General features: G+C 43.3%; 2 protein-coding genes across 2 annotated transcripts; both read right to left on the bottom strand.

Moving 5' to 3' along the window:
• Positions 1 to 24,199: 24,199 nt before the first annotated feature.
• Positions 24,200 to 80,577, bottom strand: LOC120937435 (cationic amino acid transporter 4-like). Its single transcript, XM_040350682.1, has 5 exons — positions 80,282 to 80,577; positions 74,392 to 75,444; positions 29,301 to 29,986; positions 26,742 to 26,850; positions 24,200 to 24,779 (listed from the first exon to the last, which is right to left on the bottom strand). Exons 2-5 carry the CDS (start codon positions 75,371 to 75,373, stop codon positions 24,694 to 24,696), a joined length of 1,863 nt encoding a protein of 620 aa, XP_040206616.1. The 5' UTR covers positions 75,374 to 75,444; positions 80,282 to 80,577; the 3' UTR covers positions 24,200 to 24,693.
• A 6,739-nt stretch (positions 80,578 to 87,316) lies between these two features.
• Positions 87,317 to 109,310, bottom strand: DGCR6L (DiGeorge syndrome critical region gene 6 like). Its single transcript, XM_040350669.1, has 5 exons — positions 109,101 to 109,310; positions 106,225 to 106,385; positions 99,970 to 100,070; positions 93,575 to 93,715; positions 87,317 to 87,443 (listed from the first exon to the last, which is right to left on the bottom strand). Exons 1-5 carry the CDS (start codon positions 109,208 to 109,210, stop codon positions 87,360 to 87,362), a joined length of 597 nt encoding a protein of 198 aa, XP_040206603.1. The 5' UTR covers positions 109,211 to 109,310; the 3' UTR covers positions 87,317 to 87,359.
• Between the last annotated feature and the right edge of the window lie 34,869 nt (positions 109,311 to 144,179).

Below are 144,179 nucleotides of genomic sequence, written 5' to 3'. Positions count from 1 at the left end.
TAATCTAATTGAGAAAGCTATCCTTTTGGTCATGTTGAGGAGGAGAAGAATGCAAAAGGAGTTATGCCGCGTACACACGGTCGTTTTTTGTGATGAAAAAAAAACGAAATTTTTAAAAACGTTATTTAAAATGACCGTGTGTGGGGAAAACGTTGTTTTATGTCTTCTGAAAAACGAAAAAAAAAAAAAATTGAGCATGCTTCAATTTTTTATGTTGTTTTTCAAAACGTCGTTTTTAAACCCGCGCATGCTCAGAAGCAAGTTATGACGTGAGCTTGAATAGAACAGAATGCCGCCGTACGTGCTGAACAGAACCGCGCTTTGCTAGAGCATTTTGAAAAAACGATGGTGTGTAGGCAACGTCGTTTTTTAAAATGAAGTTTGAAAAACTTTGTTTTTTTTTCATGCTAAAAAATGAAGTTTTTTTCCATCACAAAAAAACGACCGTGTGTACGCGGCATTAGAAGAAAAAATAGCAATGCATCCCTACTGGACACATCCTCTGATGTCACGGTGTCACACACAGGTATACTGATATGGTACACTAGGTATGGAGATCTATTTCTTTGGCTAGGTTCACACTTGTGTAGATGGTGCAGCTAATTTTTGCGTGGACACAGCAGCTCAGTCATTTGAATGGGCTGTTGCACCTGCGGAAAATGTGGGAAAATAGCCTCCAAACTTTTTTAAAATGTGGCCCCACAGAACCAGATGGTGCTGTGGCATTATGTGGCTTCACTCACATAAAAGTTTTCCAAAGTGTGAGGGTGCAATTAGGAATTAATGACACCCCCGCACATCTGTTAAAGAGCAGCGCATTTTGCTTCCCCCCTTTTTTTAAAGAGCAGCGCATTTTGCCTGGGGATTGGAGGTAACACCCTGGATCAAGTGACAGGCAGATTGCTGTTGAATTCTGCTGCTAGGCACCCATAGCCGCTAGGTGGAGTAGGACGCTTCCGACGAGTCTGCTCCACTCAGGGACAAGCTAGACAGGCAGTCAGTCTGCAGACAGGTGCATTTCTCCCAGCCCCCAGCGGCGAAGCACACACCACCGCTTCCAGGACCAACCATTGCCTCTTTTCCCCTTGGCCTCCAGTAGTCCATCTCCTGCCCCCCTCACAGGCTCCTTCCTTAAAGGTAAGCCCTGGTGTTTACCAGTTTGCCGCCCGTCTTCCTGCCCTCTGTCCGGGGGTAGATTGCGGCCGTCCTTTTAAGGATAAAGCCGCAACTTTCCGCCCGGATAGACTCCATATCCTGTACCCCCACACAGGACTTAGGGTGGTGGGGGCCCCTGGGCTTGAGTGTTGAAGGGGCCCCCTGGAGCCGAGAATTGGGGGGGATCGAAGTTGTTGAGCGGGGGGGGGCGAATTGAAGTTGTTGAGCGGGGGGGAGCGCATTAAAGTTGTTGAGCGGGGGGGGGATTTTGCAGTTGTTGAGGGGGGGAGTGCCTCTCACCTGTGCCAACAGCCGGGGCCACAGACTGTCATTAGCCCGGCTCTCGGCTATCTTCCCTTCAGCAGCCACAGTCCTCCACACACCACTCCGGTTCCTCCTGCTTCCGTGCTGCCTCCTCTTGCAGTGCGGGAAAATTAACCCTTTTGCGGGACTGTGGGAAGAAGCTGTCTGTGCGGGAAAGTCCCACAGAATCCGTGCGTGTTGGGAGGTATGCGCAGGGCCGCCATCAGGAATTTTGGGGCCCCTTGCACAGCTTAAGGCATGGGCCCCCTGAAGCAGAGAACCTAGGGGGGGTCGGGGTGCTGCCGCCTGAAATTGAGAAGCGTGGGGGCTGCCGCAAATTGAGAAGCGGGGGGGGCCTTTACAAAAAAAAGAAGAAATAAAGAAGAAAACAAATATATATAAATATATGTAGCCATCCGGGGCACTGGGGACCTCTGGGCCTTTTAATAAAAAGAAAAAATAAACCTCTGGGCCCTTTAATAATAATAAAAAAAAACATTTATAAAAAATACATAAAAAAAGGGAGGTTGCCAAACCCGGGGGCCCTGGGGACCTCTGGGCCCCTGGGAACCTCTGGGCCTTTTAATAAAAAATAAAAAAATAAACAAAAATAAAAAAATAAACATTTATAAAAAAAATAAAAAAGGGGGGGTTGCCACATGGGGCCCTGGGGACCTCTGAGCCCTTTAATAAAAAAAAATATATATATATATAAAAAAAAAATGAAATTTTTTTTATAAAAAAATAAAAAAGGTGGGTTGCCATCCCGGGGCCCTGGAGACCCTTGGGCCCTTTAATAATAATAATAAAATATATATATATATATACATATATATATATTATATATATATAAAAATAAAAAATATATAAAAAAAACATTTTTTTACAAAAAATAAATAAAAAAAAGGGGGGTTGCCATCCAGGGCCCTGGAGACCCCTGGGCCCTTTAATAATAATAATAAAATATATATATATATATATATAATATTATATATATAAAAATAAAAAATATATAAAAAAAACATTTTTTTACAAAAAATTAATAAAAAAAAGGGGGGTTGCCGTCCGGGGCCCTGGGGGCCTCCGGGCCCCTGGGGACCTCCGGGCCCCTAAAAAAAAAAAAAAAAAAAAAAAAAAAATTTTTTTTTTTTTTTTTAAAGGGGGCCCCCTATTGGGTGGGGCCCCTGGGCTTGAGCCCAGTCAAGGCCAATGGTAAGTCCGGCCCTGCCCCCACACTACCACCCCTACTCAGGGCACCCCTCCGCCATCTCTCCGCTTCAATTTTCGCCTTTTCGGGCGTTTTTTCGATACATCCGCGCCGGCCTGGAAAGAATCGCGGCAGCCGCGATCTAGGAGCGCCGCTCCCCCCCCCCCGGCAACCATCACCAAACTGCCCAAACGGCCCAATAAAGCCCCCCCCCTACCCCTGAAGAGCACCTTCTCGATCAATCGATCAAATCCTCCCCAGCAGCACGGATCCTCTCAATCTGACAGCCCCTAGCTGGATCCTGCTGACTGATCGGCGGCCATCTTGCTACACCCAACTCCACTCTCTCCTTTCTCAATACTATTGAACTTGATCCAGGGTTCGCCTGATCGCCTCACAAGGGGTCAGGAAGGATTTTTTTTCCCTGTCGTAGCATATTGGCGTAGCACGGCCAGGTTTTTTTTGCCTTCCTCTGGACCAAGCCAGGATCGAGGATTAGTTAATCCTCCCCTCCCCCCCCCCCCCCTGGTGTTATACGACCATGGCTAATCTGCAATATTCTGCAGAAACCATTGGGGATCTGAGGCGATTTGCCGCAATACTACCAGCCATCACCAAAAAAGCCTTAGAACTGAGCGACTTTTGAGAATCGATCGACGATCGACTATCAAAAATCTCAGCCGTTTACCCCAGCTCAAGCACACTTCATGTGCTCTGATCAACACAAGATCAGCAGTAAAACACCGACTAGAAATCCATGATTTCATTCTACAACACGATTTAGACTGCCTCTTTATTACAGAGAGCTGGCTCACAGCCGACTGTAACACCATTCTAGGAGAATTGGTGCCAGAAAACTATCGTATTATAACGGAAAACAGAACAGGGCAAAGAGGAGGACTGGCGGTGATCCATAAGACTCATCTTGCGATCACCAAACCAGCCCTTCAAAACCCTCTTCCATTCATGGAAACCCTCACTCTACAACTCCAAACAAACTCCCAGAAGACCGTCTACATTCTTCTCTGCTACAGACCACCTGGCCCAAAATCGCAGCTTTTATTATCATTGACGGACTTTATCTCCACTTACACCCTTAACGGCAAACATCTTTTGCTGCTCGGGGACTTTGATCTCTGGGCCAACTCCCCACAAGACCCCGTTGCCGATGCCTGTATTGACCACCTGGAAGGTCTAGGGCTAAAACAACTAGTATGTGAGCCCACACATGCTTCAGGTCACACACTCGATCTTATTTTCAGACAAGATCTGGAAATAAAAATCTTGGAAAATGAACCGTTGCCATGGACAGATCACCATGCAATTAAATTCATTATTTTCGAATTCCCCCCCTTAACAAAAACATCAAAACCAGTGACAACACACTGGACTAGATGTCAGAAGAAGCTCCACTCGGAACTCTTCAAAACCACGTTAAGGAAAAAAATAAAAACAATTCAGCCGCATCAAACGGCTGAATAAACACTGGATGCCATAAACACAGCCCTATTACAGTCAGCCGACTTAATAGCGCCGAAACGTAAAACCTCCATCCGGAAAAATACCTCTAGCTGGTTCAACAACCAACTGGTGTTACTGAAGCAAGAGCGCAGAAGGGCGGAAGCTGCTTGGAAAAGAAGCACTTCAGATGAGAACCTCATCATCTACAAAGCAACAACACGAAAATACCACAAAGAAATTTTCAAAGCCAAGAAAAACGATTTATCTGAGGCTATCAACAGCGCCCTTAATCGCCCACGTGAACTCTTCAAGCTGGTCACTCAGACCATGAATCCAGGATGTCTTGAAGCCCCCAATTCGGATACCCAAGAATTTTGCAATGAATTATCAGATTACTTCATTAATAAAATCGAGGGAATCCGGGAAAGCATTCAGCAAAACAACACCCCCCCAACCCCCCCCATAATTATCCATACAATACCTGCAGTAATTCACCACAATTAGGTAAGTTTACGCTGGAACCCATCTCTATCCATGCCACAAAGAATATCATTGGTACTTTGCGTAACGGCACAGCGCCAAATGATATCATCCCCACTAAACTGCTGAAGGAATGCGCTGACATCTTGGCACCTCCTATCACGCAGCTTATCAACCAATCATTCAAGGAAGGCATAGTGCCCTCCCAGTTGAAAGAGGGCATAATCCGACCTATCTTAAAGAAACCCACCCTAGACCCCAAGGACCCAATTCACCGCCGTCCCATAACAGGCCTAAACGTTCTCTCAAAGGTAATGGAAAAAGTAGTGGTACAACAGCTGCAACAGCATCTAGATACCCACAACCTACTTGATCCATTTCAAGCGTTGCTCAAAATATGGGACGACGCTCTCGAGGCAGCAGACGAAGGAGAATCTTGTCTTCTGGTTCTGTTGGACCTAAGTGCAGCCTTCGACACCGTAGACCACAAGCTACTTTTGACTCGGCTAGCTGAAGTAGCCAGAGTCGCAGAAGGCGATTTATCTTGGTTCTCCTCATTTTTGGACAACCGATCGCAAACAGTGAAGTTAGGACCTTTCAGCTCTGAGAAACGCACATTATCGTGCAGAGTCCCTCAAGGATCGCCTCTGTCGCCGGTGCTATTCAACATCTATCTTCGTCCGCTTTTTGAAATCATCAGCAGCCAAAAACTGCTTTATCATTCATATGCAGACGACATGCAACTATATTTGCGCATTTGCAATAAAAAGGATCACCACCTCAATCTAGAGACATGCCTCTCTTTGATAGAGAACTGGATGACAAAGAGTTATCTTAAACTCAACGGAGCGAAAACAGAACTTCTCCTGTTTCACGCCAAGCGTATGAAACAACCTGCAACAACTTGGACCCCCCCGCCCATTCTGGGCAAAATCATCACCCCTAGCGCCAAAGTCAAAAGTCTCGGGGTCATCTTCGACTCCTACATGACAATGGATGCACAAATAGGGTCAGTAGTCAGCGGATCTCACCATCTGCTGCGCCTACTACGCAGACTTACTCCTTTCATTCCCAAAGAAGACATAGCAGTCGTGGTGGGAGCAATTGTAAACTCCAGACTGGATTATGCAAATGCCCTTTACCTCGGACTCCCCAAGTACCAAATCGCTCGTCTGCAAGTCATTCAAAATTCGGCCGCCAGACTTGTGACTGGGAAAAAACCCTGGGAATCAATCTCACCTTCACTGAGAACCCTTCATTGGTTGCCAGTAAAATACAGAATTGCTTTTAAAGCACTCTGTCTAACGCATAGATGTATCCATGGGAATGCTCCCCATTATCTATGCGAAAAAATAAAAGTTCATAATCCCAATCGCGTTTTGTGATCCACCAATCAAAATCTTCTTCAGATACCGAAAGCCAACTACAAATCCAAAGGAGAAAGGAGATTCGCGGTCCAGGGTCCCAGACTATGGAACGCTTTACCAACCAGCATTCGGTTGGAGGACAACCACTTAGCATTCAGGAGAAAGATCAAAACGCATCTCTTTTGATACCAAAGGAGACAGGAACAACAAGCGCCCAGAGGCGATTAAGTTCGCATGTGCCGCGCTATATAAGTTTTCATTCATTCATTCATTGGGAATGTGTGTGATAATGCATTGTTCCCGACCCACACAAGTGTGAACCTAGCCTTCAACTTTACTCGAATGTCCATCACCACCTTCGACATGCTTCTGGAGATTCTGCAGCCGAGGCTCTCACATATGGATACCGAAATGGGGAGGAGCGTGTTAACAGAGGAGAGACACTTAGATCCCTTTCACACTGAGGAGTTTTTCAGGCAGTACAGCGCTAAAAATAGCGCTGCTATACCGCCTGAAAAACTCCTGCACTGCATACTCAATGTGAAAGCCGGAGGGCTTTCACACTGAGGCGATGCGCTGGCGGGAGAGAGAGCAGCATCTTTGGAGCGGTGAGAGGAGCGGTGAGAGGAGCGACGTGTATACCGCTCCTTCACTGCTCATTCCCATTTAAAACAAAGGGAAACCGCGGCAATACTGCCCGCAATGCGGAGGCGCATATGCAGAGGCGCATTGCCGGTGGTATTAACCCTTTATCGGCCGCTAGCGGGGGTTAATACCACTACGCTAGCGGCTAAATCCCGTGGCAAATCCGACGGTATAGCGCCGCTATTTTTAGCGGCGCTATACCGTCACCGCGGCTCCCGCCCCAGTGTGAAAGGGGCCTTAGTCATGCTCTAATCAGTGGTGTATTTAGGTTTTATGCTGCCCTAGGCCTGACTAAACTCATGCACCTCTAATTTAAATATGACTCACCCCTTCCTGTCAAGGCCACATCCCTTTCTGTTTAAGACCCGCCTTGTCAGTGCAGCCTCATCAGTGCCCATTAGTGCAGCCCCATCAGTGCTGCCTTATCATTGCGGCCTCATCAGTGCAGCCTCATCAGTGCTGCCTTGTCGTTGTGGCCTCATCAGTGCAGCCTCATCAGTGGTTATCAGTGCAGCCTATTAGTGGCCATCAGTGCAGCATATCATTGCCAATTAGTGCAGTATATCAGTGCCGCCTCATGGCCATCAGTGCTACCTTATCAATACTGCCTCATCATTGCCCATCAGTGAAGCATTTCAGTGTTGCTTTATCAGTGCAGCCCCATCATTGCAGCCTACCAGTGCCACCTCATCAGTGGCCATCAATGCAGCCTTATGTCTTTGGATTAGTAAGATTACTCCTACCTTGTAAGATATTTGGACTTTTGTTTGCTGCCAATCATTGTAATCATAGGGATTATTTCACTTATTTGTCCAAACTTCCTCACCGGCTGGTGTTGTCATACCAGCAGGCAGCAGTGCGGACACTTTATGGGGGCGCCAGATTGATTTGCCTCCTGGACCCAAGCCGGCAGGCAGGGACTCCTTTCGAAAGGGGAGCTGGGAGGAGGCTGTTTTTTGTGCAGGGGGGCACTTTTTTGCTGCTCCCTACAAATGCTGCCCTAGCCCTGGGCCTTGTTGGCCAAGGCCAAGATACAGCGCTGGCTCAGATATCTTGCAAATGTTATCTAGTATTATGCTTCACTCAACTGCTGCTATATTGTACACTAAAGTATATGGACAATAGAGTTCAGCATTTAGTTTGCTGAACTCCTTCCATGGAGGAACTACAGATCCCAGCATGTGAAATACCTAAGGGTATTTACAACAGAAATCACGCATTTCAAATGTATTGTGTGTAATATATAATATCTCCTCCCACAGCCTCTCTCTTGTCTGAGTAAGCGGGATCCTCTTTGACCCAAAATGTTGGACGTTCCTCTACTACAGCAAAAAAGTCACTCTGTGACACGTCTTTTGGCTGCCATCTTGGATCCTACTCACCCTACTTCCTCTTCCTGTCTCAAACATAACTTCATGAAACTAATGTTCTAATGTTTTTTTTTCAAACTAAGATTTCAATTACACATACATATACCGTATATTGATGTACATGTAAATTAGTGACCTCAGATGCAGATTTTTTGATTTGTATCTCACGGATATGAATGCAGTGCAGTTTTACTGATCTTTACGGATAGTGTGCATGGACCAATAAAAAGCAATAGAACCACACTCAGATCCATAAAAAAAACCACAAAAAACCCTGGATAAAAACACGATTTTATTTACGCCTGTGTTCAAGAGCAGTGAAAGAGTTACATTAGGTTATGGGGTGAAGTATGTAGTGGACTTAAAATGTAAGCACTCCAACCAATCAATAATTAAAAGTGTGCTATCCTTGTGCAGCATATAAGTGCCTTGAAAAAGTCAATGCTTTGTATGAATGAATGACTTGTATAGCACTACACATGCAAACTGAATCGCCTCTAGGCGCTTTTTACAGCCAGTGTCTTCCTGGCTGGTGCGGTCATTTACCCCAGAGGATCTTGACACGCTTGGGATACACAGTCGTACACACATATATACATATATATACTGGGCCAATTTGGCCAGGATCCAATTAACCTACCAGCATGTCTTTGGAGTGTGTGAGGAAACCGGAGTACCCTGAGGAAACTCACGCAGACCCACAAAGAACATGCAAACTCCAAGCAGATGGTATCCTGGTCGGGATTCGAACCAGCGGCCCTTTTTGCTGCTAGGTGAAACCTCCTTTCACTGCAATTACAGCTGCAAGTCTTTTTGGGGATGTCTCTACCAGCTTTGGACATCTAGAGAGTGACATTTTTTGCCCATTTTTCTTTGCAAAATAGCTCAAGCTCTGTCAGATTGGATGGAGAGGGTCTGTGTACAGCAATTTTCAAGTCTTGCCACAGATTCTCAATTGAATTTAGGTCTGGACTTTGATTGGGTCATTCTAACACATGAATATGCTTTGATCGAAACCATTCCATTGTAGCTCTCGCTGTATGTTTAGGGTCATTGCCCTGTTTGCTGTGTCCCTCACATGGCTTCTCGCAAACTGCAAACAGGACTTCTTATGGCTTTTTTTCAACAATGGCTTTCTTCTTGCCACTCTTCCAGATTTGTGGAGTGTACGACTAATAGTTGTCCTGTGGACAGATTCTCCCATCTGAGCTGTGGATCTCTGCAGCTCCTCCAGAGTTACCATCGGCCTCTTGGCTGCTTCTCTGAATAATGATCTCCTTGATGAAAATCCACATAGTGTAGTATTTCACCAACATTTTAATACAATGATAAAATCAGGGCTTTTTTTCAGGGGGAACTTGGGGGAACTCAGTTCCACCACCTTTGGCTCAGACCCTTTGTTGCCTACTCACCACAATCACTTAAGTCTGGTTTCTGTGTTTACAAGCAACAGCTCTGCACTCTGCACTCTGTGTGTAACTCCCTGAACTCTGCACTCTGTATGTAATGCAATCCTGGTATTTAATGCCCCTTTAATACCCTTCTACTGTTTGTGAAATCTGAACAGGGTCGTGATTGAGTTCCTGCACCTATTTTCTGAGAAAAAAAGCTCTGGATAAAATCACACTTACATTTTTTAAGGCATTACACAGCATGTGTTACAAACAACCAGCAGGTCCAAGTGGTCAGGCCGACTTGGGAAATAATTTTACGTGTGAGGCCTTTCAGTTCACAAACATTAATTAATCCCTCCTATTCAGATGCTACTAGGTCATTTTTTTTGTTGGGTGGGGGGGGGGGGGGCTTCACTGTTTTGGCTGCTCTAAGTCCTTCAGCTACAGGCTTGCCTACATTTATGTTTGTATTCTAGAAAGTGCTGGAACATGGTGGGCTGGAAGAGGCATATCCTGGGCTGGATATTATTATTGATACAGCTTTAGATGATTCCTGGTGACCGTCAGGGGGCTGAGGTGAGTATAAATATTCTGGGACCGGGAACAGCAGGGCTCTTTGCCAGTGGGAGAGTGGCCCAGCCTGGAGGAGCTGTCTGCCCTCCAAAATAATTCAGTTAGAATTTGTATGGAGTCCTGTGCCATCCCAACCCACCATGTCCTGAGTGAGAAGCACACTCGTCACTTCTTGAGGAGTACCAGGATGGTGGCTTATGTGCTTGTGCAGTGTCCAAACTTTTTCAGAGCAAGTTCCAAGATGGAGGGACTAAACTAGATGGCTGAGGAGTGCGAGTGCCTTACAGATACAGGTGTGTGGCTGGTGCATCAGATTTTCCAGACTACAGAGGATCGTACAGAAAAAGGTAGCTCTGGATTTTGGGTACAAATACCCTTACGTACCCTCAGATGTCATGGATGAAATTGAAGCATGCAGACAGGATTGGTGCAATGAGGGGATATGGGAATTCCTCCATTTGCCAAAACCCCACCGCCATCCCGGATACACTGGGTTCTGGGAGGACTTTCTAAGTGTTAAAAAAAGCGGGAGCTAGGGTTGCTTTGTCTAAAAGGATAAGGTGGTCATCAAGAAAGCTGGGGAATGGAATCAGGAGTGGTCTGTGAACATTTGGATAGGAAAATGGTTCAGGTCTCAGACCGTGAACCCATGAATAAGACAGGAAGTCGAAACATGTCGGGGCGTGGCCTAATCCATGTTTGAAAAGGAAAGAGAGAAAAGAAGTTCCAAGTTACATCTAGGAGTGTTTGCAGCCATCTTTCAGCTGTTTTTGTGTTATCGAGTGAAGGAGTTATCATTTGAGGTGGTGTGCTGTGCCAAGGATTGCGGTGAGATCATTCGGTTAATCGAGGGTCCGCCGTGACCACTATTATCTACAGTTAAGGAGTTTGAAGTGTGCAGTGATCTGCTATCACACAAAGCTGTTTTTGTGATTCTGATTTGTGAGTGCAACTTTTGAAGGTTCATTTGAGTGTTTTAATAAACTGGTCTTATGTTTTTACACTATTGTGCATTTTTTCTCTTGTTTTGCATTATCACTTTGGAAACTTCTCGGAATTAACATTTGGATATATATTGGTGATACCCTGGAGATACTCTTATTACAAGCTCGTTAGCCAAACACGAGAGTGGGAGGCATATGATTGTGGTGAGTGTCCACTGTGAGGGGGATTGGAGCACTGAACACTGAGGTGTGGTGGAAGTCCTGGAAAGTGGATCAACTACTCTTGAAGTCACATGAATTTTCTTGTTTGAATACGTTACGTATTCTGTAGCGTCACAAACTTTTTCTCACTTTTTTTCACTTACTTTGCATGTTTACAAGTTTATAAGTTATTTACTTAATATTGTGATATCTCATTGTACACTTGTGTTTGCATATTTAGATTTGAATATTAATTTATTCTCATAGCGCTGTGGTTTTATATTGACACTTTTTGTACAAAATATATTCCTTTATTTCACATACTATTTATTTAAGCAGCAGCTAGGCGCTTCAACTTCTTTCCATCTGGCGCAGTAGTGGGTTATCATTCGGGCGCAGTTTTTTGATACCCCAATCATCATATGAAAATGTATTACATGGCAAACGACTGTGTATCTTTCTTTCTCTGGATCACCAGAACTAATCCCACATTTTTTTTTTACCTTGTTTCATTATAGGCCATTGACCAGAACTGGCTAACCATTTTTTAGGAGATCCATTCTTTCTTAGGAATTTGAACTTGACCCAGTTAAGGGGCTTCTGTGCTGTGATGAACTGGTGGGATCTTTTTGGTCTAGACTGCTGAAAGAGGACCCATGTATAACAAGTTAGTGATTAGTTTTCTTGAAAGCAAACACTCACTTGTTTGTGCACTGGTGTGCAGTCATATTGGAACAGGAAGGGGCCATCCCCAAGGGTTTTTTAACAAAGTTGGAAGCATGAAATTGTCCAAAATGTCTTGGTATGCTGATACCTTAAGAGTTCCCTTCACTGGAACTTCGGGGTCAAGCCCAACCCCTAAAGAACAACCCCACACCATACTCCCCCCTCCACCAAATGATTTGGACCAGTGCACAAAGCTAGGTCCAAAAAGACATGGATGAGCGAGTTTTGGGTTGAAGAACTTGACTGGCCTGTACAAAGACCTGACCCTAACCTGATAGAACAACTTTGGGATGAATTAGAGCGGAGACTGTGAGCCAGGCCCAGACATGGGCTTCTGGAAGAATGGTCAAACATTCTAATAGACACACTCCTAACCTTGTGGACAGCCTTCCTAGAAGGTTGAAGATCTTATAGCTGCAAAGAGTGGGCCAACTCAATATTGTACTCAACGGACTAAGACTGGGATGCCATCAAAGTTCATGTGAGTATAAAGGTAGGCGTCCCAATACATTTGGTAATATAGAAATGTCTGTGGGGGCTAAGGGAAGTATAAATATGCTGGGACCTGGAACAGCACAATTCTTTTGCCAGTCGGAGAGTGACCCAGCCTGGAAATCCTGGAGAGAGACTGTTGCTATTTGTGCTCTTTTGGTGAGGAGACTGTTCCAGATCTGTTGGCCAGGGCATTTTCCAGTTTGGGATCCACCTGAGCTCAATGTTCACATTCTTCTATCCCGAAGGCTTTTTTTTCTCGCAGTTTTTCAAGTTAATCGTTGCTAGATAGTGTCCTCAGCAAGTTTACACTAGTTCTGGGTATCCCAAGGCTCGCCCTATCCCAGTTCTTCAAACAATAAAAACCACAAAAAGACAGTGCCTGTTTACTGCATGAAAAGAATGAGAAAACACTGTGTGCCTGCCGCCTGGCTGCCATGCACCCAACAGAGAATAGAACCTGGGAAAAACAGTGGGGCCAGTTTGGTGTCTAGGCTACATCATTTATATTGGGCTCTGGTGGTTAGTGAAGCCATTGGAGGCATTGTATTGGATAATATAAAACCCAGATTTGGCTGGTGTGTGGTGTGGTCTGTGCAGATCAGCACAGTTTTTTTTTTTTATTAACTTTATTGAAATGTTACAAAGAAATCTCATAATGTTTAATTGGACCCCGCGCAGTGTGGGGATGTGGATTGCCTTGCACTGTGCAGCAAAATAAATGCTGCGCGCAGTATTTTTTTTTCGCGCACACTGTCCGCACACCACTGCAACTCATGCCCTGTACACACGATCGGTTCGTCTGATGAAAACGAACCAATGGATTTTTTCATCGGATATCCGATGAAGCTGACTTTCATCAGTCTTGCCTACACACCATCGGTTAAAAATCAGATCGTGTCCAGGCGGTGACGTAAAACACAACGACTTGCAGAGAAAAATTAAGTTCAATGCTTCCGAGCATGCGTAGACTTGATTCTGAGCATGCATGGATTTTTGACCGATGGATTTCCCCACAGACGATCGTTTTTTTTCCATCGGTTTTTTAACCAAACGAAAAATTTAAAACAGGTTCTATTTTTTTTTCACCGATGGCAAAGATCGTGGTCCGTTTTCATCAGATGAACCGATCGTGTGTACAAGGCATAAGTGATGTGAACTGGGCAGATAAGAAGACAAGGCATTTTGCCCTATCATGAGGTGAGACTGTGCTGGAATAGCCACCCAATGCAGTCCCATCATGTCTGGTGTGAATTTATCCTTAATGTTTGCAATTGTGTATAAGTACATTAAAGAGGAACTACAGTGCATCTGAGCACCTCAAACCAAACACACTATTTAATTCATTTTTAATATTCAAAGCAAACTCCCCATTCCATCTGTGTCTAGCTGCTTTCATTTGCTGAGAACAGAGGCGGCTCTAGGCTTTGTGAGGCCTTAGGCAAAACTTGACATGGGGCTCCACTCATGCCCATGATGGGAAAAATAAATCAAGGACAAGAGCCTCATCCCCTCAACCCTGGCCAGTGGTTGTGGGAGTCTGTGGGCAGGGGGCTTATCGGAATCTGGAAGCCCCCTTTAACAAGGTGGCCACCAGATCCTGCTCTTTAATAACTAAGGGGCGGGGGCCATCCGGTGATGTCACCTGGTGAACCTGCCCCTTGTGACGACACTGACTGAGGGCATGCTGGGTCACTGACATCACAAGGTGTGGTGTCACCGATATTCACTGGTTGTTAGGGAAGCTGGCGGCCCTGATCCTGAGTCAGGGCTCATAACGCTGCCTGAGCACAGCAGCGTTAAGGTTCCCTGTCCCTCAAAACAAGGGTAATGCATTGGGCAAGTTAGGCGGCCGTGAGGGTGAGGCCTTAAGCCTCGTACACACGACCGAGAAACTCGACGGGCGAAACACATAGTTTTGCTCGTCGAGTTCCTTGTGAAGCCGTCGAGAAACTCGACAAGCCAATTTTCTCCATTCCCGTCAAGGAAATAGAGAACATGCTTTCTTTTTGGCTCGTCGAGTTTCTCAACAGTTTCCTCGACGAAAGTGTACACACGACCGGTTTCCTCGACAAAAAAATATCTCCCAGCAAGTTTTTGCCGAGAAATTCGGTCGTGTGTACGAGGCCTGAGGCGACCGCCTAATTTGCCTAATTAAAGAGCCGCCTCTGGCTGAGAAATACATACCACCACCTAGTAATTCTGGCTGTAGTCAACTAGTCATCCTGAGTAAGGGCAGATGATTTCTGTACATTTTTGTAATTTTTAAGCATTTAGCAAGGCAAATATCCTTTTAATTTTCCTTTTCTTTTTTTGGGAAGCTTTGAATTGTGATTGTGGTTTCCTTTTTCTGGTACATTTAAAAAGTAGTCACAGCCCAATGAGTAAACAAATCTGTATTTTGCTATGTGCACTTGATAATAACATATGAACATCGCAGAGAAAGACCCGTTGCTATCTGTGTGGAAGCAGTGGTCTCTCTGCGGGGGTCTGAGTCAGACCTTTAGACCCGAAACTAACAATGCTTATTCTCCTTGCCAACTGGACTAGCATTCAGGTTATAATTGTGTTAACATGTGTACATTATGTTGCTATGTGGTAAGCTATAGACGTTGGGCTTGACCTCCTCAAGGAATGGCAGTGCAACATACAGTAGCACACATAGATGTATGCATTCATGTGCATTTTACTGTGCGTCTCCTCAACGCATATATGAGAAGAATCTGCCCTAATTCATTTGTATTCTTTAGGTGGATTCATAAAGATGGCCGCATCTTTGCGGCGGCGTAGCGTATCGTATTTACGCTACACCGCCTTAAGTTAGATAGGCAAGTACTGTATTCACAACGTACTTGCCTCCTAACTTACGGCGGCGTAGCGTAAATGGGTCCGGCGTAAGCGCGCCTAATTCAAATTAGGCTGAGGGGGCGTGTTTTATGTCAATAGGGGGTGACCTGACGTGATTGACGTTTTTTATGTCCAGCCCTAATCATGGACGACTTACGCAAACGACGTAAAATTTTTACATTTCGATGCGGGAACGACGGCCATACTTAACATTTTCTACGCCACCTAGGGGGCATGTTTATCTTTAGGCGGCGTATCTCTTACGGAAACGGCGTATCTTTACTGCGACGGGCGCACGTACGTTCGTGAATAGGCGTATCTAGTTATTTACATATGTTACGCCGAACTCAATGGAAGCGCCACCTAGCGGCCGGCCTAAATATTGCACCCTAAGATAGGACGGCGCAGGCTGTCGTATCTTAGATAGGTTTAAGTGTATCTCAGTTTGAGAATACACTTAAACTTAGGACGGTGCAGATTCCGAGTTAGGTCGGCGTATCTACTGATACGCCGGCCTAACTCTCTATGAATCCACCTATTTGATGTCCTCCTAATCTGCTTTCTGTCTTTCTCCCATATGCCAAAAACCTTGTGCATGAAACCTAAAAAAAAACATTTTGCAAACACTACAAAATAAATACAGTTTTCGCAGCACACATATAACACTCATAGGACTGCATAGTGTATCATTTGCAAATGTATGCCGTCCAAACAGTGATCTGTAAATAAAGCACCATAAGAGAGGCCCTAGAGCCAAGAATAATCTTGGCTACAGAACCAGTTCTTGATCTTGTCATTCTTGTTCCTGGGCTTCCACTCTGCATATCCTGAATAGGATCATCGCCATCATCTGATCCTGGCACCAGTCCCCTACTGGCCATACACAGATAGGTGTTTCATTTGTTTGAACAATAACAATCAATGATTGTTCATTTATTACCCTTAATTCATTATCGGAAAAAGCGTTTCCTATTGACTTACACATCATGACACCGTGGTCGTCAGATCAGTGTGAAGTTCCTGGCTTTAAATGAATAAAAGAAAACGTATGTTGTCAAAAGCCATTGTTTTAACCAGTTCTTGGTAGGGCAGGGATCTTCTGATTGGGATTGACATAAATATGCTTGCAAAACTAGATGATCATCAGTTTCTGTTCAGGTAAAACATGATATTGTACATTAAACTGGTATTTAACTTGGATCCCATTTCTTTCACTTGATAGGGATTCTATTCAACTATGGGCTCGGAATCAATGCTCACCAAAAGCGACATTAGCAGAAGGTGCCCAAAGCGTTTCGCTCAAGAGCTGAAAAAACACGTAGTACGTCTAGTACGTCATTACGTTCGTGTTTGTTGACCAAAAAAAATATAATTATATTTATCCCACTTTCTCATCAAAGATGTATGGTTTATCCTATACATCTGCAGGGTACATCAGTTAACCAAGGGTGACCAACCCTTCTCGCTTGCACAACTGAACAGCTAACAGGCCTAAAACAATTTGCATAAACAATACAATAAACGTTTACACATACACATACCAGCCAGAATTCTCACCAGATCTGCCCGTCTGCTCACTGATGGAATATTTCAGAGAACTTTCAGAACCACAAAAAATAGGGTTTTCTTCCGTCTGCAAAATCGGATCTTTGCGGAGGCGGACGAGATCGGGTGTCAGCGGATGTTCATCCGCTGACACCCGCAATCTCATAGGGACATCAATGTATGTCCCTTTTTCATCCGCAAACTGATGGATGAAAAAGCGGACATAGGGTCCGCACGTGTGAAAGGGGCCTAACGGTGATGGTACAATAACAAGGTTAGCTATAAAAAATAAATACCCTGTTTAAATAAACAAGAGTCTAATTTATTCCCCAAGAAAATAAGAATGCTAACACAAAACACTAAAAGAAAATATTACAGAGCATATGAAACAAAAGAACATCAATGAAACTTTACGTACGGTAGTCCTCTGTGGTCAGTATCTTCAGCTGGACTCAATGGCAAGAGATGAAGTCAGCACTTGTAAAGCCCATTCAGACACCACCCACACAAACACCCATTGTCCACTTATCTAGCCATCTGTATCCAATAAGAATCTTTAAAAGGAAGTCTTCTTCTATCTTCCAGGAAGCATGCTCTAGTGTCCACTAGTGGCAGCATTTGTCCATCTTTTACTGCTATTTGACCCGGGTAATCTTTCAGTGACAGCTAGCCTTTGATCTTCTGTAACGCAGGACATTTTTACTTTACACCTCTCCTGGGGGTCTTATCTGTGGTTCCTCTACTCCTATACCTCACATCAGGAAGCCTGCGAGTACATCCTGCTAGGATATGAATTACCATTCATGACTCCTTGTCAAGAACACACCTGTTGGGTCAACTTGCAACTTCCAACTTAGGCCACATTGCTGTATCAACCAGAAAACTCCAGAAATATGATATTGAACCATGTTACCTTCCAACATAATGCCTAGTACACATGATGGAGGAGAAGGGGAAAAAAATGGACGCAAAATACTGCTTTTTAGATCATATGTCCGTTAATCTGATCATTAGTACACAGCTTTTGAGAGCCAATCACGAAAGTTTATGCAAAATTATCCAAAGAGACAAGCAAAAAACGATTTTCCTGTAATTAGTATAGTATTTGTATGGATAAAATCATGTGACCAATTATACATTACATCACTTCTAAATGTTAAATTCTCATTTAGTATAGGGGGGGGGGGGAAGGATCAAGAAGAGCATACATACCCTACTCCTCACTTCCAGCAGGCTCCCTCCAGGGCTGCAACTTGTCCCTGCAGCTGCCATGTAAGCTGTGACCGCCTCTGATTGCATTCCAACCTCCAAGGCCTCGTACACATGAGGGGACATGTCCGATGAAAACGGTCCGCAGACCGTTTTCATCGGACATGTCCGCTCGGAGATTTCGGTCTGATGGTTGTACACACCATCAAAGCGAAATCCGCGTGGACAGGATACGCGGTGACGTGGCCGCGCCGTCGCCGCGACGATGACGCGGCGACCCTGGAAGGTCAATGCTTCCACGCATGCGTCGATTCACTTTGACGCATGCGAGGGCTTTCGGCCGAGCGGACATGTCCGGTAAGTCGTACAGACGACCGAACATGTCCGACAGACAGGCTTCCAGCGGACATGTTTCTTAGCATGCTAAGAAACATTTGTCTGCTGGAAACCTCTTCGATCTGCCGGAAAATTGTCCAGTCGGCCGTACACACGACCGAACATGTCTGCTAAAAACTGGTCCGCGGACCAGTTTCAGCAGACATGTTCGGTCGTGTGTACGAGGCCCTAGATGTACATTATAGAGTTAATGTCCCTGTATTCTATGTGAGGATGCTGAGGCTCTGGACAGAGCATTACTGGAGCAAGGAATCCGGGAGGTGATAGAGCCTATTTTGCAATTCCCTAGAAATAAGGAGCATTTAAACCCTTGCAGCCCTGGAGTAGCGAGTCCACTGCAAGGGTGGATTTTTAATTTTCATTGAGCTGGGCTTTAACATACAGGGAAGGAAACACTATGCTAATTGGGACTCTCCTCCACTGGACAGTGCCATCAGTCTAGCACTAAAGCAAAAAATAGAACATTTTGCATTTAATTTGGAAATCAAAGTCCCAAGGAAGAGGAAGAGGCACAGAATCCAAGTTGCATGAGGTCCAGTGTGAAGTTTTCACAGTCAGTGATGATTTGGGGGAGCCATGTCACCTGCTGGTGTTGGTCCTCTGTGTTTTATAAAGTCCAAAGTCGGCGTAGCCCTCTATCTGGAAATTCTAGAGCACTTCATGTTTCCCTCTGCTGACCAGCTTTATGGAGATGCCAATTACATTTTCCAGCAGGGCTTGGTACCTGTCCACACTGCCAAAAGCACCAATACCTGGTTTAATGATCCTAGTATCCTGTGCTTGATTGGCCAGCAAACTCGCCTGACCTAAACCCCATAGAGAATCTGTGGGGTATTGTCAAGAGGAAAATGAGACACCAGACCCAATAATGCAGACGAGTTGAATGCCGCTATCAAAGCAACCTGGGCTTCCATAACACCACAGCAGTGCCACAGGCTGATTGCATCCATGCCATGCTGCAAATTTATGCAAAAGGAGCCCCGACCAAGTATTGAGTGCATGCTATACTGTTCATGGACATACTTTTCACTAAGCCAACATATTTTATATAAAAATCCTTTTTTTAATGGACTTAATGTAAAAATCTAATTTTCTGAGATACAGAATTTGGGGTTTTCACTAGCTGTAAGCCATAATCATCAAACATTTAAAGAAAGAAATATATGAAATATATCACATATCATGTGTAATGAATCTAACTTCACTTTTTGAATGGATTACTGAAATAAATGAACTTTTTGATGATATTGTAATTTTATGAGATGCACCTGTGTATACACATTTTTTTTATTTCAAAATCTTGTTATTTAGTTGTCCAAGCTCAAGTTATGGATGTACATCCATGTAGCAGCCATATAAGTTGTAGATTGTATTCTTCAGAAACAAAAGTTTTCTCATTGTTCATGACAACTGTTACAGAAGGGTTTACCTTTTTGTTTATTTTAGGGTGTGATTAAATATATTACAGATAGAATACCAATAATCACCACCTGAGGGTATATCAAAAATTTTCCAGCAGCTGGAAATAAACTGCCCCCCAGACCAAAAGTTTATATATTAAAAATGGACTTCCATATGTGGGTTACTCTCACCAAAAAAATTGAAGAAACAAATCCCTTCACAAATTACACATGTGTCTTTTGTTGACTGGCACTGTCCAAAAAGGAAAGGGATCTACAAAACCTGCACACCCTGGAAATGTGATATCAAAAGTAGTCTATATACAGTGCAATGTGAAAAATATACAATATAATATAATAATAATACAAGCAGCAGGTAGTAAAAGCTCAAGGTCTCAATAATGCAAAGAAAACAACTGTGATTTCATACCGCGCTAAAACAAACACATATGCATGTGATTATTAATAAATGTCCATTTACCCCCACCATACAAATAAATAATCTCCAAAAAAACTAGTGACAATGGTGTCTTCTTAATCTTCAAATACAAATTATTGTGTCTTCAAATGTGTGTTTGCTTCCACCAGCCCCTAGGCAAATATCTTACTTACCAGAGGGAATTGACACCTATGACAGGTAGTCAAAACCAGTCCAAGCAGACAAGTCTCCAAAACAAAGGTTCAGGAACCACTGGGTGGATATGGTACATATATCAAGAGAAAGAACATGGCTCATAGTGCCGTTGTGTTAAAAAGATTACTGTAATTAAAAGCTACAAGTTGCACTTACTAAAAAGAAGATCAAATTACGCTCATTGAAAATGAAAGGGGCGCCGTCCGCATTCCACCTACATTCCAACAAATAACGGAAGTTATGTTGCACGTATCACAGGACCCAACGCGTTTCATCAGGAACGTCTGATGTCTTTAGGGATCATGTGATAGAGCCCTTCACCTCCTCCTTATATACAATCACCAAACAAGGATAATCAATATGCTGCAATCCTTTCAGCTGGCTCATAACCCGGACTTGGTGTCAATTGATATAAAAAGTGGACTCCATAAACTAACAAATGAGCATATTATTAATTAAAATCTAAAAATAGGAGAGAAACTGAGATGAGATTTATTTTTATATATATATATATATATATATATATATATATATATATACATACATATAGTCATATACATATATACACACACTGTATATGTATATATATAAAATCTCATCTCAAAGATGGGTGAAAAACTCCCTCTGATGGATGTTAGGTGAAGATAATAAGGCTAACCACCATATGCCATCTTGTGGATAAAATATATATTGCAAATAGACTTAAACAATAATATAGGTAATGATAACAAATTAACCATACCAGTATTTAATTTATTATATTAATAAAAAAAACATAAAAAAATCATGAGATAGAAGAGGATTGGAACACCATCACAATTTGATGTTTAATAATTTGAGATTAAACAATTCAAATCAATATCTGCATTCATACCTAAAGAATTAAGAGTATTTAATTTATAAATACATTCAGTTTCATTCTTGGAGATTTTTTGTTTCATATTACCTCCTCTCCAATGTGGTTCAACTCTGTCGATACCACAAAAGTAAGCCAGACGGTGGTCCCTATTATGGTGGATTTTAAAATGATTTGACAAGCTGTGTTTTGGGAGCGCCTTTTTTTATGTTATTTAAATGTTCATTGATTCTGATCCCTAGTTTTCTTGTAGTGCACGCCATGTATTGGAGCCCACATGGGCAGGAAATTAGATAGATTACAAAATTGGAGTCAGAGGAAATTAATTTGTCGATTTTATATTCTTTCCCAGTACTGTGAGATTTGAAGGTTTCTACTTTTCTGTTATGAATTTTGGTTGTCCTACAGGCTTCACATCTTATACAATGGTAAAAGCCGGTGTTGTCTAGAAAGGTACGTTACTTTTTGGGTGGATTAAAGATGTTCAGGGACATTTTATTTTTCAGACACTGGGTCTTCCGGTAAATTAATGTTGGATGTTTTAAAAGAAAATTCGGCAGCATTTTGTCTCTTAACAAAATCGGCCAGCATTTATTAATGACATGTTCCATCTTATTGTAATCCCTATTAAAACCTGTAAAAAAGCTACAATGTCCGTATATTTTTTGGCCCTCTTGGGTTTATCAACCAGCAAACATTGCCAGTCCATATTGCTAACTTGTGCTTGAATGGGAAGAAAACATTGTCACAAGATCCCTTTTCTCTGAACCTATTCACCACAAGTTCTGACTGCTGATAATAGTCCTCCATGTTAGCACAATTGCGGCGAATGCACATTAATTGTCCTTTGGGGACAATTGAGGATGGTGGACTATGGTGACAGCTGGCTGTGGGGATGTACCCATTCTGGTCTGTCTCCTTGAAAAAGGTCTTAGTTGTGATACTTCCCTCATGTTTGGCAAGTACCAAAATCAAGGAAACTAATTTGGTGCGAATCACAAGTGCCAGTGAATCTAAGCCCGTAGGTATTGACATTCAAACTATCCAGAAAACTGGACAATTTCTCTCTGGTCCCATCCCAAAGAATGACAATGTCATCGATGTAATGTTTATATAGAGAAATCTCTGGCAAGTGGTCAGTGAAAATGGTAGTCTCTTCCCACTGACTAAGAAGGCGGTTGGCTACACTGGGTGCATACTTTGCCCCCATAGCCACCCCTTTGATCTGGTTAACAGGACTCTCATGCCAGAAATAATTATTTGACATGGCTAGATCCAAAACATCAACCAAAAATTCCTTTTGTGCTGTTTTTAGGGTAGTATGGACATCAAGTGCTCTTTTTGTGGTTGAAATTACATCCTGGCGTTTTAAACTCTAATACAATGACTCAAAAGCAATTGTAAATAAAACTGTATCATCACTAATAACATCACTAACATCACTAACTAACCAAATAAGAGGGGCATTTTTGGACAATGGGTTGTAAAAAGCAATCCAGATATTCCCATATTCTGGAAAAAATTTAGTTTTTTACCACCAAGTATTGGTCTCCCTGGAGGACATTGATTGTTCTTGTGTATTTTGGGAAGCTGGTATATAACCGGCAGTCTGGGGATAAAAGGGACAAGATACCTTGCTTCCTTTTTGGTCATTATTCCCCTATGTTTGGCTTTTTTGGCAAGTCCGGTTAGCATGGCCTTTAGTTTCCCAGTAGGCTTACCACCTAATTTTTTATACGTCTGTGTGCCCCCCACTAGTCGGTTAAGTTCGAAATTGTTATTTTCTTTCTTTAAAACCACAATACCACACCCCCTGTTCGGCCATACAAATGACTATATATCAGTGGAGGTTCGTCTATAGAGGGCCCTGGAGTGCCGCCCCCTTTGGCTCTCGCACCGCCACTGATTAAATAACATAGATTCATGCATTGCATGAATCTATGTTATTCTTGCCGGCCGCTGGTCTATTCAGATGGCCAGACCTTGAGCGCCGGCCACCTGAATAACGACAGCTGGTTGGCTGTGTGGAAGTGCCTATCAGAGCCAGCGGCTCTGATAGGCTTTCCGAGTACAGCCCTCAGCCTTCTGAATGCTTATCCAGGGAACGTATGGGGGGTGCGTTCCTTGGATAAGACTGACACTGATTAAATAACATAGATTCATGCATTGCATGAATCTATGTTATTCTTGCCGGCCGCTGGTCTATTCAGATGGCCAGACCTTGAGCACCGGCCACCTGAATAACGACAGCTGGTTGGCTGTGTGGAAGTGCCTATCAGAGCCAGCGGCTCTGATAGGCTTTCCGAGTACAGCCCTCAGCCTTCTGAATGCTTATCCAGGGAACGTACGGGGGGTGCGTTCCTTGGATAAGACTGACAGGCGTCTCAGCCAATCAGATTCACCGGTTCTGGTTATCGGTAACCTGATTGGCTGAAGCGTCATCATGGGCGGCAGGGACATCGAGGGACATGGAAGGACTAGGAGGATGGCTGACTTCCAGAAAGGTAAGTGCCGGGTGGGGGGGGGAGGGGCATTTTACAGGGCACAGCGGCGACAATGGGCACAGTGGTGACAATGGGCACAGTGGGGACAATGGGCACAGTGGGGACAATTGGCACAGTGGCGGCAATTAAAGGGCACAGTGACATCAATGGGCACAGTGGCGACAATGAGCACAGTGGTGACAATTAAAGGGCACAGTGGTGACAATGGGCACAGTGGCGACAATTGATGGGCACAGTGGCTGCGTTTGATGGCATGGCATAGTGACTGCATTTGATGGCATGGAACAGTGGTGACAATTGATTGCACAGTGGCAACGTTTGATGGCATGGCACAGTGGCTGCGTTTGATGGCATGGCACAGTGGTGCAAATTTATGGCACAGTGGCTGCATTTAATGGCATGGCACAGTGACTGCATTTGATGGCATTGCACAGTGGTGACAATTGATGGCACAGTGGCTGCATTTGATGGGCACAGTGAGGCTGCAATCTTTTCTTTTTTTTTTCCGTTTGCGCCCCCCCAAAAACTTTGAGCACCAGCCGCCACTGGGGCAGAGGACTGTCTTTCCAACATAAAGACGGTTGTGGGGCTCAGGTCTGTCTTCCCAATATAAAGACATATATGGGACACATTACCCATGTAATTGTATGATATGACCAAAACATTATCCTTGTGCAGTTAGATCTAGCTTGTGAGGCTTCTTTACATACCAAAAGATACAAACTGTAGAAGAAACATATCTCTTGATCATGTTCTCTGTGTCTTCTTTTACAAATATACAAGACTTGTTTAATATGATTTTCAGTGCAAATGGTAATTTCCTTCCAGGGAAAGGAGTGTACAACATAAGGGTTTCCTAGCATGTTGGGTCAGAATAGACCTTATAGGTATCATCTCTTCTGGATTTCATCATATGACCTCTGCCCTTTCCATGTTGTCCTGAACATTTGGCTGGACCTGCTGAACGGTTTCTTCAAGGCTGCTTTAACGTTTAGTGACCCCATGGATCTTCGGTCCTCGCAAGTTCTCTTTGCTGTGCCAAATGCCATAACCAAAGTAAACAACGAGCCCTGCAAATACACAGAAAGGAAGGATTTATGTTTCTTCCTGCATAGATGTCAAGGCATTAGTTGGTACCAAAAGCCTATCTGGTTTCTAGCATAATACTTACTGAGAATGTAAGCTGTAAGCCATCCTGCAATGCAATTAACATAGGCCACACCCTGCTATATATATTTCAGAAATAGGAGAACCTCTATAAAAGCACATGGGTTTTGAAATTAATCTGACAAGTGAAAAAATCAATATTTTTAACTATAGGACATTCATTTTTAGTTTAAAATAAAAAAAAAATGAAAATCAGCACAGGGGACATGACTTATAGTTTGTAAAATGTGTCCCTTGCCCTCTTTTAGGACATTTTTCTCTGTCCTACCCAAAGCTTTTTTCTCAGAAAATAGGTGCAGGAACTCAACCACGACCCCGTTCAGATTTCACAAACAGTAGAAGGGTCTTAAGGGGGCATTAAATACCAGGATTGCATTACATACAGAGTGCAGAGTTCAGGGGGTTACACACAGAGTGCAGAACTGTCACTTGTAAACACAGAAACCAGACTTCTGTGTTTACAAGTGATTGTGGTGAGCAGGCACCAAAGCATCTGAACCAGAGGTGGTGGAACTGAGTCCTGGTCCTACCACATATTCAGCTTTACATTTTCAGGTCTCACGCTAATCTGCTTCTCAGCACTTCTTCGTAGCATGGCACAGGCAAAGACAGCAGATGTCGGTGCCATCTAATTATTTATTACAAGGCTGAAGAAAACAGCACTTCTGTTTGACAGGAAAATAACTGAAAGCCATTTCAAGAGCCACATGACTGCTGTATGCATACAAGGAAGCAGTGTCAGAAGAACAGCAAAATAAGACTCTTTTCTCCTCAAGTGTGGTAGACATAGGGGGCCAGATTCTCGTAGGAGCGCGTATGTTTGCGGCGGCGTAACGTATCCGATTTACGTTACGCCGCTGCAACTTAAACGGGCAAGTGCTGTATTCTCAAAGCACTTGCTCTGTAAGTTGCGGCGTCGTAGGGTAAATCGGCCGGTGTAAGCCCGCCTAATTCAACTCTGTGCTGAGCGGCTTCCTGTTCATTCACAAACTATGTTTCAGTTATGAATGAACAGTGAGTGTGTTCATGTAGAAAAAGAAGGGGCTGGTAAATTACATACTGAATTAGCCCCTTCCCCACTCTTCATCCTGAAACAGCAGGGGGGGGGGGGGGAGAGGAGGGAAGCCAGCACCAATGCTCAACACTAGGGGAAGCCCGGGCAGTAGGGGGAATCATCACCGCACAGAGTGGTTAGGGTGTGTTGGGCTGTGTAAAAACCATTTACACTGTGTAGGATAGATTGATAGAACAGAGGGGCTGGCAGTAATCATTCTTTACTTTTACTGCCAGCTGTTAATAGTGGCAGGGGGGGGGGGGGGGGAGAGACAAACAGGAGCTGACAGGCAGGGAGGGAGAGGGAGAGAGGAGAGCAGCGGGATGACAAAGGCATGTAAACTTACCACGGTAATCAGGGCTCAGCAGCCATGATTACTGTGGTCGGCACACACAGGAACTGGAAGGATCCACAAGTTTTTTTTTATAGCTTAAGGGGCAGATTAGACAGCATAAGCACTATGCTGTTTAATCTGCTATAAGGGAACATTTATTAGGGGTTACAACCACTTTAAAAACATGACTATATACATAATATAGGCACACAAGGTTTGGTGCAATTACACAATTTTGTTGTTTTTTATTTTAAATTGCAGTTTTATGATTTAAATTAGGAGGATTGGTATTTACTACTGCCCATAATAAAATGACATTTGTTTAGTATGTATGTCTGATTCACACAGAACAAATGTACATGGACTACAACACAGCCATTACTTTTAAATAAGCCATTTTTTATAACAGAATCACTCACAATAGACCTGAATACCTGGGTTGTATTTGAAAAAACTAAAACCTGAATAAAAACTTACCAACAGCAAGCCAAACTGCGAACCGCACCCATGTCAAAGCGCTCAGCTTAAGCATGAGATATGTGTTTAATAGGATACTCAGCGCTGGAATCAGTGGTACAAGTGGAACCTATGGGTTTAAGGTTGACAAATACTCTATTAAAAACTTCACATGTGCATAAAAAAAAATACTAACCTATATACTAGTTTATTTAATAAACTCAAAACACTTTTTATACAATGTTTAATGCTTCTAGGCTCCTGAAAGCTCAGTTAGTTCAGCATAACCCTTTTCCTGTCTACAATTTTCCTTATTTAGTTGGTAGAACTGATGTATCAATTGGATTAACAGAAAGTAGAAATTTTGTTTACTGACATTTGCCTTTATTTTTGCTGTGATATGTACAGGATTATGGTAAATAAAAGAAGTTTGGCCCCTGGCTGCCCTAGTGACACTGTGCAGTACATAAGGTGTTACATGCCACTTATTTTCAGTTTAGTATGGTGAAAACCAGTAGTGTATTTAGGTTTTGTGCTCCCCATGCCTGACTAAACTCATGCACCCCCTAATTTAAATATGACCCACCCCTTCTGTCAAGGCCACACCCCTTTCTGTTTAAGACCCTTAAGTTCTGGGGGGGGGAGGGGGGGGGGCATTGGATTCCCTTAATTTGCATAGATTTCCTCTCACTTCCTGTTTGGCTATGGGGCAGGATGTGAAGGGAAACCTCTGCAATGGGACGGGGATGGTAAAAAATAAAATGACAGGGGCTATAATCCTCCCTTACTCTATCCAAAATGAAAAAAAAAAAGTGTTGCCTATAGTTCTACTTTAAGCACAAATTTCTGACAATTTTAAGAACATACAACCATGCCAATGGTGCAGCAGAAAACATATAGCACAGTGAGGAAGGTAAGTCAAAATTAGAAGCAGCTTGCGTTACAATAAAAGTGTAGCGCAAGCCGGCGGGCACTCTTTCCGTGCTGCCACCCTGCAAAGTGCTGCCCTAGGCCCGGGCCTTGTTGGCCTAGGCCAGAATACAGCGTTGGTGGAAACCCTTGACAACACTTTTTAAAATCCGCCCAGTATCCTGTGTCTCCTGCCCATAAATGTCTCTATTTATGCATATGGAACATTTTACATGAAAAAGGTAAGTAGGCGCTAAAAATTGTAGCAGTATACATAGACAAAATATGGTGATTGATCTCTAATCCTAATTTTGAACAAAAGGCGTAGAGCATGTCTGTCTACTGTCCTCAGGTCTGGGACAAGGGGTGGGCAGAAGGGATGACTGTCCTGGGCAGCGTGCATTGTAGGGAAGGGGGTGCCGCAAGTTCCTTCTACTATAAGACCGACAGGAGTATCACTACTTCTGTCAGCCCAGCGCTGGAAGCGGCAAGGAGACGAGGAGAGAGCTGGGAGGAGGTTTGGTCTGTGCTCTCTCTCCCCTTCTCTTTATAAGCTCACACATAATGAAAGGGGGGGATTTGGCATTTTTGCCCTGGGCACTGGATGGTTTTGTCCTGGCACTGATTGTTTTAGTTTGCTGCAGTGGAACATAAGTCATGCTAAATTTACACATGATAATGCAGACGAAGAGGCTGCCTTATTATAGGATGCCTTTAGCAGCTTTGTTAATCAGTGCATTTTTGTACCTAACGAGAAGTATAAAACTGTACAGTACTCAAAAACTAAAGCCACTGGAATGAATAAAAAGTCAAACTTGAGGATAAATGCATTTATAGTATGTGAACCTTTTTCAAAGTGTTAATATTTGTGTACAAGTGTAACAGAATACTATCAATAATATTAAACAATTAAGTATTTTAAAAAGTTTTTGAACTACAAACTTAAAACCTACATTTTTTTATTTATTTTTTAGGGAGTTAAAGCGGAGGTCCGCCAATTTTTTTTTTTTTTTTAAAGTCAGCAGCTACAAATACTACTTAAAATAAGGACACTTACCTGTCCAGGGCGCCCGTGATGTCAGCCGATCTATCGCTTGACTCTCGTGTGCTGACGCCGTCATCTTCGGTAAGGGAATCAGGAAGTGAAGCCATGCGGCTTCACTTCCTGGTTCCCTACTGCGCACTGTTTAAAGTAGAACTATAGGCAAAACTTCCTTTTTCATTTTGGATAGAGTAAGGGAGGGTTAGAACCCCTGTCAGATTTTTTTTTCCCATCTGTCTACCATTGGGGAGATTTCCTTTCACTTCCCGTGCCATAGCCAAACAGGAAGTGAATGGAAATCCCTGCAAATTAAGGGAATTCCTTGGGGAAGCCCAATCACTAGAACTAATGTCTCCATTGGAAGATTTCCCCTTTATTACTTTTCTGGGGACCACCCAAAATTTGGGGTTTTTACTTTCTCTTTCAATGAGAACATTGAAAAACAGGAAAAATAGAGAGGGTGAATCTCCTTAACGGAGGCACAAACGGCAAAGAAACTGACAAGCGTATCTAACCCATGTCCAAAATTTTAAACGTTTATATTTAAGGGGAAAAAAACAAGTGTTTTTACATCATTGTACATTAGCGTACATATAGGAGCTGAAAAAGGCTTTTTGTTCCATGATTACCTGAAACGTATTTATTTTCTTTTGCTGTTCATGGACCCAGATTAAGAACAGACTGATAAGGAACCCAATCAGGAAGATCACAAGCAGAAGATAAAAACTCCATGTAGGAAGATTGCTTCCAAACACCAAGATGCAGCACATGCAGATGACGGAGACCATCATTGTCACAACTGCAATAGTGACCACCTGTCCAGGGTAACAATCATTCAGGAACCGGAGGTATGGTTCAAAGGCAGCTTTTAGGTGTCCAGTTTCTCTACGCTCTTTGTTTTTTTTCTGACTTTCAACCAGCTGAAGCTGATCGGAGAAAGTCTCGTATTCCTTCATTTCCTCCCCAAGGATCCTATCTGAATTGACTCGAGTCTCTCTGTGCTGAGGACTTTGCTCTTGATCACCTGAAGCTGAAGCGTCACCTTTCTCCTGCTGAAATCGCAATACAATGATACTAGCTGCAACAAAAGTATAGGCCAGCAATGTGCCAATAGACAGAAACTGCACCAGGGCTTCCAGGTCAAAAATCAGAGCAAGTAGAGCCATCAGGATACCAAACACCACACTTCCAATGACTGGTACTTTGGTGGTTGGGTTTACTTTGGCGAAAAACTGAAAGAAAAGTCCATCTTCAGCCATGGCATAAACAATTCTCGGCAGGGAAATAAGGCTACCTAGCAGAGCCGTATTCATAGCTTTAAAAGAAAACAAAAACAGCTGTTAATAGCATTGTACTTCACATACTCCCTATAAATGAACTATTTAACACAACTTAATTTTCATCATTTAAAGCAATTGCAAAAGTATTTTTTTCTTTTTTTTTTTAACTAACAGACGTGTCTATACTTGACTGCTCTGTGCAATAGAAATGAAATGCAATTGCCGCGATCTTTAGAGGTTGTTTGACGTATTTGTGCTTTTTTTTTATGATATAATATAATTTTATGCTGAGAGTTGGGTTGGCGATTTCTCGCTGTACCCTATTTTCAGGTTGACCAATAGCGCCCGTTTGGAGGGCTCTCTCCCCTTCCCCCTTTTTTTTTAATTTTCCCCCTCCTAAATACCCCCCTCTTCTTGCTATATTTTGAGTTTTTATGACCTATAATGGCCAAGTGTCCGGCGGTTGAGCCCCCCCCCCCGCCTTTCACGTCTTACTGAAGATGTGGTCCACGCTTTACATGGCGTACTTGGTACGTTTTCATTATTTTTGTTTTGTTTGTTTTTTATTTTGTTTTTTTGTCCTTTCCTTGCTCTGTTTTCTGTCTCTCTTCTTGTATTCTTTCCTTTCTTTATCTCCTCTTATTCCCTCAGGCTGGAAATTCACAAGAGTCATTGACCAGGGTCTTTTCTGAACTCGGTAGTCGCTGTTGGACTCCATCACGTGAGCTAATTGTCATCTCCTCGTTCTTGCCCAATCTCCGTTGAAGTTTTATTCCCATAATGTTCATGGTTTTAATTCACCAGTAAAGCGATCCAAGGTATTTCACTATCTAAAATCCAGCGGTGTTGATGTAGTGTGCTTACAAGAGACCAGGTTTTCCTCTTCCTTTGCTCTGAAATTTGTTTCTTCTCATTTCCCTACCTTTTTATCTGGCTTCTGCCCCAGAAAAGCATAGGGGGGTCCTAATTGCCTTTAGACGCAACCTCTTGTTCTCATGTTCCAAGGAAATAGCTGACCCAACCGGGAGGTATTTACTACTTCAAGGCACTTTAAATGGTCAGAATGTAACTCTAGTTGGGTACTATGCCCCCAATCGTTTCCAGCATAAGTTTTTTTCTCACCTTCTTAAAGTTGTTTCTCAACATAGCTCCGGGTCCCTTATTCTTATGGGTGACTCGAATGTGGCTTTGAATTCCTTGATGGACAGAAAATACGCAGCTGGATCCTCCCCCTCCCATGACCCGGTTGTGGAGGAGCAGATGAGATCCCTTGTACAATCCTGAGGCCTGGTGGATGCATGGCGGGAGCTTCATCCTCGCGATCGTGATTTTACATATTACTCAAGCCCACATGATAGCTTAAGTAGGATCGACCATGTTTTCATCCCTTTACGTTTGATTTCCAATATCCATAAGATTACGATCCCCCCTTCCGCATGGTCGGATCATGACCCTATTGTTTTTCTGTTTGCTCTCTCAGGTCTAACCCGTCCTACCTTTAAGTGGCGATTGAATGACTCACTCCTTTCATCTCAAGATGCCTTCCTTGAGATTCACACTCATCTTCAGACCTTTTTTTAGGAAAATGTCCTTGCCTATTTCTCTCTGAGAGGCCCATAAGGTTACCATGAGAGGCCATTGTATACAGCTAGCATCCTTTCGTAAGCGTAATAGAGAAAAGCGGATTCGAGAACTTACGGGCCTCCTGGCCGCCGCTGATGCAGTGTGGAAATCTCACCCTCCCCGGCTAATAAGAAGGCTAGGGACACTTTGGCTACTGAATTAGATTTGTTGGCCTCCGACCAAGCCGAAAAGGCTCTGCGGTGGACTAAACACAAATTTTATTCCTGTGCGAATAAACTGGGTGCAATGCTCGCTAAAAAACTCAAAGCAACTTCTCGTGGCCATAAACCTATTCGCCTTTGTTCCGTCAACGGGGACCTCACCTCGGATCCGAATAAAGTCTCTGTGGCTTTGGCCGATTTTTTAGCCTCACTTTATAGCCTACCTTCCCCCTTTCCTCATGATCTTGCAGACGTTTTCTTCTGCGATCTTCATCTTCCTCCTCTTTCTTCAGCAGCCTGTGCGTCTCTTAATGCTGACATTACCGAGTTGCAGGTGGCTCAGGCCATTAAAGGCATCCGTGTTTCGAAGGCCCCGGGACCGGATGGCTTTACCGGACTATACTATGCAAATTTTCTTCACTCTTGCTTCCCCACCTGGCGGCCTATTTTAATTGCATGAAACAAGGTGTGCTGCCCTCCCCTGATTCATTGCGTGCCCACATTTCTATGATTCCTAAGACCACCGAGGAGGCCCATGAACCCCAGGCATTTCGCCCGATTTCGTTACTAAATGAAGATGTGAAACTGCTGGGGAAAATCCTGTGCTCTCGTATTAACAAATATTTGCGCTCCTTGGTTCATCTGCGTTATGTACTGCAACGATGGGGTTTTGGAGACTCGATTTTGTCTTGGTTGACGGCCCTTTATTCATCCCCTTCTGCCTCGGTTCGCTATGCTGGTTGCCTCTCGCCCTCCTTTCCCATTTTTAGGGGAACGAGGCAGGGATGCCCTTTATCCCCAGTCCTTTTTGTTCTTGCCCTCGAGCCGCTAGCTATTGCCCTTAGGGCAGATCCTAACATCACGGGCATCCCCTATGCAGGTGATGACTATAAACTTAGTATGTTCGCGGACGATGCCCTCCTGACCCTCCTACCAATCCTATTGTCACCCTGCCGAATCTCCAGGCACTTCTAGCCCGCTTTGCTACTATTTCAGGCCTTCAAATCAATCCACATAAAATGACTGCTTTGAATATTACCCTTCCGAGTACCCAAGTCTTGCATCTCCAATCTTTTTTTCCCTACCGTTGGGCTCACTCCTCGCTACACTACTTGGATATCAAGTTGACTTCCTCCTATACTTCCCTATTTTCTGCTAACTACTACCCCACTTTTGCGCACTGTCACGGCTCTTATGGCATCTTGGCGGTTCCCCACTCTATCTTGGGTCGGTCATATTCACGTGGTCAAAATGACCATCCTCCCAAAGATTCTTTATCTTTTTCTTCCTGTTCAAGTCCCTGCTTTTTATCTGCGGTTGCTCTCTTTTATCTGGGCATATAAGCGCCCTAGGGTTTCTCGCTCTACCCTCCATGCCCATAGATTGCAGGGCGGGCTGGGCGTTCCGGATGTTGCAAAGTATTATCGGGCGGCTCAAATTTCCCAGCTTACCATGCTCCCTCCATGCCAGGGCCGTTTGAAGGAATTTGGGGGCCCCAAGCAAAATGGACATGGAGGCCCCCCCCCCCTCCCCCATGCACGCACGCAAAGCCTACAAGAAACACAGCATAGCGATACAGTTTAAGTTCACCCACACTGTGCCATGTCATCAAATGCAGCCACTGTGCCATCAATTGTCACCACTCACTGTACCCATTAATTGTCACCACTGTGCCATGCCATCAAACGCAGTCACTGTGCCATCAATTGTCACCACTGTGCCATGCCAAACACAGCCACTGTGCCATCAAACGCAGCCACTATGCCATGCCATCAATTGTCACCACTGTGCCCATCAATTGTCGCCACTGTGCCCATGAGCTGCTGGCTCTGATAGGCACTTCCAAAGCCAACCAGCTGCCATTATTCAGATGGCCGGCGCTCACCAGGGGGCCGGCCATCTGAATAGTGGGCGGCAGCGACAATACATGGATTCATGTAATGCATGAATCTATGTATTGTTGATCAGTGGCGGTGCAGGAGAGAGAGGGGGCGGCGTTCCTGCGTTCCTGCGCCCTCTATGGTGTCCACTGTACAAGATGTTTATCCCTTATATGCCCAGCCATATGGGTGCTTTAAGATCTCATTATTTACTGCCACATGATGCTTTCATGTTGGTGTGTACCACAGTGTACGTAACCCTCCTATTTTGGTTGTTCCACTCTGGAACAACCAAAATAAGAGGGTTACGTACACACCAACATGAAAGCATTGTGGCAGTAAACAATAAGGTCTTAAAGCACCCATATGGCTGGGCATATAAATTATGGATACTAGGATAAACATCTTGTACAGTGGACACATAGGTAGATTCACGTAGGGGCGCCTAAAATTAGGACGGCCTAGCCTAGTCTTTTTAGGCTACACCGCCGTAAATTTTTTAGGCTAGTAGTGATTCTAAAACCACTTACCTTCAAATTTTCGGCGGCGTAGCCTAAAACGAGCGGGCGTAAGGGCGCCTAATTCAAATGACTGGGAGGGGGGCGTGTAGTATGGAAATGAGGCTTGACCTCACGTTTTTGACGTTTTTTTACAATGCGCATGCGCCGGGCGACTACATTTCCCAGTGCGCATTGCGGCTAAGTAGGCCGTACGGGCCTATTGATTTAGACGCGGACGTAAACGACGTAACTCCTGATTCGCGGACGACTTACGCAAACGACGTTAACATTTCGAAATTTGCGGCGGGAACGGCGGCCATACTTAACATTGGCTAGGCCACTAGAGCATAGCTCTAACTTTAGGCGGCCTATCCCTTACGGAAATGACGTAATTCGACGGCGTAGGAATGGCGTACGTTTGCGTTCGGTCGTGAATCGGCGTATACCCTCATTTAAATAATCTACGCCGGCCGCAATGGAAAAACCATCTAGTGGCCAAAAGAAACATTGCAATCGAAGATAGAACGGCGCAAGCCGTCCTATCTTAGATATGTTTAAGTGTATCTCTGTTAGAGAATACACTTAAACATAGGTCGACTTAGATTCAGAGTTAGGTCGGCTTATCTGTAGATAAGCCGGCCTAACTCTTTGTGAATCTACCTAAGTATATCTATTGACATCTAATAAGGAGAGCAAAAAATAAAGATTTACCATAGAAACAATAACCATAGCTTTCTTTCCGTTTTCTTTCTTTACCATCCCATTTCCATCTAAGAGTCCTTTCACACTGACCTGCTCATAGCGTTGGCGGTAAAACTTCGCTATTTTTACCGCCGACGCTATGAGCGGATTTGCTAGCGCCCGAGGAAGGGTTAAAACAGCCCGCAATGCGCTGCTACAGCAGCGCATTGCCAGCGGTGTAGCTGCGCTGTCCCATTGATTTCAATGGGCAGCAGCGGTGAAGGAGCACACACCGCTCCTTCTCCGCTCCAAAGATGCGGCTAGCAGGACTTTTTTTTACACTTTTTTTACCGTCCTGCTGGCGCAATGCTCCAGTGTGAAAGCCCAAGGGCTTTCACACTGGAGACAATTGAGCAGCTTCTTAAGGCCGGTTTCCAGGCGCTATTTTTAATACTATAGCGCCTGCAATACGCTCCAGTGTGAAAGGGGTCTTATTGCTTCTTTTTTGAATCAGGTAATATATACAAAACAATTACTATAGATTTCTTTCCATTCTCTTTACCATCCCATTTCCATTTTATAGCTTCTTTTTTGAATCAGGTCATATTTATTAAAGCTTTTTGCAAAAAAGAAGATTCAGTTTGTTGTTGTTCCTGGTCGGCCGGACTGAAAGGAAGTGAGCACCGAGCACTCAGTGTGTGCAAACTTAGTACCTGCCTCTACCCCCCCCCCCTTCCCGCCTGGCTCAGAACAACCCCACGTTTTTTCTTGGTGGCCTGCTCATGGGTTCTCATTAGTTTATCACTTTCTTCGCACTCAAGCCTTTCCCTTGTGATCTTCGATTCATGAGACCCATGATGCTCCGTCTACCGAATTCTTTCGCTATATTCAGCTGCGACATTGGATAACCTCCCTGCGGCGCCTTGGCTCCTTCCCGTATTAAATCACTGCCTTTGAACGCATTTGTCAGCATTGCCCAGGTGCTCGCGGCACCATCTCTATGATCTATTCTTTACTTGCTTCTGGTAGCTCTTCTACTACCCTTACTTATGTGCTTAAATTGGAGCGTGATCTATCCCCTATAGATCTTGCAGACTGGAGTAAGGCCTGGTCCAGCGTAGCAAAATGTTCCTTCAACACTGCCACATTGGAGGCAGCTTATAAGGTCCCTCTATGCTGGTACTGGGTCCCAGCTCGCATTGCCAAGTCGAACCCTTCGTGTACTGACAGGTGCTTTCGAGGTTGTGGTCAACGAGGAGATGAACTGCACACATGGTGGTCCTGCCCCCGCTTAGTTAGATTTTGGTTGCGGGTCTTTGGCCTATTATCCTCCCTATTTCATGTCCCCTTCCGTAAGGATGTCAAATATGCATTACTCCATTGCCCAATCCCGGGCCTCTTCTCTCATCAGCAGAAATTAGTCACATACCTATTTATCGCAGCCAAGCGGACAATAGCGAGGGCCTGGAAAAAAACTTCTGTTCCATTTCCAGAGGTCAAGAATACCCTGACGACTCTTATGATCCATGAAAAGTTGTCTAGCGTCCTCCATGACTCTCATGCTAAATTTCTTAAGGTATGGGCCCCGTGGTGGTCCTATACACTCCCTAGTTTGCACCCGTCTAGTCTGGGGCTCTAAATTTAATTTGTCCTTACTTCCAGCCTGGGGGTTCTTCCTTTCTCTTTCTTTGTTTCTGAGCTTTTGCTCGCTGTTCTGCTCTATTCTTCCCTTCTTTCTTCCTTTGTTGTGCAGGTTTTTTTTTTTTTTTTATATATTTTTTTTTTATTTATTTATTTATTTTCTCCCCCGTTTTGCGGGTAACTCTGCCCCCTCCCCCTTTTACCCGCCTTGGCCCCTGGGCCTTCTGGCTCAGGCATAACGCACTGCCCCCCGGCCCCTGGCTGGGGAGACGGTGGTAATTTGTAATTAGTTCCTTTAATAGTATATTTTCTACTATGTGCTTTTATGTATACTTATGTTTTATGTCCATATCCCCTGCGCGGGAATTAGTTGTTTGTTTTTTCTCCTTTTTTTATATATATTTTAATAAAAAATATTGTACCAGAAATGCAATTGCCACAAACTTCCTCTTCTCAGTTGCTACACGGGAGCTCCCGGCACTTGTGTGTGCTCACTCTCGAACCCCGCTGTTGCATCCATTTTTTTAAAGTAAATAAACAAAAGTAAATGCGTTTTCCCTTCTTAAATTCATGTCCTTAATCCTTGGGACGATATTAAACATTTAGGTTAAGATCTAATCAGAATACAGCATTCTTAGGCTCCATGCACAATGGGCTAAGAAAAATGTCAGTTCCCCATGGCAGAAAAAAAAACGCTCATATAGAGCATTTTTTGTACAAAGTTTACACAAGTTTTGCGTTCTTTCTGCCAGTAAGCTCATATCAGAAACGTAAACCAGAAAGGTTTTTTTCCTGCCTCTAAACGTTGAGCTCAAAATATGCCTGTAATCATCCTAATGTGCATGGACACATAGGCTTCATGTACACTAGCAGCTCCTAAACTTGAACTTAGGAGTTTTGTCATTTTTTTTGCCAAAGCTCCTAATCTCAACTCCATAAAAGCCTACGTGTCCATGTACACATAGGCTTTTGGGATTTTTCAGGAGCAGCATGTTACATGTTATCCCCTAATATGGGTGTAGTATGTAATATGTTGTTAAAAGTGAACTTGGCCTTTAAGGAACATGAAATAAAGTATACTGCAATGCATGTTATGTGCATCAGCGCATTGCCAATCATTTTGAATGGTACCAAAAGGCAATGCTGCTCTGAAGTACATGCTTTACAGTGGATCACAACACATGGTAATGCAATACCCGGGGGTTGTGGTGTGCTGCATTGCAAAATATGCAGCATATACTTTTTGGGTCCATTCTGATGCATTGGCAACCCATGTGTTAATGCAAGGCACAAGAGTGGCAAAGTGTAAATGGGTTCTGTCACAGTCTGGAGTCAGGCTCAGAGGCCAGTAGCTATAGCAGCAGAGCTGATATTCACACAGGTCACCCTGGCTGATGACACGGGTTCACCTGAGGTCTAAGCACTAACCGGTATTCACCAGAGCTCCTGATGGTGGAGATGGGCTTTTCTGCGTGTTAGTGCCAGGTCATTCCTTGCATGTCCCCCTCAGATATACAGTGACTGCATGAAAAAAGGGAAAACCGCGCTACTACACAAAATGGACTAAAGGCAGCAGCTAACGTGCGATACACACAATAGACAATGAAAAATAAAAAAGCCGCGCCAAAATACTCTAAACTATAAATTAATAAATCAGTATAAAAATATATTTCTTAGGATTGAGCCCAAAAAGAAAAAAAAAAGTCTATAACAGCCAACAGGTGCACTGAGTGTTGGGTGCTGAATATACACTGTTCATTGTGCTGCCAATGGAGAATCCATACAGATTGGTGTGTCAGGATTAAACTTTATCAAACTCCAGATCACCAGGTGACATGCATGCAATCAGTGCCAGCCCTCCACCGCAATCCTAAGCAGCTTACCAGATGGCAAGCCTTTCAAACGATTGGCTATAGCCCAGCCACGGCCTTTGTACCCCAAGGACAATGGATGAAGCAATTCGTCTCAAACCACAGGTAAGAACTCTCCAGGACTCAAAGCTTAAACTCTTTTAACAGAGGACTGCAGTTCAGCCACGGATTATGGCTCCCCGACACTGACGAATGGACCAGTAGTCTCCCCGATTAGTGGACCATAAGGATACAAAGAAGGACGCAATAGTGTAATACCGCAGGGTAACAGTTTAATAAAAAAGCGTAATGTACTTACAAAATCATAGATTAAAACAGCGTGTGTACGAAATATTTTAAAAAAGCCGGCCGGCTTGAAGGAGCCCTTCTCCTTAGCGTGGTGACGTCACTGACGTAGCCTCCCAGACGCGTTTCGTCACTAGTCGGACGTTCTCAATGGGGGTAGGGCTTTCGGCAGTGAGACACCAATAAATAGCTACCACTCAATGTGAAGGGCGATCCTATGGAACCAAAACCGCCATCTTTATTGAGGTAAACGTGCCCATTTAGCAGCGCGGCGTAACGCCACCGGGGCTTTATATCAATTTATAAAAAAATTCTATAAAAAAACTAATTTATTCTTTATTGTAAAAACCTGGGAAATTAAATCTCCAGGAAATCTTACATAAATTCAACACAATGTGTGTATGTACTTAAGCTAGACGAACGTGTTGATACAGACTGCACTCATAATGGATATTTTTTTTTAGTTCAGAGCCAACCAACTGTTAAATACAGAAAGCGTCTTTGAATCCTACAAGGAGGATGAGGGAGACCTGGGTGGCCTATTCACACGGCTCAAAAACGTACTCATTTCTGAAAATCACACTAAGGCCCCATACACACGAGAGGATTTATCCGCAGATACGGTCCAGCGGACCGTATCCGCGGATAAATCCTCTCGAGGATTTCAGAAGATTTCTATGCGATGGCGTGTACACACCATCGCATTGAAATCCGCGCTGAAATCCTCTGCCGATGACGTGTCGCGCCGTCGCCGCTATTATGACGCGGCGACGGGCGCGACGCTGTCATATAAGGAATTCCACGCATGCGTCAAAACATTACGACGCGTGCGGGGAATCCCTTTGGACGGATGGATCCGGTAAGTCTGTACAGACGAGCGGATCCATCCGTTGGAATGGATTCCAGCAGATGGATTTGTTGAGCATGTCAGCAAATATCCATCTGCTGGAAATCCATCCCAGGGGAGATTTATCCGCGGATAAATATCCGACGGAGTGTACACACCATAGAATCTATCCGCAGAAACCCATTTGATGGGATTTATCTGCGGATAGATTCTATGGTGTGTATGGGGCCTAAGTGGGATATCGCTTATTTGGAATCATATATGAAATTGGGTATGGTACCAAGGAGTCTTAGATGGGAGGTACCCCCCCAGAAAGGGGATCTAGACCTGGAAGAGTGGTTTAAGTATTTTAATGTTGCTGGTATTTCTTTTCTTAACCACTTACCCCCCGGACCATATTGCTGCCCAAAGACCAAAGAGTACTTTTTGCGATTCGGGACTGCGTCGCTTTAACAGACAATTGCGCGGTCGTGCGATGTGGCTCCCAAACAAAATTGGCGTCCTTTTTTTCCCACAAATAGAGCTTTCTTTTGGTGGTATTTGATCACCTCTGCGGTTTTTAGTTTTTGCGCTATAAACAAAAATAGAGCGACAATTTTGAAAAAAAATAATATTTTTTACATTTTGCTATAATAAATATCCCCCAAAAATATATAAAAAAACATTTTTTTTCCTCAGTTTAGGCCGATACGTTTTCTTCTACATATTTTTCGTAAAAAAAAATCGCAATAAGCGTTTATTGATTGGTTTGCGCAAAAGTTATAGCGTTTACAAAATAGGGGGTATTTTTATGTCATTTTTATTATATTTTTTTTACTAGTAATGGCGGCGATCAGCGATTTTTTTTTTCGGTACTGCGACATTATGGCGGACACTTCGGACATTTTTGACACATTTTTGGGACCATTGGCATTTTTATAGCGATCAGTGCTATAAAAATGCATTGGATTACTATAAAAATGCCACTGGCAGTGAAGGGGTTAACACTAGGGGGCGGGGAAGGGGTTAAGTATGCCTGGGTGTGTTCTTACTGTGGGGGGGGGGGGGGGTGGCCTCACTAGGGGAAACACTGATCCTCGGTTCATACATTGTATGAACCGAAGATCAGCATTTCCCCTGCTGACAGGACCGGGAGCTGTGTGTTTACACACACAGCTCCCGGTCCCCGCTCTGTACCGAGCGATCGCGTGTGCCCGGCGGCGATCGCGCCCGCCGCACACACGCACGGGAGTCGGGGGCGAGCGGGGGGCGCGCGCGCGCCCCCTAGTGGCGGCTGGGAGAGAGGACGTCATATTACGTGCTCTCGCCCAGCCAAGCCACCTTGTGGACGTATAACGACGGTGCGCGGTCGGCAAGTGGTTAAATTCCTTGTTGATAGAAAAATCACCAAATTGGGGAGACTAGATGAGGAAATCAAAGCCCTAAAAATCAAACTAGACCCCTCCAAGGACAGTGAAGAGTATAAAGAGAAATCTCAGAATCTCCTTAATCTCCTCGAAAAGGAGGATAAGGACCAAAGAAACAAAAAGAAAAATAAATTTAACAGAGATCTGGAAGACTACCAGAGTAGTTTAGTCTTCAATTGGCAGAAAAAACTGCTGGAGGAACTAAACAAACATAATTCTACGGAGATGGAAGTTTCTAGCAGTGTGAATGGGAATCCAGGTACAGGGGAACATCCTCCAAATCCTGTGGGCCCCAGAAGGAACCCCTACCATCTAAAGGGAGGTGGTACCTTAGGGAAAGCATCTCCTAGGAGAGGCCAGGGACCCCCAAGGGGACCCCCATTTAAAAATCAGGGCCGCCCGCCGGGGACCTTTAGACCATTTTCTGGATCACAATATGCAAGTGGGCCACCACAGGGATCTTCTGGTTATCCAATTCCCCCTAACATGGCCCCTTCCAATGCTGGGAACTACTATCAGGGTCTGCCCTCTAGGCCATCGGGGCCCGTCTCCCGAGGGAGAGGATGGGTTCCCAGTGGCTCGAGGGGAAGAGGCCATATTTCGGATAACATCAGTAATTGGCGTCAGGGGCACACAGGGGAAGTAGACTATCCCCCCCCTGCTTACTTTCAGCCAGATTCAGGATTGGGATGGGAGTATAATGTACCAACTGCAAATGCCTTTTTCCCTTTGAGCGATAGAGATGGACCAGAGAGTTATCAAACCTCAGATGCATCCAATTATAGTGCCCCGGGTGGAGGTGCTTGGTTTGCACCCCCTCCATTCCAATACCATAATGCTCCCACCCTGTCCGGTGCCTCTTTGGTCCCCAATGGTTCTTCGGACTGGGGTTTTCACAGGCCCGGTCAGGGCACCAAAAGGTTAGGCGAAAGAGGAGAGGGATTAGAGGGGGGAGGAAACGCAGGGCAGCCCAAGCGCTCCAAAACCTAGGGGGTAGGGGCATCTTTAATTTAAGTACAAAAACCTTGACAGATTCTGAGAAATCCTTGTTGGATAAGGGTCTTAAATTTGCACCCCCTCAGAGTCTGAACAAGTTCGCAACGTACATGGATATACACAAATTTATCAGGAAAATTAATATTAAGAGGTACATGGTCGGTATATCCCCCACTAATCAATATTTTGATAACGGATATGTACATGGATAGAAGCGAACTATTACGAGAGAAAGGGTTGGCTGAGGGGAATAATCATTTTGAGGGTGTGCCTTTTATTACGTCATACTCCATTCAGCATCGGTCCATTTCCCATCTAGTTCAAAAACATTGGCACATCGCCAGAAGTGATCCGGTGCTGAGGGACATCTTGCCCCCAAAACCTAAAGTGATTTTTAAAGGTGTTCAGTCCCTAAGAAATAAAATTTCATCCAATGTGATTGACCCCCCCTTAGAGGTATTGGCTTTTTTGATCAACTTAAAGGGTATTATAAGTGTAAAAAGTGTCGGGTTTGTGCTCTGAGTACTAATAACCAGAGGTGTGTCACATCCTTCATTTCCACAGTTACCAATAAGGAATTTAAGATTGCACCGTGCATAACATGCGCTTCAACAGGGGTAGTATATCTGTTACAATGCCCGTGCGGCCTACAATATGTAGGCCGGACCAAAAGGTCCTTCCAAATAAGGGTGAACGAGCACATTACGAACATCTTAGCAGGTTTCAGGAACCATTCTGTATCAAACCACTACAGACTAAAACATAAAAAGGACCCTTCCAACACTCTATTCTTAGGAATAGATAAATTTAGGGCACACTGGAGGGGTAGTAATTTAGTCAGGGAAATTTCCCAAATGGAAATGGGGTGGATACATCGCCTAAAATCCTACACTCCCCATGGTCTAAACATTGAAACCGATTTGTGAACGCCTTCATAAATAATGCCTGATGTGAACTTTCTGTGAAGGGCACCTATGGGGACAGATGTGTTCTTTTAAATATAATTTTAAATATATATTTAAAAAAATAAATAAAAAAATGTCAAATGTTTTTTAAGAACGTGCATTTTTTATAACATTCATACATCTTCATGAATACTTTACTTTACTAGGTCTATGAAAGAAATTCATTTTTTGCATAATATAAATAAAAAAAAAATGTTTTATGCAATATATATACTAATCAGATATTTCACTTATATGATTTATTATATATTTTTCCTATATACAATTTTTCACTAATTTTCACAAATAAATTCTGTGGTTACTAAATAATATTTTTCTTCACTAAGGGTAGGCCTAAATAGGGCACATCATACCCTCTATGGGGCCCTTTTCCGTATGTTGGCGGTCCCTTAGTGTTATTTAAGTTCACGTTTTGCATTTCGAGGGACATTTTAGTTGTCACTCATCACTTTATGTAATATATATTTAAAGATTTATTTTTGCTTCATCAATTTATATTAAGAGTTGTTATTTCACATTTATCACTTCTTTCCCCGTGACAGGGGATCTTATTTAATTTCACTGTTTAGGATTCTTAATATTATTCTTCTCACTTACTATTTGTCCACAAGATGGCGATAGTTGCGCTAGGGGGAGGCATCTTGTGCCGGATGTATTTTCTCCCCTTTGTATCAACACGTTCGTCTAGCTTAAGTACATACACACATTGTGTTGAATTTATGTAAGATTTCCTGGAGATTTAATTTCCCAGGTTTTTACAATAAAGAATAAATTAGTTTTTTTATTGAATTTTTTTATAAATTGATATAAAGCCCCGGTGGCGTTATGCCGCGCTGCTAAATGGGCACGTTTACCTCAATAAAGATGGCGGTTTTGGTTCCATAGGATCGCCCTTCACATTGAGTGGTAGCTATTTATTGGTGTCTCACTGCCGAAAGCCCTACCCCCATTGAGAACGTCCGACTAGTGACGAAACGCGTCTGGGAGGCTACGTCAGTGACGTCACCACGCTAAGGAGGAGGGCTCCTTCAAGCCGGCCGGCTTTTTGAAAATATTTCGTACACACGCTGTTTTAATCTATGATTTTGTAAGTACATTACGTTTTTTTATTAAACTGTTACCCTGCGGTATTACGCTATTGCGTCCTTCCTTGTATCCTTATGGTCCACTAATCGGGGAGACTACTGGTCCATTCGTCAGTGTCGGGGAGCCATAATCCGTGGCTGAACTGCAGTCCTCTGTTAAAAGAGTTTAAGCTTTGAGTCCTGGAGAGTTCTTACCTGTGGTTTGAGACGAATTGCTTCATCCATTGTCCTTGGGGTACAAAATCCGTGGCTGGGCTATAGCCAATCGTTTGAAAGGCTTGCCATCTGGTAAGCTGCTTAAGATTGCGGTGGAGGGCTGGCACTGATTGCATGCATGTCACCTGGTGATCTGGAGTTTGATAAAGTTTAATCCTGACACACCAATCTGTATGGATTCTCCATTGGCAGCACAATGAACAGTGTATATTCAGCACCCAACACTCAGTGCACCTGTTGGCTGTTATAGACTTTTTTTTCTTTTTGGGCTCAATCCTAAGAAATATATTTTTATACTGATTTATTAATTTATAGTTTAGAGTATTTTGGCGCGGCTTTTTTATTTTTCATTTTCTTTATACAGTGACTGCACTTCCAAGTGCACTTCCGATGCAATTTCAAGTGCACTTTGCACTTATAGTGCAAAGTGGATTTGCCTTTCGTAAATAACCCCCAAAGATTCGACCCTTGAAACATACACACATATACGTTAACAGTAAAACAAATACACTACTATGTTACGTGCCTTTGAGATGAGCAATACATTTGGTACACATAACAAAACAGAATCAATAGTGGTCACTTACACAGTCAAACCATGCACAGTGCACACCAAGTCCTGAATATTACAGAGGACAACTTATTAAAACTACAATATCAAAGTGCTAAGTGTTAAAATATTCAAAAAGTCCTTATAGGTATTCAATAAACAATATAATGGTTCAGGTCTTCTAATACTCCAACACCATGCTTCCTAAAAAGTGCAACGTGCTTTAATCAAAGTGCTTCACCTGAAGTGCCATATAATTGTGCTCACCAGATATCCAAGGCCACAAAGTGACCACCAGGCATGTAAAGGAGATCTTTCCTCCGTGGGCTTTTCCTTCTTCAAGCTTCACACAAGCATAATCACTATTTCCAGACTTCACTTCAATCATTTATGGCTTAAGATAATACTCCTCAATCAGCATGGAGTCTAATTTATATATATATATATATATATATATATATATATATTATACATACATACACACACACACATATATACAGGGAGTGCAGAATTATTAGGCAAGTTGTATTTTTGAGGATTCATTTTATTATTGAACAACAACCATGTTCTCAATGAACCCAAAAAACTCATTAATATCAAAGCTGAATATTTTTGGAAGTAGTTTTTAGTTTGTTTTTAGTTTTAGCTATTTTAGGGGGATATCTGTGTTTGCAGGTGACTATTACTGTGCATAATTATTAGGCAACTTAACAAAAAAAAAATATATACCCATTTCAATTATTTATTTTTACCAGTGAAACCAATATAACATCTCAACATTCACAAATATACATTTCTGACATTCAAAAACAAAACAAAAACAAATCAGTGACCAATATAGCCACCTTTCTTTGCAAGGACACTCAAAAGCCTGCCATCCATGGATTCTGTCAGTGTTTTGATCTGTTCACCATCAACATTGCGTGCAGCAGCAACCACAGCCTCCCAGACACTGTTCAGAGAGGTGTACTGTTTTCCACAGATTCTCAATGGGGTTCAGATCAGGTGAACAAGGAGGCCATGTCATTAGTTTTTCTTCTTTTATACCCTTTCTTGCCAGCCACGCTGTGGAGTACTTGGACGCGTGTGATGGAGCATTGTCCTGCATGAAAATCATGTTTTTCTTGAAGGATGCAGACTTCTTCCTGTACCACTGCTAGAAGAAGGTGTCTTCCAGAAACTGGCAGTAGGACTGGGAGTTGAGCTTGACTCCATCCTCAACCCGAAAAGGCCCCACAAGCTCATCTTTGATGATACCAGCCCAAACCAGTACTCCACCTCCACCTTGCTGGCGTCTGAGTCGGACTGGAGCTCTCTGCCCTTTACCAATCCAGCCACGGGCCCATCCATCTGGCCCATCAAGACTCACTCTCATTTCATCAGTCCATAAAACCTTAGAAAAATCAGTCTTGAGATATTTCTTGGCCCAGTAAGCCTTTCTTACCTTGGCCATGTCTCTGAGTATTGCACACCATGTGCTTTTGGGCACTCCAGTGATGTTGCAGCTCTGAAATATGGCCAAACTGGTGGCAAGTGGCATCTTGGCAGCTGCACGCTTGACTTTTCTCAGTTCATGGGCAGTTATTTTGCGCCTTGGTTTTTCCACACGCTTCTTGCGACCCTGTTGACTATTTTGAATGAAACGCTTGATTGTTTGATGATCACGCTTCAGAAGCTTTGCAATTTTAAGAGTGCTGCATCCCTCTGCAAGATATCTCACTATTTTTGACTTTTCTGAGCCTGTCAAGTCCTTCTTTTGACCCATTTTGCCAAAGGAAAGGAAGTTTCCTAATAATTATGCACACCTGATATAGGGTGTTGATGTCATTAGACCACACACCTTCTCATTACAGAGATGCACATCACTTAATATGCTTAATTGGTAGTAGGCTTTCGAGCCTATACAGCTTGGAGTAAGACAACATGCATAAAGAGGATGATGTGGTCAAAATACTCATTTGCCTAATAATTCTGCACTCCCTGTATATATATATATATATATATATATATATACACATATATAAACACACATCCGTGGCCTCTTTTCATTCAGTCTGCAAAGTTTGGCTCCAATAAAAATGAGCCACAGAGAGGCAAAAATAGTGTAATACAGTATTTTTAATCTGTTAAAATCAATTACAAGACTTGTGTCAGGTACAGCAGGTTGAGGGAAGGCAGAGGCCAGTCTGTCACTGGCGTGTGATACAAACGACCTGGCTTGCACCTCAGCTGTTTCAATGGGGGTGGAGGGCTCCTGTATCATGCGTTCCAAGCCTCACTCTCAGCGCATTTCAAGCTTGTGCGCGCATCATCAGGAAAATGGAGCCGACGCCATGATACCGAGCCTAAAATAGCACCAAACAATATGTCATTGGTCAGTGGTGATCATGGGTAAAATTTGAATAATTAAAGGAAAAGGAAAAAGTCCCTGCTTTCTTTCCAAGCTGCGCTTTACATAGTTTAAAGCACATAATACCATATTAGTAATACCATATTGATACCAAAGACACAAGAAGCAACATATAAAACATATCTTTAAAACAACATAGGCACTTCTGCATCAAAACCAGATACAGGTGAATATAAGTATAAATTATAAAATATATAAAAGAGCTCTGATCTCTCTAAGCTCTTACACCATCAAATGCAATTTATAAAATAGAATAAGGCTAGATGGTGACCCAAATAGTCTTAATGAAAAATAAAAAATGAAAATGAAAATATGTATGTCACAATACTATTTACCATGAACTTATTAATAGAAAAAAAAACTCACAACGCCATCTAATGGTTCTGTATAAAATTACAGGCTAATGAATCCTCCCAGCCATAAAGATTAAACCAAGGGCATTATACCTAATTGCAGCCCCCATTATATATAAACATTAAGGCCCCGTACAGACGACCGAACATGTCTGCTGAAACTGGTCCGCGGTCGTGTGTAGGCCCGAGCGGGCAGGATTCCAGCAAACATTTGCCCGCCGGGCCTTTTCCCAGCGGGCAAATATTTCTGGACTTGTTTTAAAACAGTCCGCTGGAATCCTGCCCGCTCGGACATGTTCGGTCGTCTGTACAGACCTACCGTACATGTCCGAGCGCCCGCCATCCCTCGCATGCGTCGAATGACTTTGACGCATGCGTGGAAGCATTTAACTAGCAGGGCCGCCCACGTCGCCGCGTCATCGTTGTGGCGACGGCGCCGACACGCCCCGCGTATTGTTTACGCGCGGATTTCTGTATGATGATGAGTACAGCCACCATACAGAAATCCCCGGGCATACATGTACGGTGAAAACGGTCCGGCGGACCGGTTTCATCGTACATGTATGCTCGTCTGTATGCGGTAGGGGTGCAACGGATCAAAAAACTCACGGATCGGATCGATCCTCGGATCAGGAGTCACGGATCGGATCATTTTCGGATCAGCAAAAAAAAAAAAAAGACAAATCTTGTTACACCCACCAGAGTTTTAGATTTTACAGTTCTTCTCAACACAAAACTGAGCTTATGTGCTTAAATACAGTGTTTGGAAATCCGACGGACTGTTTATTGCTAATATGACAGAACACCTCTGATTTTCACATTTAAACAGTCCGTCAGATTTACAAATACTGTATTTAAGCGTATAAGCTCGGTTTTGTGTTGAAATAACTGCATCTCGCAATACTTATATGTGCAGCCAAGTGGAAGTCGCAGCCCCATGTACGAAAGTGGTGTCACCAGTTCCCTACTGTGACCTGAACTATCCCAATCATCAGATCCCTTTAGTGTCATTGATCGGCGGGCTGAGTGTCTAGTGACAATCCCCCCTATGTGCTCAGTCCATACAGATCCCCCCGATCGCCTCCTCTCTCTTCTCTGGCAAGCAGCAGGACGCCCGGTGCGGCGGCGGCAGCGGCTCCCCGTGTGGATTCCTCAAGGTGCAGCATGGAGCTCATCGCTGGGCTGTTAGGAGCCAATGACATATTGAGCTCAAGTGCCCACAAACTTCCGAGGAGCAGCCTGCATCCCCCGCACCGGGTGGACCTCGATGGCCGCCGCTTCGATAGCTAGGCCGAAGCCGCGGCCTTTCATATGGACCGGGAGGCCCGTGGATCGCCGTGTGTCCCGACCCGAAGGTGCTGATCCATACGGATCAGTTGCACCCCTAGTGACAATACTTGATGTGTTCCCACTGTCATATGGCATTCTTGTGCCACAGTGCCTACACACCGTCACGGTTTTATCCACTAACCTCTTTCCTTCATCATTATATTTGACATAGAAGACAAAATGCTCCCATACAGGGGATTTAAATGACGCGGGGCATTCAAGCTCCTCCATTCGCCATGACCACGCTGTGTGTGGACTGAACATGCGCAAATTATTATTATTATTTTTTTTTTTAGAAAACAATCCTCGGATCACGTGTGTGCGGTTCGGATCAATCTTTTTCGGTTCGGATCACGGATCAATGACGATCCGTTGCACCCCTAGTATGCGGCATAAGTGTTCTTACACAAATGGCCAAATAACTTAATAATCCATTTTACCTTAGATTAAATTTCTCTATGAAATCACTAAATAATAATAATTATTAGTAATTAATAATTTGTCAGAAAACAATTTAAATCTATTTTGATGTTCAACAAAGCAGGCATAAGACATCCTAATTCAAAGATCCACCGGGTTTCAGCCTGAGAGACACATATTCTCATGTCTCCTCCAATGTGGTACTACTTTGTCTATTCCATAAAAATTCAAAAGAGCTGGATTTTGTTGGTGATGGGTTCTAAAATGATTAGACACACTATGTTTTCTAAAACCGTTTGTAATGTTCGTTACATGTTCGTTTATTTTTTTATAAAGACATCTGGTAGTCCTCCCCACATATACCAAACCACATGGACACGTGAGGAGATAGACCACATACCTTGTGTTACATGATATACATTTTCCAATTTTTTATTCCTTTCCATTACTTCCCATAAAAACATCAGTCTTTTTTTTTTATCTGCGGTGGTTCTACATGATTTGCATCTTCCACACCTATAGAACCCTGTGGTATCTAGGAAGGTTTTCTTTCTCTCTTTTGGGGGTCAACCACATTTTTGGCTATCATATTTCTGAGGCCTGGGGTTTTCCTATATATGAAGGATGGCTTACGAGGCAGAATCTTGTTAGGGGTAGTGTCCTTCAACAAAATAGGCCAGAACTTCTTAAAGGGTTTTTCAACTTTTTTATAATCTAGATTGAATCCAGTGACAAAGGCCATTTCAAACTTATTCTTCTTCTCTTTTGCTTGCTCTATTATATTTTCCTTGTTACTATTAGATACCTCCACCCTGATCTTGTCAAGATCAGAGTGGTTGTATCCCTTCTCAAGAAACCGTCTCATTAATACCTCTGATTGGACCCAGTAGTCTTCGTCCAGATCATAATTTATCCTAATCAAGACAAATTGACCTTCCGGTATGGCCTTTATCCATCCCAGATGGTGGCAACTACGTGTTGATATATATCAGTTCTTATCCACCTCTTTAAAATATGTTCTGGGTAGCCTGTCCTCTATTTAAAAAATTTCAAGATCTAGATATTACATTTCTTCAACACTGTATTTGCTGGTAAGTGAGATACCATCATGATTGCTATTCATATGGGTCATGAAAATTTGGAGCTCCTCCACAGTTCGTTCCCATATAAAAAAATAAATCATCTATGTACCTTCGGTACAGTGCCTGCTGTGGTCATTCATCTGACAAAAATGTCTTCACTCTCCCACTCGTTAAAAAAGACGTTAGCAACACCAGGGGCATACTTAGCCTCCATAGCCACACCTTTTATTTGGTTATAAAAATCCCCTCTGTGCCAAAGAAAATTATTAGACATGGCCATTTTCAAGTGAAAATTGGGGGGGGGGGGTGTAATGGCGCTTGCTAATTATAAAATAATAAACTAACCAGTTAATAGTGCTCGATAATCACACACAATCAATAAATAAATAAAAAAAATAAATCCAGATGTAAACCGTGGTAATGTTTCACTCCTTAATCCTTAATGTCCCAACACACATCAATCTCAGCGATGAGGGGGATGATAGAAGTGATAATTAATGAGATCCAAAGTAAATAGATGATAAATAATATCAATCAAACAATAAACTTCCAAAAAATAGTGAAAATAATAACCAAATGAGAAAAAACGGTGGGATAAAAAAATCCCTAATAATGGGTGGAACCAAAGGTCCAGCAGAAAAATTCCAAATGTGAAAAAAAATTGTTAAATATAAAAGTCTCAGTGCACAATTCGTGCAAATAAGATAAACTGATAACAGTGATTAATCAAATTAAAGTGCTTTAGCAAAAAATTCCAAAGTGCATAGTGCTCCAAAACAGTCCAATATTAAAGTGCTTAAATCAATGTTCCCAAAGTGCATGAGTGCTTGACAATAATATCTGCAATCCACCGCACGATCCCTCAGTGTAGCTGTGCAGAATAACACCAGTGTTATGTTTTCACAAGCCCCTCACCTTAAGAAAGGCTAAATAAAGCCTAATATGCTGCTGACTTGTCAGGTACAACAGGATTCACTGCAGATCAGCGTCTCATGGTAAGCCTGTTTCTCCACTCTCCCAAATGCAGCCTCACAGGTCCAAGCAATATCGCTCCCAGGATGGATGGCTCTCAATACATAAACAATGGAGACCTCATAGTGTAACCGTATCGACAAGATTTAATGGGTAAAATTTAGGGCTGTTACTGATCAAAATTTTTGTGTTCGATTAATCGAGTTTTTTTTAAATCGATTAATCGACTAATTTCGATTAATTATAACGTACATACAGATCCAACTAGTTTTAGCTGATCTCCTACTTGCAGGCTGATTCCCAATGCAGCTGCCAACCACGGGAAAATGGATAGCAGGATACAAAAAACACACAAAGGCAGCGCTCGATGGGAATAGCATTAAAACTTTTATAGTCTTCAAGTAGGTAACAAAATAAATATTGCACTGGAGATAAAATCGATGTAGCTACATAAACTGTAAAAATGGTGCGAGTAATACCAAACGGTAGCAAAAGCAGTCATAAAAACATGTAGCTAAGTATGATACTGGTATAAAAATTTGTACGATGCCACTGCTGAATCCAGATGAGGAGGGGTTAACATCAGTTCGTTGGCATGTAGATGTCCCGTGAAGGGAACTATCACAACTCCCAGTGGATGGCTGTATAATCCCAGGTTGATAGAGGGAAGTGCAACAGCCCTTGCGTGTGGCAGATAGTAAGGTTCCGCCGGCATGCAGACATGAAGGCACAGCAAAAGAGCCCTTCAGATGGACACGGCAAGCCCTGCCGGTGTCCGTGACGTCACCGGATTTCCAACGGAACTCCCTGAAGGCCCGGAAGCCGGCGGAGAGGTGAGTACCAATCAAAAGAATTTTGATCGATCAAAAACATTTTGATCGATCAAAAAAATTAAAGATTAATCGATGAATTAATAGTTAATTTCCACAGCCCTAGTAAAATTAAAATACACTCACATAAGGACAGTGTAGGCAAACGTATGTGAACACAGGTCTGTATAGCAGGATACCTCCGCTCTCGGCCGTGAGGTCACCGACGGCTCTCCTCCTTCCTGACGTGTTGCGTGGCTGTATATGCCACTTAGTCATAGGATAGGGAGCCGTAGGTGTACTGGTGACTTTTATACTGCCGCACTGGTCAAACTGATTCAGCGGCAGAGCAAATAATCGTTAAAATAACAAGATCCTCATACTGATTTCTTAATGAAGCAACATCATTAAAATAATGTAAAAAATATAAAAAATATGTAAATATCTTAGGTGAGTCCCTCTAGTGGTTGAAAAGAAAATTAATAGGTTAAGTCTATATTAAATACAGAACCAAAGGTGATGGAGCCCCCTCTGCTGGATACTGGGAGAACCACAACCAGATTATAAACGGCCATACCAATACTGATTTCAGACTAATGAACTAGATATGGGAATGAAATGACCAAAATTACATCAAACAGGAACTAAATATACAATGGAGAAATACGTATAATAAATAGACAGGGAAGGGACATCCGAGTCATTTGTCAGTGGCCCAATGGGGAGACAATTTTTTACCATCTAACAGGTGAATGGTGTAGTAATCAATATTAAAATGATTAAAATACATATAATAAATTAGTTTAAAAAGGGAGAATTGAGTAAAATCTAATAATTAGAAATAAAACAATTGAGATCAAATTCAATGTTGTGTCCATGAGGTGCTAAAGTGCATAATTCATGAATCCAGCGAGATTCTGCCTGGCTAATCTTTTGTACCTTATTATCACCCCTCCAGTGGGGTTTATACTTCTCTATGCCCCATACCCTTAATGAGGAGGGGTCTTTGTTATGACAATGCTCATAATGGCGGGATAAGCTATGTTTAGGAAACCCATTTTTTATGTTTTGTGTATGCCCACGCAATCTTTTCCAGAGCTCCCTTTTAGTTCTTCCTACGTACTGGATTTTGCACGGATACTCTAAAAGGTAAACCACCCCTTCTGTCTTACAGGAGATAAAATCTTTGATTTTGTACTATTTACCTGTAAAGCTAGATTTAAAAGTTTCTTTTTTCTTTTTGCTCTCTTTCGTATGTCTACAAGTAAAACATGTCTTGCATGGGTAGTATCCTTTTTCATTGAAGAATATGAAGCTTTTCTTTTCAGGAGGGTCCAATACATTTTTTGCAATTAAATCTCTCAGGGTGGGAGCCCTCCTGTATGTAAACAGAGGTTTTTCTGGGAGTATAGATGCCAAATGGCAATCCGCTTTCACAATGTGCCAGTACTTCCTACAGATTGTTTCAACTTGTTTATGTTGTACACTGTAATCCATTATCAGAGGCATTCCCCCAGCAAAGGTATTATTTCTTATGGAGTCCTGAATTAAAATATCCCTGTCCAGAGCCGCAACATCTTGTATTTTTTTCTCGATAGAGTCCTGTTTGTAACCCTTCTCCACAAACCTCCTTCCGATAAAATCAGCCTGTTTCAGAAATGTATAATTTTTAGTACAATTTCTTCTCAATCTTAAAAGCTGACCCTTTGGTATGTTGTCCAGCCAGGGGGAATGGTGACAGCTATCGAGGTAGATAACTGTTTCTATCCACAGTTTTAAAATGTGTCTGTGTTATCAATTTTGTTCCTTCTTTAATGATTTCCAAATCAAGAAAGTAAATTTTTTCATCGCTTATCTCCCAAGTGAGTTTAATATTTTTTTCATTTGTATTCAGATAAAAGCCAAAATCAATCAAACTCTCCCTATCTCCTGACCAAATAATTAAAATATCATCAATAAAACGTTTATATAAAAGCAATTGTTGTGGTTTCCTATTGTATAAAACATCTGCTTCCCATTCCGCCATATACAGGTTCGCCACACTCGGCGCATATTTTGCGCCCATTGCTATGCCACAGATTTGCTTATAATATTCATTTCCATACCAAAAATAATTGTGATCAAGTCTATATTCCAGGCAACTTGCAATAAACTTTTTTTGTGTATCCTTGAGGTCACTAAGGCCATTCAGTGCCCAACTTGTTGCTTGTATGGCTTCCTTATGGTTAATGATAGTATATAAAGATGAGACGTCAGCAGTAGCCATGTACATAGAGCTGCCGTCCAATACAATGGTATCCAATAACTGTATTAAATGCTTCGTATCCCTCAGGTCGGATTCGATCTTTTTTACTAAGGGCTGGAGGAACCAATCTATGTACTCTCCGATTTTGGCCCCAACCGAGTTTATTCCGTTAACAATTGGCCTCCCCGGAGGCTCTTCCCTAGATTTATGGATTTTCGGGAGAGTGTATATGACCGGAATCCTACACCCCAATGGTTGTAAATATTTTCCTTCTTTCTTATTCAGAAGACCTTTTTTAGTTCCTCTTTTTACGAGGCTTGCCAGATCATCCTTATAGCGGACTATAGGGTTCCCAGGCAGTTTTTTATAGGTGGTGTCGTCACTCAGTTGGCGTTCAAATCTCCTTCTGGTATGCCACCTTCGATTGAATGACGATGGCCCCCCCCCCCTTATCTGCCTGTCTCACCACTACATCCTTCCTTTCTTCTAATTTACGGATCCCACTTTTGATGTCCCCTGGGTCATGCATTTTCTTTATCTTCATATCGTGTAAATCCTTCAGTACCATTCGTCTAAATGCTTCAATATGTCCTTCATTACTTACTGGTGGGTTGAATACAGATTTGTTTCTTAAATTACTGTATAGGACGTCACTTTCTGTAGTTTTGTTTCTAACTACACCTTCACCTGGTTTATTCAACATATATTTTTTAATATAAAGACTTCTGGCAAATTTGTTAATGTCAACATAAGCATCGAATTTGTTGAAATTCTTCTTTGGGGCAAACTTGAGGCCTTTATCCAATACTTTTAGTTCCTGTTGAGTGAGTTCAACTCCACTAATATTGATCACCCCTTCTCCTATTAATCTATTTTTCTTCTGTTTCTTTGCTCCCGCCCTGCATCCTCTCCTTGATTTCCGTTTCTTCCAGATCGATTTTCTTGGGTCCTTCCTGGTGTTCTTGTTTTCCTTACTTCCCTGTCTCGATTCCTCTGAGGATCCTGGTTCCTGGGACCTTCTCTCCTCATTTCTCCTGATCTGTGTTCCGGGCTCCAATTCCTTGACCTCTGCACCCCATATTCCTGATGACGCCTCGAGGATTCTTGGCGTCTCTGTTCTAAAAAAACGCCTTGGTGATCCATTTCTATTATCTCTTCCATAAAAAAATTGCTGATTCTATGTTCTCATATTTTCATAATGTCTCGGGGTTCTCCCCCCCCACCATCATTACTTCTTAGATGGTTGTAATGATTGTACACAGGGACATTATATGCGTTTTCATATTCCTTTCTACCGGTTGATAGTAATGGTCATCCCGTCTTTGGTTTTCATAATTACCATTTCCATTTTGGTAAACCTGATTTCTCCACGGAGGTGTCCGTGATCTTCCCCTATTGGCATTCTGATGAAATGGTCTGGGTGCATTATATGTATTTTGATTGTGCCGGTTATTTTTCCAAAACGGTTTCCATCCATTATTGTTACCATTTTTTCTAGGTTTATGATTTGGAGTGTTGGTCACTTGTTGAGTCCCTCCAGCGTCAACACTCTGATTGTTCTCTCTCACATTAGTAATATTTTGTTCCGCATCCTGTTCGGGCGAGCTCCTATTTGAGGCAGTCCCAGATTCCTCCAATTTATTTTGCCACTTCATTTCATTCCCATATCTAGTTCATTAGTCTTAAATCAGTATTGGTATGGCCGTTTATAATCTGGTTGTGGTTCTCCCAGTATCCAGCAGAGGGGGCTCCATCACCTTTGGTTCTGTATTTAATATAGACTTAACCTATTAATATTCTTTTCCACCACTAGAGGGACTCACCTAAGATATTTACATATTTTTTATATTTTTTTACATTATTTTAATGATGTTGCTTCATTAAGAAATCAGTATGAGGATCTTGTTATTTTAACGATTATTTGCTCTGCCGCTGAATCAGTTTGACCAGCGCGGCAGTATAAAAGTCACCAGTACACCTACGGGTCCCTATCCTATGACTAAGTGGCGTGTACAGCCACGCAACGCGTCAGGAAGGAGGAGAGCCGTCGGTGACGTCACCTCCGCTCGCGTGCCGAGAGCGGAGGTATCCTGCTATACAGACCTGTGTTCACATACGTTTGCCTACACTGTCCTTATGTGAGTGTATTTTAATGTTACCCATTAAATTTTGTCGATACTGTTACACTATGAGGTCTCCATTGTTTATGTATTGAGAGCCATCCATCCTGGGATTGATATTGCTTGGACCTGTGAGGCTGCATTTGGGAGAGTGGAGAAACAGGCTGACCGTGAGACGCTGATCTGCAGTGAATCCTGTTGTACCTGACAAGTCAGCAGCATATTAGGCTTTATTTAGCCTTTCTTAAGGTGAGGGGCTTGTGAAAACATAACACTGGTGTTATTCTGCACAGCTACACTGAGGGATCGTGCAGTGGATTGCAGATATTATTGTCAAGCACTCATGCACTTTGGGAACATTGATTTAAGCATTTTAATATTGGACTGTTTTGGAGCACTATGCACTTTGGAATTTTTTGCTGAAGCACTTTAATTTGATTAATCACCGTTATCAGTTTATCTTATTTGCACGAATTGTGCACTGAGACTTTTATATTTAATAATTTTTTTTCACATTTGGAATTTTTCTGCTGGACCTTTGGTTCCACCCATTATTAGGGATTTTATTTATCCCACCGTTTTTTCTCATTTGGTTATTATTTTCACTATTTTTTGGAAGTTTATTGTTTGATTTATATTATTTATCATCTATTTTCTTTGGATCTCATTAATTATCACTTCTATCATCCACCTCATCACTGAGATTGATGTTTGTTAGGACATTAAGGATTAAGGAGTGAAACATTACCACGGTTTACATCTGGATTTATTTGAGATTTATTTATTCATTCATTGTGTGTGATTATCGAGCACTATTAACTGGTTAGTTTATTATTTTATAATTAGCAAGCGCCATTGTAGTGGATGATTCTATAAAATCCCTATTTTCAAATCAGGCTAATTCTTTTTATTATTAGAATCACTGAAATGTTTCTCTTTCCTATATTCCTTATACTGTTTATTTGTTTTTATACGCATTATGCATATGTATGTATGGGTATGTCACAATAAGTGTTTATTTTCCTTGATAAGATTTGTCAGATATGATATTAAGTTTTAAAAGTCAAAAGAACACAGCATTGAAAGTGAAGGATAAAGCTATTTTGAAACCAGCAGATGTTCTCCCATCCCCCTTCCTGTCTTCAGCCCACCAAAGGGATTTGGTGTCTTGTGAAAAGCAGAACTGTTTTCCAAATAAGGACTTTAATTCCTTGCCCCCTTGTTCCTAGACAAGCTCTTTCCCTAGCTCATATCACCGTCTGAAATCAAGATGGCTCCTGGGCTTTAGCAATATGTGCCATGTGCTACAGAGTCAAAGAGGGGGTGGGTGAGTGGGAGGGTAATAAGGGGCTGGGATGTATAATGTGAACCTATCAAATGTGCTTGTGTGTGTGATGTCATATTGTTCATAAAAATACCAATAAATGGGTTTGGCCTCTCTGTTGGGACCGAGCTGAAAGGTGAGCAGATGTAGTTTCCTTGTCTGATCTATATATCTCACCTTATTAATTTGAATCAAACGGCAGAATGGAGTTAGCCCTGAGGTTGTATCAGGGGTCAATCATTATTACCATTACACCCCCCCTTTTTTTCACTTGTTATCAGTGTGTGAGCACTATTTAGTTGTGGCTGCTGCTTAGTTTTATGTCCATTTTAATTTTAATTATTAGTGTAATTATATATATTTATTAGGTTTTAGTGCCCTGGTCAGAGTGGTTTTGCGCATTAGTTCCCCCCCATATACAATGGCCATTTTCAAACCTTCAACTAAAAAGCCAATTTGACTCTGTTTTATCTTAGTGTGTTTATGTAGAGCCCACTTCACCGCATTTAATGCATCTGTCTGCTTGATGTTAGTGCAGAGGGACTCCACATCTGCTGTTACCAATAGGGTCGGCCCCTCCACACGAACATCCTTTAACAGTTTTTTCGATTCCTTTCCATCCTTCAGATAAGCTGTGCCCTTAGCTGCCAATGGCTGGAGAAAGGCATCCAGATATTCTCCAATCCTGGAAAATAAAGAATTCCACTGACATTCGCATGATACAGGAGCCCTCCTCCCCCATTGAAACAGCTGAGGCGCGTGCCATGTCGTTTGTATCACAAGCCAGTGATGGACCGGCCTCTGCCTTCCCTCATAGCTGTGCTGCAGCCTGCTGTACCAGACATAAGTCTTGTAAGTGATTTTAACAGATAAAAAAAGACTGTATTACACAATTTTTGCCTCTCTGTGGCTCATTTTTATTGGAGCCAAACCCGTCCATAGGGGGCGCTCAGGCGCCGCCCCCCAATCTGTAAAAAAACAAACAAAAAAAAACCATTTCACTTTAAGAGTGAACAGGCGCCGGACATGCGGTGGTCTATGGGAAGCTTCCCAGCCTGCAATCAGCTGATTTCAGGCTGGGAAGCTGATTTGCCCATGTTTAGGGCGTGTGCAGGGCACAATCTGTGCGCCCGCACACACTCCCACTGTCCTTTGATTTGCTAGTATGCCCACTAGCTGTCATTGGATTGGCGCTGCGGGGACCGGAGGGGAGGTCAGTCAGTGGGCAGTACATCACTTCTGGTATCATCCCTTGACTTCCGGTATCTCTCTGGAGCGCGTGTGTGGGCGTTATAGAGGAGTGGCGCCAACCATTGCAGGTAAGTATTGAACAGACCTGCTCCATCCCCAGCGCCAGCCCCGCCACCACCAGCACCGCCACTGAGCCCTGCAGCTGCTAGTACTGCCAGCCAGCCCCGCCACCACCAGCAGCGGCCCCCCTATCCCCCCCGCAGTTCACTCAGCGCAGTCCAGCCGCCCCACTCAGCTCCAGAGCAGCAGTGCCCTGCAGCCGCTAGTACTGTCAGCCAGCCCGCCACTACCAGCACCAGCAGCGGCCCCCCCTTCCCCCCGCAGTTCACTCAGCCATATCCCCCCTGATTGCACTGTCCATCATATACATGGCCATAGCTGTCCACAAACTTGTCAGCAGCTCCACAGGTATGTCGGGGACAAGACACTTCACACGTGTTCATCCACACTGCTTCCTCCTACATAGAGCTCTCTAGAACCCTCTGTATAACTGCTAAAAGCAGAGAAAACTCAGAGAGCAAGAAAAGCGAGCAGGTGACCCGATTGGTTCGTTTTCAGGGGGGGAAAGAGAAGCAGAAACACGGGCACTTCCCTAGTCTCCATGGTGACAGAGATGCTAAGCAGGATGTATGTTCTCTGGTGCCTCCGCCACCAGTGCTGGAGATGTAGTCCCTGCACAGTGACGGGAATAGATTCATGTTGTCACATGGTTGGCTGGCGAGTGATTCATCGTTATCGATTTCCCTGACAATTACCATGAAGGGTTGTAAAGACAACATGATTATCAACAGAACAGCAAGGGTGCATCGAATGCAGCACGGAGGAGCAGACCCACATACTGTATATGCAGTAGGAGCACACAACCAGGGCCGGCCCTATGATGGGACCGGGTGGTACCATGGGTACCAGGCAGCACTTTTAGGGGGGCAGCATACTGATGCCCGCCAGCCCGTTCCGCCACCCAAATAAAATTGATGTCCTTTTTTTCCCACAAATAGAGCTTTCTTTTGGTGATATTTGAGCACCTCTGCGGTTTTTATTTTTTGTGCTATAAATATATATTTTTTTTAACTTTTTGCTTTAATAAATTTTCCCCTAAAATTTAGAAAAATAAACTATTTTCTTCAGTTTAGGCCAATATGTATTCTTCTACATATTTTTGGTACCAAAAAAAAAAAAAAAAACACAGTTAGCGTACATTGATTAGTTTGCGCAAAAGACATTGTGGCCGCCGGCAATTCACAGGTCCCTTTATACTCCTGGATACATGTATAGAGCCATGGCAGGTCCTTTTATACGCCTATATGCATGTATAGAGCCATGACAGGCCCTCTTTATACATCTATAGAGCCATGACAGGCCCTCGTTATACTCCTTTATACATGTATAGAGCCATGACAGGTCCTCTTTATACTCCTATATACATTTATAGAGCCATGGCAGGTCCTCTTTATGTTCCTTTACATGTAAAGAGTCTCGACAGGTCCTCTATATACATGTATAGAGCCATGACAGGTCCTCTTTATACTTCTTTATACATGTATAGAGCCATGACAGGTTCTCTTTATACATCTATAGAGCCATGACAGGCCCTCGTTATACTCCTTTATACATGTATAGAGCCATGACAGGTCCTCTTTATACTCCTATATACATTTATAGAGCCATGGCAGGTCCTCTTTATGTTCCTTTACATGTAAAGAGTCTCGACAGGTCCTCTATATACATGTATAGAGCCATGACAGGTCCTCTTTATACTTCTTTATACATGTATAGAGCCATGACAGGTTCTCTTTATACATCTATAGAGCCATGACAGGCCCTTGTTATACTCCTTTATACATGTATAGAGCCATGTCACGTACTCTTTATAGTCCTATATAGATTTATAGAGCCATGACAGGTCCTCTTGATATTCCTTTACATGTAAAGAGTAATGACAGGTCCTCTATATACATGTATAGAGCCATGACAGGTCCTCTTTATACTCCTATACATGTATAGAGCAATGACAGGTCCTCTTTATACTCCTTTATACATGTATAGAGCCATGACGGGTCCCCTTTAGTTATCATGATATAAAATAATGAATGTGGGGGCCTTTTGGTTGGCGTGATTTTTTTTTCTGGGAGGGGCAGCATTTCATTCTTGGTCCCAGGCAGCACAATGTCTTGGGCCGGCACTGCCCACAACATTCTGCCATGATCACACACCATTGTTGTCACCTTTTCTGTGACATGCATTTGCGTTTTTTTTTTTTATGCATGCATTTATTGTCTGTAGTAATATTAGCATTATTTACTTAAGGGGTCTCCAAACTTCAGTACAAGCGCAGTGGCAGTGCGTCCATAAAGGGCACACGGGCGCCGCCCCCTCTCTCCTGCCACCTGTCTATTACCATAGATAGATTCATGCATTGCATGAATCTATCTATGGTTGTCGCTGCCACGCTCTATTCAGGTGCCTGGCCCCTTTCTGGCGTAGGCTCTAAGGCCTCATACAGACGAGAGGATAGCCGCTGAAAACGGTCCGCCGGACCGTTTCCAGCGGATAAATCCTCTGGCGGATTTTGATCTGATGGCTGTACACACCATCAGATCAAAATCCCCGCGGAATACATCTGCGGTGACGTGGCCGCGCCGTCGCCGCGGCGACGTGCGCGACACTGGAAGGTAAATACTTCCACGCATGCGTCAAATCAATACGACGCATGCGAGGGATGGGATCGGACGGACTTATCCGTTGAGTCTGTACAGACGACCGGATAAGTCCGGCGGACTGGATTCCAGCGTATACATTTCTTAGCATGCTAAGAAATTTTTATCCGCTGGGAATCCGTCGGCTGGATTTTTATCCGCTGGGAAATGTCCGCTCGGACGTACACACGACCGGATCTATCTGGTGGAACTGATCCGCGGATCAATCCCAGCGGATAGATCCGGTCGTGTGTACGGGGCCTAATAGGCGTCCAAAAAGGTGAACAGCGGGCGCCATGCTCGGCACTCACAGTTCACTCAGCGTTGTGTTTGGAAAGCGAATAAATATTCGCTTTCCTAACACTGAACCACCTCTCAGCCAATCAGGTACTCGGGTCTGTTACCTGATTTGCTGGAACGTCAGGCGCTGTGATTGGACGCCTATCAGGCATCCAATCATAGCAGAGGACAGGAGAAGACATTGAGGAGCGCGGAGGACATCGCCGACGTGCCCCGCTGCCCCACCGAGACAAGTACGTGCCGGGTGGGCGGGGGATGCACACTGGTGGCAGCATTTGATAGGCACAGTGTCAGCAATTGATGGGCACACTGGCAGCAATTGATGGGCACAGTAGTGGCAAGTGATGAGCACACTGGCAGCAATCGATGGGCACAGTAGCGCCAATTGATGGGCACACTGGCAGCAATTGATGGGCACAGTGGCAGCAATTGATGGGCACAGTGGCAGCAATTGATGGGCACAGTGGCAGCAATTGATGGGTACATTAGCTGCGTTTGATGGGTACAGTGACTGCGTTTGATGGGCACAGTGGCGGCAATTGATGGCACAGTGGCTGCGTTTAATGGGCACAGTGGCTGCGTTTAATGGCACAGTGGCTGCGTTTGATGTGCACAGTGGCTGCAATTGATGGGCACAGTGGCTGCGTTTGATGGGCACAGTGGCTTCAATTGATGGAGGTTTTTTTCAGTTTGTTTGCGCCCCCCAAAAAAATGTGACCACCAGCCGCCTTGCAAAAGTATTCGGCCCCCTTGAACTTTGCGACCTTTTGCCACATTTCAGGCTTCAAAACATAAAGATATAAAACTGTAATGTTTTTTGAAGAATGAACAACAAGTGGGACACAATCATGAAGTGGAACGAAATTTATTGGATATTTCAAACTTTTTTAACAAATAAAAAACTGAAAAATTGGGCGTGCAAAATTATTCAGCCACCTTAAGTTAATACTTGGCCATTCTAACACCTGGATATGTTTAGTTGTGAACCATTCCATTGTAGTTTTGCTTTATGTTTTGGATCATTGTCTTGTTGGAAGACAAATCTCCGTCCCAGTCTCAGGTCTTTTGCAGACTCCATCAGGTTTTCTTCCAGAATGGTCCTGTATTTGGCTCCATCCATCTTACCATCAATTTTAACCATCTTCCCTCTCCCTGCTGAAGAAAAGCAGGGCCAAACCATGCTGCCACCACCATGTTTCACAGTGGGGATGGTGTGTTCAGGGTGATGAGCTGTGTTGCTTTTACGCCAAACATAACGTTTTGCATTGTTGCCAAAAAGTTTGATTTTGGTTTCATCTGACCAGAGCACCTTCTTTCACATGTTTGGTGTGTCTCCCAGGTGGCTTATGGCAAACTTTAAACAACACTTTTTATGGATATCTTTAAGAAATGGCCACTCTTCCATAAAGGCCAGATTTGTGCAGTATACGACTGATTGTTGTCCTATGGACAGAGTCTCCCACCTCAGCTGTAGATCTCTGCAGTTCATCCAGAGTGATCATGGGCCTCTTGGCTGCATCTTTGATCAGTCTTCTACTTGTACGAGCTGAAAGTTTAGAGGGACGGCCAGGTCTTCGTAGATTTGCAGTGGTCTGATACTCCTTCCATTTCAATATTATCGCTTGCACAGTGCTCCTTTGGATGTTTAAAGCTTGGTAAATCTTTTTGTATTCAAATTCAGCTTTAAACTTCTCCACAACAGTATCTCGGACCTGCCTGGTGTGTTCCTTGTTCTTCATGATGCTCTCTGCGCTTTAAACGGACCTCTGAGACTATCACAGTGCAGGTGCATTTATACAGAGACTTGATTACACACAGGTGGATTCTATTTACCATCATTAGTCATTTAGGTCAACATTGGATCATTCAGAGATCCTTACTGAACTTCTGGAGAGAGTTTGCTGCACTGAAAGTAAAGGGGCTGAATAATTTTGCAAGCCCAATTTTTCAGTTTTTTATTTGTTAAAAAAGTTTGAAATATCCAATAAATTTTGTTCCACTTCATGATTGTGTCCCACTTGTTGTTGATTCTTCAAAAAAAATTACAGTTTTATATCTTTATGTTTGAAGCCTGAAATGTGGCAAAAGGTCGCAAAGTTCAAGGGGGCCGAATACTTTTGCAAGGCACTATATATATATATATATATATAAAAAAATATATATATATATAAGAGTCCGTGCTGATTGAGGAGTATTATCTTAAAGTGGAGTTCCACCCAGGAAAAAAACATTTGCCCAAAAATCATAAAAAAAATTGAAAAAAATTTATACTCACCCGAAATACCTGTTGCTATGCGGAAGTTCGTAATCTGCCTCTTCTGTAGCCCCTAGTGTGAATGGCGGCGCGGGACCTGCATCGATCGTGGGATCGGCAACGGGGGGGGGGCCATCAGCGCGGGCAAGTAGGACAGGTAAGTGTCCTTATTAAAAAGTCAGCAGCTACACTGTTAGTAGCTGCTGACTTTTAAAAAAAAAAATTACGGGTGGAATCCCGCTTTAAGCCATAAATGATTGAAGTGAAGTCCTCCTAATATCTGTAAATAGTGATTAATGCGAGGGGCGTGGCTTGCACGCGATCAGGGTGGCCGCTTGAGCGATAAGCTCTGTCAGAATACCGGGGTTTTAGCGGCAAAACCATCATTTGAATCACCGGAACCGGACGAAAATCCTCACATACGTGTACCGGAGCTCTCCCGATGTTACTGCGTAAGAGGAAAGATCAAAAGCAAGCTAAGAAGCCCACTGACATATTTGAAATGCCGGCTTCAGCGGAGAAACTGAAACAAAATGGCGACTGTGACGCTGCAGTACTACAGCCATCGTCATACACAGATCTACCAGATGATGTTCCTAGCCCATGGGAATCTGAACAGACTACTACCAATGCCCTGGACTTCTCCTCACATAGCCCTTCCTCACAAAGCCCTGCGAAAGCCAAGAGACGGATTGATGACGAAGCACAGCCTCTACACTCAGGTATGGCGCTAGTGCAACAGGTTCAAACAGGCCCCTGTAATGCGTCATCAATTGTCAATTATCCTACCTCAGGACAACCAGTGTTGGACACAACAATGAAAGAAATGCTTGTATCGTTACAAACGTCACTTATGTCTAGCTTTTCGCTTATGATGAACAATTTTTCAATTGAGATAAAAGGTTTAGGGGACAGGGTTCTTAACGTTGAAAACAAAATGGACGATCAATCTGACACTGTTAATGACCTTATTGACGCATATAAAGATTTGTCAGATGATAACGTGAGGATCAGGGCCAAGCTCGCAGACCTTGAGGACCGCTCAAGAAGAAATAATATAAAACTGAGAGGGGTCCCTGAGTCCGTGTCCCCTAACGACTTGTCAAAATATGCGAGCGATTAAATTAAATTGCCAATCTGCTGCCAGAAACATCCCAGATTGAGCGTATGATAGATCGTATTCATCACATACCCAAACACCTGGATGCTGCTGTTCCCAGAGATGTCCTGATGAAAATTCATTTTTTCCCTACTAAGGAAACGCTATTGACAAAAGCTAGAATCCTGTCTGTACTACCCGACCCGTACAGAGAAATCCATCTATATGCAGATCTTTCTCAGCATACTCTGAACTTAAAGAGACAATTAAAGACAACCACTAAAGCTTTAAATAATCACAGAATCCAATACAAGTGGAAACATCCTGCCACATTGCTGATCACCAAAAACAGAACTACTACTGTAGTGTCGAGACCTCAGGAAGGACTACAGCTTCAACTCGGGACTCAAACACAAGATGGTTACCGTCCGCCTAAAAGCAATTAACCCACAATGGACTATTGTTTTTATTCTCCTTTAAACTTATTTTTTCTTTTTCTCACTATCTACATATACCCCTGGTGTCTGATGTGTTGCTTTTAGAACTATCTTTATTGAACAATACCCCCCTATTAGTCGGTTAGATAATACACCCGACTTTCACATTTTGTATTGCATTTCTTATGCTGGCTTTTTTTTTTTTGTTATTCCACGGCTGTGGAATAGTAACATAGGGCCAGATTCACAATGGAGATACGACGGCGTATCTGCTGATACGCCGTCGTATCTCTGTTTCTATCTATGCGACTGATTCATAGAATCAGTTACGCATAGATAGCCAGAAGATCCGACAGGTGTAATTGTTTTACACTGTCAGATCTTAGGATGCAATACCGCGGCCACCACTGGGGGAAGTTTGCGTCGTAAACCAGCGTCGGGTATGCAAATTAGGAGTTACGGCGATTCACGATGGATTTTTGTGTTCGCTATGTCGCTGCTAGTCTAGTTTCCCGTCGCAAAGTTAGTCGTCGTTTTAGGTGCCCTAACTTTAGTCAGCAAGCGTATTGCTGTCTAAAGTATGGCCGTCGTTCCCGCGTCGAAATTTAAAAATCAACGTCGTTTGTGTAAGCCGTCCGGGAATACGGAATTACACTACGCGCGTCGCCGTTCAAAAAAATTACGTCACGGCGCGCAATGCACGACGGGAGTTCGGAAACGGAGAATGCGCGGTAGGTCCGGCGCGGGAGCGCGCCTAATTTAAATGGCACACCCATTTAAATTGGCCCACCTTGCGCCGGAGGCCGCCGGCGTAGGTTTTCATCGCAAGTGCTTGGTGAATAAGGCACTTGCGATGAAAAATTGCGGCGGTGTAACGTATCTACGATACGTTACGCCGCCGCTTTTCTATGTGAATCTGGCCCATATTTCTTAGTTTATTTAGAAGCAATCACATACTTGCAGTTTGTAGCTGTTTAGACTATTTGTTGTTTTATTTGACTTTTGTTTTGGTTTGATATTTATTTTGTTTCTTGTTTTAATTTTGTTTGTTTTATTTTTTTATTTTTATAGTTGTTACAAAGTTCCTGATTGTTGTCTTATCTCTTGGTCGCATCTGCTCCCAGAACATCCTACGCCCTTCAATTGATCTTCAACTACCAAAGATCAACCTAACTTGTAAGTATCTTCCAAGGAAGCTATCCACAACACTTGAACATGTCTATTAGTTTCCTCTCAATTAATGTAAACAGCTTTAACCACCCAGCTAAAAGGGCCTCAATGTGGAAATCAGCGTTGTCCTTTGGTTGTGACATACTTTGCATTCAGGAAACTCATTTTGCTCGGGATAATGCTCCACAATGCCAGCATAGATCTTACCCTCATATTTTTAAGGCAGATTATTCTCGCAAACAAAGAGGAGTTTTGATTGCTATACGTGACACTTTAGCCTTTAATCTTTTAGACTGCTACTCGGATCCGGAGGGCAGATATCTAATTTAAGTATGCACATTGGATAATATCTTGTATACAAATGTAAATATATATGCTCCAAATAATGGACAAATGAAATTCCATACGACCACTATGAACAAAATAAGAGAGTTGCAAAAAGGTCATCTTTTAATCTGCAGAGATTTCAATTTAGTGCCTGATGTAGTAATCAATTCTTCTTCCTGTACTAAAAGAATAGCTTCTCCTCTAACAGCTTTTTTTTCAGACAATGATTTATATGATGTTTGGAGGTGTTGTCACGCAACTGAGAGGGACTATACGTTCCATTCCCCACGTCACAACACGTATTCCCGAAATGTATTTATTTGTATCAGATAAATGGTTGCTGCAGAATGTACCGGATGCTCGCATCCACACTGCTACATGGTCGGATCATGCCCCAGTTAGTTTGTTGTTGAAAAACGCTAACTCAAATCACAAATCATATTTATGGCGTATCAATGATTATTTGTTGCAACAACCTGACAATATGAAATATATCTCACAAAAATTAGATGAGTTCTTTTCCGACAATTTGGGATCGGTATCCGACCCGGTAGTGGTGTGGAATGCTCATAAAGCTTTTGTACGCGGTCTTTTCATACAACTTGGTTCTCAAAAAAAAATAAAAAAGAGAAAACAAAAATTTATGAACTTACCAAAAAGTTGAGTGACGCTGATTTGGAAAATAAAACTAACTTATCTCCCTCTCTTAAATCCCACATTTTTAAACTAAGGCATGACTTACGTTCTATACTCCTAGATTCTTACAATTTAAAACTTAAGAAATTGAAAGCAAACTCTGATGTCACAAACAACAAAGCAGGGAAACTTATGGCAAACCGTAATAAGGGACACAGGCAAAAAACTAGGATATCTCATCTTTATGACCCTGTTACTCGAGATAAAATAATTAACCCGCAGTCCATCGCTGATCCCTTTAGTTCATATTATAGTGGATTATACAACCTTAACAGCGATGGTGATACTCACCATCCCTCCACTGATGAGATCCAAGATTTCCTTTCTCATATTAACCTGCCCAAACTATCAGGATACCAGCTTGAACAATTAAACGCTCCTTTCTCTAACGTTCAGATTCTATACACCATTGACTCTCTACCCAAAGCCAAAGCACCTGGTTCAGATGGGTATTCAAATGAATACTTCAAAACATTTAAAAAGCTACTCGTACCCCACTTGAAAGAATTGTATGACTCTGCTGCTTCTTTATCTTCTTTCCCGGACGAAATGCTATCTGCACTCATTATCACTCTCCCTAAACCCGGCAAGGACCCTACCTCCCCCCCGAACTTTCGTCCCATATCTCTATTGAACGTGGATTTAAAAATATACGCAAAGGTAATTGCTAACAGAATTGTCGACATACTTCCCAATCTTATAAACATGGATCAAACCGGTTTCACCAGAGGCCGCCAAACTTCTGATGCCACCAGGAGATTGATCGATATTATCCACAATGTAAACACAACTGGAACGCCTTCTCTGCTCCTTTCATTGGATGCAGAGAAGGCGTTTGATAGAGTTAATTGGACCTATTTATCACTTGCTCTTCAGAAATTTGGCTTTGAAGGTCTTATTCTAAAAGCCATACTGGCCCTTTATTCGAACCCCGCGGCACGAGTTTTTAATTCTAAACTGTTATCTAAACCATTTTGTATAACCAACGATACCCGACAAGGTTGCCCATTGTCTCCCTTGATCTTCAACTTAATGATAGAACCCTTGGCGGAACATACTAGGTCCAATTCTAAAATATCGGTTATCACTATAGGAACTAGTGTCCACAAAATTAGCTTATTCGCTGCCGATATTATTTTAATGTTGACATCTCCAGCTTCTTCCCTACTTGAAATTCAAAAAATATTGTCTTGGTTTGGTAAGGTATCATTTTACAAAATAAATGAATGCAAATCATACGCCCTAGATATATTGGTATTGATGCAGTAACAAACAATCTACTTCAACACCAATTCCCTTATACTTGGGCGGACAATAGCATCCCATACCTTGACATTCATCTAACAGGTCCACTAAATCTTTATTTACACATAAATATATTCTCCTTAAAAATAAACTACAAACGGATTTACGTGATCTAGGAAAGCACGAATTCTCTTGGTGGGGCAGATTGTCTGCATTCAAAATGATCCACTTGCCTCAAGTCTTATATTTGTTTAGAAGTTTGCCTATCCCAGTCCCTATTCATTTTTTTTAAATCTCTACAATCGATCCTTTCCAAATATATTTGGAAAGGAAAAAAATCTAGATGTGCCCATTACAAATTGATAAAACATAGAATGTGGGGAGGAGTAGGTTATATTGACTTTCAGGATTATTTCTATGCATCAATAATGTCTCAAATGAAAGAATGGTTTCAACCCTCTCCAACAACTAAATGGGGATTGATTGAATCCTCCTACTGTAATCAACTACCAACTAATTTATGGCTCTTTGGTGCACATATGGGGATTGAAATTCCCACACATATACCTCCCACAATGAAAATATCCATTTCTATGTGGCTTAGAGTTTTGAAATCTGTAGAATCTTCTGATCAGAAAATTGCAGTAGATATCCCTTTTAAAGTGTTACATCTTTTGATGTTCCGCGCCCCTTTGAACCTTTGGAGCGAACAAGGCCTTAAATATATTTGCGATCTTTACGATAAAGACACGTTTAAATCATTCCACACCATCCAATCTGAATTTAATTTGCCTCAAGATTGCCGCACTCACTACACGCAAATAGCAAAACGCTTACATAACTTAAACGTCAAAACTCTACACCTACATATATCGATGTGGTACTTTTTAACATCTCTTGAACCCAAAAAAAAAGGATATTATCCTTTTTTACAATGTATTGCAAGAAAAAAGAAACTTCACAAAAACCCCTTCACATTTAAAATGGGAAAAAGATTTGGAACAATCTTATACAAACAGCCAATGGCATGCTGCTTGCAAAATGAACCAATCAACTTCTAAATGTACGTCCTTATGGGAATTATCAATAAAGATTACACTGAGATGGTATCATACACCAGATGTTCTGTCCAAATTTAGCTGCCAACAGTCTAACGAATGCTGGAGGCTTTGTGGAAACAAAGGGGACTTACTCCATATTTTATGGAGCTGTCCCATGCTTACTAAATACTGGACAGAAATATTTGGAATAATTTCTGTGATGATAGGATCATGGACAGTTCCTGACCCGGCTTTAGCTTTATTATCATTGGGTATTGACGAATTTCTGGTCAACTTCTGAAGTTCTATTGTCCATTTGCTTATGGCCGCCAGATTGTCGATCACTAGAAAATGGAAAGACCCTTGCCCTCCCTCCATTCTTGAGGCTATTGATTTAAAGGGACACTAAAGGGAAGATGTTTTTGCTTTAAAAATAACAAACGTGTTATACTTACCTCCGCTGTGCAGTTCGTTTTGCACAGAGTGACCCCGATCCGTGTCTTCTGGGTTCCCTCGGCGGCTGTCTCTGCTCCTTCTCACAAAAGCTTTCCACGTTCATGCGAGCTCCCTCGCATGGTGGAAAGCTTTTGCGAGCGCGCTTCCGTGATACAGCGGCGGCCATAGCCACCAACTGTATCACTCGGCCCCGCCCCCCGGCGCGCCGCGTCATCCGATGTGATTGACAGCAGCGCCAGCCAATGGCTGCGCTGCTATCAATCCGCCCAGCCTAGCCAATTAACGGCCAGGCTGGGAAACAAACAGGAGGACGAGAACGCGCACAGGACTTTCGAGGGGTGAGGTAAGCCAAACGGGGGCTCGGGGGGGGGGTGGGGCTCTGCCGTCAGATGTTTTTTTACCTTAATGCATAGGATGCATTAAGGTAAAAAAACTTTTACCTTTACAACCCCTTTAACCAATCTCCATTTCACGTATGAACGTATGATTGCCGTCTCATCAAGTACTCTATATAAACATGATGTTTCCTGGGCCCCTTGGAAGACCTGGTACGAACTAAGTGTATAGAAGTTCACAATTATATCTTTTCTATTAGTTGTCAATGTTTGTGGTTATTTCTACAGTGATTTAGTTTCAAATATTGACAATCCCTTATAAACAGCTAAGAGTAGATTTGCCTTCAGTTAGGTTAATGCATGTTTATATTCTTATAACGTTGATTTCATAACAAATCTAATGTTGACGCTAAACTCCACGTAACAACATAGTAGATGTTTGTTTTATTTTACTATTATTCATCCTTTTCTGCCTATATATGAATTCATATATATTGAAATTTGATTACTATTTTATGCTTCACATGCCGTTTATTGACGCATTATATACATATACTGTAACACTGCTTTGTAACTTGATTATATGTTATTTAAATACCAATACAAATTATTGAAAGAAAAAAAATAGTAATTAATGCTTGTGTAAAGCTTGAAGGAGGAAAAGCCCAGGGAGGAAAGGTCTCCTTTACATGCCTGGTGGTCACTTTGTGGCCTTGGATATCTGGATAACTTGGATATTCAGGTGAAACACTTTGATTGAAGCACATTGCACTTTTTAGGAAGCAATGGCCCAGATTCAGGTACATTTGCGCTCTATTTGCGGAGGCGCAGGGCAACGATTTTGCCTTGCGCCCCCGCAAATATTTTGCGCTGCCCTCGATTCACGGAGCAGTAGCTCTGTAAATTGCGAGGGCGCGCCGGCAAAATTGCCCGGCGTAAGCGCGCGCAATGTAAATGATCCCGCCGGGGGCGGGAATCATTTAAATTAGGCGCACTCCCGCGCTGAGCGTAGAGCGCATGCTCCGTCGGGAAACTTTCCCGACGTGCATTGCGGCAAATGACGTCGCAAGGACGTCATTTGCTTCAAAGTGAACGTGAATGGCGTCCAGCGCCATTCACGAATCACTTACGCAAACGACGTAGATTTCAAATTTTGCGACGCGGGAACGACGGGTATCCTTAGCATTGGCTGCGCCTGCTATTAGCAGGAGCAGCCTTACGCTAAGCACGCCGTACGGAAACGACGTAACTTGCGTACGCAGGGCCCGCGCAACAATTGTGAATCGGTGTTAGTATGCAATTTGCATACTATACGCTGATCACAATGGGAGCGCCCCCTATCGGTCAACGCAAGAATGCAGCCTAAAATCAGCGTGGCATAAGAGCCTTATGCCACGCAGATTTTAGGCTGCAGTCGGCGTTACGATGTTCCTGAATCAGGAGCATTCGTAACGCCGGAGCAAGTAAGCAATTGCGCTGCGTAACCTATGGTTACACAGGCGCAATTGCTTCTTGAATCTGGGCCACTGTGTTGGAGTATTAGAAGACCTGAACCATTATATTGTTTATTGAATACCTATAAGGACTTTTTGACCAATTTTGACACTTGGCACTTTGATATTGTAATTTGCATATATCCTTATTGCACCCTTCACTTTTATTATTATGTTCATTAGATATCACAAATTTTGGAGCTGCACTAGAATATTTTGAATTTAATATTGGTTCCTATATATATTTTTTTTTCCTCAACTTATTAAAACTGACTATGATTGACAAAATCCAATATGCTGCTTGACCTGCTGACACATGATTTGTTTTCCTCACACTCCAAATTGTGAAGACACTCCCTGCCCTAGAAACTATTTTCTTTTAAGATGACATTTTAAAACTGCTCATTATGGATACCCCCAAGTTATTAGGCCTCATGCACACTGGACGTTATAAAAACGCCAGTAGATTTAGCTGTAGAATGCTATGTTAAAAACGTGAGTTTTGCAGCATCCTTCCATTAGAGTTTTTTTTTAAGCAAAAAACTCCCACAAAGACTCATGAACGCCGAATAACCATGGTTTTCTGTGTTTTTACAGCTGATAAACTCCTCCTCAAACGCACCAGTTCTTTTTTTCCCCCAGAGAGAGGGATGCAAGGAGGGCCGCATATACCTGCTAATAAATGAAGATAACATTACACAGCCCCCACACCTCTGGCCCCCCTTTACATTACACAGCCCCCTACACCTCTTGACCACTTTACATTACACATTCCCATACCTCTGAACCCCTTTAAATTACACAGCCCCCCTTTACAATAAACAGACCCCCCTGTGCATCACACCGCCTCCACAGCTGTGTAAGCACAGAGGTATGGGGCGCTTTAAAAAAAGTCTTAATTTTTTAAAAGGACAGTGTAAAAAAAATGTAATTTCAATTTGGTGCCTTTAAGTCTTCCATAAACCGGAAGTGATGTCATGACATCGCTTCCGGGTTATTAGATCTGAGACCCGATCAAAGCCGATTCTGGCTTCGTTCGGGTCTCTGGCCAGCCAGCGGACGTGCTGGCTGGTCGCTCGGGCCTCCCGTTGGGACGGGAGAGCCTAGGCAAGCCATTGAAGGCGGCGGGGGGAGTCGCCTCCCGCTGCTTGGGATAACAGCCGAACGATTGTCCCAAGAAAGCCAAACGGCGGCTCTAGAAAAATGGTACCGGGGTGATGCCTGCAGCTACAACCCCTTCAAGCTGAGGCCGCATATTTGCATAAACTCAGTGGGAGAATGCCCCTTACTTTGGTGGTCAGTGGTGGGAAAAATTACCCTTTTACATTGGTGGTCAGAATGACCACCGTTACAGATAACTAGAAAGATCATTGGTGTCATACTGCTGGCTCTGCCAAGTGGTGTTAGACCCAAAACTATGCACCATCAGATGGAAGTTCAATCAGCAACAGCTCAAGGAACTCCTAGCAACCACTGGAGGAACCCTAGCGTTTCATGGACTCCGGGTTGAGAAAAGCTGACCTAATAACTGGCACAGGGAAATTGCCATTCTTCCTAGTGGTGTACATTGCATAGCATTTGGTAAAAGTCTGTGTGTCAAACCGATTGCTAATTTAGGTTGGCTTTTTGCCCCTACACTATGTTCTCATTGTCGGATCAGCTGCAGAAAAGGTATGTATACAGATTTTTTCTTTTCAGGACTAGATAGGTTAGTGTTAGAATGTTGGTGGCTATTGATGCAGGGTTTTTAGTTTTAGCCTGGACTTCCACTTTAAGGACTGATGTTAGAAGCCACTGTGCTAAAATATTGTGAACTTGTGTTGTACTGCAAAATTAGTAAACCAAAATGAACTTCATATTTAAAACTTACCACAAATGGATCCAGCAGCTACGATAAATCCTGCCCAGGAATAGCCTCTCCTGTAAAAAGCATCAGAAAAGGCAGAGTCGGGTATTAATGTATTCCAAGGCACCATGAGAGTCAGGACAGTGGACACCAGAATGTACGCCCCTGTGGCAAGGCCTAGAGACACAGCGGTCGCAATGGGAACAGATTTCTGAGGATTCCTTGCTTCTTCACTTGATGCTGCAATGACGTCAAACCCAACAAACGAATAAAAACACGTAGCAGTGCCAGACATAATTCCAGAAAACCCAAACGGAGCAAAGCCCCCATGGTCAGCTGACCAGTTCTTTGGTTCTGCCAGGATGAAGCCAAATACGACAATGAAAAGGATTATTCCCATACTAATGGCAGCAAAGATGTGATTCAGCCAGGATGACACCCTAACCCCAAATGCAATAAATGCTGTGGCAAAGAGCAAGATTCCTGCAGCAAGAAAATCAGGGTAGTGAGCCAAGAACTGCACATTCCAGGTTCCAATGTGAGTTTCCGTAAAGTTTTTTATTTTATGGTCAAATATGGAGTCCAGATAGCCGCTCCAAGCTCTTGCTACAGATGCACCACCAATCATATATTCTAAAATCACATTCCAGCCAATCAGAAATGCCCAAAGTTCACCAACTGAAACGTATGTAAACATGTATGCGGAACCAGTTTTTGGCACCCGTGCGCCAAATTCAGCATAGCACAGAGCCGCAAGTAGAGAGGCAATTCCGGCAATGAGAAATGATATGACCACAGCTGGGCCTGCTATTTCCTTGGCTACAGTGCCAGTAAGTACATAAAGACCAGAACCCACCATTCCACCCACACCTAAAAGGGTGAGATCAAGAGTGGAAAGGCATCTCTTCAGCGAGGTCTCCATTAAGTCATCTTCCAGAGTCTTCACCCTGTTCAGTTTCTGGCAGAACCGAACAAAAGTGGCAGTAGAAGGTAAGCTGTTCCCCATCTTGGAAGTCGTTTCTTTACCGCGTGCTAAGGATTGTAGATTAGCGTGAAGATATCTTCATGTCAGCTGGTCTGTAATCCAAAAAAGAAATATTAAATAAGAGGTTATTTTCTAAAATGTTCTAAACCTACCCTATGCGATACGAGTGTTGCTGGCGCAAGTGAAAACCAAAATTATTCTATAATAGTGGGTATGCTGCAATCAGAAGAAAAGGGGCAAGACACCCAATGGTGTCTAGTCCTTAAAAAATGAATGTGGTATTTGAATTGCGCTCCCCTGGTGGTTCATCTATCGCCACCTACTTCTGGGCAATAGTTTTGATTATTAACCCCAATACATATCATCTCTATTTGACAATACACCGAATAAATATAAATGTGTATAAAAGTGTGCCAAGTGCTTATATACAGATATTTTTCTCAGAAAAAAATGCAAAAAAATACATATATGTGCTCTACACTTATTAAATAGTGCTCTTATAAGGCATGTGTTCCCCTATGCCAGATTCAAAAAAATCACTACCACAGAAACAAACAAATATTATAATAACCACAAAAAAATTTAAAATGTATATATGGAAAAAAAATATATATGTGTGATCATTAGATAGAGGTTTTCTAGATTGGTCCTCTTCTCATTAAAGTCCCAATATGCTAGCCAAGTGCTTATATAACGATCAATGCTTCTCCAGCCGTGTATGCAAAACAGGTGAAAGATAAAAGCCGTTCCTCTCGTGTTCCCCCTACGCCTATCTCACGATCAGCGCGTGGTTCCGTAGATGTCAGCAGCCTCTACGCGTTTTGCAAGGTATATTGTGTCCTCAGGAATCTCCCTGTTTATTATTTTTGCAAAAAAAAAAAAAAAACACACACTTATGCCTTTACAATAACTTTAAACCCAAAAATCAAAATGTATTATATTGCAGCTTACCAGTCCTTATATGTGGTAGCTGCATTCCTTTTCTATTTTTAGGCTTTTTATTAACCCTCCTGGCGGTATCCCCGAGCGTGACTCGGGGTGGGTTTTTTATGTTGTGATCGGTATCCCAGAGTCACGTAGATATGCAGAGCCTGCAGCGTGCGCTGGCTTACCTTGTCCTGGATCCAGCGATGTCACCGCGCTGTGTGAGCGAGCAGGACCTCGCTCGATTCACACAGTGTCCTCCTGTGCCGCTGATCTCCGTTCCCTGCGACGTTACGACGCACGGGAGCGGAGAACGGCGCCAAATTCAAAAATGTAAACAAACACTATACATACAGTATACTGTAATCTTATAGATTACAGTACTGTATGTAAAAAAAAAACACACCCCCCTTGTCCCTAGTGGTCTGCCCAGTGCCCTACATGTCATTTTATATAATGAAAACCTTTCTTTCTCCCTGCAAACTGTAGATTGTCCATAGCAACCAAAAGTGTCCCTTTATGTCAAAAATGGTTTTAGATCAGCTAAAAAACAGCGATAATAAATTATAATCACTTGCAGAATTGTGCGATAGCGATTTGTGGGGAAATTCGTCATAAAAAAAAAAAAAAATGACAGCAACAATTCTGCAACTGAGAAAATTAAAGTGATTTTGATTTGATTACATTATTGAATATTTTTTATTAGAATTATATTATTATTTGTTATGATTATTTATAATTATTAATTATATTATAATTTATAATTTTGTTTTTTAAAAAATGTCATACCCGGGATGCCTATTAGATTCTTGTTTGGTCAGATTTAAGTGAGTTATTCCTAAGAATTACAGGCCTACAGTATAAAACGCCAAATTTCCTTGCAAATAATTGTACCGCTTTTGGTACGTAATTCCAGACAGAATCATACCGCCAGGGAGGTTAATAATTATTTTTTCACATTATTTTCACTTGTCAGCAAGTCTACTGATTCAACTTCCTTTTACTGCCACCATGCGCAAGTCATGCGGTGATGGCCGTAGGGCTGTGGGGGGTTTACACACACTCCTGGCAGCTGCAACCTCCAGCGAGTGTGTGTATACACCACAAGCCAACTGTCTTCTTTCTAATGAAAGGGATGAGGTGGCTGTACAGCTGCCCAATTACTTTTTGAGACCCCTTAGTTTGCCCACCCTCTCAGTGCAACCTCCCCTGCCATTCTTCCCAGACTCCGCTGTCCCACCTGCTGGCCTGGGACCTGCAAAGAATGGACCTGAAAGACACAGTTTTTTGGTGGCACCTTCATCCTATTTTTTATAAATGTGCTTGATAAACCACTGCACAAATAATGTGCGATATAAAAAATTGGAACTACCACCATTTCATTTTTTACAGGGTGTCTGTCCGCTTTCAGAATATATCTATATTGTATGGGGGTTGGGTTTTTCACTAATCTTCAGGACAAAAATGAATTTTATAACGGATGCAAAAAACAAAGAAAAAAAAAGTTCTGCCAGTGAAAGGGTTAAAGCGGAGGTTCACCCAAAACTGAACCTCCGCTTTTCGGAACCCTCCCCCCCTCCGGTGTCACATTTGACACCTTTCAGGGGGGAGGGGGTGCAGATACCTGTATAAAACAGGTATTTGCACCACTTCCGGGTATAGACTCCCACGGGAGTCCGGCCCCTCCGCGTCACCCCCTCCCCCCGTTGTGTTCTGGGAAACACTTAGCTCCCAGAACACAGCAGGGACCAGTGGGAACTTCACAGTGCGACTCGAGCATGCGCAGTAGGGAACCGAGCAGTGAAGCCGCAGCGCTTCACTTCCCGATTCCCTTACCGAGGATGGCGGCGGGGGAAGCCGAGAGCTGAGCTGCCGCTCGGCTTCGGTTGCCGATGTCGCGGGCGACTTGGACAGGTAAGTGTTAATTTTTTTAAAGTCAGCAGCTGCTGTATTTGTAGCTGCTGGCTTTTTAAAAAAAAAATTCAGATGAACCCCCGCTTTAACAGACCAAGCAGTCCAGCAAAAGTAACAGTTAGGTTGAGACAAACTATTTGAACACTGATAAAGGAAAGTTAAATATTGAAAGCACCCCTATGTAAAACCTTTATCTCAAAAAGGAAAAAAATCTGTTGCTGTGACTGCTGCTTATAAATAGGGATGAGCCGAACACCCCCCCGGATTGGTTCGCAGCAGAACATGCGAACAGGCAAAAAATTAGTTTGAACACGTGAACACCATTACAGTCTATGGGACACGAACATAAAAAATTAAAAAGTGCTCATTTTAAAGGTTAGTATGACAGTTATTGTCATATAAAGTGTTTGGGGACCTGGTTGCCCCATGGGACATGTATTAATGCAAATTTTTTTTTTAAAAACTAAAGTTTTTTCGGGAGCAGTGATTTTAATAATGCTTAAAGTGAAACAATAAAAGTGAAATATTCCTTTAAATTTCGTAGCTGGGGTGTCTATAGTATGCCTGTAAAGTAGCGCATGTTTCTCGTGTTTATAACAGTCTCTGAAAATGATATTTCGAAAGGAAAAAAAGTAATTTAAAACTACTCGCGGCTATAATGAATTGTCGGTTCCTGACAATACAGATAAAAGTCATTGAAAAATAAAAAATTAAAATGCGTGGGGGTCCCCCCAAATTCCATTACCAGGCCCTTCAAGTCTGGTATGGATATTAAGGGGAACTCTGCGCCAAAATAAAAAAAAATGGCGTGGGGTTCCCCCCAAAAATACCAGACCCTTATCCGAGCACGCAACCTGGCAGGCCGCAGGAAAAGAGGGGGCGAGAGAGCGACCCCCCTCCTGAATCGTACCAGGCCACATGCCCTCAACACGGGGAGGATGTCCCCATGTTGATGGGGACAAGGGGCTCATCCCCACAACCCTTGCCCGGTGGTTGTGGGGGACAAGGGTGGAGGGTTTAACAAAGGGGACCCCCCATGTGAATTGGTAAGGGGTACATTGTACCCCTACCATTTCACAAAAAAAGTGTCAAAATTTTAAAAACGACAGTAGACGGCTTGGGACAAGTCCTTTCTTAAAACATAAATAAATAAAAAAGATTCCAGCAATGTAATCCATTCTCGGTATCCAGCGATGATCTCCAGCGAGGATAGACACACGCGATCCTGCCTCCCCTGGAGGCACCCCACGAATGACGCGCCGCCAGCCTGACAGCTCTTATATAGCTGAGGGCGGGGCCAGAGACGCAAGGGGAATCGCCAGGGTTACCCAGTGACGTGTACGGGCGACCCCGCCCCCTCTGATGAAACGGAAAAACACCCCTCTCACGATGGGCTGTTTTGGGGCAGGGGGGAGTGTGTCTGTAAAAGCAGCCAAACGGTTGGTGTCAGGTGGGGAGTTATGCTTTTATACGGTCTGTATCTCCCTATCTCGGGTACACTTATCGCATTTCAGGTCTCTAAGTGTTATCTGTGCATGCTTCACTGTCTTACTAGTGCCACATCTTACACATGTCTGCTTATCCTTAAGATTCTGGTTGGAGTGTCTAATCAGCCCATAGTTACATAGTTAGTCAGGTTGAAAAAAGACAAGTCCATCCAGTTCAACCACAAAAAAATAAACAAATAAAATAAAAAACACAGTACAATCCCATACACCCAACTCCATACCCAAAGTTGATTCAGAGGAAGGCAAAAACCCCCAGCAGAGCATGATCCAATTTGCTACAGCAGGGGAAAAAATTCCTTCCTGATCCCCCGAGAGGCGATCGGATTTACTCTGGATCAACTTTACCTACAAATCTTAGTATTCAGCTTTCAGTGAGCTCAGTAAGTGACATGTATCCAGCCATACACGGTCTGGTATTCACAGATCCACATATTTTGTGTCACATTGGTGGTAGGTAGAGACTGGGCAGGGTTTGGTATGGGAATTTGAGGTTGTTGTGCGGTTTGTGGTTGATGGAGCTGTATTGGGTCACAGCGTCCATGGCCACATGAGGTGGGTGTTGGTACAAAAGGGTGTTTCTTACCTTTACCAGGTTGCTCGAGCCTCATACTTAGCACATGTGGGACTTTAGCTTGTGCGGTGGCAAATCTCCTCATCTGTTTCACGTTTCGTTTTCATGCATCATGACATTTTTTTACTAGTTAGTTGCCTGACATGTTTTTCAGGTTTTCCTTAGGCCTGAGGTACTTTGTAATTTGCCTGCTATGTTTCAGGTTGCTCGGCCTCTGTATTTCAGGGGGTTGACAAATTTTCAGTCCTGCTCATAAGTAGTATTTCAGGGTTGGCCTCGGTCACCAGGTGCAGGATAAAAGAGAAAATCTAGGTCGAAGGCAAGTTATAGTTGCTGTTTATGTGCAGTTCTTGCTTGGATATGAGTACTTCTGGTTTCGCTACTTACCGGTTTCTTGTTGAATAAACATGTGTGACAAAAATAATGCGTTTAAAAATTAACATACACAAATACATAAGTAAATGGATAAATAAAGTCTAATAATCCACCACCAAGTGCCAGTATATTTGCTGGTTCATCAAACGTGACGATGAAAAACAATGGTGTCTCCAAAGAAAAGTGCGTCTCCTTTCACCAGCTACTAGGCAAGTATCCTACTCACCGGACGAAATTAACACCCATGTTTGGCATCGTCACGTTTGATGAACTAGAAAATATACTGGCACTTGGTGGTGGATTATTGGACTTTATTTATCCATTTACTTACCCGTTTGCGTATGTTATTTTTGAAACACATTTTTGTCACATCTTTATTGTTTAGCACGGTATGGAATCACAGTTGTTTTATTTATATATTTGAAGCCTTTGAGCTTTACTAGCTGTTGCTTCACTTAAACATTGTATTATATTGTTTAGCATATTTCCAGGGTGCGCAGGAGGAAGGGGTTTGTAGATCCCTTTATTTTTCTTTCATCATTTCTAATTGGCTTGTGCAATGGCAAGTCTCTTCATCCATTTCTCATATAGTACACGTTAGGCTGTTTCATATGTTATTGTCATTACACTATTCACTACAATAGACCTGACACGCCTTCGGGTTCCCGTAGGCCTAGGTTACGTTTTTAATTGGCCTGCTTCACCTCAGGTTACTCGTCCTCTGTAATTTTATATGGTGAACGCTTTCTTAGTCTCATACGATGCAAACACTTCCTCTTAAGCCCATATAAAAAGAAAAAAAAAAAAGATAATTGGTTGGAAGGGTGAAGCTCCTCATTGTTCTCATATACCAAGCCTGTACGCCTTGATTCTGTCTGAAGAGTTTTCACTCAAGTATGCATCCAGGCCGACCGAATAATGTTTATATCAGCTTTGAATAAAACTGAGCATAGGGAACGGTCTCTGAATGAAGCCGGCATATTCCCTCTAGACTGGGATCCTAACCCAGGAGTTCCAGATATTTAACCATGCTGGACTCCCCTATGCCCAGCGCCATGCTACTGACTGATCTGTTATATTTGTATGATTTCATGTTTCCATTAACACACGCTTCCATAGAGGAATATGGCCTTTAAAAACTTGCCACATGCACATATGGGGAGCTTTTTGCAGGTGTGTGTTATTTACGAGGCTGCTAGGGCCGCCTCTAGCAAGTCTAAAGGCCCAGGGTATAGCAGTAATGGCATACCAAAGCAAACTCCTGCTGACAGATCAGTCAGTAGCATGGCTGGGCCTAGGGGAGTCCAGCATGGTTAAATATCTGGAACTCCTGGGTTGGGTTCCCAGTCTAGTGGGAATATGCTGACTTCATTCAGAGACAGTTCCCTATGCTGATATAAACATTATTCGGTCGGCCTGGAACAAGTGGATCCTAACCTAGCATTATCCTAGGAGTCTGGTCCCAGGGATATGCTGGAATTTCAGTGGATGGTCAGAAGGGAAGATCCTTCATACCCGTTACCTGGGAGCAGGTTGCGAGGGCTGGACTCTAGGGATAGAATCCAGGCCTGGAAGAGACCACGGCTCAGGGAAGGTGATCAAGCTCCAAGGGAGCCTTATCCGTCAGCCTTCTAGAGCTACGGATGGAGAATCTGGCTTAAAGGGTCACTAAAGGAAAAAACATTTTTTGCTGAAATTACAGGGTATAGACACGTAAATGTTAACCGATTCCTTTTAAAAATGATTACAAATAATTTAAAATCAATCATATAATGTGCCTGCAGTTTAGTTTCACTTTTAAACTGTTTTCATGTTCCTGTGAAGTAAAGAGACACACAGAACAAAAACAAACAAATCCAGGGCAGTGTTTTGTTTTTAAAATGAATCTGATTGGTTCTGTTAAGTTTTAGACACACACAGTAATGACAGCTTAGACCTACAGTGAAAAGCTCCCAGTATGATGATTATAAGGAAACAGGCAACCAGGAAGTGTGGAGATCAGAGCAGTTTTACAGCAATATCAAAGCAAAAACGAGCAATGGAGGACATGAAACCAGGACTGCAGTAAGCTAAAAAAAAAAAAAAATTCCTTTAGTGATCCTTTAAGGGCCTGAACGTTCAAGTAACAGGGTTGCTCTGTCTGAATACAATCTGACAATGCCTCTCTAGGGGGTTTGCTTTGTTTACCAGAGAAGAGCTTGTGCCTTGCCTACTGACAATCATCATTTCATGGAATACTAGATTGGCAGGCGATTCACTAGAGCCGTCTACAATTATGTCCGGGGGATTAACCTCAACACCCCGTCTTTTTTCTGACCAAATCCCACAGAAACGGTACCCCGTACATAGGGGTGTTGACGTCCAGGTTCAACAAGAAATTGAACAACTTTGTGTCAAGGACAAAGGATCCACCCGCATGCGGAACAGAGATCCTGGGGGACCAGTCGTCGCTGGTTTATGCGTTTTCTCCCCCCAGGGCCTCAACTTTCGTGGCTTCCATGCTACATCAGAAGAACGGAAGCTGACCTAATTGCTCCGGCATAGGACCTGACGGTGCAGGGACAGCAGAGGTGATCGTAGAGGAACCAAGGCCCCTTACGGCTTGTCCAGGCCTGCTTCGCAGGGTTACATCCTGTCTTGCATACAGGGGTATTAATGGTCTGGCTGTTATAGCCCACATTCTTGAGGATCAGGGCTTTCAGAATCAGCGGCAATTACCTTGATTCATACAGGAGAGCTGGCCTCCAGGACCAAATATCCTAGGATCTGGAAGGCCCATGTTCCTGGTGTGAAACCAAGGGGTGGCATCCTTGGTAGTATGTCTTAGGAAAGATTCTTGCCTTCCTACATTGGAAAGGAGATGGAGCTAGCCTTAAGTTCCATCAAGGATCCGATCTCGGCCTTGTCAATATTTTCAAAGGTCGCTTGTGACACACTCTTGATCCGGGCCGTTATACAAGGAGTGACGTGTATAAGTCCACTAGTTAGGTCGCCCTTAGGCTCGGAAGATTGGATCTAGTTGTGTCAGCTTACAAGGTCAGCACCTTGGGCTGATGCACCATATTCCCTTCATTCTTCTAAAGAGGGAATTGGTGTTCATGGTTGCGGTTGCATCTGCAAGAAAGTATTGGCAACTTTCTTTGTATAGAGCCGTACTTAATTATTTTCTCAAGAAGGGTGATGTTAAATCCTCACCCAACCTTATTTACTAGAAGGATCTAGTGTTCTTTTGAATCCAAGATATTCTTGCCTTCCCCTTTTTTTTTTTCCCAAGACCTTGGTCCGCGGAAGGAAGGTTATTGCTTTCTCTCAATAGAGATGAGAGCAGTTAAAGATCCATCTGAAGGTTTTCAGATATAGAAACCTTTTTTTTTTTTTTCCATCATTATTACAAAATACAGTTCATCTTCCTACCTATACATGAAATGTTTAACATACATTTCCCTTCCCCATTCTACCCGATCTCAGCATGGTCACCTTAACCATCAAACAGTTTCTTGCATATAAGATACCCCGGAATCCCTGGTTACTAATCTTCTCTGTGGTACCATCTTCTTGTCTATGCTAGGGGTTAAGCCAAAATGTTTCTCTACAGAGGTCAAAATCTCCATAATCTATGGAAAATGCGCGTGAGTGACCTAAGGGGGGATTATGGAGGGGGGGGGATACAGAAGAAGAGGAGAAAGAAAAAACAAAGACCCCATTGAAGTCTAAGGGACTCGAGCGTTCGAATTCAAAAGTGCTAATTTTAAAGCCTAATATGCAAGTTATTGTCGTAAAACGGGTTTGAGAACCCGGGTCTTGCCCCAGGGAACATGTAGCACCCCCTGCTCCATCCTCACTGGCTGTGATTGACAGTACACGCACAGGCCTAACAGGGTGACATCACATCATCACAATTCAGATTATCAAACCATAATAAAAACAGTGTGCAAATAAAAAAAACATTATCACTAGTCACTTTCTCTGATCTTCTAAAATAAACAAAATACACATGGAGGAGAAAGATAATAAAAATACTGCTTTTTAGATCAATCGTCTGCTAATCTGATCATTAGTACACAGCTTTTGAGAGCCAATCACAAAAGTTTATGCAAAATTATCCAAAGGGACAAGCACAAAACGATTTTCCTATAATTAGTATAGTATTTGTACGGCATAAAATCATGTGACCAAGACCACGCATGCTCGGAAACAAATGATTACAATGTAATACATGACATCACTTCTAAAGTTGTTAAAATTCTCGTTTTAGTATAGGGGGCAAAATGATTAAGAAGAGCATACATACCCTACTCCTCACTTCCAGCAGGCTCCCTCCAGTGCTACAACTTGTCCCTGCAGCTGCTATGAAAGCTGCAACTGCCTCTGATCACATTCCAGCCTCCTAGATGTACATAATAGAGTTAATGTCCATGTATTCTATACGAGAATGCCGAGGCTCTGGGCAGAGCCGTACTGGAGCAAGGAATCTGGGAGGTGATAGCCTTATTGAGCCGGGCTTTAAAGGGGTTGTAAAGGTTTTTAATTTCTAAATAGATTCCTTTAAGCTAGTGCATTGTTGGTTCACTTACCTTTTCCTTAGATTTCCCTTCTAAGCTTGCCCCCCATCATCCGAGCTGTTCTAAATGGGGGCTAATCAGCGTGCTCACCCCCTCCCTTGGGACTACACCCCTGCGGGGAGACGTAAAGAGTGCCCCCTTGTCCTCAGTGTTGACCGTAAAGTGAATAACTCAACACCAAGTTCACTGTATGGACCTCTTATATATTTGTACATGTTGATCATATCCCCCCTTATTCTCCTCTTCTCAAGAGTGAATACATTTAGTTCCTCTAATCTTTCCTCATAGCTGAGCTCCTCCATGCCTCTTATCAGTTTGGTTGCCCTTCTCTGCACTTTCTCCAGTTCTCCGATGTCCTTTTTGAGAACTGGTGCCCAAAACTGAACTGCATATTCCAGATGAGGTCTTACTAATGATTTGTACAGGGGCAAAATTATATCTCTGTCTCTGGAGTCCATACCTCTCTTAATACAAGAAAGGACTTTGCTCGCTTTGGAAACCGCAGCTTGGCATTGCATGTTATTATTGAGCTTATGATCAACTAAAACCCCCAGATCCTTCTCCACTACAGACCCCCCCAGTTGTACTCCCCCTAGTATGTATGATGCATGCATATTCTTAGCCCCCAAGTGCATAACTTTACATTTATCAACATTAAACCTCATCTGCCACTTAGTCGCCCAATCAGACAGAGCATTGAGGTCGGCTTGTAAATTGGAGACATCCTGTAAGGACGTTATTCCACTGCATAGCTTGGTGTCATCTGCAAAGACAGAAATGTTACTTTTGATCCCAGACCCAATATCATTTATAAATATATTGAAAAGTAAGGGTCCCAGCACTGAACCTTGGGGTACACCACTCATAACATTGTTATGAGGGGTATTGTCAAGAGGAAGATAAGAGACACCAGACTCAGCAATGCAGACTAACTGAAGGCAGCTATCAAAGCAATCTGGGCTTCCATAAAACCTCAGCAGTGCCACAGACTGATTGCATCCAGGCAAAAGGAGCCCCAACCAAGTATTGAGTGCCTACTATACTGTATATGGACATACTTCTCACTAAGCAAACATTTCGCGATTAAAAATCATTTTTTTTTTTTATTGGTCTAATGCAATACATTTTCTGAGATACCCAATTTGGGGTTTTAACTAGCTGTAAGCCATAATCACAAAAACATTTTTAAGAAAAATACTTAATATAGCACTCTGTCTGTAATCTATATCTAATCGAATCTATACAAAATATAAGTTTCACAAATTACACATGTGTCTTTTGTTGACTGTCACTGTCCAATACACTCCACAGTATATTAAGAATTATTTGAAAACATGCATAACCACACTTCCATAAATCATGTTAAAAGAACAAATACAACCACACATAACCAAAGGGCAAGGTTTAATAAATAAAGAAATATTAAACAAACTGAATATTCAGAACAAAAAAAGGTGTTCGTTTTACAATAACAGGTTATATACATTCTACAAACATTGGATTCTAATTTACAAAAAAAGCATCAAAAACATAACAGAAAACATCTTGACAAATGTACAGAGAAATATGACTGAAAAATAGAAAAACTTCAGGCTGTTCCATCACAGCCAACAGACATGGGCCTTTATCACTTTTCAGAGTACAAATTAAATGTTCTAGTTTAAAGGGGTTGTAAAGGAAAAAACATTTTTCCCTAAATAGTTTCCTTCACCTTAGTGCAGTCCTCCTTCACTTACCTCATCCTTCCATTTTGCTTTTAAATGTCCTTATATCTTCTGAGAAATGCTCACTTCCTGTTCTTCTGTCTGTAACTACACACTGTAATGCATGGTTTTCTTCATGGTGTGGAGAAAGCCTCTTGAGGGGGCGAGCAGGAGTGTCAGGACACCCAATAACACACAGCTCCTTTATCTGCAAAATAGAGAGTGTCCTGACTTGCCTGCACGCCCACTCAAGAGGCTTTCTCCACACCAGGGAGAAAGCCTCGCATTACTGTGTGGAGTTACAGACAGAAGAACAGAAAGTGAGGGTTTCTCAGAAGAAATAAGGACATTTAAAAGCAAAATGGAAGGATGAGGTAAGTGAAGGAGGACTGCACTAAAGTAAAGGAAGCTATTTAGGGAAAAAAATAAATCCTTTACAACCCCTTTAACTTAAGAATACTTCTTGCTTATCCCGCTCTCCTTTTGCTGCAGCTTGAGTATTAGCTCCAATAAATTCATTTGCAATGTTAGTTCCTAAAAAAAAAAAAAAAAAAAAAAAATTATATAATGAGTGTGGATCCACAAGCTAAAAATAAAGGTTACTGGCAGAATTAACCCAAGAGCCCGTTTCGTGCATAAAACCCCATCTGAACACAACCAAGAAGAATTGCCTAGTGCATTGCCAGCACCCATATTTACCTGGACTTATCCACGATTGCACTCGGAACCTCCCTGGAGCGGTGAACCCCATTTCACCAAAAACAATTGTTTCCAGCAAGCATTTTTTAGTGAAGTGCATATATATATACACACACACATGTATGTATGTATGTATGTGTATATATATACACACACACACATACGTACGTACGTACGTACGTACGTACGTACATATACATACATATATATATATATATATATATATATATATATATATATATATATATATATATACACATACACATACACACACACACACATAATATTTATATATATATATATATATATATATATAAGGGTGGGACCCTGTGCTGTGTGAGAAATTGTTGGTTTACACCATATTTTGGGAGAGAAAGTCACGCTGATCGCACAGGTGTGTGTGGGCCTGATAGGAGACTCAGGACCAGCATTCAAGGCCCCACCTTACAGACAGGAGGTCTGTTCCTGGGAGCCAGGTGAGCTCCAATCTCTCTGAGGAGAGAGAGGCTGCATGGGTTTCAGCTAGAGCATGCTTATCTGCAGCAAGACGCAAGCTAGATCTGCGCTTATTTCTAGAAAACTGGTAGTTCTGAGGAGCAGAACTTGGGCCTAAGCTAAAGGCCTGAAACAGCCGGATGGCAAGTGTGAAAGCCAGGAGGCTGAACTGTTGATTTTTTTCAAGATACAGGAATGGTGGAACCCCCTGCGAGGGCTGCTATTGTATTTGTGAATTTTCATTTTTAAAAAAAATAAAAGTGGGCTACCAGGCCCTTAAAAACTCAGTTCTGGACTGGCGTACTCACTGGAAAACACACCTATCATTGGAGTCAGATCCCTCAATCCTAATTATCTATCTATCTATCTATCTATACACACACACACACACACACACATATATATATATACATACACACACAGGGCTTTTTTTTTAGGGGGAACTTTGGTGAAACCCAGCGCTGTGCCGCTCCTACAAATGTAGCGCCTCACACCTATCACATCTGTCCTCTTTTGAATGCACCATGTGGACTCAGACTCCAGCCACCTATATTTCACTCCGCCAACTTCTGTTCTGGATTGTGACTATGCAATGCCTTGCATAGAATTATATCTGATGGTTTATGCGTATATACCCAGAGAAGGGGAGAGAGAAGAGAGAAGAGAAGAGAGGGGAGAGAAGAGAAGAGAGGGGAGAGAAGAGAAGAGAGGGGAGAGAAGAGAAGAGAGGGGAGAGAAGAGGAGAGGAAAGAGAGGGGAGAGAAGAGGAGAGGGGAGAGACGAAGAGAGGGGAGAGACGAAGAGAGGGGAGAGACGAAGAGAGGGGAGAGACGAAGAGAGGGGAGAGACGAAGAGAGGGGAGAGAAGAGAAGAGAGGGGAGAGAAGAGAAGAGAGGGGAGAGAAGAGAAGAGAGGAGAGAGAAGAGAAGAGAGGAGAGAGAAGAGAAGAGAGGAGAGAGAAGAGAAGAGAGGGGAGAGAAGAGAAGAGAGGGGAGAGAAGAGAAGAGAGGGGAGAGGAGAGAAGAGAGGAGAGAGGAGAGAGGAGAGAGGAGAGAGAGGGAAGAGAGGGGAGAGAGGGGAGAGAGGGGAGAGAGGGGAGAGGGGAGAGAGGAGAGAGGAGAGAGGAGAGAGGAGAGGGGAGAGGGGAGAGAGGAGAGGGGAGAGGGGAGAAGAGAGAAGAGAGAAGAGAGAAGAGAGAAGAGAGAAGAGAGAAGAGAGAGAGAAGAGGGGAGAGGGAGAGAAGAGGAGGGATTCCTATTACAAAGGATGTTTACATTCCTTGTAATAGGAATAAAAGTGATCAAAAAAAAAAAAAAAAAAAATTGTAAAAAAAAAAAAAAGAAGTGTAAAAATAAAAAAAATAAAGTAAAATAAAAATATTTTTTCCCCCCAAAACTCCCGTCCCCGTTATCTTGCGTGCAGAAGCGAACACGCTTACAAGTTCCGCCCACATATGTAAACGCCGCTCAAACCCCACATGTGAGGTATCGTCGCATTTGTTAGAGCGTGTGCAACAATTCTAGCACTAGACCTCTGTAACTCGAATATAGTAACCTGTAAAAAATGTTAAAGCGTCACCTATGGAGATTTTTAAGTACCGAAGTTTGGCGCCATTCCATGAGTGTGCGCAATTTTAAAGCGTGACATGTTAGGTATCCATTTACTCGGCGTAACATCATCTTTCACAATATACAAAAAAATTGGGCTGACTTTACTGTTTTGTTATTTTTTAATTCAAGAAACCGTTTTTTTTTTCCCAAAAAAAAGGCGTTTGAAAAATTATTGTGCAAATACCGTGCGAGAAAAAAAAGTTGCAATGACCGCCATTTTATTCCCTAGGGTGTCTGCTAAAAAAAATATATAATGTTTGGGGGTTCTGATTAATTTTCTAGCAAAAAAATTGTGATTTTTACATGAAGGAGAGAAGTGACAAAATAGGCCCGGTGGACAAGTGGTTAAAGGGTCACTAAAGGAAAAACATATTTTTGCTGAAATTACTGTTTATAGGGTATAGAGACATAATAGTTAACTGATTCCTTTTAAAAATGATTAAAAATAGATAAAAACCAATCATATAATGTGCCTGCAGTTTAGTTTCGTTTTTGCTGTTGTTTCCTGGTTCTGTGATGTACAGAGACAAAGAGCCAATAGAGGGCAGTGAAGGTTTTGCAAAACGAAACTGGATTGGTGCTGAGGGGTTTTAAATCACACCTCCTTGATTAGTCACCACAGTGAGAAATCTCCCAGTACTGTGGTAATCAGGAAACAGACAACCAGGAAGTGTCCAGAACAGAGAGGAATTACAGCAACATCAAAGCAAAAACGAACAATGAGGACATGAAACCAGGACTGCAGTAAGGTAAAGGAAGCTATTTAGCTAAAAAAAAAATTCCTTTAGTGACCCTTTAAGGATCTTGCCGCTCTTTGCGATTCCACACTGCGTCGCTTTAACTGACAATTGCGCGGTCGTGTAACATGGCTCCCAAACAAAATTGTCCTTTTTTTCCCCACAAATAGAGCTTTCTTTTAGTGGTATTTGATCACCTCTGCGGTTTTTATTTTTTGCGCTATAAACAAAAATAGAACAATTTTGAAAAAAATGCAATATTTTTGACTATAATATCCCCCCCCCCCCCCCCAAAAAACAAAAAAAAATATATACATTTTTTTCCCCCTCAGTTTTGGCCAGTACGTAATCTTCTACATATTTTTGGTAAAAAAAAAAAAAACACAACACACAATATTTTTTACTTTTTGATATTTTTTTATCCACTTCAGACTTAACCACAGCACAAGACCTATTTATGGTTCAATTCAATATTTCCGTCTCTACATTGGTTTCGCATCATATGTGGAGTTTAAAGTATTAATTTGTAATTTTTTTTTATATATTATAAATTAAATTTTTATTATCAGTTTACCATCGTTTGTCATTTCTGTATTCTAATTCTATTACTCATTTTACTTTTTGATTTAATAAATAATCACAATTTTTTTTAAAAAAAATTTTTTCCCTAAGTTTAGGCCAACATGTATTCTTCTACATATTTTTGGTAAAAAAAAAATAATAATAATAAAAAAAAAGCGTATATTGATTGGTTTAGAGCATGGGTGCTCAACCTGTGGCTCTCCAGCTGTTGCAAAACTACAATTCCCATAATGCCTCAGCCTTTGGGAGACATGCTTGTACCTGTCAGCGGCTTGCAATGCCTCATGGGAATTGTAGTTCCGCAACAGCTGGAGAGCCACAGGTTGAGCACCCATGGTTTAGAGTCTAGTTATAGAGTCTACAAAATAGGGGATAGATTTATTTTACTAGTAATAGCGGCGATCTGCGATTTTTATTGTGACCGTGACATTGCGACGGACATATCGGACATTTTTGGGACCATTCACATTCATACAGCGATTAGTGCTATAAAAATTGCACCGATTACTGTATAAATATGACTGGCAGGGAAGGTGGTTAACACGAGGGGGCGCTAAAGGGGTTAACATGAGGGGGCACCGAAGGGGTTAAATATGTTCCCTAGTGAGTGATTCTAACTGTAGGGGACTCACAAGGAGAGGAGACTGATCTGTGTTCCTCTGTACTGGGAACGCACATCGGTCTCCTCATCTCTGACAGAAGGTGGATCTGTGTCACACGCACCGGGTCCTGAGTGATGCCGCCGCACGCCCCCCCCCCCCTAGACGGCCAGGAAGACCAGGACATCATATGACGTCCACTCAGGATGGGAGATCCCATCTGTGGACGTCATTTAACTATGGGCGGGTAGGGAAGTGGTTAAACATGCCAAGTATCAATACCTATTGCGATTCCTTTTTATTGCCCAATTACAATTTGCAGATATACAGGTAGCCAAGAGAGGCGAGGTCTCCATATTAGGGATGTATTGATACCAATTTAAGACCGAGTACTCGCCAATACCAATTACTGATACTTATTTTTAGTGTCATGTGAAAGTTGTTTTGGGGCTCGTTCACACTATACATGCAGAAAAACTGCTGGAAAAGACACACAGATTTCATTTGCAGGGACATCAGTTTTCATGCGTTTCCAGTGAGTTCTTACAGCCTATTTGCAATGCGTCCTGTGCGATTTCTAATCCCATACATTATAATTTGCATTAGAAACACACTGCAAACCAGCCCGGAAGGTATCGGAGCGTTTGCACAAGGACATGTACTCATGCAAATACTTAGTATCGGTGCAAACCTATCCCTGTACTCCACGTAAAATACAACAAAGAACAAGAATAAATCATGTGGGTCAGCAGTGCTTGGCAGTATGATAAATGCACACTTCATGGGGTTAATTTGTATAAACTGAAAGGGAGTCAGAGGTTTAAATTTAAGTGTTAGGGCTTATTGGGGTTAAATTTACAAGCAAGAACCCTTCCAGACTGGAGGCATTTTTCAGACGCTTTAGCGCGAAAAATAGCCTCATCTGCAATACCAATGCGAAAGCCTAAATGCTTTCACACTGGGGTGCTGTGCTGGCAGGACATCAAAAAAAGCCCTGCAAGCAGCTTTTTTGAGGCGCTTTAGGAGCGGTGTATTCATTTGAATGGATCATGTTTGGTGGTGGTACCGCCTGCCGATTGGGACAGGGGTTATACTTTTGAAATCAATGGGAAGCGCCGCCAAAGCACCTCCAAAACGCCTTGGCAGTGGAGATGTGGACGATTTTAACCCCTTTATTTACCAGCGTTGTGAAAGGGCTCTAAAATAGCCCAATACTCAGTATATACAGATGTATATATAAAGGTGTATACTCACCATTACAGATTTTCTGTAAAGGTGAACACTTTTAATCATGCCACGTTGAGATTTTGGTTACATGAACACGGATTCCTGAGCACTTCAAGGACCTGCCGGTGGTCATATTCAGAGCAGCTTGCTCTCCAGTTGCTCCTCTTTGTGATGTCAGGTGTGTCTGCACCATTCTATACATTCCCACCAGCAGGTCCATAAATCACTTGAGAATCAACAGCGATTATGTGACCTGCTGGAGGGAGTGCATAGAATGGGGCAGATACGACTGACTTCAGACACAGGAGAGGGCGAGCGGCTGGAGGGAAAGTCACTGTCAGAAAAGGCTGGTGGGATGAGGCACATGTATTTATGTGCAGGATGACAGAGGATGTACACTGACCACACTAGCAAGGATTGGCTGCCATGCTTAGTTTATTATCAGGAGGAGGGGCACAGGCAGAACCAATCAGGTAATAAAGAACAAAAGGCATAGCTGATGATGCTTGGCAAATGGTTGTCACCGCTCCCTCGGTTCTATTAACCCCCAGCAGTACAAGAAAATTACGGTTGTGAAGGTGGGGTCAGTGGTTGAAGTTTTCAAGGAAATAAACTCAAATCCACTGGCTTAGGCAGCGGGACCTTCATCAGGCCTACAGTCTGCAACCAGTGGGACTGACATTACAGGCAGAACTACTAAAGGAATAGTCACTTACCTGGGGATTAGTTGTGACATAGAAGCCTGAGACACCTGCTTTCTCTAATGTACTCTGCTGGTCAATGACTTTCTGGTCCAACTCCAGCACAATTTTTTCATCCATCATTTGCTGTTCTTCTTTTATTCTCTGTTCCAGAGCCTAAAATAGACACAGGCACAGTAACATATTAACCAATTCTCAAACATTTGCGCACATGCTTGGAAAAATATTGGGGTTGATTTTCTGAAGGCAAATCCACTTTGCACTACAAGTGCACTTGAAAGTGCAGTCACTGTAGATCTGAGGGGAAGCTCTGCTGATTTTATTATCAAATCATGTGCATGCTAAAATGCCGTTTTTTATTTTCCTTGCATGTCCCCCTCAGATCTACAGCTACTGAACTTCCAAGTGTACTTGTAGTGCAAAGTGGATTTGCCTTTAGTAAATAAACCCCATTGTCTCCATTTAGCACATTACATATTTTTTTGTGATCTTGTATTCTACCTATACACTCCATGCAACCTCTCCAACAATCCTTTTCCTTTCTCTGATCACCACCTTTTTAGTTTCTCTCTCTACCTGTCTTCCACCACCTTTCGCCTAACCATCACCCGTAGAAAGCTTTGCCACCTTCAACCTCTTCTCTTCTCCATTCTGCTACTGACCACCTCTATGACAAAATCTCACCTCTGTGCTGTCCCAACCGAACCTAGCCACTTCTGTCTACAACAAATCCCTGTCTTCATCCCTGGACAAGCTTGCCCCCCTCACTACACACAGAATCAGGCCTCCACCCCCACAACTCTGGCAAACAGATGACACCAGAATTCTCAAAAAACTTAGCCATGCACTTGAGTGTCTTTGGCATAAGACCAAGTCTCTCAAAGGCTTCAACCAATACAAATCTGCACTCCAAAAATACAATTCTTGCCTCCACACTGCCAAGGAGACCAATTGTATCACTCTCATTAACACCCTTGCACCCAGTCCCCATCAACTCTTCTCTACCTTTAATTCTATACTTCGTCCTCCACCCACTAACTCACTCACTGCCCAGGAGATGGCTAGTCACTTTAAAAAGAAAATTGAGGTATCTCCCCCACTTAGGCTGCATTCACACCTGAACGCGGCGTATTTTACCACGATTTGCCGTAACAAATTGCAGCGTTTTGTCCTGCGATTTGCCGTGACAAAACCCTGCGTTTTCTAAGCCTAACATACGCCGGAGGGGTGATTAACATTGTCGGCTATGCCGAACGGCACCTGAAAAAAAGGGTCCGGGACTTGTTTTGAGCTTCAGGCGTACGGCGTTTCGGCGTGGAGATGTGAACCATCTCCATAGCCGACAATGTAAAATCACCCCACCAGAGTATTTCAGGCTGCAATAGCGTCGCGCTACAGGCGACAAAACGCCTAGGTGTGAATGGAGCCTTAACACCCCATGTCAACAGGTACAATTACTACTCCCCTTATTCAAACCTGCTACTATAGACAAAGTTGCTAAACTCATTTCCAACGCCCACCTAACCACCCGTCCCCTATTCCCTCTCAAATACCATGGCCACCCTCTGACTCTATCCTATACTCTCTAACCCACATCTTCAATCTCTCCCTCTTGGTATCTTCCCCAACGCTCTATAACATGCACTGTTCACCCCCATACTTAAAAAGCCGTCCTTGGACCCAAACAATCTTGGCAATTAAACTCCTTGAATGGCTGGTCTACAAGCAGCTGAGTGACCACCTCATTAATAATACCCTTCTTGATCACGCCCTCAACAATCCACAGAAACTGCTCTTCTAAAACTCACAAATGACTTACTAACAGCAAAAACCAACGAACACTATTCTGTACTCCTGGACCTTTCCGCTGCCTTTTAATACGGCTTACCACCCCCTCCTCATCAATGAACTTTACTCCCTCAGTCTCCGTGACTGTGCTCTTCATTGGCTCTCATCCTACCTATACCACCGCACCTTCAGTGTCACCAACAATTCTGCTCCCTCCTCTCCATTTCTCTGCCAAGGTTCTGTTCTTGGACCTTTCCTATTTTCAATCTACACGCCATCAGTCCCCTCACGCATCACTAACTTACTGACGGACATATCTGTATTGATGGCACACCACTTCCTCAAACGCAACTTGTCCAAAACGGAGCTCATAATATTTCCTCCCCCCATGTGCCTCTTCCCAGGACATCTCTGTCAAGAGTAATGGCACAACCATCCACCCAGGCACAACCATGCCAGGGTGCTAGGTATTATCCTGGATTCTTAACTCTCCCTTTGGCCCCCACATCTAATCCCTTTCCAAAGCTTGCTGCCTCAAGCTCCGCAACATTTCCACACTACGTCCCTATCTAACCAATGAAACTACAAAACTACCGATTCACTCTCTTGTTATCTCTCACCTCGACTACTGCAACTCCCTTCTCATTGGCTTACCTTCAAATAGGCTATCCCCCCCTTCAGTCCATCACAAATGCTGCTGCCAGACTCATCCCCCTTACAAACCACTCAGTGTCTGCTACCCCTCTTTGCCAATCCCTCTATTGGCTGCCACTCACCCAACAAATTAAATTAAAAATACCAACAAGAACTTACAAAGCCATCCACAACTCTGACACTAGCTTAGTCTCAAAATACCAACCTAAATCGTCCTCGTTCCTCCCAAGACTTCCTGCTCTCTAGCTCCCTCATCACCACCTCCCATACATACTCGCCTCCAGGACTTCTCTCGAGCCTCTCCCATTCTCTGGAATTCCAAATCTGTCAGACTATCTCCAAATCTATCCACTTTTAGGCGATCCCTGAAAACTTTTCTCTTTAGAGAAGCCTATCCTGCCTCCATGTAACAACTGTACTTTCATTTTCTTCATTAGATCATCCTCCACATTTTTTTACCCTTTTGTATCACCTGGCCCTCCCTCCTAGATTGTAAGCGCTAATGAGCAGGGCCCTCTAATTCCTCCTGTATTGAATTTAGGGCCGAAACAACTAATCGATTATGAAATTAATCGGTTACCATTTTCATAATCGATCAGCCAGTAACATAATGGGGTTAAAAAAAAAAAAAAAAAAACTAAAATTAGCCCTTTATAGTACAAAATCATCAAATCACTACTGTAAATATTACTTTCACTATGCCACAGTAAAATATGAACCCCTTACAGTAGTGATTATTTGCGCTTTTTAACCTAATTTTCTTTTTTTTAACCCCATTATGTTACTAAACATCTCAGGCCGGGGTCACATCTCTGTTTTTTGGTGCTTTTTACAGAAACACACTACAGTTCATTTACATGGTCTCCTATGGGACACGTTCACATCCATGATTTTTTCAGCTGCTACGTATTCGGAAAGGGCAAGGACTTTAACGCAAAACAGTGCTATTTTGTTTTTTTGGTTCAATATACTTCAATGGAGAATCTGCAGAAAAGCGTGTAAGGTGTCTTTTTAATCTGCCCAACAACAAATTGGCAAAAAAAATAAAAAAAGGAAATCGCAGCAAAAATTACCTGTTTTTTTTGTTTTAAAGGTTATTAACCGATTAATCGAAAACAATAAATCGGCCAACAAATCGATTATGAAAATAATCATGATTAAGCACTAACTCAGTGCGAAACGCGTCGGCTATCTACCTGTTCCTTTGTTGCACCTGTGAAGTGATGTACTTGCTGTGCTTTTTTGAATAAAAGACAACCGTTTGGTCATTGGAGTGCGGCTATCCATCCTCTTTCTTCGTATTTTATGAAAATAATCATTAGTTGCAGCCCTAATTGAATTGTATTGTATTTGAACTGTCTGTCTTAACATTGTAAAGCGCTGCGCAAACTGTTGGCGCTATATAAATACTGTATAATAATTCCAAAATATTACCAAAATGAAATACTGCATCAGCAAATAAGGGTATGGGCCTATGCAACACTGATATAATTATAAATCTACAATATATAAAAAGACACTTAAAGCTGAACACCTGGCAAACCAATAAAACCCACCGTAAAATACATTTTATGTTTTTTAACTATGTATTTATACTTCATTGCCCAACCACAGGCAAGGGTGGATCCTTGACCAATACAGTATTGCTCACAGTATCTCACAAAAGTGAGTACATCCCTCATGTTTTTGTAAATATTTTATTATATCTTTTCATGTGTCAACACTGAAGAAATGACACTTTGCTACAATGTAAAGTAGTGAGTGTACAGCTTGTATAACAGTGTACGTTTGCTGTCCCCTCAAAATAATTCAACACACAAACATTAATGTCTAAACCACTGGCAACAAAAGCGAGTACACCCCTAAGTGAAAATGTCCAAAATTGCGATGTCATTTGACTCAGTGTTACAAGGTCTCAGGTGTGAATGGGGAGCAGGTGTGTTAAATTTGGTGTTCTTGCTCTCACTCTCTCATACTGTCCACTGGAAGTTCAACATGGCACCTCATGCCAAAAAAAGAGGATCTGATAAAAAAAAAAAAAAAATTGTTGCTCTACATAAAGATGGCATTGGCTATAAGAAGATTGCCAAGACCCTGGAACTCAGCTGCAGCACAGTGGCCAAGACCATACAGAGGTTTAATAGACCGGTTCCACTCAGGACAGGCCTCGTCATGGTCGACCAAAGAAGTTGAGTGCACATGCTCAGCGTCATATCCAGAGGTTGTCTTTGGGAAATAGACATATGAGTGCTGCCAGCATTGCTGCAAAGGTTGAAGGGGTGGGGGGGACAGCCTGTCAGTCCTCAGACCATAGGCCACATGCTGCATCAAATTGGTCTGCATGGCTGTCATCCCAGAATGAAGCCTCTTCTAAAGATGATGCACAAGAAAGCCATCAAACAGTTTGCTGAAGACAAGCGGACTAAGGACATTAGTTACTGGAACCATGTCCTGTGGCCCGATGAGACCAAGATAAAAACTTTTTTGGTTCAGATGGTGTCAAGTGTGTGTGGTGGCAACCAGATGAGGAGTACAAAGACAAGTGTGTCTTGCCTAGAGTCAAGCATGGTGGTGGGAGTGTCATGGTCTGGGGCTGCATGAGTGCTGCCAGCACTGGGAAGCTACAGTTCATTGAGGGAACCATGAATGCCAACATGTACTGTGACATAGTGAAGCAGAGCATGATACTCTCCCTTCAGAGACTGGGCCGCAAGGCAGTATTCCAACATGATAATGACCCCAAACACACCTCCAAGACGACCACTGCCTTGCTAAAGAAGCTGGGGGTAAAGGTGATGGACTGGCCAAGCATGTCTCCAGACCTAAACCCTATTGAGCATCTATAAGGCATCCTTAAATGGAAGGTGGAGAAGCGCAAGGTCTCCAACATCCACCAGCTCTGTGATGTCGCCATGGAGGAGTGGAAGAGGACTCCAGTGGCAACCTGTGAATTCCATACCCAAGAGGGTTAGGGCAGTGCTAGAAAAAAAATGGTGGCCACACAAAATTGACACTTTGGGCCCAATTTGGACATTTTCACTTGGGGGTGGACTCACATTTGTTGCCAGTGGTTTAGACATTCATGGCTGTGTGCAACGCTGTATCCTGGCCTAGGCCAACAAGGCCCAGGCCTAGGGCAGCACTTTGAAGGGGGGCAGCACTTTGAAGGGGGGCAGCACGGAAAGAGTCCCCGCCAGCTTGTGCTACACTGTTAGTGTAACCCAAGCTGCGTCTAATTTTGACTGTCCTATCAGCCTGGACTACAAACCTTCCACACTGCGCTATATGTTTTCTGCTGCACCATTGACATGGTTATATCTTCTTATTCCTCTCCATAAATGTATCAGAAATTTCTGCTTAAAATAGAGCTATAGGCAACATTTTTTTTATTTTGGATAGCGTAAGGGAGGGTTATAGCCCCTGTCAGTTTATTTACAATTCCTGTCCCATTGCAGAGATCTCCCTTCACTTCCTGCCCCATAGCCAAACAGGAAGTGAGAGCAAATCTATACAAAATTAAGGGAATCCATTGACCCCACCAGGCACTAAGAACTAGTGTCCCCACTCCAAAATTTCAGGGTGGGTCTTAAACAGAAAGGGGTGTGGTGTGATCTTGACAGGAAGGGGTGGGTCATATTTAAATTAGGGGGGGGGGTGGTGCACGAGTTTAGTCAGGTCAAAACCTAAATACACTATGGGCTGTGTGTTATTTTGAGGGGACAGCAAATTTACACTGTTATACAAGCTGTACACTCACTACTTTACATTGTAGCAAAGTGTCATTTCTTCAGTGTTGTCAAATGAAAAGATATAAAATATTTACAAAAATGTGAGGGGTGTACTCACTTTTGTGAGATATATACACACACACACACACACACACACACACACACACACACACACACACACACACACACACACACAACTTTGCAGAGCGAATACAGAAACTAATATATGAACTGTCTTACCTCTAGCTCCTTCTGCTGTGTATTTTTAAGAATTGGTGCATTGTGTTGTTTACACGACTGTTGAGCTTCTTTATGCTTCTTAAGGAGATCTTGCTTTAAAGCTTTAAAAAAAAAAAAAACAAACACACTGAATCTCACCAACATTTAGAAATCAAATACTACACCACAAAAATAAAAGCACATTTCATCTTTTTAAAGTGACCCTGTCACCAAAATATGAATAATAAAGCTGTGCACTCCACAAATAAGATATTATTCTCCTCTCTTGTTGTCGACACTGCTGACCTTTACTGTATTCGCAGGAAAGTCACCGCTGGAAAAAAAAACACTTTTGGTGTGCCGGATTCCTGGTTCACTGCTGTAAACATTGCATGTCTTTGAACCAAGAGTCCAGCACTCCTGAAAGGGTCTGATCCTGAAGATTCTACCAGCACTGGCTTCTCTGCAATACAGCACAAATTAGCGGCATAGGCAACAAAAGAATATTAAATATATTTTTGTAGAGCAGCTTTAAACCACAGCATTAAAATAGTGTCATTTCAAACCCTTCTTCATCTTTTAGAATATGAAAAAAGGTTGCAAGGAGCCAAGTCGGGGCTGTCGGGTGGATGGGGAAGCACCGTGATGCGTTTTTCAGACAAAAACTCTGACAGCCAATCGCTACACTTCGCCATAAGCTTTCCTCTCAAATAAAAGATACATTTATTTTCTGACTGCCAAGTCTAATATATTGTATATGCAATAGAGAAAACATAGTAAAAGAACTTACCAATTGCCACTATAGGTATTAAGTTTCAAATTTTCAGAGCGGGCAGTGAAGGCTGTTTTTGCAACAGCTCTGATTTGAGTATAGAACGGCCATAACTGGATGTGTTTGGGTCTGTTTACCCGCAAGAACATCATATTGGGAGCAGCGAAAGTGCCTGTGCAGCCATTGCATCCCAAGTGACATGAATGGGAATGAATGGAACACCTGTGCATCCTTGTGCAGGTAAACATCACCCTCCACTAGTGTACGGTTATGTATGCCACATGTAAACAAAGCCTAACGGAGTATAATCAATTATTTTACTATATAGGCCTAATTCACACAAGAACATATAGGAGAAGTGACCTGGGAAGAGGAAACAACTTTTATGACTCACAGATCACTTTTTCCATTTTTGATTAGACGTTCTACTTAGCTTTTGTTGCATTTAGCGTGTCTAATTGTATCTTCGATGCACAGAATTCTACTTTCTTCCTACCCCGGTTCACACTAGAATGCGGTGTACGAAAACCACAATCCGTGTGCGTGTTCTGCACCGCCCATGTAATCTGCAGCAGGTACCAGGGAAAGGTTAAGGAAACCCCAAACGCAGTGCATTTGCCTGCACCGTATCACATGCTACAAAAAAAATTCATGCAATCTGGTTTTAGTGCGTTTCCAAAATTGGTGCACGCACCATTTCGGTGTGGTCGGAGCCCATGCACAAATTGCACAGGAAGGCGGTGAAAATCATAGTATGAACCAAGGCTAAATGCATCTAAACTGACCATTCCTAAACACAGGTAAATGCGCAGTGTAAAAGACACGACTCAAAAATCATTAGATACACATAGAAATAACCTTGCATATAAACACAAGTTTGACAGTGTGAATGAGGCCATATACAGGAGGCTGAGTATTTTGAATTGATTACATGCCCCATTTCATGTTTAACCACTTAAGGGCCGCCGCATGTACATATGCGTCGGCAGAATGGAACGTACCTGTACGTGTCTGCCTTCCCGCGGGTCGGGGGTCCAAACAGACCCCCACGCAGGGCCTATCCTAGGCAGGGTGCACGGGGTGCTCCGCACCCAGGCGCCGCAGAGGTGGGGGCGCCAAAGCTCCAAAGTGCTCCCCTCCCTCCTCCTTGTCTGTGTCCAGAGGCAGAGCGAATGTAGCAGGTGCTGCGGTTCCCCAGCCCGCATGCTCACTCCCACTGTCCCCGGAATCCGGGCTGGGTACCACAGCGGAGCCTAGTACTGGAACACGTTCCGGCACTAGGCTCCACTAATTAATTCTGTCCAGTGTGCATGGAGCAGTCTCCTGCCTGTCCCTCCCCCTCTGCGTGTGTCGCCTCTTCTCCCATAGGCGGTGTGATGAGAGGCTTCTGGGTTGGCTGGAGCTGCTGCCAATCATCCTGTGCACTCCCAGAAATGCTCTCCGAGTGCCACCCTCCAAGTAACCAAAGATGCCACGTATGCCCTGCCCCCTGTAAAGTGCTTCTGCTCCCAGCACGCCCAAGCTACAGGGATCTAATGGACAAGTACTGATCTATGGGGACACCTGTTGTGGGGCGGGGGCTCTGATGGGAGACACCTGCTGTGGAGGACTCTGATGGGGGACACCTGCTGTGGAGGACTCTGATGGGGGACACTAATGAAGACTTCTTAGGGGAGCATCTCTGTGTTTGAGTCGTAGCCATAGAAACATGTGTAAAAGGGGAGGAGTTAGTAAGAGGACTACGCCCATGTGGGGGCGCCAGAAATATTTCTGCACCCAGGCGTCTGTGACCCTAGGATCGGCCCTGCCCCCATGGGAAACATGCGGCGGTCCGGTTTGCTGTGGGAGCGATCCGGCATAAGGGGGCGGCCATTGGTTTCTGGCCACCCCCTCACGATCGCTCCCAGCGAATCAGATGCTTCCTCTTCCTGTGTAATGTAAACACAGGCAGTGGAAGTGATGTCATGCTTCTTTTTGACCGGAGCTCGTGGAGAGAAGACACCCAAGTAAGTGCACCAACACCACACTGACACGTAGGTACACATAGGCACACTTTTCACCCCCCAGTCACCCCCAGATCACCCCCCCAGCGTCACCAATTGCAGTGATCATTTATTTACTGATCACTGCATTTAGTGTCATTTGTGACTGTAAAAAGTGTTATGGACATTAGGTTTAGGCCCCTTTAGGTCCAGGGTAGCCCCCTACCCCCCCCCCTAATAAAGGTTTAACCCCCCCAGTTAACCCTTTCACCCCCTATGGCTAGTGTCACCCCCCCTATGGCTAGTGTCACTAAGCAATCGTTTTTCTGATCGCTGTATTAGTGTCGCTGGTGCTGCTAGGCAGCCAGTTATTTTTTTAGCTTCGCCGCCAGGTTTTTATAGCGTCAGGTACTCCCATATATTTTCTAATAAAGGTTTTAACCCCTGGATTTCCCCTAGTTAACCCTTTCACCAGTGATCACCGTATAAGTGTCACTGGTGACGCTGGTTAGCCAGTTAGTTATTTAGGTTCGCCGCCAGGTTTTTATATAGTGTCAGGTACCCCCATATATTACCTAATAAAGGTTTTAACCCCCTGATTGCCCCCTAGTTAACCCTTTCACCAGTGATCACTGTATAAGTGTTACGGGTGACGCTGGTTAGTTTGCTGTTATAGCATCAGGATACCCGCCGTATATAACCCAATGAAGGTTTAACCCCCTGATCGCCCGGCGGGTGATATCAATTACATTTTAGCGTCAGTCAGGGTCTGCGTCACCCCCTAATGCAGCGTTAGGTTAGTGGCAGTAACGCTTACACCCACGCGCAAAGCATACACCCCCCTTAGTGGTATAGTATCTGAACAGATCAATATCTGATCAGATCTATACTAGTGTACCCAGCAGTTTAGGGTTCCCAAAAACGCATTGTTAGCGAGATCAGCCCAGATACCCGCTAGCCCCTGCGTTTTGCCCCTCCGCCCAGCCCACCCAAGTGCAGTATCGATCGATCACTGTCACTTACAAAACACAACACACATAACTGCAGCGTTCGCAGAGACAGGCTTGATCCCTGCGATCGCTAACATTTTTTTTTGGAAGCGTTTTCTACATTTTCTGACAGATCAGGTGCTGTTTTACCTGTGAATCCTTACTAGTGTACCACCAAATTTAGAGCCCAAAATGGCAAAGTGAATGTACACTAGTAAAGAGGCCTACGAGTTTCTGAGCATGACAGATAGTGAAGAGGAGGTCACGCATCTGTCAGATTCTGACTCAGAATACATCCCCGTAGAAGACAGCGGCTCCATGTCAGATAGCTCTGTCGACGAAGGTGAGGTCCCTGCGAAGGCCATTCTGATGTTGTTGAGGCGCAAGAACCGCAGGACCCTCTTATGGAGCAGAGAGCCAGTACTAGCGCGGCTGTTCCTTCTGGTGAACTGGCAAGCACCAGCGGCCTAGTACAACCTGGTCGTTCATCCAGTACTGCAGTATCACGTGGTGATGTGGCGAGTCCCATAAGTGCAGTTCAAGCTGGCGAGGTGGCAAGCACAAGTAGTGTCCCCCTGCCACCAAGAAGAAGACAAAGACAGGCCCGTCGTGCCCATAGTGCCCTTCCTGCAGAATTCGCCTATCCTGATTGGGTCCCCACCACTTCTGCAGAACCCATACTTTCCCCATTCACTGGCCAACCCGGTATTCAGGTGGAAACAGCTGATTTTACGTCACTTGATTTTTATTCGCTGTTTTTCACAGAAGATCTCTATAGATCTATTGTGGACCAGAGTAATTTATATGCTGGTAATTTCATCGCCGCTAATCCCCAGTGCGTCCTTGCCAGAGAATGGAAACCACTTACGGTTTCTGAATTTAAAACCTTTCTGGGCCTTTGTCTCAACATGGGCATACATCAATTTCCTAAGTTGCGGACTTATTGGTCCACAAGTCCACATGACCATATGCCCGTGTTACCATATGCCCGTGGTTTCTGCTTTCATGGCCAGGAAACGATATGAGGCGATCTTGCGGTTCATGCACTTCAACGACAATGAACTTTGTCGTCCACGTGGAGACCCTGAATGCGACCGGCTCTAAAAAATTCAACAAACGTTTTGCAGCCTTGTATACTCCCCATCAAGTTGTCTGCGTTAAGTCCCTGATTACATTTTCTGGCCGCTTGTCTTTCAAGCAGTCAGTGGCTCATTGCAAGGGGAATATCTCCATTTAGGAGATATTCTTTTTACCTACAGGTAAGCCTTAATATAGGCTTACCTGTAGGTAAAAGTTCAAAAAATAACTATACAACCACTTTAATGGGAGCACAGACAGCAATAAAAACTGACAGGTGCTCTAATCCTTCTGCACTCTATTCAAAACTGAAAAAAAAAAAAGTTTTACCTTTAGTTATACTTTAAGAATTGTCCATTTTCTCCTTTGCTTCCTTATGGTTGTTATAGTCATAAGAACCAAAATTGACTCATATTTCCCAACAAAGCAGTAAATTAAAACAGGAATTTCCCACACTTCAGTCCTGTATATAAATGTACTTTATTATTTGCTAGTCTCCTGCATGTCTCTGGCTTTCCAACTTTGATAGTATAAGAAAAGGTAAACATTTTGGCCCGGATTCACAAAGGAGTTACGACGGCGTATCTCCAGATACGCGTCGTAACTCCGAATGTGGGCCGTCGCAACTCGGCGCCTGATTCATAGAATCAGATAAGCCTCACAGTTGCCTAGATAAGAGCGGCGTAAGTCTCCTACGCTGTCGTATCTTAGGGTGCATATTAACGTTGGCCGCTAGGTGGCGCTTCCGTAGATTTCCGTGTAGAATATGCAAATTAGCTAGATACGCCGATTCACGAACGTACGTGTGCCCGGCGTATCAAGATACGTCGTTTACGTAAGACATACGCCGGCATAAAGTTACCCCTCATAAAGCAGGGTTAAGTCATGTTAGGTATGAACGTCGGAAACGTACGAACAGCGTCATATTTTACGTCGTTTGCGCAAGTCGTCCGTGAATGGGGCTGGGCGTAGGTTACGTTCACGTCGACTAAGCATTGAGCGGGCGAAATTTACTTTGAAAATTCGACGTGATACTGAGCATGCGCGCGCATGTGCCGTTCGTAAAAAGCGTAATTTACGTGGGGTCATGATTAGTTTACATAAAACACGCCCACCTCTTCCTCATTTGATTTAGGCGCACTTACGCCGGCACATTTACACTACGCCGCCGTAACTTAGGATGCAAGTGCTTTGTGAATACTGCACTTGCCTCTCTAAGTTGCGGCGGCGTAGCGTAAATACGATACGCCAAGCCCGCTTAAAGTTACGCCGCCCTACGTGAATCTGGGCCACTGTGTGCAATATTTCTCCATTTATCTAAATGCACATCAACATACAAACATAATACATAAATAAAATAAAAAAACTCCTTTTAACTCCCCTAATTATCTATAAGAAAATCCTCTTGGCTGTGCAGACATAACAGCAATATTCAAGGTGTAACTTGCATAGTTACCTCTGTGTTCTGCATGTAGCTTTATTCGCTGGTTGTAGAGATTTTTTTCTGTTAGGTGCTGAATTTCCAACAGTCCTTGAACAATTTCAAATACTGTGCCATCAATCAGTGCCAGGGCCAAATCACTAAGGATGGTGTAAGACAGGCGTTGCTGACAAGAGCTGGATGACAAAAGAAGTAGAGGGCAACAAATAAATAAAGCAGAATTGCTGTAACAGCTCAATATATAAAACGTAAATCTCAGTTTGATGTGTATACATGTGTAAAGTCTCTCCACTTCTTATCCTAGGAAGAGCTCGCCACATTTAACAAGCTCTGGGGAAAATTAATGCAACTGCAAAGTCTATTTGCTTTTAGTAAATCAACTCCATTGTCTGCCGATTCCCCCGTCACTCACAATCATCTTCACCCACCACCCAACCATGATGGCAAATCTCTGCTGCTGGTGGAGGGCAGCGGAGATGGCTAGACAATCATTTCAGTGTTTGCACTGTGAAGGATGAATTGGCCCACGGTGTGTGCAGCTACAACAATCAGTGAAGACTTCTTTTAAACCTAAAAGTGCCGTTATTCTTTTTGGCCCTTTCACTCATCTAACTGAACCTACCTCTCCAGATGCATACTTACCTCAGTATGACAACTGCAGCCTCTGATGTTTGTTTACATCCTGGATGCACCTACAAGTTACAACCCCATGGACTCCTATAAGGCAGTCTCCTGCCATCATTCGTGGTCTCTGGCCATAGGACACAGACCTACAGAAGTCAATGGGACTGTAATGCACAGATGCAGCCAAGAGAGTGTGACTTGCCGTGCTGGGTGTAAACAATTCCCCGAGGCCATGGCCACCTGATCAAGGTAAATATGCAACTGTGGAGGGGAAGGGTGGGTTTGGTTAGGTCTGGGGAAGGGTGCAAAGAGGAAAAAGGCACCGCGTCTTAAAAGTGCATTTATCTTTTAGAAATACATAAAAAATTATTATTTTTGGCCTGGATAAAAGGGAAGGGTTAAAGTATAACGCAAAAAAAAAAGAAACTCTCCCTTGCATTGCATCCTCCTGCACTGCAAGATTTAAATGCTCGTACAGTCTAGGGCAGTGGTTCTCGACAAATCTGACCCCAAATGAGTTTTTGGGGACCAGTGACATTATTACATTCATCAGTGCTATAAAAATGCATTGATCAATGTAAAAATTAAATTTGGTGACATTAAAGGTTTGATTATTTTTTTTTTTAAATAACGAACATGTCATACTTACTTCCACTGTGCAGCTCGTTTTGCAGCGTGGCCCCCGAATGCTGTTTTCTGGGGTCCCTCTGCAGCTCTCTCGGCTCCTCCCTGCATCAGATAACCCCCCCCCCCCCCCCTGGGAAGCGCTCTCCCAAGGAGGTTACCTTGTGGGCACGCTCCCGAGTCCAGCATTTGGCATCCATAGCTGCCGAATATAGGACTCGGCCCTGTCCCCCGCATCATTGGATTTGATTGACAGCAGTGGGAGCCAATGGCTGCACTTCTATCAATCTATCCAATAAAGACTTGAGAACCCCGGGCAAAGATACAGCTTATCCTTGTTGTGGGACATTCCAAGGCTCAGGTAAGTAAAATGGGGGGGGGGGGGGGGGGGGCGGTAATTGTCAGATGTTTTTTCCCCTTAATGCATAAAGGTGAAAAAACAGGAGGGTTTACAACCCCTTTAAGTGTGTTCTTACTGTAGGGGGGATGGGCTTACTTAAACATGACAGAAAAAAGCTGTTCCCCAATGACAATGACAGGGAACAGAAGATCTCCGACATGTCACTAGGCAGAACGGGGAAACGCCTTGTTTACATTGTCAATTCCCCGTTCTGCCTCTCCTCGATCCCCTGGCGGACCTGCTATTGCGGACTGATGTACAGGTACGTCAGTTTGCACCAGAGAGCCATTCTGCCGATGTAGATCTGCGTGAACAGGTCGGCAAGTGATTACTGTTTTTTAAGAAAGGTTTTTACTCCAAAAGCTTTTTTTTAAATAAATTTGAGAAAAACAAAAAAAAAACCTGATTTAAAGTTAAAAAAAAAAAATATTGATATTTATCCACCCTGCCCACCTTATTTTTTTCCCCATCCTCCTTACCTTAAGGTGGCATCTGCACATTTCAGATACACAGCCATCCAGCAATGTCACTCTCAGATCCTCTCATGCCCGGCCACAGATCTGTACCACGCCGCTATGTTCTCTCTGACAACATCGAGAGGCTGGTTCAGCGGGTGGGCTTCCCGATGATGTGCCTCCTTTTCTGAATGGAAGGCTATGCCTCCTGGGATATATGACGGGCATATCCAGGGAGGCATAGCATGCGTATCATTCACCTAAACCAACTGATGTGCATGGGGAGGAAAAACAAAAAAGAGAGAGCAACACCAAAAGATGGAAGAAGAGGCGGAATGGAGGGAAGTAGCGGAAGAGGGTGAAGGTCCGCTTTAAGTGGCACTAAAAGCATTATTACCTCCATTCCAATGCTCCAATACCCAAAAGGTCCCTCGTAGATGCTGGCATCTTCTCCCTGCCGCTGGTCTTGATTGGCTGGTGCAGGTGATGTCACTCCCATATGCGGTAGCGCAGTCATCCCGACACACAGACAGTAAAGAGCTGCACATGGCCAACACACATTCTGCAGGCAGATAGGTATTATTTATTGCTGAAGAGACATTGCTTGTCTCTCTTACAAGAGGCTGCCTGTGCTCAGTGTTTATCTTTTCACTTCACTTCCACTTTAAGGTGAAATCCACATTTCCTATATTGAACACCCAGATCCCAAATGTACTATATACCATGATCCCACTGTCCCCTCCACACAAGCCTCCCCCCAATGATAATAATGCTCTCCCAGCGCTGACCTAGGGAGATCCTTCACCAGGTTCTGCAGCTGGGACAGTAGATAGTAATGTCTCTCCTGCTGCAACGTGATATCACTCGGCTCCCCGTACATCTCCCTGTAGCCAGCCATGTCTGCCACACGGTCACATGACCCGCCTACTCAGTCACGTGACCCCCCGATCACACCACGTGACGTGCGACCGGCGTATTTCAAGTTGGAACTTTTGACAGAACACTAGCCTTAGCTTGGTAAGTGCGTAACGCTGTACGTGTAGCGCCACACCTGGGAGGAGTCGGGGGTTGGGTGTGGGCGTGTTTGAGAGGAGCTTTATACATCTGCTAGCCGTTTATTGGACACGTAATAACACACACTAACCACGTAGCTTGGCTTCCACTTCTCAGAACGTGATTGGGGGAGCTTGTGCTGTGTCTTCCAATCACCTTTAAGCTTCTTCTATCACCCTCTGCTTCCTATGGTACAATGCACTTCTTGCATCTATGTGTGTGCAATATATTGCCAAAAGTATTGGCACACCTGCCTTTACAACGCACATGAACTTTAAGCCCCGTACACTAAGGTGACCAGATTTTTAAATAAAATCTGGGGACATTTTTTTATTTTATTGGCAAATAGTAAAATATTTTCCTCAAATGTCATATGCAATGTCATTATTTCCTAGTTCATAAAAGGGAAAACCATGCATTTTAAAGCACAGTTGAGGAGTGTATTATATTCACCAGTGCCCATCAGCGCGGCCTCACCAGTGCCCATAAGTGCGGCCTCACCAGTGCCCATCAACGCGGCCTCACCAGTGCCCATCAGCGGGGCATCACCAGTGCCCATCAGCGCAGCCTCACCAGTGCCCATCAGCGGAGCCTCACCAATGCCCATCAGCAGGGCCTCACCAGTGCCCATTAGCGCGGCCTCACCAGTGCCCATCAGAGCAGCCTCACCAGTGCCCATCAGAGTGGCCTTACCAGTGCCCATCAGCGCGGCCTCACCAGTGCCCATCAGCGCAAGTCTCACCAGTGCCCATCAGAGCAGCCTCACCAGTGCCCATCAGAGCAGCCTCACCAGTGCCCATCAGCACAGTCTCACCAGTGCCCATCAGCGCAGTCTCACCAGTGCCCATCAGCGCAGCCTCACCAGTGCCCATCAGCGCAGCCTCACCAGTGCCCATCAGCGCAGCCTCACCTGTACCCATCAGCGCAGCCTCACCTGTACCCATCAGCGCAGCCTCACCACTGCCCATAAGCGCAAGTCTCACCAGTGCCCATCAATGCAGCCTCACCAGTGCCAATCAGAGCAGCCTCACCAGTGCCGTCAATGCAGCCTCACCAGTGCCCATCAGCGCAGCCTCACCTGTACCCATCAGCGCAGCCTCACCAGTGCCCATCAGCGCAAGTCTCACCAGTGCCCATCAGTGCAGCCTCACCTTTTTTCCCCAGAGCAGGCTGGGCTTTGTAGTTCTTGCCACCATACAAGTCTATGGGACCATTTGAAATGAGGACTACGTGTCCAACAATGCTTTGCAGCTGCTGCTTAACAATTGGCTCCTGTATTTAGCTCCTTCTGATTGTATCCCCTTTCTGCTGCCAATGAGGATGCAGGGGAGGGAGTAAGCCGGGCAGCAGTTGAGGTGCGAGTGCGTATGCATCAGCTGTAGGAGTCAGTGAAGAGGAGAGGGAGGAGGCAGAAATCCCCTGCAGGGACTGACAGGCAGGCTCTCCCTCTCTGTGGAGAGCCTGAGTCTCGCCTGTACATTCCGGCATCCGCTAGATTTATCATTTATGTGGCTGCATACATCTACCTTATTGTTGGTCTTCCTCTTTTCCCTTTCCCCTCAGATTTTCCATGCATAATTACACAGCAGTTAGCGGCTTCTTCTCGTAACATGTCAGATTGAAGACGCCTTCAAAAGAATTAATGGAACAGACCATTAATAAAGGAAAAGTTAATCATGAGAATTGCGGAGCTTCTACCTGCTTCTAGAAATGATATACTGTTTATCCCTTATTATAGAAACTCATAATTAAAAATGATCACTTTTATACTGCACCTTCACCATATATCAAAAATGACAACCTTGTAATTTCATACACTAGACGTCTGAGCCGCCCACAGCCACAGCGAAAGGTATAGTATAACATTTTTCATTATGTGTTTCTATAATAAAGGATGTATAGTATATCATTTTTATAGGCAAGTAGAAGCTCCTCAATCCTCTATATTACATTTTTCCTTTATTAATGGTCAGTCCCGTTAATTATTTTGCAAGTGTATAGTAAGTTAGAAGGTTTGAACAAAAAAGAACTGCGCTTGGTGCTCAAATACATAGGGCCAGATTCACAGTGGAGATACGACGGCGTATCTGCTGATACGCCGTCGTACCTCTGTTTCTATCTATGCGACTGATTCATAGAATCAGTTACGCATAGATAGCCAGAAGATCCGACAGGTGTAATTGGTTTACACTATCGGATCTTAGGATGCAATACCGCGGCCGCCGCTGGGGGGAGTTCGCGTCGTATACCAGCGTCGGGTATGCAAATTAGGAGTTACGGCGATTCACGACGGATTTTCGCGTTCGCTACGTCGCCTCTAGTCTAGTTTCCCGTCGCAAAGTTAGTCGTCGTTTTAGGTGGCGAAATTTAAAAATCAACGTAGTTTCCGTAAGCCGTCCGGGAATACGGAATTACGCTACGCGCGTCGCCGTTCGAAAAAATTACGTCACGACGCGCAATGCACGACAGGAGTTCGGAAACGGAGCATGCGCGGTAGGTCCGGCGCGGGAGCGCACCTAATTTAAATGGCACACGCCCATTTAAATTGGCCCGCCTTGCGCCAGAGGCCGCGGGCGTAGGTTTTCATCGCAAGTGCTTGGTGAATCAGGCACTTGCGATGAAAAATTGCAGCTCTCCTATGTGAATCTGGCCCAAAGAGATTAAAAGAGTTAAACTAGAGCTGCATTCAAAACACAAAAATGCAAGTGTTGTCAGTAATAAATGCCAAAACTGTTACACTGTATACAGGATTAAATACAAACCTGACCATCAACTAATATAAAGTGCAAATGATGATAAATAACTAAAAAGTGCAAATAATGTCTGACATATAATATTCCACAATTGCTGTGTAAAAGGGCTTTATGGTATCACACATTTAGCTGGATTCCGATAGAGTTAGGCGGGCGTATCAGTAGATACGCCGACCTAACTCGGAATCTGCGCCGACCTAAGTTTAAGTGTATTCTCAAACTGAGATACACTTAAACCTATCTAAGATACGACGGCTTGCGCCACCCTATCTTAGGGTGCAACATTTAGGCTGGCCGCTAGGTGGCGCTTCCATTGCGCTCGGCGTAGAATATGTAAATCACTAGATACGCCTATTCACGAACGTACGCGCGCCCGTCGCAGTAAAAATATGCCGTTTACGTAAGGCATTTTCAGGCGTAAAGTTATTCCATCAAATAGTTGGACTAGTAATGTTAAGTATGGCCGTCGTTCCCACGTCGAAATTTGAAAATTTTACGTTGTTTGCGTAAGTCGTCCGTGAATAGGGCTGGACGTAATTTACGTCCACGTCGAAACCAACACGTCCTTGCGGCGTACTTTGCCGCAATGCACACTGGAATATGTACACGGACGGCGGATGCGTCGTTCGTAAAAAAGTCAATCACGCCGGGTCACAGTTAATCTACATAAAACACGCCCCCCCACATCCTCATTTGAATTTGGCGCGCTTACGCTGGCCTATTCACGATACGCCGCCGTACCTTAGCAGGCAAGTACTTTGTGAATACAGTACTTGCCTAGCTAACTTACGGCGGCGTAGTGTAAATACGATACGCTATGCCGCCACAAAGATGCGACGGGCTACTTGAATCCACCTATATGTGCATAATTTTCCTTTTTGGGAGCTCCTAATATACTTTTGGAAGTGTGAGGCGTGGATTTCTCCCAAGGATAATGCATAGCAACTGGAGAAGAGGATTCAACAGTGGTGTATGAAAGGCTTTAAAAACAAAGTTTTTCTCGACGTGATTCCTCTCAAGCCTGCCTTGCATACACACGTTCGTGAAAAAAAATGCTTGAGCAAAGCGTGGTGACGTACAACACGTACAACGGCGCTATAAAGGGGAAGTTCCATTCGAATAGCGCCACCCTTTGGGCTGATCGTGTTACGGCGTGTTAGTAAAAGTTTGGTGAGAGACGATTCGCGTTTTTCAGTGTATGGGCCAGATCCACGTAGCGCGGCGCTTTTTTACGTCCGGCGTAGCGTATCTCAGATACACTACGCCGCCGTAACTTACAGAGTATTTCCCGTATCCACAAAGAATTTGCGCCGTAAGTTATGGTGGCGTAGTGTAAATGTGTCGGCGTAAGGGCGCGCAATTCAAACCACTAAGTTGTGGGCGTGTTTTATTTTAATACGTCTTGACCTCACGTAAATGACGTTTTTTTAAACGGTGCATGCGCCGTCCGTGGGGGTATCCCAGTGCGCATGCTCCAAATTAACCTGCAACAAGCCAATGCTTTCAACGTGAACGTAATTCTACGCAAAGCCCTATTCGCGAACGTTTTACGCAAACGACGGAAAATTCGATGCTGGCCCGACGTCCATACTTAACATTGCGTACGTCTCATAGACCCAGGGGTAACGTTACGCCGAAAAAAAGCCGTACGGAAACAACGTAAAAAAATGAACCGGGCGGACGTACGTTTGTGGATCGGCGTATCTAGCTAATTTGCATATTCAACGCGGAAATCGACGATAGCGCCACCTAGCGGCCAGCGTAAATATGCACCTTAGATCCAACGGCGTACTAAGACGTACACCAGTCGGATCTAGCCCAGCTTCAGGCGTATCTTGTTTTGTGGATACAAAACAAAGATACGCCGGAGCAACCTAGAAGTTACGCGGCATATCAATAGATACGCCAGCATAACTGCTTCGTGGATCTGGCCCTTTGTGTTTTTCAGTCTGTTACAGCGTGACGAATGTGCTATCTCCATTACAAACGTTAGTTTTACCAGAACGAGCGCTCCCATCTCATAACTTGCTTCTGAGCATGCACGTTTTTTCCCCCTCGTTAAAACGTACACACGACCGTTTTTCACGACGTGAAAAACGACGACGTGATAAACAAAGAGAAAAAATAGAGCAGGTCCTAAATCTTTAACGCCCATTTTTCTCGTTGAGAAAAATGCTCTGGAGCCTATACACAATCATTTTTAATGACCAATTTAAAAAATGGAATTTTTCTCGTCATGAAAAACGGTCGTGTGTACGCGGCATTAGAATATTGATTGGAGGGTAAGGGTGTATATAAAGGAGTACATAAGTCCTTGGTTAAATCCTGTGGATAGTGAGAAGGTATTCAGCAATTCCAGAGCTCCCTCCAAAGATGGACCCGCATCCCTCAAAAACAATAACATATCATCGGCATACAGGGCTACCCTCTCCTCCAGCCCCCCTACTCGAAGTCCCTGGATCTTTTGCGAGGTCCTCAGAGCCTTTGCCACTGGCTCTATTGCTATTGCAAAGAGTGCTGGAGAAAGAGGGCAGCCCTGTCTTGTGCCTCTATATAACTGAAAGGCAGCTGAAAGTTGTCCTCCTAATTTAACCGCTGACATGGGTTTTCTATATATTGTTTGTACCCAGTGTAAGGGGTTAGCTCGGTAGCGGGGTGTGTGACCCCTTGGATGGGTTCACTACACACTGAATTTTTTACAGACAGGCAGTCGAAGACGGTTGGTTTATTCTTCCATCTTGCTGGAAACAAGTGCAAGCATCCAAACAGCATAAACAAAATCAAACATAAACTAAACCCTGGCCACTTGGGGCGTCTATCTTCACCACACAGGAGCCTATCTAATGAAGTCTGGCACAGCCTAGTGCTGGGCAGACACTGCTGGTCATACAGCAGAAAAACAATAGTCTTTTGATTTTTATCACACAGAAAAATCAATCCTCTCCTCACCTCCTCAGAAGACTTTCAGTACTGCTCTCTTTCACTCAGAAAGACTCAGGATGCAGCAAATCAGTGGTAATCCTCTGGACTACTTATAGAGGCCTTAATTTCCTCATTCTGAACAGCTGAAGTTTTTCAACGGCCTTTAGCCTTTTCTGGCTACGTTTGCAGCCGACGCCAAATAACAATTGGTGTATTGTCTAAATAAGGCAGAAATGTTTGTCCCGTCTGTGACAACACCCACAGATTTACCTGACTTTCTGTCACACCAGTTAATGAATACTAATGGAAACCCCATTCTTCTGAGTACCTTCCATAGAAAAGGCCATTTGATTGTATCGAATGCCTTCTCTATATCTAATGAGGGCACTGTCCTAGTTCCTTCACAATTATGGTGAGCATGCATGTTCGTAAATAGTCTACGCAGATTAACATCTGTTGTTCTCTGCGGCATAAATCCTGTCTGATCTGAGTCTATAATAGTTTTTAGTAATGGCTGTAGTCTTATTGTTAGTATTTTTGTTAATATTTTGAAGTCTATATTTAGTAGTGCTATCGGGGTATATGAGGAGCATATTTTTGGATCTTTCCCTTCTTTATATATCAGAGTTATGTGTGCCTGTCTCATTGAGTCTGGTAATGTCCCTTTCATCAGCCCACTTGTGAATACCTCTGCCAATTTTGGAGCTAATAGGGCTTCATATTTTTTATAGAATTCTACAGGAATTCCATCTGGGCCTGGTGCCTTTTCTCCTGAAAATGTCTTTATGACCTTGATTATCTCTTCACTTGTAATTGGATCCATCAACGCCTCCCTCTCCCTATCCGACAACCAACCGAGGGCCACCCGGTCTAATAGATCCGACATATTCTCGGAGGGCAGAGAGAAGGCGTACAACCCGCTATAATAATCACTAAAGGCCTTCAGGATCTCATCGGGTTCCTTTACTCTCCTTCCTTTTGCCGTCTCTATCTCTGCTATGGTTGTAGCTTGATATTCTTGTTGTGCCAGTCTAGCTAAAAAAACTCCCACTTTTATCCCCTTGTTCAAAGATATTTTGTCTCTTTCTATGTATGTCCAACCTTGGGGTAGATTCAGGAAAGAATTACGCCGGCGTATCCATAGATACGCTGCGTAATTCCAAAGCTGTGCCGGCGTATCTACTTTCTGTATTCAGAAAGCTAGATACGCCGACATTAGCCTAAGATACGACTGGCATAAGTCTCTTAAGCCGTCGTATCTTAGGGTGCATTCTTACGCTGGCCGCTAGGGGCGCTTCCGTTGTTGTCGGCGTAGATTATGCAAATTAACTAGATACGCCGATTCACAAACGTACGTACGCCCGGCGCAATTTATTTACGTCGTTTACGTTAGGCTTTTTCGGTGTAAGGTTGTTCCTGCTATTAGGAGGCGCACGCAATGTTAAGTATGGACGTCGTTCCTGTGTTGAAATTTGAATTTTTTACGTCGTTTGCGTAAGTCATTCACGAATAGGGCTGGACGTAATTTACGTTCACGTCGAAACCAATACGTCGTTGCGCCGTACTTGGAAGCAATGCATACTGGGATATGTACACGGACGGCGCATGCGCCGTCCGTACAAAACGTCAATCACGTCAGGTCATCCATTATTTACATAAAACACGCCCCCTCTTCCACATTTGAATTACGCGGGCTTACGCCAGCCCCATTTACGCTACGCCGCCACAACTTACGGAGCAAGTGCTTCGTGAATACAGCACCTGCTCCTGTAAGTTACGGAGGCGTAGCATAAATACGATACGCTGCGCCGCCGTATCATTGCGCGCCCCTACCTGAATCGACCCCCTTGTTATCTCCTCCATGTGTAATTGTAGCTCTCTTTGTGCAGCCATCATTAAATCGAAATTGGGATTACTTGAATCTTGACTATATTTTTCTCTACTCCGCTCTACCTGTATTTGTAACTCCTGTACCTCAACCTTTTTTTTTTTTCTATTTACTGCTGCAATATTTGAAATATATTGTCCTCGTAGGTATGCCTTGAACATGTCCCAGACCATATCCACAGAGGCTGAACCTTCATTTTTTTCCCAATATTCATTTATTATAGTTATCATCTTTTCTGCTATTTCTGGATATAGCACCCATTGTGGGGATACCCTCCAGAATGCTGCATCTTTGGAATTAGGAATCCGTATTGTAACAAATAGGGGGCATGATCGGACAGGCCGCTCGGTAAATATACTGCATCTGCAATGTCCATTAACATTGCAGAATCCGCGAATGCCAGATCTATCCTAGAGGCTGTTTTATAGGAGGTGGAATAGCATGAATACATTCTTTTTTCTTGATTTTTCCATCTCCATATCTCTGTTACCCCTGTCGCTTGTGCCCAATTGTATAAATCAGCTGAGTGTTGCTTTGGAGGTTTCGGTCTATCTAGGCCGACAGATAACAATGAATTAAAATCTCCAATAAGCAGCAACTTTTCTGGAAGATCTTGAATCATTTTTTCCATAATCTCATTAAGGATTCCAACAGAGAAGGGTGTTGGAATGTATAGTGCTACTATAATACACCTTTGTTGCCCAATCGTATACAATAGAATCACATATTTCCCTTGTAAGTCTATATATTCTTTTTCCACCTTCCCCGGGAAGGATTTATTAACCAGGACTGATACCCCTCTGGCATAGGATGAGTAGGTGGCATGATATTCTTTTTGTATCCAGGCTTTTTTTTATTCTTTTCCCCCATTAGATGTGTCTCCTGAAGTATAATCAATTGAGGGCTGTGTTTTCTTACATATTGAAACATCAGGGCTCGTTTAAATTTTGAATTTAATCCTCTGACATTACACGATATTACCAAATAACTATTATTTTTACCTGGCATTATATTTCAGATCTCATATAGCTGCCTCCTATGCCTTTCAGTTTGGGGGACAGTACTTTGTTAAAGTGGAGGTTCACCCAAAAATGTAATTTTTAACCTTAGATTGAGGCTCATTTTGTCTAGGGGAATCAGGTTTTTTTTTTAAATCGAAGCAGTACTTACCGTTTTAGAGATAGATCTTCTCCGCCGCTTCCGGGTATGTTCTTCGGGACTGGGCTTCCGACGGTCGCATACATCGCATCACGATTTTCCGAAAGTAGCCAAACGTCGGTGCGCAGGCGCCGTATAGAGCCGCACCGACGTTCGGCTTCTTTCGGCTACTTGTGACGCGATGTATGCGACCGTCGGAAGCCTGTCAATGAAATAGGAACGCCCAGTCCCGATGACCATACCCGGAAGCAGCGGAGAAGATCTATCTCTAAAACGGTAAGTACTGCTTCGATTTAAAAAAAAAAAACACCCGATTCCCCTTGACAAAATGAGCCTTAATCTAATGTTAAAAATAATTTTTCGGATGAACTCCCGCTTTAAATTATGAACTACACCTCTGAACACTTACACCCATCATTCTTAACACCACCCTCCCTCCCTCCTCTCCTCCCACCCTATCCCTCTCCACCTCCTCCTTTAATCTAAAATCCCATTTATACCTGGACGAGAGTGGAGAGACACTTTGACTATCCCTTTTTCCACTAATCATAGTATCTATTTCATGATCAGTACCCACCATATCTCAAACTTCACCCTCCCCCACACAAAGTACAATTGCCCTTCCATTCTGCCGGGTAAAGTTCAACTTTAAGATATTATTTTTTTATGTAATTTTCAGTGTGCTTTGCTTAAATGTTTGCTGTGAGAAACTATGTATAAAAAGTTTACGAAAGTGAGATACATTCACACAGCTTCAATTAAATTTTACATGTTCTGTTATAGAACTATCTTGTATGGCTGTAAGCACCATCTAATGGCCAACATATTTAAGAAGAATTACCACATTATGGCCACAAGATGGCGATAATGATCATGTGCGATTGTTCTATAACACAGATTTCATTAGAACTATGTGAATGTGCTTCATGTCCGTTCAGTGAACTTTTTATACATATACCCTTTTGTATCAGATCTGTCTATTGACTTTGAGTAAGCGCTAGCAGCTCAAAACTATTGTCATATTGTTGCAGTCAGTACTGCAATTGTGATTCTGTTTGAAATGCAATAACAATCTACATTTTAGAATCCATATACAGTAAATGTCTAATCAATATCAAAACAGCATCAATTCTCCTAGGTACACACGCACACAGTATCTTTTTTTAAAGAACCCAGCATGTAGGTTTTTTGAAACATCTAAGAGAACTAACCACAGCTCTTTTGTGGCTATAGGCTGTCTCAGTTTCTTTTATCCTCTCATGTAATTGGAAACAGATGCTGAGATCGGGGTTCTGTGGGGCCGTACTTTCTCTTCCAGGTAATCCTTTTTATTCTTTTAATTGAAGATAGTACTTTTTGACTTTGGCTGTATGGTTGTGGCAGGGCTGGCGCTAGCGCAAGGAAACATGGGCACTTGCCTTACGGCGCCAGTGCCGCCAGGGGAACTGAGCGGGTCACCGGGACAGTCGCCTGCCCGATCGTAGAGTGTGAGTGACTGTGGGCTCAGGGCTGCCGCTGCGGGCGGTAAGAGCAGGCACATTACCAGACAAGTGACTGCCCGCCAGGACACGCCCTCTCCTGATTGGCGGAGCGTGTCCTCTCCCCTTCTCTTCCCTGGCCAGCAGCCGCCTCTGATTAGCTGAGAGTGTTTGAGTGTTTTCTGCTCACAGCGCTGAGCTTCTTCTGGTTATCCGCTCCACCTGTTGGTGTCGGGAAGGCGCTGCGGATGAATGATGGCCGACGGTGCCGGGCTCTACTGGAGATTTACAGGCGATGTGTGCTGGGATAGAGGGCGGGGACTGGGGGCTAAGGACTGCCGTGGGTCACCTGTGTCGGGGTGGGAGGGGACAGCAGGGCCGGTGATCTGACGTGCTGGTTCCATGTATCATGGAAGTTCCAGCGCATGCGCAAACTGATTTGCTGAGATGGTTCCAGCCATCGGGAAAGTTCCTTCAAGCACTGCGCAGGTGCAAACTTGCTGACGGAAATCCCCGAACGGCGGCCGGCATCCAGGGCGACGTGGATTTTGAGGTAAGTGGCCAGTCGGCCTCACGTCCTCGCTGCGCTCGGACGGCTCGCTTCGCTCGCTCGGCCTCCTGGCTCTTTTTTTAACATCCTCCAATCCACGGGGATGTTAAAGAATGAGCCTGGATGCCGGGCGAGGTTCGGGAATTTCCGTCGGGAAGTTTGCGCCTGCGCAGTCAGTGGAGGAACTTCCCCCATAGGGGAACATTGAGGACAAGTCACCGGTGCTAGGTCAGTGTGTGTGTGTGACAGACAGTCTCACTGTCTGTCTCATCCGCCTTGGCTATGCAGCGGCAGCGGTGAAGTCTAGAGGAGGAGGGAGGGAGGGGAGCGCTGCAGCCACAATGGCAGTGTGTGTGTGATAGGTTCTCTCTCATGTCACACTGCCCCGGCGGCCCCTCCTCTCTTCTCGTCCATCCCCATTTGCTTGTGACATCATCTGGGATGGACGAGAAGAGAGGAGAGGCAGCCGGGGCAGCGTGACATGAGAGATCACAGATGCATCCTGCATGCTGGCTGCCAGGTAAACGCTGTGTGCCAATGTGCTCCAATATGCCCCAATGTGCTCCAATATGCTCCGATGTGCTCCAATATGCCCGGATGTGTGCTATTATGCCCTGATGTGCGCCAAGTGCCCTGTGCCCTGATGTGCCATGTGTCCTGATGTCCCGCATCCTGATGTCCTGTGCCCCAGTCTGCTGTGCCTCAATGTCGTGTGCCCTGATGTGCTGTGCCCTGATGTACTGTGACCTTTACCCTGATGTGGCCTGGTGTGCTGTACCCTGATGTGCTATGTCCTGATGTTCACTGTGCCCTCATGTGCCCTGATGTGCTGTGCCCTGTGCCCTGATGTGCACTGCACCCTGATGTGTTGTGCCCTGTGCGTGCCGGGGGGGGGGGGGGAGGGTGTGTTAATTGGGCGCCAAAATGCACCTTCGCCTGAGTTGGCAAAAATCCTTGCATCGGCCCTGGGTTGTGGCCATTATCCTGCTGCAAAAAAATTTTGGGACTGTATTTTCAGCATTGAGAAGACCATTCATTCTGGCCACATCCATACCATCCAACATTTTGAGATGGGAACGAGGGACACCTATTAGCAAAAGCATGCGGGCACTTCCTGCCACACCACCCAAAAGGGGAATTATAGAAAAAATATGATTACCACTACTATTCCTTGTCTATACTGCATACCTCCCAACTTTTTGAGATTGGAATGAGGGACACCTACTATCAAAAACATATAGGCATAGGACACGTCCCTCTGCCACGCCCCCTTAAAAGAGAATTAACCTAAAAAAATGATTAGTTAGACCCACAAGGACTTTTTTTTTACCACTACTATTCCTTTATACTGCCTTTTGAAATGTACAAATGCAGCAATTTAAAAATTGGATGAAAGGTTTAGTACTGGGAAACACTTTTTGAAAGACACAAAGTGCAATTTATATACAACTATATAGATCAGACCAAAGTTAGGGACAAATGAGGAGGAAAGAGGGACAGAGGGACATTGTAGCAAAACAGGGACAGTCCCTCGAAATCAGGGACAGTTGGGAGCTATGATACTGCTTTGGAAATGTATAAATGCAACAATTTAGAAATTGGATGAGACAGTCCCTCAAAATCAGGGACAGTTGGGAGCTATGCAAACCCCCAACTCCATGTGCAGAAAAGCAGCCCTAAACCAGCCAGTAACTGCTACAATGCTTGGCTTTGTACAACTCTCCAGGTGTTCAGCAAACAAACTGAATTCTGTTTTAGCTATATATTTTAAATTTGGATTCATCAGTCCAGAACATCCATTGCCATTTTTTCAGCACGCCAGTTCTGATGGTGCCACTGGCCATCTTCTGATTGTTGTCATGCTGTGTCTGGGATTTGATCCTGGACCTGGTGTTCTGTGGACAGTTCCCTACTTCTGTGTAGAGCTCTTGTTATGCCCTGCTCCTTGATATTGGACCCTGGCCCCACCGTGAGTCCAGCTGTAGGCAGTTACCTGATTTAGGCCCCTTTCACACTGGGACGGTTTGCAGATATTGCACTAAAAATAGCGCCTGCAAACCGACCTGAAACAGCGGCAGCCCCGAGGGATTTCACACTGGAGCGGTGCACTAGCAGGACCGCTCCAAAAGTCCTGCTGGTCGCATTTTTGGAACGATGAAGGAGCAGTGTGTTTACCGCTCCTCCACCGCTCCTTTCCATTGAAAGCAATGCACAGGCACAATGCGGGCGGTATTAACCCTTTTTTGGCCATTAGTGGGGGGTAAAACCGCACCGATAGCGGCCGAATACCGCCACAATTCCGACACGGCGGCGTTTTACCACCACCGCACCTCCCGCCTCAGTGTGAAAAGGGCCTTAGTGACCTATAAATCATCACTTCCCTTATGCTGGATAAATGCACTTCCTGTTCTTTAGTTTTAGGTTTTCACTGCATTCCTTGTGCTGTTTTTCCAGAAAACATTGAGGTCAATTGATATACAGTGGGGGATAGAATAGACAGTTTATTGGACTCTGTCTCAAAGGACTATGAGAACATAAAACTGCCCCAAACCATAATCGATCCTAGTATGGATGTTTACATGTCATAGCCTCAGTCAATGCCTCTCCTTGGGCCATATCCCCTGACAGGTTTTGCCTCGTCCACCGGAGCAGTATTAACTAATGCCGCGTACACACCATCACTTTATGTGATGAAAAAAAATGACGTTTTTAAAAACGTCACTTTAATTGACTGTGTGTGGGGGAAAACGTCGTTTTATGTCTTGTAAAAAACGACCAAAAAAAATTGAAGCATGCTTCAATTTTATGTGTCGTTTTTCAAAAGTGCACTTTTTACTTCACAGAAATTGACCGTGTGTAGCAAAAAACGTCGTTTTCTAAGACGTTTTTTTCATCCACGCATGCCCAGAAGCTAGTTATGAAGCGAGCTTCAATGGTAAAACGTGGTGGAACGTAACCTCACTTTGCAAGATCATTGTGAGAAAACGATGGTGTGTAGGCAACTTCGTCTTTGAAAATTGAAGTTTCAAAAACGTCATTTTTTACTTCACAGAAAGTGTCGTTTTTTTTCATCACATAAAGTGATGGTGTGTATGCGGCATAAGACTTTCACATGTATACATCCATACTAGGATTGGCTATAGTGAGTGGCGGTTTTATGTTTAAATGTTCATTGCTCACTGGATGAGCTTTTCTTACGCTGGCATCCCTACCCTACTATCCTGAGTACCAATAGGGCTCTACACTACCAAATACTAATGGCTTTATTGAAAGGACTATTAGAAGTGGAGAGCACTTAAGTCTTTTTATATTTCAATCATGGCTCCTGTCTGGGAGTGCAGGCTATGAGCAGTTGGGTTGGTAGTACCAGAGCTTTGCAGTCTTGTGTTGTCTATTAGAGATGTCTGTATCAAGCCGTTTTCAAAAAAGTTTCAATGTGTGAATAAAAGCCTATTTTAATCTCAAAACTTGTGAAGTATTACATCTCTGTCAGTGTTTAAAATTTAAAATCCTATGCTAAGATTTATCTTTTGAAACAAATTGTAGCGTTCTTCTCTCCAATAACAAATTCATAGTATGGCTGATCAATGCAGACAGTTTTCAAGTCAAGTATTCATTTCTGCAATTTCTGCAATGTTAGCACGACTGCAAATCAGTCACTTAGGATTATAAAAACGGGTAAAACATCAGTTTAATGTACATGCATATATATAGTGAGAATAAATGTCATGTTTTCCCATAGGCATCCCAACAAAGGGAAAGCGACAGCTGTGAAAATCTTGCAAATGGAGTGTCTATACTTAACACCTAAGAGATAGCTATAGAATAAAAATTGCATCTAATAATTCTAAAATTGGCAATTATTGCACTCTTCTTTCCTTACTGTGAATGTGGCAACTGCTCTGTTCTGGCACTACACGTCTAGAAATATAGGAAGTGATGGAGATTCTTGGCAGTTGTATTACATTTATAAAATAACTCAGCACGACAATTTTACTGGATTCATAACTATGTGCTTTTCCCCGCACTCCATTTTCCATTAAAATCAATAGAAATGTGTCCAAATACACAGTATGACACATGTTTATGTGCTTTATGACGTGCATTGGCTTTCAACACAAAGTGAATTGCGACATGCGTTGACGCAGGTTAATGCATTAATATGAGTTTTGAAGCATTTTATTATATTTTAATGGAAACGCATTGGGGGGAAAACACATAGATGTGAATGAAGTTGCATTATAATATATGTCGATGCAGGTTAATATGCAATATTGCACTTTTCAAAGTATTTTGTAATGAATTATAATTGTAATGCACATAAGCTGCATAGACACGCTTCATTATGCATTTTTGTGTGTCATGAAACACAAGTCTTAAAGTGGATGTAAACCCTGACATATACCCAGCGAAGTGAATATCCTCAGATGATACACAGAGATGAAACAAATATCCATACACTGTCTTCAGCTTTCTACCGTCTTTAAAAAGTGCATATCATGTTAGAAATGTGTCTTCCTGTTTCAGCAGTGGGAGGGGAGTCTGGGCATACACTGTGTGTGAGCTGACTGGAGGAAAGGCACCGCCCCCTCCACATAGGCAGAAGAATGAAGAAACTTGCAGAGATGTACTGCAAATAGACAAGCTCTCAAAGTTCCCTCCCTGACACAAATTTTCAGCTACTTTTATCTCCTGTGTCGAAGAGCTTGTCAGAAGTTATGTTGATAACAGAAGAACGGAGCAGCAGAAAGACACTGGACTTAGAGCTTTGGAGAGAGATAAGTAAACACTACAGATATATGTCTCAGGTCAGATTCCATGAATGGGGTTTACATCATGTGTTGAGATACATTTTGATACATTTTAATTGATTTCATAGGAAAATGGATCCAGCAAAAATGCAAAGGTGTGAATCCAGCTTTAGACATTGTGACGGTGTGTTCATTTATACCTGTATTACGACTTAAAAATCTCCATCACTTCCTATATTGCTGATAGCCAAGCTGTGCCAGAAAAGATCAGTTGCCATTTTCCCAGCTGATACGTGTTTTAACACGTTGACATGCAATTTAATGCATTTCTATCGATTTTAATAGAAAACACATCAAGCAGAAACACAGTAAAACTTTGACACAAAAAATATTTAGAAATGGGTCTCATATATTTGTTGTAATAGGACAGCAGCAAAATAATACACTGCAGAAAAACTATTACAATGTTATTTTCTTTCCATTGCACAACAGGCAGTGAGTTCCTGGCATGATTCTGAACATTCTGGAGAATATTATTTCTTCAGCAGATTAGAAGAGGATTCGATTTTTTATTTTTTTGTAAAACACTTTTTATTAGGTTTTATAATATACATACAACTTCAGCCGCAGGTTGTGGGCAACAGTCACCGGTTACAGTAAGATTCCCAGTGTGTAACAGTAAAGCCGTGTACACACGATCGGTTTGTCCGATGAAAAAAGTCTGATGGACCGTTTTCATCGGACAAACCGATTGTGTGTGGGCCCCATCTGTCTTTTTTCCATCAGATATCGGATTTCCGACAAAAAAACTTTTATTCCATCAGATAACCGATCGTGTGTACGAGGCATAACATTAACATGAGAAGGAAAAAAAAGGTAAGTACAAACAAAACAATACAACACTTGCCCAGACAGATATACACAGTCTGAACCTCCCATCGAAGGAAAGTGCATAGTGATTTAAGTCATGGTCTCCTTTTGCAATCCTACAAAACAATACCTACATTATGGCTCCCCAGTCCCCCCCCTCCCCCTACGAGAAGATAAGGTCTGGAGCACAGGTGTCAAACACAAGGCCCACGGGTCAAATCTGGCCCTCCAGGCCATTTCATGGGTCCCTCGCACCTCTCCAGCAGCTGCAGGAGAGCTTCAGCCCTCCTCTGGTCCTTCTCTAGACCCTTTCTTTCTGCTTTCAAGCAATGCATCCAGGTTCTTCCCAGCAGCAGCATAAGAAAATAGGGGTGCACTGTGATGTAAGGGAGAGTGGAGGACTCAGCTTCTGATGGTGGGGTGAGCTCTTGACATCTAATGTAAGGGGAGGGGATGTGCTGGACATCAAATCTTACAGATACAACGGATCCTTTTGAGGACAATCATAATGCTTATGCGCCCCCCCGATGAAATTGAGTTTGACACCCCTGGTCTAAAGTATCCAAAAGCCTAAGAAATCCCACCTGAATTCAATTTGTGACAGCCCAACCCTCTAGAAATAACCCCTTCCCACCTCTGCATTCCCTTCGCAAGGACCAATGTCTGTACTTGTGGTAAATTAATCCGAGACCGTATCCACAGATGCCTTCCAGCCTCCCCAAACCTTATCGAACTTAGCAATAGCTCCCCTATTCAAGTAGGTTGCTTTGTAAAAAGGTACTGCTTTATTGGTTAGTGATTTCCAGGAAACCAGAGACAGAAGAGCTTTTCCATTTCCATGATAATCCACTTTTTGGCATAAAACAACAGGAGAGTGAGAAGAGTCCGTATAGCACCTAGTAGTGGCCAAAGGTTCAACTAGATGCAACATGCACACTTCAATTGATAGGGGAATTTAAATGGAAGTGACCGACATAATACATTGTGCTACAGCTTGCCAGTAGGGTTTGATCTGGGGACAGTCCCAAAATATTTGACGGAAGCGCTCGTTCTGGTAAAACTAGCATTCGGAATGGAGATAGCACATTCGTCACGCTGTAACGGACCGAAAAGCACAAGGCTGAAAAGCGCGAATCGTCTCTCACCAAACTTTTACTAAACACGAGGATCAGCAAAAGCAGCCCAAAGGGTGGCGCCGTTTGAATGGAACTTCCTCTTTTATAGTCCCGTTGTATGTGGTGTACGTCACCGCGCTTTGGATGGGCGGTATTTGGCCTGAACATGTATATGCAAGGCAGGCTTGAGAGGAATCCCGTCAGGGAAAAACTTTTTTTCCTGCTGAGAAAAACGGCCGTGTGTACAAGGCATTACAGCCAGCGGGGGACATCTGCAGCATTGGACCAATGCAGAAGCCACAAAGGTGAGTATTATTGTTTGTTTGTTTTCTCGCAATTTCCTTCGAATAAATACAGACTATGCAATGTCAATCTTATATTATCTGTCTGGAATCAGCTTTATGTGTTTTCTACAATACTATTTGACAAAACTGTGGTGATGACTTGTAAAATCAATGAGGCTTTGCTTGGCTCCAGTGCCATTAGTGATCACACAACTCCTGGATTTTAAAGAGATTAGATTTGACAAAGAGATTGGATTTAAAAAAAATGTCAATATAAAGGATGGGATAAAGCAAACATCATGATGAAGGCTACAATGGAGCAGCACACACAGAAGAAAGATTGGTACAAGAAGGAAGATTAAGATTACCTCATAAAAAAAATAAAAATAAAAAATAAATGTTTCTGCTTACATTTGGAACTGCAATCTCAGCACCAATTCAGTAATCATTATAACTTTAAGTGTAAATTACATTTTTATTGTCTAATCTATTTTGTGCCCAACTACAGGCACACAAAAAACACCCTCCTTTGGTGGGGACCCCCCCCCCCACTGTAATGGGTAAATACTTCTTAAAGGGGAGGTTCACCCTAAAAACGACTTTCTAGTATTACATTGGCCCCCCACATTACAATACAATTATGCCTATTATGTTTTTTTTATGCTGTACCAAAAACGAGCTCCCCCCCGTTGCGTAAGCTGCGTCACGATTGCCGAAAGGAGCCGAACGGCGGTGACGCAGCTTACGCGACGGGGGAGCTCGTTTTTTGTCATCACGTCAATCACCAGCATGTTAGGAACGCCCACTCCCGCGGGACTCGCAACCCGGAAGCCACGGGTGAATTAGCTGTACCAAGGTATGTACAGCATAAAAAAAACATAATAGGCATACTTGTATTGTAATGTGGGGGGCCAATGTAATACTAGAAAGTCGTTTTTAGGGTGAACCTCCCCTTTAAGTCTAGGGGTTTGCAGAAGAGGCTATATTACTTACCTTACTCCTTACGCCAGCAGGCTCCCTCAATCCATGTGATTGGGCTGCCATAGCCTCCTCCGTAAGCTGCTCCTGGCAGGGCTGTCTTAATGAGAGGGCACACCTGGGCACTGTTCAGGGGCCACAGCTGCATTGGGGGCCCCTGCACTTTCCCCAAAGCAGCTAGTCCTTGAGCCCACGCTGCCCCGAAATTGGGGGGCCCCATAATAGTACTGTGAGTGATGGATATACAGGGGAGGCAGGCTGGCAGCAGTGCGCTGTGCTGTGCAGAATGATACCTATTATTTCACAGCCAGCAGGGAAGGGCAGGGCCGGAGCACCAGTGATGCTCTGACCCCACCCCATGCAGCTTGATTGCTCGGGACTCGAAGGAAGGGATGTAGAGAGGCCACAGTGTAGGGGGTATCAGGGGGGTATAAGGGATGTAGTGGGGTCACAATACAAGGGGTATCTTATGGTATATGGTTACAGTGCTGGAAGGAATATCTAGGGTGTAGAGGGGTCAGAGTGCTGGGGGGACATGTGGGGTGTAGAGGAGTCAGAGTGCTGGGGGGATATCTGGGGTGTAGAGGGGTCAGAGTGCTGGGGGATATCTGGGAAGTAGAGGGGTCAGAGTGCTGGGGGGATATCTGGGGTGTAGAGGGGTCAGAGTGCTTGGGGATATCTGGGGTGTAGAGGGGTCAGAGTGCTGGGGGATATCTGGGAAGTAGAGGGGTCAGAGTGCTGGGGGGATATCTGGGGTGTAGAGGGGTCAGAGTGCTGGGGGGATATCTGGGGTGTAGAGGGGTCAGAGTGCTGGGGGGATATCTGGGGTGTAGAGGGGTCAGAGTGCTGGGGGGATATCTGGGATGTAGAGGGGTCAGAGTGCTGGGGGGGGGGATATCTGGGATGTAAAGGGGCCATAGTGCTGGGGAGACATCAATATAGCAGATATATTATATGCATGGGACAGATTTGTTACTTTATGTATGTAGTATTTTCCCCACTGTTTCTTTGCTCTACAGAATGATTGTTCATGTAGTTAATGCGGAGCTCCACCCAAAAGGGGAAGCTCCGCTTGTCTGTCTACTACCTACTTGATGTCTGTTTACTTGTGCGTCTCCATTGTAGGGGCCCCAGAGCATTACTTTGCCCAGGGGCCCATGAAGCTATTAAGACGGCCCTGGCTCCTGGTAGCAGTCACATGCATTGCCCCCACAATGTACAATACAGGGTTATTAGCTATGCACTGTACATGATGATGCTTATGCTCCACCCACAGACTAGAGCTTCAAGGAGAGGGGAGAGTGCCACAGCCTGCTAGTGTGGAAAATCAGGTAAGTAATACAGACTATTTGGCAACCCTGGATATAACAAACAATAACTCTTGCAGTGTGCCCAATGATTTTTTGTTATACCCAGAGATGAGCTTTAAAAGAGAAGTTGGGGTTTAAAAAAATACATCTGTACCCTGCTGGCTCTAAGACCAAGAACTGAATGATTAATGTTCATTAATCACTCAGCTCTTGGTTTCCAGGCTTCAGAGAACTGGTGACTGTCAGTCAGCGGCTCCCTGCTTTGCTCGCCCAGTGCTAATTGGAACACTGGGCTGTAGAGGGGGTGGGAGCAGCTGGCTCAGGCTCTCCGCAGCTTGCTGAGAAGCTGAGCCAGCTACTGGTCCAGGCATATGGTAGGCCAGAGCCTGGACCGGGTCTGCTGACGACTTAAAATGGGTCATGGGAGTGCAGAATGAAATGCACTGTAGTGATCCCAGGAGAAGTATAGCCAAAATAGGTTTGGCTACACTTCTCCTTTAGGTTCACTAACTTTTTAACAATAAATATTTGCTGTAATTCATAACAAAGGATTCACTGAGCACTTTGGTTTAGATTAAGAGATAGTATACCAGTAAGGAAAGTACTTGCGCTATGCTATCTCTGACTGTTTTATTTTTTTATTTTTTTCAGAAGTGCTGGTCATAATCCAGAAGGACATGAGACAGGGTGTCTTCCAAGCCAAATGCCAGCTAGTAGAGTACTACCACACTAATAGGCAATGTGTACTGCCTATGTTATCTAGAAAGTATTGCCTCTATTCTGAAGTTAGAAAGTGCCCCACGTTTGGTGGTTAGTGGTAGATAAATATGCTTCAGGGTCAGAGGTCAGTAGGAGTAAAACATACAATGACAGCAGTAATTAGAGGAATGAAAGTAGCCCATTGTTGGTGTCAATGAGAATGTTAGGGGCTAAATGGTGGTGTTGATGGAAAGAACAATGCTATATCCTTTCCAGAAAAGCAAGCCCCCACACCATTGGCATTAAGTGGCCACGTACCATTGTATTAGTCCCACCCAGCATCTCTACTGGGGAAGTTACATCATGGCCAGAACAATGCAGGCACTACCACAGTGCTGTAATACATAACAAAGGTTTCAACAGTTAAGGAACACTACTGGGTTTGGAATACACAGTGTTCTAGCATCTAGAACTCGCTGTCATTCTGAGGAGTTTTCATTATGAGGATGCACACCAAACTGAGCATGTGCCTCCAAGGCTCTGTCTTAGGCCCCTTTCACACGGACGGCTGTTCTGCCGCAGTTAAAAGCATGTTTATGTTTTGCTGGAATTCAAGACTCCAGGCACAGCGGTCAGCTGCATTTGTACAGTGCGATTAGCTGCAGTTGCGTTTAGCCACAGCACGATATTGAACGGGGAATCTGACTTGGATCCCTGCCAATACCAAGCACTGTGTCTGGTATGAATCCTGAGGGGGAACTCCACACCAAATTTCAAATAAAAAAACGGCATGGGTTCCCCCTCCAAGAGCATACCAGGCCCTTTGGTCTGCTATGGATTTTAAGGGGAACCTCCGTACGCCGAAAAAATGGTGTGGGGGCACGCAGCCAGGCAAGTCAGGAAAGGGGCTGGGGACGAGCGAGCGGCCCCCTCCTTAACTGTACCGGGCCGCATGCCCTCAACATGGGCAGGTAGGTGCTTTGGGGCAGGGGGGCCCCCACCCCAAAGCACCCTGTCCCCATGTTGATGAGGACAGGGACTCTTCCCGACAACCCTGGCCTTTGGTTGTCAGGACTTGCGGGCGGGGAGCTTATCGGAATCTGGGAGCCCCCTTTAATAAGGGGGTCCCCAGATCCCGGCCCCCAACCCTAGGTGAATGAGTATGGGGTGCATCGTACCCCTACTCATTCACCTAGAGGAAAATGTATGTAAAAAAATCACACTTCACAGGTTTTAAAGTAATTTATTAGTCAGCTCCCTCCCCATGTTGAGGGCATACGGCCTGGTATGGTTGTGGGGGGGGCGCTCACTCGCCCCCACCCCCTTTCCTGACCGGACGGGCTGCGTGCTCGGATACGTGTCTGGTATGGACCCAAGGGCCTGGTATGCTTTTGGAGGGGAACCCATGCCGTTTTTTATTTGAAATTTGGCGTGGAGTTACCCCTCAAGATTCATACCAAACGCAGCTGACACAGTGCATTGCGGTTACCTGCGGTTATGTGCCGATAGTGGCGGTACATCGAGCTGGACGCATTCAATTCTATTTTTTCTATTCGCACAAAACCGCGGGTAACAAAACCGCAGGTAACCATAGTGTGTGAAGGATGTCATAGGAAAGCATTGTGTGCTTCTAGCTGCAGTAAAATCCGTAGCTGAAAGCACCATTCTATCCGTCCATGTGAAAGGGGCCTTATTAGGAGATAAATTGGGGACAGTGGAAGAAGGGGAGGATCAGAGAAGACAGGGTTAAACAGCCTTTTTACACAATGCGGGAGGATTAACCCCTTCCACAAGGAGTATAACAAGCATGCTGTACTGCATATACAGACTGATTTTATTGTTGTGGGTTTAGGAACACTTTAAGCCTGCCCTGCTGCTGTCACACAATTTGGCAGCTAGTAAAGGGCAGGTAGAGGGCCACTAATTTAAGGACCATGGCTCTCTAGTTTGTACTGTTTTGAAAAGTGCTGCCATCCTAACAGGTTTCAGGCATTAAACGATAATGGAAAAAGACACTTTAATTAGGCTTATTGGAGGGCCAGAGCAAAGAGAAGACAACATTTTTTTAATTGGGGTAATTTTTAACTAGGTCAATGGTCAGGCCTATCTTACCTAAATGCAATATAGCCAGGGCCGTTTGAAGATATTAGGTTGCCCCAAGCAAAAAAAAACAAACACTATTCTAGTTGAGAAGCGGGGGGGGGGTTGTTTTTGTCGGCTTACCTCTATCCTGGTGTCCGCACAGGGGCCCCAGCAGGGAGGGCCCTTGCCGCATCGCTGCGTCCTCCTGCAGTCCGGTCGGCCGTGTACCATAACCGCGCGTTACAGGGCATTCAGTTTGCTGTTCCCGGGGCCGGACTGAAAGGAAGTAAACACACAGTGTGTGCACTTCCTGTCAGTCCGACCGGGAACAGGAACCTGATTCTCCTGTACCGCGCGGTTATGGTACACGGCCGACCGGACTGCAGAAGGAAGCAGCGGTGCGGCAAGGGCCCTCCTTGCTGGGGCCCCTGGCCGGCTCGGGGGCCCCAGGCAATTGCTTGGTTTGCCTGTCGGGTTCCGACGGGCCTGAATATAGTCCAACAAGGGTGTGTAAAATACAAAAGCAACTCAACAGAATTACAAATACTGTATATAGGTTAGTAAAACAAATCATGTTTATCTATTCAAACTGTGTAATTTATATGTTGGCCTAGAGGCCCCCTTTAACATATTGCATACAAGAAGCAGCGCAGAAAACAGAGAAAAGCCTAAATATGCCTCAAGTCTGTAGCAACAGATTGGTTTAGTTAGCTATTTTAGGTCTCTTGCAATCTAAAAATCTTCAATTCAATTTTAAAATGCCCACAAGCTAAAGAAATACATATTGAAAAAGTAGCACTGTTATGTGAGAATGCAGGATGCTCTCTTGAACTTTAGCGAAAAGCCCCAAGGAGCCAAAACACGATCAAACTCTCAGAAAGGAAGGGTGTAAAATTATGTTTCAGCATATAAAAAAGAAACATGAAAGATCGAAACGGAATAGAATAGAAAACATTGAATTTTGTAATCCATAGAAGATGTGCTTGTGCTGTTATCAATAATATAATATATAATGGGGATAGACAGCCCCAACAGGTAAATATAGTAATCTATGCATGTAACCAGATGTGTCCCCAAAACCACCAAAATAAATACAGAAAATATGAGCTTACTGCACAGAGCATACATTTTTTGCTCCTATTAAAGAATAATCAAGCAACTTTAAATGTCCCTTCCTTTTTGTAGGTTAAGGTATCCCTGACCTTTTCATCACTGACTTGCACCAGGTGAAAATAAAGGAAAGAAAGCATAGAAAAGAAAACAAATACAGCCATCACATGTGTGATGGACCACTGGGAACCCAGCCTGGGTGCCTCCATCAAGATACAGCTTCATCCACTCTGGAACCACGAATAAGGTATTATAGCTGAATCTTGCACCCAAGGACTAGACGACACTAGCTTAGGTGCAAACTGGAACTCACTTTATTGTAAACTCACATAGAATTTACTGTATATACACCACACAAAATCAGATAAGAGGTTGATCATGTTATGCAAACAGTAAGATAATTAACATGGCTAAGGAACAGCAAACCTAAACATAATCAGTAATCTAATTAAACAGTAAGCTAACTACTAACCTAGACAAGTCTAGGTAACTCAGTGCCCACCCAGACCTTTCTCCACCAGTTCCTCAGTAAGAAGACCTAGGGCTGTCCAAATCGCTAAAGAATTAGCAGACAGACAAGAAATAGGTAGTTCAATTAACAATGGGAATTTACCCATGGCGGCTGGTGCTCACATTTTTTTATGGGGGCGCAAACTGAAAAATTCTGAAAAAAAACATTAATTGCAGCCTCACTGTGCCCATGAATTGCAGCCACTGTGCCCATGAAATGCAGCCACTATGCTATCATCTGCAGCCACTGTGAACCCCTCGTAGCATTTGACCAGCACCCCCCCACCCTCCCACTCGCTCGTTGTCTGACCGGCACTTACCCCATCTTAGTGGCGGGTCAGGCAGCGAGTCACGGAGGCGAGCTGTGGGAGGGGCAACCGGTCAGGCATCGGCGAGCTGTGGGTCAGGCGGTGGCTCCTGTGTTCTTCATGCTTCCGCCATGCATCTCTTCTTTCCTCCTGCTAGGCGTCCAATAGGATCGCCTGTCCTTTAAGCCAATCAGGTTACAGGTATCAGACCCATGCTTCCTGATTGGCGGAGAGGCAGTTCAGTGTTAGAAAAGCAAATATTCATTAGCTTTTCTAACACACCTGCGTAGGCTCCAAGGGCAATTCTTTGCGCTCCGAGTCCACCCTATTTTGAAGCCTATTAGAGCCTATGGCTCTAATCAGGTGCTTAAAAAACACCCCACCACTGTAATTCATGCTTCTGGCATCCTGAATGAGGCTAGACACATGAACAGGGGGTAGACGCGGTGGAAATGGATAGATTCATGCTATATATTATTATTTCAGGTACTTATATAGTGCTGTCAATTCATGGAGCACTTTACATCTGTACTGTACATTCACATCTGTCCCTACCTTCAAGGAGATTACAATCTAAGGTCCCTAACTCACATTCATACATACACATACTAGGGTTAAATTACACAGAATCCAATTAACCTACACCACCATGTCTTTAGAGTGTGGAAGGAAATCGGAGTACCCGGAGAAAACCCATGCAGACACAGGGAGAACATGCAAACTCCAGGCAAGTAGTGCCATAGTTGGGATTCAAACCAGCTAACCTTTTGGTGCTAGGCGAGCCCACAGGAGTCGGTTGTGTCAGGAGGGAAATGGCGGTTCTCTCCCATGCAACCACCCAAGGGGGAGGTGCAATGATATCACATACTAGACACACGAAAAACTGTAGCTAGCGGCCATGTTGTTCAGGAATCATACGTCAACTATGACAGTCTTGGCTGTTACAACAGTTACATTGCAGTAGTGTTCTTACCACCTCCTTCCTTTTAATTAATGGAATCCATAGGCTGAACTTTAGAACACTTCAAAAGAGCCATTATCTCAACTTAGAGACATCAGGAACCAGGTTTAGGCCTGTACAGAGCTGCGAAACAGCTAATTGAGTCCTGGCAAGATGTCTGCATCTGCTGACCAGGCCTATCGTAATACTGTGGCCAAATCCATTAAGAATACATAGCATGCCATAAAAGGATGCCCAGAATTAATGGGGATCGTAAAAGGCATTCAGAGCCAGAAGTGACCTTTCAGAGACCCCTGCTCAATTCAAAACGTAACAAATCCACACACAATTCATAAACTCAGGAGCATGATGCATTAACAAAAATATCTTTGAATGTGGAATATCATGCTGAATGAATCAGTTAGCACATATAGAAGGGAAGAGAGCTGTGAGGTATCCCCTGGGTGACACGTTTATCTAAGCTACCCTGTGTTTGGTATCCCTGGATGTGAAATTCAATGCTGAACAATAATCTATCACAGGCAACCTCGGCCCTCCAGGTGTTTGGAAACTACAAGTCCCATGAGACATTGCAAGACCCTGACAATCACAGGCATTACTCCTAGAGGCAGAGGCATGATGGGATTTGTAGTTTAACCACAGCTGGAGTGCCAAGGTTGCCTACATCTGATCTATCAGTTTTCAGAATACAACCAGTACATATTGGAAGATATAAAAAGTGGTTTAGAGGCACACATCACGATGATACCAAAACCTGAGAAAGATGCACTCTTGGTCTCTAATTATAGGCCCATTTCCCTCCTTAATGTGGATTTAAAGCTTTATGCCAAAATAATCTCAAACAGACTTTTACCCCTAATTCCAGATTTGATATCACTGGACCAGGTTGGTTTTGTCCCTGGACGTGAATCCAGGGACAATACTCAAAAGGCCATTGATATCCATCATTGGCTGTCAAAACATTCTAAACCTGGATTCTTCCTTTCCCTCGACGCGGAGAAGGCGTTCGACAGAGTTGCATGGGACTATATGACTGAGTGTCTAAAAGCTCTTGGACTCGGTGAACGCATGTTACAGTACATTCTTGCTCTTTACTCCTCTCCCACTGCAAAAATAAAAATTAATGGATACCTGTCGGACGCTTTCTCCGTGTCGAACGGGACCCGCCAGGGTTGCCCTTTGTCTCCAATAATTTTCATTCTTACTTTAGAACCTATCCTTAGGAGGATTCGAAATAACCCTGATATTAAGGGTGTCAATATCAACAACAAAATATATAAACTGGCCGCATACGCAGATGACATCTTGCTATTTTTGACAGACCCCGTCAATACTATACCTAATCTATTGAAGGATTTTGATGTTTTCTCTAAAATTTCCAACTTGAAGATTAATTTTAATAAGTCCAGAGCTTTAAATATCACTCTAAAAAATGACATAAAATCTCAATGTAAACGTAACTTTCCATTTAAATGGGAAGAACATTCATTAACCTATTTAGGCATACAAATTCCTCTTCACTTAAAAAACTTATACTCAGCCAACTTCTTACCAATTCTTAAATCCATTCAAGAAGACCTCCTAAAGTGGGACAGGGACTTTTTCTCCTGGTTTGGAAGGGTAGCCATTATAAGAATGAATGTCCTCCCTAGGTTGCTCTATCTCTTGCAAACCATCCCAATTAAGCTGCCAGCTTCCTTCTTTAATTTGTATAAAAAATTGTGCTTAAAATTTGTATGGGACTCTAAGCAACCTAGGATTAAGTGGGATACGCTGGTTAACCCCAAACTGTTGGGTGGGGTAGGATTACCAGATATACAGAAGTATTATTGGTCTTGTCACTTATCACGCATCATTGACTGGAACATTCATAGTAAGACAAAAGATTGGGTTGATTTGGAGGGGCTGTCATCTAAAATTCCTTTACGTCACCTTCCTTGGACTGACCCCCGTAAAGTGCCCCGTGAAAATAGTACGCACCCCCTTACGGGTCCCTCGCTAAGTATCTTTAGATCACTTTGTACTAAATTTAACATTTCTTCTTCGTTCTGTAATGCATATACTACTTTCTAATGAAAAATTTAATAAAAATTATTGAAATATAAATTTAACATTTCATCTTCCCCGGGTCCGATTACGCCTATCCCTGTGATCCCTAATCTTTTTCCTGACTCCTCTAACCTCCATCTTGTTCATCCTGCTTTATCCCCTTCACTGAGAGCAGAACTCTTTTTCATTGATGGTAAAATTTTATCTTACGATACCTTTTGTCTTACTTTTTCGGAATTCAATATTTCTAGGATGGACTATGAAATTATACTAAACTCTATTTTGAACTTGTTTCCTCCTCATCTATGGATTAGACCCAAGACCCCCTTTGAAAAAATATGTGTTAATTATACCCCCCAAAGACATATTATCTCAAAAACTTACTTTGCTGTTGTTTTCTGATGTAGATCTTGAGAAGGATGAAAGGATCCTTCATTGGGAGAGAGATCTTGATTTACATCTCTCTACCAGTGATTGGCGTCATATTTTCTCTCACATTCATAAAGGTTCTATGAATGTTCTTACTCAAGAAAATAATTATAAACTTTTTTCCAAATGGTATAGGACGCCATATGTCATCCATAAATTCAGCCCTGCCACTTCACCTGCCTGCTGGCGCTGCAAATCCTCTTTGGGTACTCTCTTACATATTTGGTGGGACTGCCCCATTATACAACCCTTTTGGAAAGAGGTTCACCGCATTATCCCTCTCATCACTTCTTATTCTCCGAAATTCACAGCTGCCCAATTCCTACTGCACCATACCTCTATACCTCACCACATTTACAAAAATACGATAACGATACAACTGATTAACGCAGCCAAACTTTGTATTCCGAGGCACTGGAAGGACACTTCCCCTCCTAGCGTTTCGGAATGGTTAAAAAGAATTGAACGAATTGCGGAAATAGAGGATTTGATTTGTCAATCTTTGGACTCCCCCACTAGATTTCATGATAAGAGTTTCTGGATCTGTCTCGCCATTCAACTCCTACTTGAAATCGTTCTTATTTCATACACGACCTTTGTTTGCAGTGTGACCCCCCCCTTTCTTTTACTGGTTTTATTGTATTTCATGTAGAGAGATATAATACTCCTCTATCTGATCTTATTTTAACTATCTAACAGGTAGCATTTATTATAAGTGATTTATACCGTATATTTTTTAATATCTTATACTGTTTCATGGACAGTGATGATTCACTTCATTTCCTCTGTTCCTTGTTTTGATATATTTACACATATGTCTTGCTTTGTAATATGATTTATTCTGAAATACCAATAAATTCTTTGAACAAAAAAAAAAAGTGGTATAAAATTGTGTGTAAGGGAGGGTCATTATACTGTCATCCCCGGACAGCCCATGGACCCTCCTCGGCTGTTTTATTGGTCAGGGGAACCTGTCACTACCCCTTTGACCCCAGAGAAAAAAAGGGAAATTCCAAGACAGTTGTCAGTACTCCTATACCATCAAATCAGGAACATCTGCCAAGTTTGAGAACTGATTACACTTGACTCATCGACCAAACTTTGATCATCCCAAGGACATTAATTGCAAGTATCCTTCCTCATTCTACCCTTCTTTGTTGCTGAATTATGTATTTTATTTCTTTAAAACATATTTTTTTTGTAAATATTTTATTTGCACCAATTTGGACCTTTTCATTATTAAAACCTTATTTTAAAAACTCTTAACCTTGTTCCTAAGCTCTTAATGCAAGCTAAGAATCTGTCTCTTGAAGAGTGCTTCTGTATAGGATAAACATTCTGAACATACCCGTCTGTGGTGACAGTGTGTGTTACAGACGAATATTCTAAAATCATAATTGTAATGCCGCGTACACACAACCGTTTTTTATGACGAGAAAAATTAAATTTTTTAAATTGGTCATTAAAAACGACCGTGTGTAGGCTCCAGAGCATTTTTCTCGACGTGAAAAATGGGCATTAAAAATTTATAACATGCTTATTTTTTCTCGTCGTTTTTAACGTCGTGTGTAGGCTTTAACGATGGGGAAAAAAACATGCATGCTCAGAAGCAGGTTATGAGAAGGAAAATTTGCATAATCAGCCCAAAGGGTGTCGCCAATCGAATGGAACTTCTCCTTTTAGTGCCGTCATACGTGTTGTACGTCACCACGCTTTGCTCGAGCATTTTTTTTATACGATCGTGTGTATGCAAGGCAGGCTTGACAAGAATCACGTTGAGAAAAACGTTGTTTTTTTTCCATGTCATTAAAAACGGTCAGTTCAGACACTTCGTTAAATGTCAGTGTGGCAGTTAAAGGGTTAATTGTTTAATTCGCCCAGTGACAAACGCTCTCAGGATGCTGGCACTTAGATTGTGGTCCCGCAAGCTGTAAGATCATTGTGCAGGGTGCAGCTGAGAGTTACATAAGTGACAGCACAGTATGAGATTTGTCTGGTCCTTTGTCACAAGTTAGTGAGGAGGGCAGGGATCTGCTACCCGCGTTTGTCACTTATTGGTCACATATTGGGATATACAGTAAAAATAAAGCTGGCTCTACTTGTATTCATGAAGCCTTGATGAATCTAAGTTCTTTGATTTATTTTGTTAGTTTTGGTTAGTGTCAACATTAAAGCTCTTTTCTTGCACACAAAAATATATTTGCAGACTTTCTACGGTATTTATCATTTGTCTTCAGAGTTCGTACTGCTACATTAGAATTTTGAAATACACACAATGAAATCCATCTTGTGCCCAAGGTTGTTTTGCTTGCCTTGGGGATTGTTTGTTCTAGTTATGTGGATAAATCACCTATTTCAGATATTATTATACAGTCCATTAATTCAAGTGTTAAACATTTTTTGAGTCTGTGAATCGTGAGCAAATTGTTTCCAAAATCAGGCTGGCACGCTGGTTCACAGTCTTGTCATGCTATCTTTATTTTTATGTATCATTATGCTTATGACAGCTGGGCATAGGAATCCCAAGGTACCCTCTGGATGTGTATGTGTACACTCGGTATTGGTAGATTTGTGATTTGTGTTGCCAGAGTGTACATTTGCAGCAGTAATTTCAGAGGTAATTTAAAGTGAGGACTATTTAAAAAATAAACAATTGTCTTATCAGTTAAATTGCTTATACCATGCCATTTTTCAGGCAATGAGTTGAGAGTAGAAATGCTCTCCTATGGTTCTCCAAACCCTGGGGACTCAAATATGCAAATTTTGACATTTTCTGGTGACGTTAGCAGAGATTTTACTTTTATTAATAAAGCAGTGCAAAACAAAGTGTTGGTGTACTAAAAGCTGAGATCTACAACAGCCAATTACTTAATTTATTGAAGATACATTGTTGCTCTTTGTAGTTTAACCGATAAATGTAGCTTTGTCACTAAAATAATTTGGGAATCAGGTATTAAATCACAAAAGGAAAACTTCTGAGAGCTAAAGAGGAATTCTTTAATTTAACCTTTTGATTGAAAATGCAGCAGGAAATATGCATCATTTGTAATATGTGAATCAATTTGCTAGGTTCAAAATTCTCTTGTTACCATTTCCTTACTTGAAGTAGAATTCAAGGTTTACTTTAACTATAAATAGTTTGCTTGGGCCAAGCTGGCCCAAATGAACTTTAGTTAGTAGTGGAAATACAATTAAAGCGGAAGTAAACCCATTGTTTCAAAAAAAAGTAACATTTCCGGCAGATGTCGGCAATGTAACTCTCACATTGGTTGTGCTCTCAACCAAACTTTCAAACCATCCAATGGCTGGTCTCATAACTGATCACATGTGCAGCATCATGGCAGTTGAAGATTAAACAGAGGCCAAGATGGCAGCTTCCTTGGCTGAAAATGAAAGGAGGGTTTACTTCCACTTTAACAGGAAAGGTAGCGCTAAATCAAACATTCATTAATAGTGCAATGATGCATCTATACAAATAGATACAAATAAAGTGCAAAAAATTGTGCAAATGTACGAATGTAATAAAATCAATCCATAAGAACCAACCTGAAAACGTGTATAAACAATAAAGTTCAAAAGTAGAATCTTCATTCCAGATTTTTTACATATGAGTGTCCCCACACTGCCAATTTCTTGTGCATCCACCTCTGAGTGACACCATATAGATGAGCCTCTTACCAGAACCATTGGACCATCGCATGGATGGTTAAACACACTTAATCAAATCCCTTTGCTCAGGATACTTCCAGGCAAAACGGTACTTTTACTTTCTCAATCAGCTCATCCCACACAGCTATTACCTCTTCCATCACTTGGCCCTCCCTTTTAGATTGTAGATTGAATTGTATTTCAACTGTCCTGTCTCTCTTTTTTTCTTTTGTAAAGCACTGCACCAATTTTAGTGCTGTACGAACCCTGAATAATAATAATAATAATTTTTTATTATTATTGTAAAAATAATAATTTCAACACAAGTGTTGCAATACAATGTGTTATACTAAACACACTATGTAACAAATATATTTTCAGAGTTTACAATATCTATGCCACAAATATGTAATCAAACATGAGCAGAAAAGCAAGGTACGTATCTGCAATATGGCCTAATAAGTACAAGTAGTGAGGCTAGGAACAGGTGCATCCGAGTTGCTCCCTCCTGTGTAATGCCTGATGAGCCTCAAGAACACAGCACTCAGCCTGGGAAGTCTCTGTAAACCTCCATGTACAATGAAATCCATGCAAAAAAGGGAGAAAGGCTAGTGCCATTGCTACCCTTAATTTTTGGTGAAATAAACCCTTCTTCGAGGAGGGTTTGTGTAAATGCCTTCTATTTATATCCCTTATCTAAGAGGTGATAGTATGGGTTCCTCCTCACATTTGACCACATTACCTGTCCCCTACAAGCAGCATGAAGTCACTTTAAAGAGAAAACAAGGAGTTGCGGACCATCTTTTCTCATGAAGTCACCTTGGGGGTTATCCACAAAGCCGCAGCGCAACGTAACTTTTCGGATTTAAGTTACTCCGCCGCAAAATTCCCAAGTTAGGTGCCGATCCACAAAGCACTTACCTGGAATTTTGCGGCGCTGTAACTTAAATCCGTCCGGCGCAAGGCGTTCCTATTCAAATGGGCGAGTCCCATTTAAATGAGGCGCGCTCCCGCGCCGGACGTACTGCGCATGCTCCGTCGGGTAAATTACCCGACGTGCATTGCGCTAACTGACGTCGCTCCGACGTCATTTGCTTAGACGTTAACGTAAATGGCGTCCAGCGCCATTCACGGACGTCTTACGCAAACGACGTAGAATTTAAAATTCGACGCGGGAACGACGGCCATACTTAACATGGCTTAAGACAACTAGGGCTTAGCCCTAGTTTTACGCGGCGGAACTCGACGTAAACGACGTAGATTTAGAGCGACGGGCCCGTCGGAACGTTCGTGGATCGCCGTAACTGGTCATTTGCATATTCTACGCCGGCCGGAATGGCCTCGCCACCTAGCGGCCGGCCTAGAATTGCATCCTTAAGATCCGACAGTGTAATTCAATTACACATGTCGGATCTTCGTCCTAACTATGGGAAACTGATTCTGTGGATCAGTTCCATAGTTAGGACCAGGGATACGACAGAGTAACAGCAGTTACTCCGCCGTATCTCTTTTGAGGATCTGGCCCATAATGCCTTTGGATGTCAAAGACCAACACATAATGCTAATCATATGATGAAATACAACTAAACAATGAACATATAATCTTTAGTTTTGGATAGATAAAAAATATTCTAATATCACAACAATGTTATAATGGGAAATTCATGGTGAGAGGCATATTGTAGATAATTTATTATAAAAAAAATCATCATTATCAGGAATAAGTACAAAGGTATTAAATACATTTTTCCTATTCTTAAAAATACTACATTTTTATATGAATATATATTAAACGAAATGCCAAAATCACAAAAAAAGGAAATAAAGTACAAGAAAATAAAAAATAGAATGTAAAAAATATATATATTTTACAAGAACGGATGTTCCTGTCTCCATGAATCCTATTGCAATGAAGTAAATGTAGTAATCCACCACACCTCCCGTAGTAATTGCTGAAGTAAATTACATACATAATTGGGTAACTGGACTTCTGGGAAGAACATTCACAAATACATAGATTACTGTGATGTTTGCCTATGAGAATCCTGAGTTTCCTATTTGTCTCTCCTACATAAACCTTTACCTAGGGGACATTTGAGGCATTTCACAAAACATGAAGAACAGTTAATGAAACTACTGATGGAAAAACACTTGTCATTGTAAAGATTAGTGAAAGAAAACACTTTCAGCACAAAATGACATTGTTCACAATGCCCACAAGGGAACTTACTAGTAGGAGCTTGTAGCAAAGTGAGCCAATCTGTGCCTCTCATGGGAAGTGTTGGAGAAAGGCCAGCATGTACCAATCAATTCTTCAGGTTCCTTGATCATTTACAGTATGTACAGACAGGATTGTCTTGGGATGTTTTAGCCAAACATTCACCACTGGAGAGAATAATAGACCAATGATTTGTACTGTCCTCGTTTTGATATGAAGAGGTAAGTTTCATAATAATATGTCCTTAATAGTATTTAGGTGTGAACTTTAATAAAGATCAGACATGAGAAAACAGGGCACTGTGGGGGAACAAACTGGCTAGCACTGGACCACGGGGAGGAAAGGGGGAGAGAAGCAGGTAGTCCTGAAGATGCACACTTTAGCAGCACTTTGAGAGGGAAGCAGCTCTCTAATGGAAACAAAAAGGAACAGCAGAATGCACTTCTAAGTGCAGTAGCTACAGGTACTTTATTGCCTCAATGAGATAAAAACACTTAATAGAAACAGTAGGTGTAAAGGCTCACCCGAGTCATCAAAGTCACTGAGTCACAGCGGTGTCCAGGAGGTGTCCAGTGGGTGTTCAGTGGGCTATGTCTATGTGAGGAGTCTCTGTGTTGGCAGCAGCGCTGATATGGAGCATCCTAGGCCAGCCAGCAGCGGAGTACCATGGAGGGAAAGCCGATAGCTCTTTCTGCTTCCACCCTCCATGGTTCTTCACTGCTGGCTGGCCTAGAATCCTCGAC

This window comes from Rana temporaria, chromosome 1 (assembly GCF_905171775.1).
Source record: "Rana temporaria chromosome 1, aRanTem1.1, whole genome shotgun sequence".
Taxonomy (NCBI): Eukaryota; Metazoa; Chordata; class Amphibia; order Anura; family Ranidae; genus Rana; species Rana temporaria.
Note: the sequence above shows the minus strand (reverse complement) of the source record. Positions and strands in the feature narration are given on the sequence as shown.

What these genes read in the sequence shown, in the direction of transcription:
- LOC120937435 (XM_040350682.1), bottom strand. Translation starts at nt 75,373, where the DNA reads ATGGGGAACAGCTTACCTTCTACTGCCACTTTTGTTCGGTTCTGCCAG. An exon ending in AGCTGCTGGATCCATTTGTG is followed by an intron (nt 29,987 to 74,391) that starts GTAAGTTTTAAA and finishes TTTCTTTTAAAG; the next exon opens with CTATGAATACGGCTCTGCTA. An exon ending in CGCAGTTTGGCTTGCTGTTG is followed by an intron (nt 24,780 to 26,741) that starts GTAAGTTTTTAT and finishes GTGTATTTGCAG; the next exon opens with GGCTCGTTGTTTACTTTGGT.
- DGCR6L (XM_040350669.1), bottom strand. Translation starts at nt 109,210, where the DNA reads ATGGCTGGCTACAGGGAGATGTACGGGGAGCCGAGTGATATCACGTTG. An exon ending in CTGGTGAAGGATCTCCCTAG is followed by an intron (nt 106,386 to 109,100) that starts GTCAGCGCTGGG and finishes TTTGTCATCCAG; the next exon opens with CTCTTGTCAGCAACGCCTGT. An exon ending in CACAGCAGAAGGAGCTAGAG is followed by an intron (nt 93,716 to 99,969) that starts GTAAGACAGTTC and finishes TGTCTATTTTAG; the next exon opens with GCTCTGGAACAGAGAATAAA.